Below are 144,179 nucleotides of genomic sequence, written 5' to 3'. Positions count from 1 at the left end.
CACTGACTAGCATTCATTAAAAAAACCCCAAACACATAGTTTTACACTTGTTCAATTATGTTGTCATGGAGGTTTATTTATCACGGTGGGGTGGTAGAATATTTTACTGGTTTATTAGCTTGACTTAGAACCTTTGAACCAGTTAGGTTCATGGTGTGAGAGCCCCCATTTTTTCCCTTGGTGCTGCTGTTGTAAATGCTAGAGCTGACCTGCAGAGGGAGCTTCTGAGCATGACCCCAAGGCAGGGCCACCCATGCCTGCTGTCCCCACAGAGCATTCTGATTACAGATAGAACAGTGGCCACAACAGCAAGACAGACACCACAGGCAAGTTTTGTCAGTTCACTGGAAGTTCAGGGTTGTGAATTCCCTTCTTCCTGATTAAGAGAGAGACTCCATCATGAGCACAGTGGTAAAGTCCTGGGATAGTGCCTCTTAGAACACCACAGTTCCTGGTAAAACATCTTAATTTATATTTGTTCCGTTGATTACTTGAATCAAGGTGTGTCTCTAATAAAAGGATCCTCAATGCAACTACATCAAAAAAAAATTACTAGGCTTGTGCTAAGTGAGAAAATGAGATCCAACTTCTGTTGTTCCTTTTTAGGACTCATTACACACCCTCAGGCATGTCCTGTTTTGGAGGAAAAGGTTGGCTTTAATCTGAGATTGGAACACAGCATGAAGTGTAGTCATATAGTATTTCATTTTAAGTAATTTGCAGATAGGGCTGGAAGTAAAAACTCTGCCACGTTGTTAAAGCTATTGGTCGGGTGGCTTTCATCATAACTAATTCTTTTACACTTGCATGAATGTCTCCAAAAGAAAAACATATAAGAGTATTAACAGGAGAAGAATTTAGCATAAGCATGAGGGAAGCAAACACCAGGGCATTTGGAAGGTTGGCGGCAACATCATACTCACTCTGACAGGTAAGTCCCTGAGCCAAAACAGGGAAGCCAGGACAAGCCAGCACTTCCCCAGGCTGATTTGGGCACGCAGCAACAACACTTACTTACTTACACCCTCAGATGATAATCCTGCATGCCCTCCTTTAAAATTTTTTTTTGGTTTTATTCCAAGAAGACAACCATGTCATAATTCATTTCCTTTTTCCTTTAGTCTTTTTCTACTCCCTTCTTGGGTTTTAAACTCCCTTCTTGTTTAAAACCCATCCTCTTGGTGAATGATGAAGCCAGATAATAATATTTTTGTTTTGTTTTGTCAATTTCCATTTTTTAATTCAAATTCTAGATCAGGGAATATAGCATGGTAGTTAAAAGCAAGGACACTGGAGCCACACTGGCTGGGTTCAAATCCTGGCTTTATTCCATACTTGCTGTGTGGCCTAAACTTTTCTTGGACTCAGCTTTCTCATCTGTAAAAGGGGAGTATTAATAGCACCACCTCATTAGATTGTTGAGCACTGAGATAGGGCTATGAGGAAAACAATTACTAAAAGGCCAGGTAGAGAGTAACAAACACTTACTCTAGGTAGGTGATCAGAGAAGACTCTCCAGGGAAATGTCACTTAATCTCAGCCTTAAAGGAAGAGAGAAGGGGCCAGTTATTACCATCCTGAGAGGCATCTTTGTCACATTGTCTGTTTTTTCAATTAGAAAAATTAGTGCTTTCACATGTATCTTTATACCATTTATTTTTCATAACAACCCTGTGAAGTTTTGATGAGGAAACTGAGGCTCAGAGAAGTTCATTGTTTTGCTCATGTGTTGTTTCTAAGATCACCGTGGTTCCTCATCCTGTGCACTCTCATGCAAATGCTTCCTGAAGCTCTAGGGAAGTAGCACTACCCTCACTCTCCTCCCTGCCCGCCTCTCACTTCACAAATCTTGGGATCTTGTATTTTCTTTCCTGCTTTCTGGAACCAATGGAGGATCCTATGGCTTTCTTCTTTCCAAAGACCTAGTCAGTTGATCTCATCTCCTTATTTCTTTTTTTTTTTTTTTTTTTTTTGTGGTACGTGGGCCTCTCACTGTTGTGGCCTCTCCCGTTGTGGAACACAGGCTCTGGACGCACAGGCTCAGCGGCCATGGCTCACGGGCCTAGCCGCTCCGCGGCATGTGGGATCTTCCCGGACTGGGGCACGAACCCGTATCCCCTGCATCGGCAGGTGGACGCTCAACCACTGCGCCACCAGGGAAGCCCCCATCTCCTTATTTCTTAACATCACATATCTCTGAGGAGTTGTGTGGATCATCGTGGACATGACTCATGACATCTAAAATGTAGTTTGGGTTCATATGCATTCAACTCTTTCTCTCTTGACACATCATCTCTTGTGTTATTTCCAAGGGCCATGTGTACCTGAAACTTGGGTCATTGTGCCTCTTGATCTTAGTCAGGCTGGATGCCAGCTTCACCAGAAAAGTGAGGCTGATGGCTGAATTCTTCACCACAAAAGGCTTCCTTTTGATTTAGACTCAGGGAAGTTTTTTTCCCCTGTACCCTAAGTACATGCAATGTTGAGAAGCATATGGAGACCTTCAACTTCAGGGGGGCATAATTGCTAATGGCTCGAACTTGAATGTCTTTTTATCAATCAACAAGTTAAATCATAATGAACTGTTAGTATTGAAGTGGGAGAAGGAATCTATTTTAAAGAGAGATGAAAAATTAAAAAGTTTAACTTGACTCCTTCCTGACATTTTCAAAATGCTTGCTTAGTATAAGTGGAAAACAAATGCTTTTTAAAAATCCCCCTAGCTACAGCTGTCTTACAATTAGTCATGATCATTAACTGAATCATAGGCTGAAGATACAAATCTTATACTAGATATTTGCTCTCATTTTTTCTGACATGTCCAACTCTACAGAAAATACAAGTCCTACCAAATTTCAGTACCCTTTTATAATCACATACATGATTTTTTCTGGCGTCACCATTGAAAAAGGTATTTCATTTAATTTTGGATATTAAATCCATACTATTTGGCTGCTAATTTAATGTAAAGCTTTTTCTGTCACAAATATATTGATTGTTAATCTTTATGATAAAATTAATCATTCCTTCAATTTTTAAAAAAGGTTCAAATGTTACAGAATGACATGAAATAAAAAGTGCAGCTATAAAGACTCTCTGATTAAAAATGATGTTGGGAATCATTATATATGTTTATTGACCATTTCTGGGTTTTTTTGTTGTTGATTGCACATTGAATCTTTCGCTTGTTTTTTTTTATTAGGTTGATTGTCTTTATCTTACTGATTTGCATGCACTCTCTATATTCTGGACACTAATCATTTGTCCGTATATGAAGGTATCTTCTTGTAAGCTGTGGCTTATTTTTTATTTTTGTCTTTGTAGAATTTGGCTATACAAATGTTTTTAATGTTAATGGATTCAGTTTGTCAATCTTTTCCATTATGATTTGTGCTTTTCTGTCTTGTTTAAAACCTTTATCTATTTTGGTTCATAAACATATGCTCCTTTATTTTCTTCCAAAACTTTAAAGTATTGATTTTTACATTTAGAAGTTCAATTAATCTAGTATTTATTTAATGAATAATTTGATATAAAGATTTAATTTTATCTTTTCTAATGTGAATTACCAACTTTCCCATCTTCTTATCCATGTAAATTTGTAATGCTACATCTGTCAAAAATCAGAGTATATTTCTCTATTTAGTTCCATTACTCTGTTGGTTTATATTTGTGCCAGTATTTTACATTGTTGTAATTGCTACAGGTTTATTGAGTCCTGCTATATTACCCTTCTCAAACTTGTCTCATCTCTAACTGTTGAATGTGTATTACACTTGGCTTTTCAAGTTCTGTTAAAACAAAACAAAACAAAACAAAAACCCTGTTGGAATTAGTATAGCATGAGATTTATAGATTAATATATGGATAATTGATATCTTCATGATATTTTATCCTCCTATCAAGCTAGCATATATGTGCAGTTAAAGTAATTTTACATCTTTTATTAAAGTTTCCTAATTTTCCTATAATGACTTTGAATACTTTGTTAACTTTATACCAATGTTATTTATACTTTGTAGTGTCATTATACAAAATTTTTTAAATTAAATATTTTGTTTGCTGGTGAATAGGAACACAATTGATATTGGTTATACTGATCTTGTATCTAGCAATCTTGTTAAACTCTATTAGTTTTTCTTCTATACAGTTGCCTGGATTTTCTATGTATATAAGCATGATGTCTGAAAGTCTGGACAGTTTTATATCATCCTTTTTGATCTTTCTTTTTGTAATTTAATTCATCCATTTTTATTTCATCGATTAGGGCCACCAGTCATATTGGTCTTATTTGTTATTTTAATGGAAATCCTTTTAATATTGTACCATTAAATGTCTATTTTATGAGCATTTGTCAGGTTAAAATGTTTTGTATCACTCTTAATTTGTCAAGATCAAATCTTCTATATCTTTATTAATTTTTCACCTGCTTGATCAATCCATTTTTGGTGAAATATGATAAGATTTTCCTTTATGACAATGGATTTATTGATTTCTTTTCATGAGACTCTTTTGTTCTTTATATTTAGGATCTATTTTTAAGTACAGAGAGGCTCAGAATTTTTTAGCTTCATGGTGAATTGTTCTTTTCCACCACTATGTAGTGACCTTCATTATCCTGATAAATCTTTTCCTTAAATTCTATATTTTGTGGTATTAATATATCTATAATAGCTTTTTAATTAGTAAGATTCATCTCTTAGGTAATTTTCAATACTTTACTTTCATAATTTAATGTCCTTATGTGCATTTTTTCTAGACATCATGTTGGATTTTTTTTTTTTAACTGTTTTTAAATCAAGTATGGAGAATCTCATTCTTTAACTGGTGAACTTAGTTGGATTATGTCTGTGAATACTAACATATTTTGATTTATTTTTTTCCATCTTACTTTGTACTCTCTATTTTTTATGCATTTCTCCTCTCTTATCTGCTACTGTATGGATGAGCTTTTCCTTATCCTCTTTTCTGTTAATTGTTTTTTAGCTATACATTCTACTTCAATCTTAAATTTTAAACATGCATACTCCTTTAAAGAAAATCTAAGTGAATACGATGCTTTCCTCTTAATTTCAATTGTCTCACTATTTAGTCAGTCAGTTTTACATTGTTTTTGAATGTCCCTAGTTGGACAAAATTATTGCTATTGCCAAATACAACAACTTGAGCAGGTATAAATTCATTTTTATTTAATCTGTTTGGGATTCATTGTGTATGAATGAGGATTCCATAATTTTCTTCAATTCTGGGGAAATCTGAGCCATTATGTGTTCAAATATTGCCTTCCCCATTCTTTTTATTCTCTTATTCTAGGACTCTATTAGATGGGTTTTGATATGTCTTATTTATCTTTCACATATTTTAACCTACTTTTTCCATTTTCTTTTTTAAAAATATCTCACTATACCACAGTAGGTTGAGTGCTTAGTGCATTTGTTTTTAGGTTTATCTTTTTTTTAATATAAGAGTTAAGTGTATAGATTTCCCTTTAATACTTTTATGCTACATTCCACACGTTTATTATCATTTAATTCTAAGTATTCTCTAATTTCCATCACAACTTCTCATTTAGAAGTGTGTTTATAAATTTCCAAACATATGTAAGTTATCTTTTTGTTTTTGGCCTAGCACATGGTCAGTTATGTTCTATATATGTCCTTCAGATTGTTATTTTATTGTTGGTACTGTTTTCATATCTATATCCTTGTTGTTTTATTTTTGTCTACTTTATCAGTTTTTCAGGTGTGTTAGAATCTCACCATGAGGAAAAATTTATAATTTTCTTCATGATTTGTTCAATGTTTGCCTTTTATATTTCGGGCTATAGTATTAAATGCATGGAAGTTTAGAATTGTATCTTAAAACTTATATAAATATCCTCTACTCTCTTTACTTCCAGTAATGATGTTGCCTTGAAGTCTGTTTTAGTTCCCTTTAAAATAGCTATCTATGATTTATTTTAGCAGTATTTTCCTGTTAAATTATACTATCCTTTAACTTGCAGCATTTTGTTTCCTATATTTTAGATGTGTCTCATATATAGCATATAGTTAATTTTAGTTTTGCTTTTTCTTTTTTTAAGTTTAATTAGTCTACTTATATTATTGTTATTGTCATTTTGATTCATTTATAATTTCTATTTTTTCTGCTACTTTATGTTATCTTTTATCATACTTTCTTATCTTCTCATTTGCCTAATTCTGTGTCTTCCTTCAATAGTTTGGAACTTAAAGTCTCTATTCATTTTTTAGATATCTTGGAAATTATGCAAAATTAATTTCACAAGGTCTAAAGTTAATATCTTTAATCATCTCAGAAACAAGGCCATTTGGAATGCTTTCCCTCCAGTCACTGTCTCCCACTTTGTTTGCTGCTTTTGTCTGGTATCTTAGTTCTATTTTGATTTTATTTTTACTCCATGAATTAGTTATTAGTAGTATTATATAATACAGTCAGTGTTTCAGTTTACTCATGTACCAATTTTTTTCTTGCCATTCCTTCTTTCCTCTTAACTCTGAATTCTGGGATCATTTTCCTTTTTCATGAAATAGTTCAGGATTTCATGTATTGAAAATATGTAGGAAATAAATACTTTCCTTATTTGTTTGCCTGCAAAGATCCTTGTTTCACCCTGACTCTTAAAAAGTAGTTTTCCTTGGTGGAGAATGTACGTTGCCAGTTTATTTTCTCTCTGTCCTCTCCAGAATTTACTACAATGTGCTTTATCTCCCATAGTGGTTATTGAGAATACAGCTGCTGGTTTAATTGTAGTTCCCTTAAAAATAATCTGTCACGGGCTTCCCTGGTGACGCAGTGGTTGAGAGTCCGCCTGCCAATTCAGGGGACACGGGTTCGTGCCCCGGTTCGGGAAGATCCCACATGCCGTGGAGTGGCTGGGGCCGTGAGCCATGGCCGCTAAGCCTGCGTGTCCGGAGCCTGTGCTCCGCAACGGGAGAGGCCACAACAGTGAGAGGCCTGCATACCACAAAAAACAAAAAAACAAAACAAAACAAAAACAAAACAAAAAAACTGCCTTTTCCCTCTGTTTTTAAGTCTTTCTTTATTGTGGTTGCTTTGTAATCTCTGTGCTATATCTCAGTATAGATTTAATTTTTATTCATTCTTTGTGGGATTTTTTTGAACTTCCAAAATTTGAAGATTGGTGGGTTTTTTTAATCAATTTTGGAAAATTTTCAGTCAATATAGTTTCAAAATCTGCCTATTCCCCAATATCTCTAGTTTCCTTTAAGAACTGTGAGTTTATAGGTCAGAACTTTTCATTCTATTTTCCAAGTTTTTTTTTACTGTATTTTTGTTTCTTTTTGAGCCTTTGATTTAATATCTCTATTTCAGTTCATTAATTCTGTCCTCAACAGTGTATAATTTGCCCTTTAATCTGTAATTTGAGTTTTAAATTTAAATAGTTATACTTTTTACACTTTCCTCGGTAGAAGTTCTATTTGGTTATTTTTCAAATATGCTTGGTCAATTCTGAAAGTATCTTGCTACTTAATACATTCAAGAATTTTATCAATATTTCATTCCTTTAAATATATTAAACATGCCTGTTTTATACTTTGTACCTGAAAATTCTAATATATGCAGTGTATCTAACTCTAATTGTATACATGTTGCTTCTGCTGACTCTTACTCATGGTGGCTTGTTGCCTCATAAATTCAGTGATTTTTTTTTTTCCATTGTGAGTTCATTTTCTTTTGAATTTATCTGTGGGAATGTTTTGAAACCTAGGTTTAAAGTACGTTCCTCCACAGAGGTTTTATGTTTGCTTCTGCTAGGCATCTGTGAGCATTGCCAACCCAGGACTCTTTTGTATTCATTTTTTTGTTACCACAGAGGTATTATTAATCCAGGTTCTAAACCAATATGACTAAAAACTGTGTCCTTTCTTTTTTTCTTTTCCCACTTTTCCAGAGACAAGGCTGAGACTGAAACATACCCCACCCACTCCTCTGAGAAGTCAGGGTTTTTTCCTGGTTCATCTGCTGAGCAAACTCTAGAGAACCAGAGATATGTGAGGTTCTCCGGTTCTTCAGTTTATTTCCCTTGGGCCTCTGGCTTGGCCCTTTGTTACCAGAATGAATAGCTCAAAAAACAAACAATAACAACAACAACACACACACAGGCTCAAGGCTGTTAGCAGTTACCTGCGTAGTAAATACCAGCCTTAGAACTCACTTACTCCCCCTTAATTTGTGCTTTCTGAAGTTTCTGGTTATGTTTGCTGTACTAGGAGGATATCTCTGAACATCGAGGATATCTCTGAACATCATGTCCACCAAATTCTTGGGGAGGGAAATCCCTACCCTCTTAAATAGAATTACTAAATATTGTTCGATCTTTTTTTGTTAATACTTGGTTATCGATGTAAATAACAGTTATTGTATCGCATCAAATACAGTGAGGCACGTAGCATATAATAGTAGCACAATAAATGACAGTTGGATAAAGAGTATTCTCATGGTTGATTTATTTATGTAAACTACATTATATTGTCCCAGATTTCTATGAGTTTTGATCTAAATAAAGTGCTCTTGGTGCTTGTGGGTGTACCTATCTATAGGAATACCCCACTTACCTTCTGACTCTAAAATTTACCAAATTTTCCCCATGTATATGTTAAAGATAGCTTTGTATTCTATTTATAACACATTTTGAAAAGAAGAAAAGAGGTAGCCCTTGAAATTCCATCACCATTTATACTCGGATGATTTCCTGTAACCTTTTTGTCTATGTGTGCCCCATGTACGTATGATTGACCTCTTGGGCCATGAAAAGGGAAAGGAGGGTACTTTACCCAGCAGGCTGAAGAGATTACTCAGAGCTCCCATCAAGTGACAAAGGGCACCAGCAGATGGAGCCTCTTCCCTTCCTGAAACCATGGTTCTTCCCAGAAAGTAATACTGATGAAAAAACAGGTAGAACAACTCAGTTAAACAACTGCATTATTTATTATTGTGATAGAATTTATCAGTCAGTGGGGATAAAAAAAAATTAAATCAAGAGTAGACCCTCATGCTGGCAGACTTGAAAGTATTTTTACGTTTAATTCAAATTCTCCAGCTTTATTACATCATTCTTTGCAGTGTATGTGAACTTCTCAGATCTTGCCCTAAATAGGCTACCTAGGACACAGGGTCCATTCCTCCAAGTATTGCCTCATTTGCATATTGTTTTTCTTATTATAATACTATTACCATAGGTGAGAGTAAAGTACATACATAGTTAACATTCCTACTGTTAGACACTGGATATAGTTGATGTTTTACCATACTGACAGTCTTATAACCTACTGTTTTCATTTAACAACATGTGATGTAAGACTGTTACAATATAATTATTTTAACAAATGTATAGCATTCTGTCATATTGGTGTTCTGCAATTTATTTTCCTTTTTGGGAAGGGGTTTATTTTTTCCCCCAATTTTTTACTGTTGCAAATACCTTATTATGAACATCTTCATACATCAAGTTTTTTCTCAGTTTCTGATCTTTTTAAAGTGCATAAAACTGTTGCTGTAAACTACTCATTTGCTGCTTCTAACTGCTCTGGGATAGGAAACCTGTTAAGTAAGCTTGTTAGAAGTAAACCTAAGTTAAAAGTTAATAGGATCTGAGGGAAGATTAAATCCATGAACTTTGTGACATTCTGATGTCACAAAAGCCTTTCGTGTTTTCTTCCCCCCTGCTTTCAGGCTGGTCCAGATGGTGAGTGTGGCCTAATAAATGCCTTCCCCAAAAACAAGGCACTGAATTTCTGTACACCTGGTTGAAAAGCAAAGGACACTTTGCTGTACAGGTTGTTAATTTAGTTTAGAAGCAGAGACATAAAATAAAACGTCATTTGTGGAGATCCCATTAGGTCATTATATATGTGTGTGTGTGTATATTTATATATATAAAATTATTCTAGGCAAAAATTTACCTTGTCCTGACAATTATCTCCATAATGGCAATAATGTAAGCATTTTAAAAACTTAGTGTTTGCAAAAAGTATATATTTATCCATTAGATGTAGCTTTGCTAAAAACCATCTACTGGGCAGTTCCTTATTAGCACAGTTTGAATTATTCTTTGTATTTGAAAGCAATAAAAACATTTTAAAAATATTAAAAAATGCTGAACTATGACCCATTCAGATGATCCTCAGTTATTCTAATTACTGAATTCTTACAATATTAGCTCAGTAGAAATATTGCTTCAGTTGGAAACACTTTTAAGAATGCTGAGGATAATTAATGCAGAAAAGAAAAAATGAGTTTGGCTCCTAGGCAGTTTAAATTAACTATGATCATTTATAGAATAATTATTATTTTGCATAGTTTAATGAGAATCTCTAGATACTTATCTTGCTTTATTCTTGCCTGAAGAATACATTAAAGTAACAAAAGTCTTTTTGAATTGGAGGCATCTATATTTTGGTTCTGTTTATGTCTGATTAATCTTCTTTCTGTCTTTTTCTAATTATTTGCTACACCAGATATGTGGGTGCTGACTTTATAGTAAAATTTACGTTTTTGAGAGTAAAGGTTTGTGGTAGGCACATAGCTGTTTTCTTTAGTTGCACCTGCCTTTTATAAAAGAGTGGTGGAGAGGTCAAAGTAGTAGTAGAGAGCTAAAGAGGGTATCATTTTTAAGGCAACCTTATGGTTCATGTGTTTAATAGTTTTTCTGATCATGGAAATATATTTGTACTGTTCATCCTAGCAGACCATTTCCATCACATACACTCATCCTCTTGCCTTCCCTGTCCTGGGCTTGCCATTCTTCTGGTCACGCTGGTTCGAAACGACAATTATTTCCAGAGCTTCCACCCTTCCTCTACCCACTCAATCTGGCTTCAATTCTTGCAGGTTCTATTTCCTTTATAACTCTTCTGTTCATCCTCTTCATACTCTCTCCCAGCTAAGGGTCTTTTACATTTTTCCTGGATGATTGCAATCATATCCTAGTTAGTCCTTTTGTTTCCAGAACTTTCCATGTCATTCTAGATATTTTCATCTCTATCCTTTCTTCCCATGGCTCTAATCATGTCACTCACCTACTTATGTCTTTACTTGCCTTCTTTTGACCTTAGCATGGCATTTGAGGCTCTCCTCATTCAGTTTTTTTTTTTTTTTTTGCGGTACGCGGGCCTCTCACTGTTGTGGCCTCTCCCATCGCGGAGCACAGGCTCTGGACACACAGGCTCAGCGGCCATGGCTCACGGGCCCAGCCGCTCCGCAGCATGTGGGATCTTCCCGGACTGGGGCACGAACCCGTGTCCCCTGCATCGGCAGGCGGACTCTCAACCACGGCACCACCAGGGAAGCCCCTCATTCAGCTTTGATCTGTCTTTCTAGATTTATCTCCTCCTTCTCCATTTATCCATAAGGCCAACTTACACTGCTTATTGCCTGAGCTACTTGTAGGGGTTCATGAAAATGTTTTAATTCTAATGTATTTTAAAATCGAAAGAGAAAAATGAATATGATGATAGTAATGAATAATAATCATGATTCTAGCCTGAATATATTTAGCTTTATACTGACACAGTTATAAAATGTAATTTTTAATGTGTTTTTTTTTTTTTTTTTTTTTTTGTGGTACGCGGGCCTCTCACTGTTGTGGCCTCTCCCATTGCGGAGCACAGGCTCCGGACGCGCAGGCTCAGCGGCCATGGCTCACGGGCCCAGCCGCTCCGCGGCATGTGGGATCCTCCCAGACCGGGGCACGAACCCGCTTCCCCTGCATTGGCAGGCGGACTCTCAACCACTGCGCCACCAGGGAAGCCCTTTTAATGTGTTTTAGTGGAGAAAGGGGTTCACAAATGCAATGCCTAGGCCCCGTGAAAAGTACAGTGCATCCTTGTTTGTGTACATTAAATTCCAACCTGATTAGATTTGTCACTGTCCCTTACATACCTTTCCTGCTTCTTTGATTTCATCACTGTTGTTCTCTTTACCTACAAGATGTATCCAGACTTAACTACTCCAGTTTTTTGTAATAAGACCGTACCCATACTTCCAAGCCCAAATGGCTGTTTATCCCTCGTCTTTTCTAATCTCTCATCTGTTTTACATTCTTCCTAAATCAATTATGTTCTGCATTGTTATCCATTTTTAACTCAGTAATTATTTATTGAGTACGTACTATGTGTCAGGCTCTATACAAGACTGTGGAGTGCAAGAAAAATCAGACACCCAACCCTCAATGGATTCTTATCTTAATGGGAGCAGAAAGATAGGAAAACAGATAATTATTAGACTATCATGTGATAATGCTGTAGTAGAGGTACATTCAGGGTGTTCCTCTTATGTTGTCTGTAGATTGTAAACTCACTGGAGGCAAGCCCATCATATATATTAGTGTGCAGACAGTTATTACCCTAGAAATAAGTCGTGTTCCAAATTGTTTTTAAGCACACACCTCGCTTGCATACTAGGCCCAACCCTATGTAAGGTGGCCATCTATTCCCTGATTGGACAGCAAAAAAAATGTCCATACCTCAAACCTCTGTCTTTTTCATGCAGGAATGTATGAATACTCATAGGTTCTTTGCTGCCTATTGAAGATTTAGCTTGAAAATCTCTTTGAAATCTTCCCTAACACCCCAGGTAACACTGATCATTTCATCTCCTTGTTTCCTGTAGTGTTCTATATGGATGTATTATAATGCGATATATCATAATTGTTTCAGAATGGAGAAGAAAAATGTGTGGTTGGTACTCTTTGTGGATATTCTTCCTTTCTCCCTTCCCTCCTCCCTTTTTTCCTCCCTCCCTCCCTCCCTCCCTTCCTTTCTTCCCTCCCTCTCTCCTTTCCTTCCTCCCTCCCTCCCTCCCTCCCTCCCTCTTCTTCCTTCCTCCCTCCCTCCCTTCCTTTCCTCCCTCCCTGCCTCTTTCCTTCTGTCCTCCCTCCCTCCCTCCCTTCCTTCTTTCCTTCCTTTCTCCATAGAGTCTGGTCTGTATAAGGTACTCAAGTCATGCTTCTTAAGTAAGTTCCTCAAAGCATAATAAGGTCAGTTGTTTGGAATTCAGAATATATTTTTCCATTTTAACATAGAAATGTATTACGTAAGGAGTTAGCTCCTCCACCCCAGGTTACAAGTAACTCTGTAACCAATAATACAACTGAAAATCCAATAGTCAGACTCCACCTAAATACTGTGGATTGAGTAACAGTGTTTCTAGGCAGAAGTTACTCAAAATGTCAGTGGAGGACACCATAACTTTTCTTCCTTAGAGAGAGGATATTGGCTTTAGCACTTGTTGGCCGGTTGAAGTAAGAGGAAAGTCTTCCAGATCTTAAAGTTTGATGATGATTCCTGTGTATCCTGGACCCCAAACTTTATAATGCTTGGCTGTGGACACATCGGTATAGAAGGATCAGAACTCTAGACTCTTGAGAAGGTGGAAATGGTGGGACTGAAGACCCCCCCATTATTTACCAAAAATCTCATCCCACCCACCCCCATCACCACCTCTGACCAAGGCAAAACCCAAGTGTTCTTGTCCTGTTTGAAAATGTGTTCTCATACAAAGCTAAATCCTACTTCTTCCATTCGTATACCTCTCTCAGGAAACAGCTGTATGATTGGCATCAGTAGATCCACTTTTTTTTTCCTCTGCTTCCCTTAAGATTAAATCATCTGCTTAAAACAGCAACCTTTTGCCTCTTCACTGAGTTACTTTTTAATCTCAGCATAAGAAATAAAAACTTTTGAGTGTTCTTAGCACATTTGTGCAAGTCTTAACAATTCTTATGTGTTTATAGATTGATGTCTGTTTTATATATTCATCCTTGATTATGTATCCTTCCTTCCATCTTTGTGATGTGCCTTTTGTGTTTAAATTCACCACTGCCTCCCAAGCCAGTTTGCAGTGGTTACCATCATCATCACCACCATTAGAGCTATCATTTGTGACATACCTATTAGATGCCAGTGCTTAGCAAAGTGTCCCAAAGTTATCATCTCATTTAATCCTCACTTAAAAGTGCAATTGTCGATTTCCCAGGCAAACGTCAGTTTCCCCCCAAGCCTTCTTGAATCCCTTATCTTCTTTCTTTATTTTTATTGAGATGTAATTGACAAATAATATTATATTAGTTTCAGGCGTAATGATTCATTACTTGTATATATTTTGCATTGATCACCACAATAAGTCTAGTTAACATCTGTTACAAAATATTTTTGCTTGTGATGAGAACTTTTAAGATCTACTCTCTTAGCAACTTTTAAATATACAATACAGTATTATTAACTACAGTCATCATGCTGACATTATATCCCCAGGACTTTTATTTTACAACTGAAAGTTTGTACCTTTTGACCTCATTATCTGCTTTATATTCATCCTAAAGCACTTATAATATTCTTCATTGTTATCCATCTTTGGAAAGTCTTCCAGATCTTAAGGCTTAATGTGCTCTGGATCTTAAACTCTAGAAAGGTTGCTTATGGGCACACAAAGATAGAAGGATCAGAACTAACTCCAGAGCCTTGGGAAGGAGTAAATGATGGAGACCAGAGTCCCTTGTTGCCTTGCGTGACACTTCCCTTCTCCATGACAAGGACAAGTTCTGTCATCCCAAGTAAAACTTTCCAGAGATGGTGATGTCTCCATAAAGTCCACAGTGACAGTTGGAAGCTGACTGGGAGAAGAGTAGAGAAAGGGCCTCCTAGACTGAGGAATAATGTGAATAAGATCTGCAAGCCAGAGAGAGAACCTCATACTTGGAGAACTGCCCTAAGTGACTGAAACATAGAATCCAATGGGAAAAGGAGATGGGTAGGGTCCTGGCACACAGTGGGTGCTCAGTAAATATTATGGAACATATGAATGAGACTGAAGAGAGAGGAGAGATGTACCATGAAATCCACCTTCCTAAAATCTAGGGAGGAATTATTGCAAGAGGGATCCTTGGAGTCACATGCATACCAAATGTTATCTGGAAAGATAACGCAGAGTGTCTCAAACATATGTGCTCTACTTTTTTTCAAATAGTATTATGATTAATAAAATACAAACTTGAAATAAAAGGATTACTGAACTCATGATAGCTTTTGTCATAACTTTTTAGGCTAGAAGCTAAAATTACGTCCTTCCAGTGACAGGGAATATATTTTGTAGTAAATAAGATTTGAAAGGCTGAAATTTACTAATGTGTTGAGGCGACCTCCTTCTGTTCCTAATTTGTTGAGAGTTTTTAATCATGAAAAAGTGCTGAATTTTGTCAAGTGGTTTTTCTGCATCTATTGAGATGATCATACAGTTTTCATCCTTCATTTCGTCACATGCATGATTTTCTTTGTTGATGAAATTCACCAATCTGTTAGACACATTTGTGTCTAACACTCCCCCTTTGGGACATTTTTGTATTGTCAAACAAGATGCCATTCATCACCTTCTTACTTCTTTTCTTATGCCTCCTCATCAGACTGGGTGGCGCTTTCTTGCACTGAGCTTCCCAGCATTCCAGACTAGATCTACCTTGATGTCCTTTTTGTAATTCCCAGGAAATTTTGCTTCTTCTCCTTTAGGGGAACTACTTGGAAACTTCCATTGCCCCCCCCACACACACCTGCTGTTTACTTCTCTGTACTCCTTGATACCAGACCTTTCAAACATGTTCTATACTCACTGTTTCCATTTCTACTCCTCTCTTCCTTAATCTCATTTTAGTCAGGCTTTCACCCCAACCATTCCACCAAAACTATCCATGTTAAGGTCACCAGTGATTTTCACATTGTTAAACCCAATGGCCAGTTTTGGGTCCACATGTTCTATGACCTAGAAACCTAACTGGTTTCCATACTTCCACCCTACCCTTGCCTAGTGATATCATTTGACCAGTTGACCAATAATCCTTCCTCCTTGGAATACTTTTGCACTTGGCTTCCAGTCACACATTCTTTTGCTTTTCCTCCTACATCTCTGGTTGTTCCTTCTGAATTTTCTCTGCTTGTTCCTCCTTATCTTCAGGGCTCAGAACTTGGATTTTTTTCTTTGTCTACACTCATGCACTTGGGATCTTAGCCAGTCTCATGGCTTTAAGTATAGTTAATGCACTGAGACTCCTAAAATTTCACTCTGCTCTGAATCCCTCCCCTGATCTCCAGACTGGTATATCTACTGCCTACTTGATAGCCCCATTTGGATATCTGTTAGGGATCTCCAACTAAACTGAACTAAACTCCTGATCTTCTCACCATGCCAGTGTGTGGCTACTCTATCCTTCCAGTTACTTAGGCCAAAAATCTTCCAGTTATCTTTGATTCTTCTTGGCCAGGCCTATGGCACATCCTATTGTTTTACCTTTAAAATATATCCTAAATCTTGCCATCATAACCAGAACCACTACCACTTTGGTCTCAGCCATTATCACCTCTGCCAGGAGGCAAGAGTCTCTTAACTGGTTTCCATACTTCCATACTCACCCTTACCCCTAAAGCTTGTTCTCAATGCAGGAGCCTGAGTGTAACAGTAACATTATCAAAACACAAGTCGGGGGCTTCCCTGGTGGCGCAGTGGTTGAGAGTCCGCCTGTCGATGCAGGGGACACGGGTTCGTGCCCCGGTCCGGGAAGATCCCACATGCCGCGGAGCAGCTGGGCCCGTGAGCTGTGGCCACTGAGCCTGCGCGTTTGGAGCCTGTGCTCCACAACGGGAGAGGCCACAACAGTGAGAGGCCCACGTACTGCAAAACAAAACAAAACAAAACAAAACACAAGTCGGTTCATGTCACTCTTGGCTCTCCATTAGACTCAAAGTAAAAGCTGAAGTTGAAACAGTGGCTATAAGGCCCTGTAGGAGCCAATCTCTTATTTCCTCCCTAACCTTTTCTCTCCTTCTGTTCTTCCCCAGCTCACTCTGCTCAAGCCACACTGGTTTCTTTGTTATTCCCTAAAATATCCTCCCTGGTCCTTTATACTTGCTGCAAAGTTCCTTCTACTTGGACTATTCTTCCCCAGATATCTGCATAGTTTGCTCCCTTGCCCAATTCAAATCTTTGGTGAGTCATCTTTTTGGTAAGACTCTTTCTGGCCACCGTATTTAAATCACAACTTCCTACCCTGGGCTGCAACTTGCTTTATATTTCTCCATTTATCACTTCCATGTAATCTACTCAGTTATCTTGTTGATTCCACGAAGGTATTATGTTTGTCTGTTCTTTTTTTCACTGGTGTTTACGCAGGACCCAGAAAAGTACCTACCGCATAGCTGAATCTCAATATTTGTTCTTTGAATGAATTGGGTGAAATAGATACTTGTAGTCAGAACTCTAGGGTTTGATTCATTCACATTCCTCCTATCTCCACTCTGAATCATCCTACCAAAGAGGATGTTTGGGTCACCAAACCTCTTTCTTTCTGAATTTACTTGACAGCAGTGTCATTATTAACCTATTTGGGGGAGGGGCATCTTTATTTAGAGAAGTAGCATCTTGCTCAATAGTACATAGTAACTGATAGAAAAGCCATGCTGGTTGTGGAGAAAAGCTGCTTTCATATTTCAGTGTATTAATATATTTATAAGCAGAATATTTTCATCTCTTCTGAAATGTTTTGGTAGCATACAGGCTAGACTAGAGGAGAATTAAAACAACTACCATTTTTTTGGTACCCTATAGTTCACCAAAGACAAAGGTAGGGCAGGCATTTTTATCATCATCTCTATTTCTCATCCAGGGAAACTCTTCAAGGTTTCTGTTTGTCAAACACAGAGTGAGTCAGTGCTGAAATTAAAGCAAGAACTTCAGACTGCAGAAACCATATATTTTACAGAATAAAATAACAAGAATCTCCTTAGATTTGAGTACAAAAAAAGACTGACTTACCCAGAAAGCACCTTATACTTCTTATCACGAGTTCATTATTCTATAATTTAACATAAAATAAAATTCCTTTCCTAACATGTAGGTAATACTCATTAATGCTAGAGATATTGTAAAGTACAAAAATATGAGAAACAAAATTAAAATAAACTTTAACTCCATCAGTAAAAGGTAATAACCATAAATATTTTGGTAAATTTTGTCATTTTTATTTACATGTATTTCTCATATATTTTATTTACATAAAATTGGGATCATGCTATAAGTCTACATTTTTGTGGTGATTTTTAGTAGAATTGAAAGATACGTTACTTACCGATCCATTCGTTCATTCATTCAGTCAGTCAATAAATTGGGCACCTGCTGTATGCCAGGCAGTTTTCTAGGCACTGGGCTTATATCAGTGAATAAAAAGGCTCCTTTTCTTCCCTCTAGAAGCTTGCAAAATTGTGTGGTGAAACAAACAGCAAACAAACAAAGAGATAAAAGCATTATAAAACGTGAAAACTGCTGTGAAGAAAATGAACCAGGAACAATGAGAGAGGGGTAGACAACCCTTAAAAAATCTTATTGGAACAGATGATGAGAGAAGCTGTCAATCTCTAGAGGCTAAGAAGCAGCCAGTTATGGGAGGTGCCTGGGGAATAGCATTCCCAACAGAGGGGAGAGCACGGGAGGTTGAGAACGGTCCAAGTGGCACTGGGTGGCCATTGGGAAGAGTGAGGTGCCATGGTGCAGGGATTTGACTTTATTCTGAAAATTATGAAAAGTCCTTGAAATCTGTTAAGAATGGGGCTGACATGCCCTGATGAATGTTTTTCAAACTGCCCTCTGTCCAGTATGTGGAAAATTGCTTGCGAGGAGCAGAGGTGATTGAAGAGACCTGTAAAGGCATTAATTACCTGAAACAGAGGTGGAGGCAAGGCAGATGGAGAGAAGTGGTCAGATTTGAGAAATATCTCGCAGATGGAATGGAGAGGACTTGCTGAAGGATTGGATGTGGAGGGTGAGAGTGAGAAAAAGGAAGGAATCAAGGACGACTCCTACACTTGTGGCTTGAGAAACTGGGTGTCAGGAGGGCTGGTTGTGCCACTTACAGAACTGGTAAAGTCTCAGAGAAAAACGTGTTGGCAGGGGAAGGAGTGTGTGAGAGGGTGTAGGATGAGTCAGGAGTTTACTTTGAAGCCTGTTAAGTTTGAGATATCCAGATATATGGGAGATATCCAGGCAGAGATGTCAGAGAGGCAGTCAGATGGTAGCCGCTGAAAATAGAAATGGAAGGGGAGGGAATGGATATTTCTCGAGCATCTGCAATGCTAGATACTGTACATATGTTGCTTAATACTGCCCAGAACATTGAGAGATGAGTAAACCTGTTTAATAGACACAGAAACTGAAAATCAGGGTGGTGGACCTGTCTTATCCTAAATGGTAATAGTGTAAGTGTCAGGGCCAAGACTTGAATCCCAGTTTGCCTGGCTCCAAAATCCACTCCGTTCCCACCCTACCAAGATTGACAATTGTTCTTGTTGGATTGACACTTAACTGAGCTAGAATTATCTAGATGGGCATTCAACTAGGATGGGTATTTAAGAACATAGCAGTATATTTATTCATTTAATATAGCACATTACAAAATATCTGCCTGTGGATGGTTTAGAAACAGATTTGTTCTCAGGCAATCTCATCATTGCACTTCCTAGCCTTTTATTAAGAGTTCAAATATATGCCACAATAGGTCAAGTACCAAATTTTCTATGGAGCCTATTTTTCAGTCGCGACTCGCGCCCGTCTGTGGAGCCCCTTTAAGCAGCGCTCTTAATCCCCTCTCCTCGCGCAGCAGGAAACCAAGAGGGAAGAACAAGTCTCTTGCCTCTTCGGCAGCTCCAGAGTTTTCCCGGACTCCCTCCCGGCTAGCTGTGGCACATTAGCCCCCTTCAGGCTGAGTTCTCGCCGCCAGCCCCAGTCCTCTCCCTGCGCTCTGACCGAAGCCCGAGCCTCAGCTTCCAGCGCCGCCCGCCCCGGCGGGCGAGCAGACAAGCCTCTCGGGCTGGTGAGTGCCGCTCGGCACCGATCCTCTGTGCGGGAATCTCTCCGCTTTGCCCTACCCAGGTATGTGGGGAGTTTCTTGCCTTTTGGGAGGTCTGGGGTCTTCTGCCAGCGTTCAGTAGGTGTTCTGTAGGAGTTGTTCCACGTGTAGCTGTATTTCTGGTGTATCCGTGAGGAGGAAGGTGATCTCCGCGTCTTACTCTTCCGCCATCTTACCCGGAAGTATGGAGCCTATTTTTAAATAAATATTTTGTTTTAGAACAGTTTTAGATTTATGAAAACATTGCAGAGTTAGTAGAGAGAGTTCCCATATACCCCACACAGATTCCTCTGTGGTTAACATCTTACATTGCTATGGTACATTTGTCACAAATAAGGAACCAGCATTGGTCCATTATTATTGTTAATTAAATTCTAAGTTCTATTCAGGTTTCACTAGTTTTCCCCTGGTATCTTTTTTCTGGTCCGGAATCCCATCCAGAATCCCACATGATATATAGACATCACGTCTCCTTAGGCTCCTCTTGACTGTGACAGAGTCTCAGACTTTCCTTGTTTTTCATGACCTTGACAGTGTTGAGGAGTACTGGACAGGCATTTTGTAGAATTTCTGCAATTTGGGTTTGTCTGGTGTTTTTATCCTGATTAGACTGGTGTTAGGGTTCTTGGGAGGGAAGTGCTTTCCTCAGCACATCATATCAAGGGTACCTACTGTCAACAAGACTTATCGCTGATGATGTTTACCTTAATCCCTTGGCTGCAGTGGTGTTTGCCAAGTTTCTCCACTGTAAAGTTACTAGTCCTTCTCATGAGGCATATTTTCATTGTCTTGGATTTCCTTCATGTGCTTCTGGGGCTGACATGTTATACCTACAAAGGTATTAGATCTGGTAATTAACAAAAGATTGAGTACTTGCCAAGTACCTGACATTGGGCTAAATGATTACCTTGAAATAATCCCATATGGAGTATTAATATTTCCGTTTTATATGTGAGGAGAGGTTGTGTAATTTGCCCACAGTTACACAGTTGTCAGCTCCAGGCAGTGGGACTCTGTCCATTTTTCAGGGGTGGCGCTGTCCCCTCACTCTGCCTTCTGTTTCCCACTTTGCAGAGCCCAGGACAGAATAGAAAGGCCAAGCTGAAGGCCCAGAAGACTTGCCATCCTCCTGCTGGGAATTTCTCCCTGCCTTTGGTGAAGTCTTCAGCTTTGAGTTCTTTCTTCCTTTCCTTTTAGCATTTGTGGTTCATGACCACATTTCTAGAAATTAAGGAAAAAGTACATTCATGGGGGAGATGGTACATTTGCCAGGTTTCTACTCTTAGAAAAGAAGTCCAGGATCTCTCACTTTGATGTTTTCAGATTCTAGCAGAAGTGATGTTTTTGGGAAGCTCCCGTAGTGATTGATGCCTTTCTATTTAAATTCCAAATAATCAGTACCCTCTCCCCAAATTGATCAGTGGTGTTTTAACTATGCCACTCACACTCTTGTGTCTTAACTACATCTGTACACGTCAGATTCCAGGACCCAGTTAAATATCTCTGAATGAAAAGGCTCATACTGTTCACATCAAATGCTATTTCATCCTTAGCAGACCTACTTCCCTTTCCTGTGATAATGATGGAAAATGTGCATTTGCACTTTTCATCAAAGTTGGGTAGAAATTCCATCCAGTTGTTACTTTTAGGTTGCTAAAAAAAAGATAAGCTACAAGTCTGTCTACTAAATCTAATACCTATTCATACAGCCAAGATTAGATCTCTTTGGTTAATTTATCTCAGAAGCACAGGAATTAAATTAAAGCTTTGATATATTTCCAGGAGACTCTAAAGAAAAATATACATCTCATTCACATATATTCTTTTGGAAAATGCAAAATGCAATACAATGCAGACAATGGACATTCTTGACATTCCAGTGCTATTCAGTTTCCCATAATGTAACACATCTTTTATCTTTAAGAGTCATAAAGGGTATGGTTCAGAAAACTTTGAGTTATGTGCCTTTAGAATTTCAGAAGTAATCAGATGTTGTTCAGTTTGTCATATTTTATTCCAGTGTGAGGGGCTGAATCTTCACACAGATTATCCCTCTTTCAGAGACTGAATCTTGTCCTATGTATTTTTTTTTTTTATTAGTTTCTGCTTTATAACAAAGTGAATCAGTCATACATATACATCTGTTCCCACATCCCCTCCCTCATGCATCTCCCTCCCTCCCACCCTCCCCATCCCACCCCTCCAGGCGGTCACAAAGCACCGAGCTGATCTCCCTGTGCTCTGCGGCTGCTTCCCACTATCTATCTACCTTACGTTTGGTAGTGTATATATGTCCATGCCTCTCTTTCCCTTTGTCACAGCTTACCCTTCCCCCTCCCCATATCCTCAAGTCCATTCTCAAATAGGTCTGTGTCTTTATTCCCGTTTTACCCCTAGGTTCTTCATGACATTTTTTTTTTTTTTAATTCCATATATATGTGTTAGCATACGGTATTTGTCTTTCTCTTTCTGACTTACCTCACTCTGTATGACAGACTCTAGGTCTATCCACCTCATTACAAATAGCTCAGTTTCGTTTCTTTTTATGGCTGAGTAATATTCCATTGTATATATGTGCCACATCTTCTTTATCCATTCATCCGATGATGGACACTTAGGTTGTTTCCAGCTCCGGGCTATTGTGAATAGAGCTGCAATGAACATTTTGGTACATGTCTCTTTTTGAATTATGGTTTTCTCAGGGTATATGCCTAGTAGTGGTATTGCTGGGTCATATGGTAGTTCTATTTGTAGTTTTTTAAGGAACCTCCATACTGTTCTCCATAGTGGCTGTACCAATTCACATTCCCACCAGCAGTGCAAGAGTGTTCCCTTTTCTCCACACCCTCTCCAGCATTTATTGTTTCTAGATTTCTTGATGATGGCCATTCTGACTGGTGTGAGATGATATCTCATTGTAGTTTTGATTTGCATTTCTCTAATGATTAATGATGTTGAGCATTCTTTCATGTGTTTGTTGGCAGTCTGTATATCTTCTTTGGAGAAATGCCTATTTAAGTCTTCTGCCCATTTTTGGATTGGGTTGTTTGTTTTTTTGCTATTGAGCTGCATGAGCTGTTTATAAATTTTGGAGATTAATCCTTTGTCAGTTGCTTCATTTGCAAATATTTTCTCCCATTCTGAGGGTTGTCTTTTGGTCTTGTTTATGGTTTCCTTTGCTGTGCAAAAGCTTTGAAGTTTCATTAGGTCCCATTTGTTTATCTTTGTTTTTATTTCCATTTCTCTAGGAGGTGGGTCCAAAAGGATCTTGCTGTGATTTATGTCATAGAGTGTTCTACCTATGTTTTCCTCTAAGAGTTTGATAGTTTCTGGCCTTACATTTAGGTCTTTAATCCATTTTGAGCTTATTTTTGTGTATGGTGTTAGGGAATGATCTAATCTCATACTTTTACATGTCCCTGTCCAGTTTTCCCAGCACCACTTATTGAAGAGGCTGTCCTTTCTCCACTGTACATTCCTGCCTCCTTTATCAAAGATAAGTTGGCCATATGTGCGTGGGTTTATCTCTGGGCTTTCTATCCTGATCCACTGATCTATCTTTCTGTTTTTATGCCAGTACCACACTGTCTTAATTACTGTAGCTTTGTAGTATAGTCTGAAGTCAGGCAGCCTGATTCCTCCAGCTCCGTTTTTCGTTCTCAAGATTGCTTTGGCTATTCGGGGTCTTTTGTGTTTCCATACAAATTGTGAAATTTTTTGTTCTACTTCTGTGAAAAATGCCAGTGGTAGTTTGATAGGGATTGCATTGAATCTGTAGATTGCTTTGGGTAGTAGAGTCATTTTCACAATATTGATTCTTCCAATCCAGGAGCATGGTATATCTCTCCATCTATTTATATCATCTTTAATTTCTTTCATCAGTGTCTTATAATTTTCTGCATACAGGTCTTTTGTCTCCTTAGGTAGGTTTATTCCTAGATATTTTATTCTTTTTGTTGCAATGGTAAATGGGAGTGTTTTCTTGATGTCATTTTCAGATTTTTCATCATTAGTGTACAGGAATGCCAGAGATTTCTGTGCATTAATTTTGTATCCTGCTACTTTACCAAATTCATTGATTAGCTCTAGTAGTTTTTCGGTAGCATCTTTAGGATTCTCTATGTATAGTATCATGTCATCTGCAAACAGTGACAGCTTTACTTCTTCTTTTCCAATTTGGATTCCTTTTATTTCCTTTTCTTCTCTGATTGCTGTGGCTAAAACTTCCAAAACTATGTTGAATAAGAGTGGTGAGAGTGGGCAGCCTTGTCTTGTTCCTGATCTTAGTGGAAATGGTTTCAGTTTTTCACCATTGAGGACAATGTTGGCTGTGGGTTTGTCATATATGGCCTTTATTATGTTGAGGAAAGTTCCCTCTATGCCTACTTTCTGCAGGGTTTTTATCATAAATGGGTGTTGAATTTTGTCGAAAGCTTTCTCTGCATCTATTGAGATGATCATATGGTTTTTCTCCTTCAACTTGTTAATATGGTGTATCACATTGATTGATTTGCGTATATTGAAGAATCCTTGCATTCCTGGAATAAACCCCACTTGATCATGGTGTATGATCCTTTTAATGTGCTGTTGGATTCTGTTTGCTAGTATTTTGTTGAGGATTTTTGCATCTATGTTCATCAGTGATATTGGCCTGTAGTTTTCTTTCTTTGTGACATCCTTGCCTGGTTTTGGTATCAAGGTGATGGTGGCCTCGTAGAATGAGTTTGGGAGTGTTCCTTCCTCTGATATTGTTTGGAAGAGTTTGAGAAGGATGGGTGTTAGCTCTTCTCTAAATGTTTGATAGAATTCGCCTGTGAAGCCATCTGGTCCTGGGCTTTTGTTTGATGGAAGATTTTTAATCACAGTTTCAATTTCAGTGCTTGTGATTGGTCTATTCATATTTTCTATTTCTTCCTGAGTCAGTCTTGGTAGGTTGTGCATTTCTAAGAATTTGTCCATTTCTTCCAGGTTGTCCATTTTATTGGCATAGAGTTGCTTATAGTAATCTCTCATGATCTTTTGTATTTCTGCAGTGTCAGTTGTTACTTCTCCTTTTTCATTTCTAATTCTACTGATTTGAGTCTTCTCCCTTCTTTTCTTGATGAGTCTGGCTAATGGTTTGTCAATTTTGTTTATCTTCTCAAAGAACCAGCTTTTAGTTTGGTTGATCTTTGCTATCGTTTCCTTCATTTCTTTTTCATTTATTTCTGATCTGATCTTTATGATTTCTTTCCTTCTGCTAACTTTGGGGGTTTTTTGTTCTTCTTTCTCTAATTGCTTTAGGTGCAGGGTCAGGTTGTTTACTCGAAATGTTTCCTGTTTCTTAAGGTGGGATTGTATTGCTATAAACTTCCCCCTTAGAACTGCTTTTGCTGCGTCCCATAGGTTTTGGGTCGTCGTGTCTCCATTGTCATTTGTTTCTAAGTATTTCTTAATTTCCTCTTTGATTTCTTCAGTGATCACTTCATTATTGAGTAGTGTATTGTTTAGCCTCCATGTGTTTGTATTTTTTACAGATCTTTTCCTGTAATTGATGTCTAGTCTCATAGCATTGTGGTCGGAAAAGATACTTGATACAATTTCAATTTTCTTAAATTTACCAAGGCTTGATTTGTGACCCAAGATATGATCTATCCTGGAGAATGTTCCATGAGCACTTGAGAAAAATGTGTATTCTGTTGTTTTTGGATGGAATGTCCTATAAATATCAATTAAGTCCATCTTGTTTAATGTATCATTTAAAGCTTGTGTTTCCTTATTTATTTTCATTTTGGATGATCTGTCCATTGGTGAAAGTGGGGTGTTAAAGTCCCCTACTATGATTGTGTTACTGTCGATTTCCCCTTTTATGGCTGTTAGTATTTGCCTTATGTATTGAGGTGCTCCTATGTTGGGTGCATAAATATTTACAATTGTTATATCTTCTTCTCGGATCGATCCCTTTATCGTTATGTAGTGTCCTTCTTTGTCTCTTCTAATAGTCTTTATTTTAAAGTCTATTTTGTCTGATATAAGAATTGCTACTCCAGCTTTCTTTTGATTTCCATTTGCATGGAATATCTTTTTCCATCCACTTACTTTCAATCTGTATGTGTCTCTAGGTCTGAAGTGGGTCTCTTGTAGACAGCATATATATGGGTCTTGTTTTTGTATCCATTCAGCCACTCTGTGTCTTTTGGTGGGAGCATTTAGTCCATTTACATTTAAGGTAATTATTGATATGTATGTTCCTATTCCCATTTCCTTAATGGCTTTGGGTTCGTTATTGTAGGTATAGTCCTTCTGTTGTGTTTCTTGCCTAGAGAAGTTCCTTTAGCATTTGTTGTAAAGCTGGTTTGGTGGTGCTGAACTCTCTCAGCTTTTGCTTGTCTGTAAAGGTTTTAATTTCTCCATCAAATCTGAATGAGATCCTTGCTGGGTAGAGTAATCTTGGTTGCAGGTTTCTCTCCTTCATCACTTTAATTATGTCCTGCCACTCCCTTCTGGCTTGTAGAGTTTCTGCTGAGAGATCAGCTGTTAACCTGATGGGGATTCCCTTGTGTGTTATTTGTTGTTTTTCCCTTGCTGCTTTTAATATGATTTCTTTGTGTTTAATTTTTGACAGTTTGATTAATATGTGTCTTGGCGTATTTCTTCTTGGATTTATTCTGTATGGGACTCTCTGTGCCTCCTGGACTTGATTAACTATTTCCTTTCCCATATTAGGGAAGTTTTCAACTATAATCTCTTCAAATATTTTCTCAGTCCCTTTCTTTTTCTCTTCTTCTTCTGGAACCCCTATAATTCGAATGTTGGTGCGTTTAATGTTGTCCCAGAGGTCTCTGAGACTGTCCTCTGTTCTTTTCATTCTTTTTTCTTTATTTTTCTCTGCATCAGTTATTTCCACTATTTTATCTTCCACCTCACTTATCCGTTCTTCTGCCTCAGTTATTCTGCTATTGATCCCATCTAGAGTATTTTTCATTTCATTTATTGTGTTTTTAATCGATGCTTGATTCATCTTTAGTTCTTCTAGGTCCTTGTTAACTGTTTCTTGCATATTGTCTATTCTATTTCCAAGATTTTGGATCTGGGAAATAGAATCTTGGATCAGCTTTACTATCATTATTCTGAATTCTTTTTCAGGTAGACTGCCTATTACCTCTTCATTTGTTAGGTCTGGTAGGTTTTTATCTTGCTCCTTCACCTGCTGTGTGTTTTTCTGCTTTCTCATTTTGCTTATGTTACTGTGTTTGGGGTCTCCTTTTTGCAGGCTGCAGATTCGTAGTTCCCGTTGTTTTTGGTGTCTGTCCCCCGTGGCTAAGGTTGTTTCAGTAGGTTGTGTAGGCTTCCTGGTGGGGGGGACTAATGCCTGTGTTCTGGTGGTTGAAGCTCGATCTTGTCTTTCTGGTGGACAGGTCCACGTCTGGTGGTGTGTTTTGGGGTGCCTGTGGCCTTATTATGTTTTTAGGTATCCTCTCTGCTAATGGGTGGGGTTGTGTTCCTGCCTTGCTAGTTGCTTGGCATAGGGTGACCAGCACTGTAGCTTGCTGGTCGTTGACTGAAGCTGGGTGCTGGTGTTGAGATGGAGATCCCTGGGAGATTTTCGCTGCTTGATATTATGTGGAGCTGGGAGGTCTCTTGTGGACCCGTGTCCTGAAGTTGGCTCTCCCACTTCAGAGGCACAGCACTAACTCCTTGCTGCAGCACCAAGAGCCTTTCATCCACCCGGCTCAGAATAACAGTGAGAAAAAGTAGAAAGAAATAATTAGTAGAAGAAAGAAAGAGAGATTGAAAGAAAGGAAGAAGGGAAGTAAGGAAGGAAGGAAGGAAGGAAGAAAGAAAGGAGGGAGGGAGGAAGGATGGAAAGAAAGGAAAGAAAGGAGGGAGGGAGGGAGGAATGAAAGCAAAAGGAAGAGTGAATGGAAGAAGAGAGGGAGGGAGGGAGGAAGGAAAGAAAGAAAGAAAGACAGGAGGGAGGGAGGGAGGGAGGAAGGAAAGAAAAAGAAAGTGGAAAGAAGAAGGGTGGGAGGGAGGGAGGGATGGAGGAAAGAAAAAGAAAGAAGGAAAGGAGGAGCGGAGGGAGGGAGGGAGGAAGGGAAGGGAGGAAAAAAAGAAAGAGCAGGTAAAGTAAAATAGAATAAAGTATGAAATATAGTAGCGTTATTAAAATTAAAAAGTAATTATTGAAAAAAAACACGGACCGAAAGAACCCTGGGACATATGGTGGAAGCAAAGCTATACAGAGAGAATCTTACACAGAAGATTACACATACACATTCACAAAAAGAGAGCAGGGGGAAAAATCAAAAATCTTGCTCTCCAAGTCCACCTCCTCGATTTGGGATAATTCGTTGTAAAAAGAGGAAAAGGGCGAAAAGTCTGAAATCTTGCTAAGTCCACCTCCTTAATTTGGGATAATTCGTTGTAAAAAGAGGGAAAAAAAGGGGGGAAAGTCTTAAATCTTGTCCTCAAGGTCCACTTCCTCAATTTGGGATGATTCGCTGTCCATTCATGCACTCCACAGACGCAGGGCACATCAAATGGACCGTGGAGCTTTAATCCGCTGCCTCGGAGGCTGCACAGAGAGATTTCCCTGTCTCTGCTCTCACAGCTCCCGGGTCTCAGCCTTGGACCTGGCCCCGCCTCTGCGCGTAGGTCGCCGGAGGGCGTCCGTTCTTCGCTCAGACAGGACGGGTTTAAAGGAGCCGCTGATTCGGGGGCTCTGGCTCACTCAGGCAGAGGGGAGGGAGGGGAATGCCCTCTCCTCGCGCACCAGGCAACAAAAGGGAAAAAAGTCTCTTGCCTCTCCGGTAGCTCCAGACCCTTTCCCCGGACTCCCTCCGGGCTAGCACTAACCCCTTCAGGGTCTCTTCCTGCCGCCAGCCCCAGACCTCTCCCTGCGCTCCGACTGAAAGCCGATACCCGAGCCTCAGCTCCCAGCCCCGCCCGCCCTGGCGGCCGAGCAGACAAGTCTCTCGGGCTGGTGTGTGCCTGAGGGCACCGATCCTCTGTGCCAAAATCTCTCTGCTTTGCCCTCCACACCCCTGTTGCTGTGCTCTCCTCCGCTACTCCGAAGCTTTCCCCCTCCGCCACCTGCAGTCTCCGCCCTCGAAGGGGCTTGTAGTGTGTAGAAACCTTCCCTCCTTCACGGCTCCCTCCCACTGGTGCAGGTCCCGTCCATATCCTATTGTCTCTGTTTATTCTTTTTTTCTTTTGACCTACCCAGGTATGTGGGGAGTTTCTTGCCTTTTGGGGGGTCTGAGGTCTTCTGTCAGCGTTCAGTAGGTGTTCTGTTGGAGTTGTTCCACGTGTAGATGAATTTCTGATGTATCTGTGGGGAGGAAGGTGATCTCCGCGTCTTACTCTTCCGCCATCTTCCTCCGGCCTATCCTATGTATTTTTTAAATTTTTTATTGACATAGAGTTGATTTACAAAGTTGTGTTTCAGGTGTACAGCAAAGTGATTCAGTTATACATACATATATATATTAGATATACAAACATATATATTCTTTTTTTACATTCTCTTCCATTATAGGTTATTACAATATATTGAGTAGAGTTCCCTGTGCTGTACAGTAGGTCCTTGTTGGTTATCTATTTTATATATAGTTGCCCTATGTATTTTTAAACTGCCTAATATTTATTAACACTTTTGTATCTCCAAGTGAAGGCAGATCCAGTTAACAAAAAAATATCACTTTTTGATAATCTTTGACCCTATACCCCCAAGATATCCAGAAAGATGTCATGTGTCAGGAAGTGTGTGTTGCTCGGCAGATCATGAGCCCTCCAACGTGGGGGAAGGGTCGCCTGCCCACTAGCATCCCTGGAATTAGCACTGTTTGCCCTGTACCACCACATCCCCAAGTGGAGTGATCTGGTTTGGCACATCTGTTTACTAGGTCAGGAGTGACCACATGACAGTGGTGTTTACAGACGTGGGGCACTGTGTGCAGAAAGGATTGATGTACTCCACGTTGGCATTTTTAGATCTATTTGCATCTACACGTCTGCTCTTATTTTCTCACTGTTCTCATGTTTCATGCTCTACTGTTTACCTGAGTCGCTTTTGGCATTTTGAGAAGCATTTGGTATTCTTTATATAAGTGTTTTGGATGAGACACTTTGAGCTCTTCAGAGGAAAATCACTGTATAAATCTAATAAGTCTAAAATGTCCTCTTGTACAGAAACCTAATACAGACTGCCTCTGAGATACATACATTTGATTGACTTCTATGTGAGAGAAATGAAAAGCGGGTATTTACAAAAAGCTAAGGAAACACTGAATCCGTTTTGTAGCACCCTGCTGCACTGAAAAGATTCTGTCACCCTAATAAATCGTTCTATTCCATTTTACTCAGAGCATCACTACTTAACATTCTTTCTTCCCTTGTTAAAATTTTTTAGTTTAAACTCTGTATTTGATGCATCCTTTGGTTAATACAAAGGAAAATTAAATGTAATTGTTCTTCTAAAAGTCTTTTTTTTTTTTCATTTATTCTTCAGATCTTTCATGTACTAGCCCATGAGCCAGTCACACTGGAACATATGTGGGAAGGAGATAGAATCCCCCGGTTTGGCCATTACTCACACTGTATCGGCCTCTAGAGGCTTCCCTGAAGAACGATGCACTTTTTATCTGGGTTCTAAATATTTCTCTGAAGAAAGCCACTTTTCATCTACAATTCTGATTTAAATTCAGAGGCCTAGGAGATGTTGACTACAGCTCTCTGCAGAAATAATTGCCGCACTGTTTTCTTTAAGAGATTTTAAATGAATGAATATTGGGATTGTGTGGAAATTCCCTGAGATGTTCAAGGTGGTCGCATATAATTTTGAAATTGCAAAAGAGAGGAAAATGAATTAGGACCCTGTCATTACACTTCCATTTTCTATTGTCTGCAGTGAATGAGCAAGTGGCTCGTTCATCCCACAGCACCTTTGGGAGCAGGAAAATGCGCAGTTTGAACCACCCTACTTTGCAGGTAGCTGAGTCCAGGTAGAAGGCCTGGGCTTTAGGGCTAGACCTGGGTGCAAATCTTGCCTCTGCCCTCTAACTGTTAATCTGAGTGTGTTTCTCCATCTGTAAAATGGGGTTAGAATAGGATTGTTAGGAATGTTAGATGAGATTAATCAAAACAGTGCGTGATTTGTAACGGGTACCCAAAAATGGGTACTTCTCTTTCCCAGCCCTTCTCTAATATTACAGAAAGAAGGAAGGAGTCAAAGAAGAACAATGATATAACTCTAGTGAAGAGAAACAAGGAAAAAAGGCCAAAAGCCCCTCAAAAATCGTGTAGAGATGATCAGGGCTAGAAGTTTCCAGTGAGAAGCCACTATTTGGAGAAAAGTTCTGGTTCCCTCAAATGAATGGAAAACACTTGTTCCAGATAAATTTGCTGTATCAAGATTGTTTCCTGATAACTTGTTTGTGTTCCAGAACTGGTCAAATAGTATGAGATAAATAAGGAACACTTCGGGTTTTTTTTTTTTAATTTACTGGAACTTTAACACAGTTGACTTTTAAAATCTTGGTAGAGATAACTTTACATAGGGATAAACCTCAGTATTCTAACGTAAAGGGGACATAGCGGAATGTTCTGATTGAATATAGGGGAACATTTAGAACATTGATCATAAATTGGTAATAATGCTAGTGTTTTTTAATAGATGAGTAGCTTCTCCAAAGAAGCCAAGCAGTGATAATAAAGTTGGCTAAGGCTGCCTTAAGCTCTAATGGAGCAAGTGGTAATCCCAGGAGTAAGATTTTAAGAGGACCAGATATGGCCTCTTTTTTCTATTATATCCTCAACTTAGGTATAAGAGTTATTTCCATTAGAGAGAGTCATTCCCAGCATTTGTCTCCTTTTATCAGATGTTAAAAATGCAACAATACTAGTGGGTATCATTAAACTGATTTACAGTAAAGTGCTAGTGTTGGTAAGGCTTTTTCCAACTCACTGTCTTGTACAAAGTGAGATTAGGATTGGGAGCAGTACGGAAGAGAAACAGATCAAGGGAGAGAAAGACATCAAGATATCAAAGTCAGACTGAGTTGTAGAGCAACAGAATGGGCCCCATGTACACTTGTCTGTTCTTACCTGTAGAAATGTTGCAAATGATTTTTATTCCTTATGCTTAATGCAGTAACTACTAAGGAATTTTTTTACTGGCAGTGAATTTTGTTGTTTTTATTGTGAGTAAAACAAATGTTTGATTTCAATATTTTTTTGTAAACAGAAAATATTTGGGAGGAGAACTGAAGAGAAGCCTTTTTTTCTCTGGTTTTAACGAAGCAGTGTTTAAACCAGTTTTTAAGACATATATATGCATTTTCACCACTCCTCCCTTTGAGAGCTATATAACAGTATTGTTGGCATGAAAATGTGGGTGGTTACTGATACTGAAATAAGTGGCAAAATAAAATACAGTGGCGAAGGATAGACGGTAGACGTGTTGAATGAATGTTGAACCTTTTTTCACTCTAAGTTGTTACTTAGTATTGCAGACAATAGTTTAATATCAGGTGCATTCTAAAAAAGTGCAGTGAACTAGTCCACCTTCCTCCCCACTTTGGAGCCTATGTCCTACCTGCTTGTGCCTGCCAGTCTCTTGACTCCACTGTGTTCGGGGGCTCATGGTTGACCAATGGCTGTGTATCCACTCAGGCTTTTTCACCTGGCAGCCTGAATTGGATGGAGCCTTGAACCGGTCTGAATGGCCAGAATTGTATGTTGCTGGAACGAGAGAACATTAGAGAATGATATTTTCAGTGATGAATAAACATGTTGCCCATGGTCTTATAACTTGTACGTCTAAGGTATGGTACAGTAATAATTGATAGTCACAGTGATTTGGTCATTCATTAATTCGTATGTTCAGCAAACATTCAGCCCCTTTCTGTCTGCCAGGCTCTGTGATGGAGGATACAATTTAACACTCTAAGGACTCAGGGTACTGGCCACCAGCCTGGGCTTTGGAGCCAGGTGGGCCTGGACTAGAATCATGGTTCCCCAACTTATGTAGTGCTAATGATGAGTTCTTTACCTTTCCTGAGTTGCTAAATATTCCTGTGTCTTTATTTTCTCTCTCTTTCTTCACTATTGGCTCAGAAGGTCAGGCCTCTCCTAATTTCACCCCACCTGTGCCCTTGATCACATTTCCTTAAGCTTCCTGGGTTTTGTTCCATCCATGATACCTTTTCCAGGTTATATTAATCTTGCCCTTTGCATCAGAGCCTTCCTTTCAGCCTATGAATATACCCATTTCAAGTCTTATATAGCCTACAGAAGTCAAAATGCATCCCTTCTCTCTTGGAATTTTTTCAAAATAGTGTTCCTTCTTCTACTCTCTTTTGCTGTGCTCAATGCTTTTATGCCCTTATTCATCAGCTCACTCCACTGTAGACTTGCTTCCATCTTCACCATCTCTAACACTGAGGACCCTCTCAAAGATGATCAGTGATCCCCCAGTGAACAAATGTGATTGTCATTTTACCACCTCTACTTATTCTGACCTTTAAAACAAAGAATCTCCTTAAAATTCTCTTTCCTTCCTCATTCCCTAGGGAACTCCATTAGTTTTGTACTCTCTGATCATATGTGCACTATACGCATCCCTTCATCCTGCACACAAACGTAGGCATGCTCTGAAATTCTCTTCTCACACCTTCCCAGGTAAGCCCGTGTTTTCATCTCTGACTTCTGGGTAGAGGACTCTCCAGTCAAGACCTTCTGACCCATCCTCTGTCCATAGCCCCAGGCCTGCACATCCCAAAACTTCCTGGGCTTTTCTTTCTAAATGATCTAACGCTGCTTCATATGCAACATGCCGACAATGAAACTCATCATCTTTGATGGGAAGACCACAGTCTTTAGAGGCATCTCTGTTTCTATCTGTGGCACAAATATTATCTTAGTTAGGAAGGCAAGAATGCTCAGTGCAACCATATTCCCTCCCTCCAATGAGATGCCAGAGGTATATATTCAACATCTGAGATGATTTTGTATTTTTCCTCTTCTGCCAACATTGCTACCACCCTAATTAAGGGTCCTAACACGTTTGCTAAATAAAGCATAGAGAATCAGTTTTCTTCCATATGCCAAGGTATAGCTTCCCACAACATTGTTGAGAAGAATCCAGAGGTTGCATCTGGGAAAGAATGCCATGGTCAGCTGGCAGTATGTACCAGGAGTATGGAAGGGAGAATGACAGATCCCTGGCATAGATTATTTCAAGACTTTTGTCATTGGCCTCTTCACTTCTAGCCTCTCCCTCATTTCACTTCAACTGTACAACATTATGATTGTTCTCCCTAAAGCACAGCTGTGGTGGCTCCCATTGTCCACCACGGTAAGAATCCAGCCCAGAATCCAGTGTTTCCACATTCTCACTCCCAACCTTCACTACCTCTCCAGTCTTTTGGCCCCTCTGCTGCAGCCAAACTCAATGACTCATTCTTCCCCAAACATTCTCTACACCTCCCTGCCCTCTTCCTCTTTACCGAAAATACTTGATCCTTCACTCTTCCACCCCAGCCTTCAAGCATGAGCTCATTTGTTATTCCTGTCATGAGACTTTTCCCGATTTCCCCACCTATCTGGGTTTTCTCTCATTTCTAAATCCCTGTGGTGCATTGTAACTTTCTGATGCAAACAAGCAGTGGTGATGAATGGGATGGTGTGTAAGAACCACATCAGCCTGGGAACTCATCTCCCTATTGAATCATGCCCTTCCCCTTCCACTTGCCTGAAAGCTCATTGCTGATGAGAACTGCACCTAAGGCCTACCTGGCTTCTTTGTAGTCTACGCAGTGCCTCGCATAGTTTCTGGCATGATGGCATTGGACTGGACTGTCAAAAACAATTATTACAAAATAATGCTGCATATTACTTTTCATTTGCATTTCATTTAGAAGTTCTGAAATGGAGTCCTTGTGTCTGGCAAAGAGCCTGACCATCAGGGTGGGCGTGAAAAGTGGAGATCAGGTGAATTCCTGCTTCCTGCAAGGGAAGCAAACACCCTTAAACGATATGGAAACCTGAAATCCAAAACATCATTAAAGGAGCCTAGCATAGTACTGTCCAATGGAGATATAATGCAAGCCACATATGTAATTTAAAATTTTCTAGTTGATATGTTTTTAAAAAGAAACAAGTGAAATAAATTTGAATAGATTTTCATTTAACCTAATATATTAAAAATATTATTTTGACATTTAATCAATATTTTAAAAGTATTAATGAGATATTTTATAATCTTTTTGTCAAAGTCTTAGACTTCCAGTGTATATTTTGTATTTATAACACATCTGCATTTAGGCTAGTCACATTTCCAATGCTCTGTAGCCACATGTGGCTTATGGCTGCCTTACTGGGCAATGCAGGTCTAGAGCAGCACTAAAGGCACTGTAGGTTAATACAGAATCTGGAGTTCACAACTAGGAAGCCAGGAATTATGGGGGTGAGAAAAAATGTGTCAGGATATAACTGCTGCCTCAGCTGGGAAGTCCAGGTGGGAGAAGTGAGTAAGGTCCCACAGGCTCAACTTTAAGTTATCTGTGTAACAGTTTGTTCCAGAATTGGTATAGTGCCCGCATAAGCAGCTCATTCAAACTTTGACAGCCAAGAAACAAAACTGACCCCAAGCACTGATTGCAGAGTCTCAGGCTCATGAGCTCTGCAGTATCTACCTTTTGCTAGAAGGTTAAAGAAATTCAGTAAGTGATCAGTTCAGTAAGTGATCATTTAAATGGTTTGGAGGAACTTATACAACCAAGGATATTTACAAAGGAACTTGGTCCAATGTTTGCTTGGTTGGTTGAATTTTAAAGGAAGAATTTATCTGCTTATTTAAATCACTTATTTTGTTGCAGTTGTATATATATATGCATGACTGCAAGTCAGATTAAAGGGAAAGAAATCTCATTAAAAGGAAATGAAAAAGCAAAACCTTCATTTCACTAATCCCTTTCTCCCTCCCACCCCCTCCTCTGCAGGGGAATGAACACTGTAATCCCATGAGGGCGGCCCATGTCTATTTTGTTCTCCATTGAGTCCCCAGGACCTAGAACGGTACCTGGCACACGTAAGAACACAACCTTCTTTAAACAAGTATTATTTACTTTCATTTTTAACTTTTTTCACTGAAGGAGTAAAATAAAAGGGCAAAGGAATATGGCCTGAAGTTTTTACTCAGACAGTATTTTGAGTAGCAGAAGAGTATACCACTCTGAGTTTTTAAATTGAGCATCTACAAGCAAAATCTCATTTCTTTCTTGTCCTCTGACATCAACTAGCCCTCACCTTAGAAACCCGAGTGTCACCCTTTTTTTGTCTACTTTGAAATCTTCAAATCTTTTTAGACAAATTAGCAGAGACTGTAGTTCCGAAAAGAATGCCGAATTGTTGCTATTACCATCGATTAAAATACATTTCACTCTTGTATCCCTCAGTTGGTTGCTGTGGGTAAGCTACAGACACAGATTAGACACAGATTTTGCCCTTGGGGAATCTATAAACAATCAAGACTCTTACTTTTTTAATAACCATGTCACCCTAGAGCCATCTGGTGTATATTTAGAGTAATGTAATTTCTACCCGTGCTTGATGATGCTGATGGTATGCAGCAAATATATTGCCATTTTGAAGAATAATTGGGTTAATGTCTCCTTATAATCCAACAGTGATTTAATCTTTCATTCTGGGTGAACTGCAATAAATTCTGAACTAGTTCTATTTTTAGAAAAGTCGTCAAAAGGCCAATGTGTATTACTGTGTGGAAAATCAAAATGATTTTTAAAATATGTTCATCTAGTACATTGGTCTAAGGGTACCCAAGTAAGAGGGAGATGAGAACATCAGACAAAAAAATGGTATCTAAACAGGATTATAATAATTATTTGTTGTGTGCTTACCTAGGTCAGGTACACAGTACCAAAGAGACTTCACCTATGTCTTCTTATTGTGTTTTTATAACAGTGCTGTAAGGTATATCCTATTTCCCTCCTTTTAAAGATAAGGAAAATGAATCAGAGAAATTAAATTACATGCCTGCAGTCAAATAGCTGCAAAGCGACATAACTGATACGCAAACCAAGTTCTCCCCACTACTTTTTAATGAGTCCTATGGAAACACACACACACATACACTCACATACACACATATATACATACGAACCACTACCAACACCACTGTTGCCACCATCAACCCACATTAAAATTAAATAAGTATCTCCAGAAAATGAATGAGTAATTCAGTAGGACCAGTTTAATGAATATACTGTTGTGGAGAAAAGACACTCTAATTGGTAACTCTGCAAGACATTGCATACCTAGCTTTTTCTAAAGCTCAATAACAGAAACATTTTACCTTTGCTTTGGCTACACTTAGGAGGGTTCATGAACCTGTCAATTTTCTAGAGAATTTAGGCTTGTATGCATTTTTCTGGGTATAGGATCCAGTAGATTTAATCGGATTGGATCAGATTCCCAAAGAGATACAAGACAACAAAAAGGTTAAGAACGGCTGTATTAACAAATGTAAAGAATGCTGGAGGCACGAGATGAATTGTATAGCGTTTTATTCACAAGTAATGAAATACAATATGGATTATCATCCCGAGTTCTAATATTAATAGTAACTAGTAATAGCAACAGTAGTATTTTTTTTATTTAGTTTTTTTTTTTTTTTTGGCTACGTCAGGTCTTAGTTGCGGCACATGGGAGTCGTTGAGGCATGCGTGATCTTTCATTGAGGCGCACGGGCTCTTCATGGTGGTGCGTGAGCTTCTCCCTGGTTGTGATGTGCATCTCTAGTTGTGGCATGCAGGCTCCAGAGTGCATGGGCTCTGTAGTTTGCAGCACGCAGGCTCTAGTTGAGGCGCATGAGCTCAGTAGTTATGGCCCGCGGGCTTAGTCGCCCCGCGGTATGTGGGATCTTAGTTTCCTGACCAGGGATCAAACCTGCGTCCCCTGCACTGTAAGGCGGATTCTTTACCACTGGACCACGAGGGAAGTCCCGCAACAGTAGTATTGACAGCTAGTTACTAAATGTGACATTATTACATCCCGCTTCTCAGTATAAGACTTCTGAGAAGCGAGATGTAATCATTACGTTGTTTGCTTTAGTTTTGAAGAAGCAGGAAGAAAGTGTCATTTATTCATTTTTTTCAACAATATTTCGCTCATGTCTTTAACAAATGCGTATCGAGCGCGGATGTTCTAGGTGTTGGGGATACAGCAGGACTCTCTGAATCCTCTCTCCTGTAGAGTTTACATTGACAGAAAGCACAAGTAAGAGAAGGAAACCCCTGAAGCTCTTTTGGTGGGAAGTGCTCAACTGGAAATTGAGCAAGTGAAGTTCAGAGCGTGATGGCAGATGACGGTATTGATTCGGTGGTCTGGGAAGGTCTCCCTAGTAAGGTGATGACTGAGCAGAGGCCTGAAGAAGGAGGGAAGGAACCATGAGGATGGACAGCACAGGTGCTGAGGAAACCTAGGAGATGGTAGGGAGGATAGGAGGGGCCGGGCAGGATAAAAGGTGAAACAGGCAAGTGTGAGAAGGGTGACCCTATAGGGCCTTGCTGGCTTGGTAAGAAATTCAGATTTTATGCTAAAAAAAGGAAGGGGATGGTGAATTTTGTCCAGAGGGTAACTTGACCTGTCAGACCAGGTAGTAATTTTATTTTCTTTCTCTATGGACTGGGAATGATATTCCAAAGCTGATTGTCTTGTAATTTGAGGGCTGCAACTTTGAAAATCTCTAGGTACTCTAATTTCAATATTTTCAAAAGTAGTGAATCTGAGCACTCATACTGCCCACTATGGATGATAGTGTAATACGGAAGCTATAATTCTAACAGCTGGGAGGGCAGAGGCTAGCATGTACCCCATCCCTTCTTTCTGAAAGCAGTGTCAGGCAGAATCAACGATGCTGCACCGTGGATTGTGTAGTATGTAAAAAGCTTGGCTTCCCACACTGGCTATTCCAGCCTGCTGCAAGGAACCGGTAAGCCAAGGGGTATCCAACCAGTCCAGGGGCCTCGGGGCAGTTTCCAAAACACTATTCTGTCTTATATTCAGAAATGCTAAGTCTGAACATTATGTAATGCCTTGAGTCCCTGACAATGATGACCTTTAGTATAAAAAAAGGAATTAGTGGCAATTAAACTCATTACTCAAATAAAAGGAAAGGAAAGAAAATGAAGTGGTAGTATGTAAATAGTATGTATGTAATAGTATGTAAATATCACAGTCAGAAGATTTCAGAGCTACTACAGGGCTTGGATTCTTTTAAAATTCTGTTAGATTCCTGAGCTGCAGCAAAAGCATCCTCCATTAGGGGGTCTCATAACCCTGCTTTGGTCAGTGTGCCTTGTCAGTAAAGAGATTCATATTCATTCTTGCTCTCTCCCCTGCAGTTTCTCTCTCTCTCTTTTTGAATATCTCCCTGTCTCTCACTGAAAAATGTGTTAACAATGTGTTATGTGTCTGTATTTTTTCCTAAATTGTTGTATAAGTCTCAACATTTGAACAAAGAAAATACAGTACAGTGTGACACACAGCAAGGAAAAATCATGAATGTGTCACTTTGATGTACATAGTCTGGGCATTGACATCATCGGGTTTTGCATAGTTTCAATATGGATTGAGAGATAATGGACTATTAAAAAGAAGCTTGGCTATTGTAAGGAATGGAGAGGTCTGTTGTGGTAAAGGGCCTTACTTTACCTCCTTCACCTTCAGACAGGGAACAAGGAACCCAACTACGTGGTTGTTTCCTTAATCCTGAGGTCAGAAGAGCAAGTCCTCAGCAAAAAATAAAAATGATGGAGTATAGGTAGGACACTTTAAAAAACACTCCCATTTGTTCACATCACAAACTCACATTCTAGAATCACCAAGTGGAAATTAACAGCTGATCAATGCATTTTTCACTGTTTAATTCTCAGCTTGTTACCTGAATCTCCCGAAAATTGTCACTTCTGTCAATAAGAGTCTTTTGAATTTAATACAAAATACTTCAAACCTACAGAATAGTATAGTGAGGGACGTCACAAACACCAGTGTGACAGCCCTAAATTTAACCAGTCTCATCATTTTGCTATATTTGCTTTATATTCTTTTTTAACACAACAAGGTTAAAAAAAATTTTAGGCTACTTTGGCCTTCTGCTAATGTTTCATGCCTGGTTAGAAGATTTCATATTTAATGGAAATTCTTATGTGGTATCGCTAAGGCACTGTGAATCAAGAATAATCAAACATGATATTTTTGAAAACCCTAAGGATACATAGGTCTCAAGGCTCCTCATGTTACCTTCACCAAAAGCCAAAACCAAAAGGCATGACTCAGAAACTATTAGACTGAAATATTCTTTGGAAGGAATCCTTCAGGCCAGAGAGGTTGGCCTGGACTTGGTGATTGACGAAGATGTGAGTCACGGTCAGAAAGTGTTCCTCTCAGAGGAAGTTGCTGAGCTGTTTGGAATCCCTGATATATTCCCTGATGGAATCATATACCGTGAGGCTTCTCAAAAATATATACTTCCTACCAGTAATGATGGCATACCCATATTTATCTATGCTAAACACTTACTATCCAATCTCCTGTCTCTCTGTTCAGAAGTGTGAAATAGTGACGAAGTAGAAAAATGTCCCCAGCTTAGCCTACATAAAATATCAGTCTGATTCTCTGTGATTGGAAGATAACTGTCTGACAGTAGCACAGATGTCTACTGTTGGCTCTCTCCAGATCTAATCATGGATCATGGGAGGAAACGATGGAACACCTCTTCCTGCTTCCCTTTTCAGGAGGGGCTGGAGGGCACCTATGAGGCTGTGGTTCTCTTGGGATCCCCAGAGACTAAGCAGGTAGAGAATGATTGTTCCTGGTGGCCAGTGAGAGCCTGAGGAAGAAGAAAAGGTTGTCCTTTTCCAAGGCAAAGACCCACCCTTAGAAACTACCTTCTGAACCCTAGGGATCCCCTCCCCTCAAGCAGGAGTCTCACCTACCCAATTGCTCCACGTGACCTGGTTGTTAATACCAGCGGTGACTTCCCCCTGGAAAGCAGAAGTGTTCCCAGGCCTTGTGAATGGAAAAGGGGGTGCCTTCTCTGGGGAGAAGAGTGGCAATTCTACACATGCCCCCCAACCCAGACCCCCCAGAATACTAACAGTTTGTGAACTGATTTACTGGTAGATGGTAGGGGGAGAAGCTCTCGTCTGCCACTCCTGGCTGGTTTGTCACTTCTCAAGAGACTTTAAAAACCTGAGCTCCGTGAGTCCTAAAGAAGCACAAAATCCTGGTCAGGAGAGAATCATGACAACTCACTAAACAGAAATGTGATCTTGAGAGCATGTGACAATCTTAGGACAGCAGGTCTCGAGGAAGTTCAACTAATGGGAGAAACAGGAGAGTACCTTAATCAAAATGGCAGGGAAGCAGCAGGAAGATGTAATTCGGGCACCAAATTAAATTCTAAAACTAAAAAAATTAATAAATAACCTGATTAGGAGAATGATTAATGGAGAGAACTGAATTAGTGATGTAGAGGATCAAAAAGCAGAAATACCCCAACATGGAGTGAAGGCCCAGAGAAATTAAAGTCGTGAGAAAACAGGAGACTGGGAGAACATATTTAGAGACATAACATGCAATAATAGAAAAAATTCTGGATCAAAAAACGAGGATAGAAGTTGGAGAAATAATTAATAATAGAAAAAAAAGTTTTCCTGAGCTGAAGAACATTTTGAATCTCTAGACTAGAGAGGTTTATTGAGTCCTGAAAGAGGATGTATATTTCAACCTTTCCTAGTAACTTTCTAAACTCCATAGAGTGTGAAAAAAACAGTCTTCCAGACAGAAATCACAGTTACTAACAATGGACATTCCTATATGGCAGGATGTTTTTATAAGTGCTTACCCTTTTAAAATTATTGCGTAAGTTGAATTCATTTTCTAGTAGACCATCAGTGGGCTTTTGTTTTGTTTGACTGTGCAAAGGGACTGCATAAAATAATTTCAAGGCTCACATATAAGAAAAAGCATGTGAAAAGAGCCAAGAAATTGATGGGAGAAGAACAGTGTGAGGAAACTTATCTTACTGGATGTCAAATGTTTCTATAAAACTACTGAAAACCAAGCAGAATAGAACTGGCAAAGGCATAGACAGAGACGTTAATGCTGCATAGTAAATGTCCAAAAATAGATGCAAAGATACCTAAGAAATTACATTTGACAAACATGGCATTTCAGTCCAGTGAGAAAAGTTTGGTTCAGCTAAACAGAAAATTGGATAGCATTGCTGACATACTTGAACATCCAACATAGGAGAAAACAAACACTAAATACCAATCCATTTTACAAAATGAATTCCAGATCAATTAAAGGTATAAATATAAAATATGAAATAATGAAAATTTTAGAAAAACTTCCCTAGCAAGACAGGAAACCATGAAGCCCAAAGAAAAAAATACATTAAACTGTGTAACTTCTTTAATTGGATGGTAAAAGATATTATAGAAAGAAAAAAGAAAAATGAGAGACTTGGAGAAAAGTTTCAGTGCATATGAAAAGCACAGGGCTAATATCCCTAATATTAAAAGAATGTTTAGCGTTTTTTAAAAAGACATATAACCCAATAGAAAAACAGGCAAAGAATATGGATGTGGAATTCAAATAGCCTATAGACAAGAATATGCTCAACCTCATTTACCTGTCATAATAGCCTATAGACAAGAATATGCTCAACCTCATTTACCTGTCATAGAAGAAGTGCAAATTAAATACAAAATGAGATATTTTAAAATTCACCACATTCGGAAGACTTAAAGAGTAAAAGTATGCATTGCTGGTAAGAATATTAAGAATCGGGCAGTCTTACATATTACCAGTTGGATAGTCAGTTGTTATCATTTTTGGAAGATCTTGCAATATGAAATAAAATGTAAAATACACTTATGCACATGCTTTGACTAAGCTGTCCAACTTTGGAGAGTCTCTTGAAAGCAAGCACCAGGGGGTAAAGATGTATGTTACAGGTCAGTTGCCTCAGTGTCTCCCAGCTCTCTAAACTGGAAAGAAAATCAATTTTCACCAACACGGAAATATTAGAATTAATTATGGCATATCCATACTAGGAAATATTATGCAGCTATTTTAAAAGAATCTTTTGTTGATATCGGTCAGCTTGGACAGGTGTCTATGGTATAATGATGAGTGAGAAAACCAAGTTGCAGAACAATATGTATAGGACATTTTATTTATAAAACATGAGATCTTGCGTATGTCTGTATATGAGTGTGTCTGTCTGGGTATAGAGAAAGTAGAGGAAGGACGGACATCGAATGTTAACATGGGTTACCTCAGGGAATAAAGGGAACTCTGGATAGATGGACATAACGCACTTTTCCTTTGTACATCTTTTGATGATTTTACTGGTAACAATGACCATGTATTACTTTAGTAATAAATAACAAGAAAGTAAAAGAAAATAAATAAAACTAGCTATCTAATTTTATCAAAGATAATATAAAAAGCTAAGCTTTTATTTCTTGTCTAAAGTTAGAGCGAAAACTCTCACTTTCTCCATTATGTTAGGAACTGTCATTAATTACTTTCTAAATCCCAAGCACAGAAGAGGCTTACAAAGAAAAATCAAGTGTATTCTCAATGGTCTGGGCCATCATCTCTGGTTGCTCTGCAGGAAATTGAGAGAAAACGCCTATTTTCAGAGGCTGTCAAGCCTTTCTGGAGTCAGGGCTCCAGTATTCTCAGCACGGATTTAGCTGGCCCCTTGTTTCTAGCCAGAACTACTGTTCAAGATTTTCATTTTACCCTGATTTTATGCTTTAAGAAATGCTAAGTGGTAGGAGCAGCCCCTACATTTCCACAGAGATCTCCCCTTAAATAACCTCACCTTAAATCTCACATTAAGTAACCTCAGGAGAGAATCTCATCTCAAAAGAGCATTGTAGGGGGTCACAGCTGTAGTTCAGAGGTGATAGAATGAGGCAAACACAAGTAGTGCATAATGATACCCGATTTTCAAGGTCACTGTTTGTACACAAATTCTCAAACGTGTCACCATTCCCATCTTGGGTCCTTGGCAACAAAATTGCATGCCGATTCATGTGCCCACCCATCTGTATCACCTTCCCCTGTAGGTTCTATGTTCTAGAGTCTGTATGTGGGGGACAGAGTATTCCAGAGTGATTCAGAGCTTGAGCGATGGAGTCAGATTTTCTGGGTTTGAATCTTTCCTCAACCACTCCCTTGAGCTGTATGGCCTTAGACTTGGTTTCCTTCCTCCCCTATAAAACGTGGGAGCGTCTGCCCACCTCACTGGTTTGTTATGCGATAATTTCTAAAACTCCTAATAACTAGTATGTTAGTTATCATCATCATTATTATTATTGGGACATGAACATTCTTTGAGAGGTAGTCAGCTTTTCTTTTACTAATATCTTAAACAGCCATAACTATGGACCTACATTTGACACTCTGATTAATAGACTTATAATAAGGAGAAAGTATAAGAAGAAGGGAAATGTGAGAGCAGCATTTTAAAATCTACCAAGATGCCTCATTATTTAAAAAAAAAAACACTTGGAAGATATAATGTTAGCTAGCTATGTGACAAGAAGGGGAAAGCTTGATCTTCTCTACTAATTTACTCTTTAATAAATTTAAATGTGATATAAAGGAGCTAAATGTATCACATAACCTAGAGCAAAAATCAGATTAGTCAGTGGCACCAGGGACCCAGTTTTTGAAAGCCATCTCACCTTCACCTGATAACCCATAGGTGTACATTGTTCCTGTATTCCAAGTGTTGCTTACTAGATGTGCAAGTAACATTGCGTTCATCTGCATTGCAATTGTAAAAATTGCTAATTAAAATGTTTGAGTGAAAGTTCCTATTTCTGATTTGTATTCATTTTTACTTTTAACAGAACTTCATATTGCTTGAAGTTGGGTTAGGAATTATAATGTTAACAAATCCAAGCTTTTGGGTTTGGGTGTTCTGTCTGTCTAGGGATAAGAATCGAAGGGTCCCATACTTTATACATTCCTGGACTGCAACTGGACTCAGCGAGCACTAGGGGGCGCTGCTACATTCTCTACCCTGTGCTGGGCATGTCAGCGTTCGTGAGCGTCTTTAAGCATGATGTGTGCATGCACATACTTAGACAAAAAGAATGAGGCTTTCAGAGTAAAAACAGATGAAACTCTCAGCAGGTTTCACATGTCGGTACTTAATTTCTGCAGAGTCAGAAAGAAGGCTTTGTTTTTTAGGCTGTACTCCTGTGACCAACTACTTATGTGAACTTCTCCTAGAAAAGCTTTGAGCTTTTCTGTGAATCCCCAGTGCATTTAGCATTTCCTATGTAATAAGAAATAGACCTTTTACATTACAGGATATGTATGAATACAGGTGTGAAATATGAACCAATCATAAATACTGTGGTTTCCTCTCTAAAGGAAATATCTAGTGTGCAAATCCAGGGACAGGTGAAAATGAGGACTTTGTCTTTTCATACCCTGTTATTAAATCTTATTTATTTGGATGCAATTCATCGTCCTGTCAAAATGCTACCGTCTCCCTGCCCACTTGCTCCCACCTCCCTGCCTCTTTCTTGATCTCCAGCAGGCCCTTCATAAGCTTTACCATTTACTCTATTTGCCAGAAGACCTGTGGAGTCTTTTTGACAAGAAAACTGAGGAGAGATTGTAATCTGTTTCTAAATCCGCTTGCGGTCTTGTTTGTCAGATGCCACTGACTTTGACTTCATCAAAGGGCCCTGTGTTTGATTTTTCATGTCTGGATGACTGTAACATTTTCTATGCCAGTCTTTCTTGTTCTTTATCCTAAAATACTCTTCCAACACCAAAGTATGATTTTTCACGCTCTTATCATGTGATTCTATTTCTTAAAACTTCCCTGGCGACACTATATTTCTCTGAGCATTGTCTACATTCTGTACCTCTGTACTGAAGGTGCTGTCCCTTCCAGCCTTCCTCAGCTTCCATGGTACCTCAAACTTGGCCTTGAGCTGAGACAAGGTTTTTGTTGAGTTGGGACAAGGCCAAAGGGCATCATGCAGGCTGAGAGGTTTACCTGAACGTGAAGAACCTGATGAAGATGGAAGATGCTAGGCAGGTGATAGATTGGTTATAACACGGAGGAACAACTTGGACCCTTGAGACCTTGACAGGATTTCCAAGAGTTCCTCAGAGGTAGGATGTGAATACAGGAAAAGAAGCTAAGTGCAAGGTCTAATGGGCCCTAAGTTTAGAGTATGTTGGTGCTTGAAGGGTTTCCAAAAGTTCAGTGTAGACCTTCTCTGTCTAAAACACTATTCTAGGTGGTGGGTGGTGTAATAAAAAAAGAGATGGATATAGAAAGGGATAGAACATGGTCCCTGACTTCCAAGGAGTTAACAAGCCAGTGGGGAAGACCAGAAAGTCATTTCAGTGGGAGTAGAGAGAGGCTTTGAGCTAATTCTGGAAGCTACTAGCCTCAGGCACTTTTACTTCTAGCCCCAGGATTCATTGCTTACACATGCACCAGATGAGCCGGCAGTGTTGCCCAGCAACCATAGTAATATACAGCCCGGATGCTATGATGGTGACATCCCCCTGTCAGCACTGCTTATTCCCTGGGAATATTTTCTTTGATTCATTTTCCCAAGAAATCTCATTAAGGCATGTTCAAAGTAAAGGAGCTAACCCCCCCACTGACTTTTAACCCTCTTCTGCTCTTATACTTTATCTGCCAGAGAAGTCCCAGAGACAGCTGTATCCCTGCCTCAACCTTGCTTATACATTTTATGAGACTGCATTTTTTATTCATTAAAAAATTATTTCTTGATATCTATAACTTATTTTTGAAATGTACCCACAGAATAAGCTTGACTGATAGACAGGTAGAAGGTTGGATAGATGATAGATAGGTATGAAGTAAGTCAAATATAATAAAATGTTAAGTGGGAAGAATTACACCTCATTGGGTATAGGGATGTTCACAGTGTAATTCTTTCCACTTTTCTGAATATTTGAAAGTTTTCACATCATTTCGGAAAAAAAGCATTTTTTAATTCATTCGTTTATCAAGAGTACCTTACTGTGGACTAAAGGGAATCTGAAAAGATAATACAAAAGACAAAGAGTTCCACAAATAAAACCAAAACACTCAATTCAAAAATGGGCAATGGACTTCAATAGACAGTCGTCCAAAGAAGATATACAAATGGCCAAGAAGCAAGTGAAAAGATGCTCAACATCTTTAGTCATTAGAGAAATGCAAATCAAAACCACAATGAAATACACCTTCACATTTATTATAATGGCTATTATCCAAAATAATAATAAAAAATAATAATAACCGAAAATAAGTTTTGGTGAGAATATGGAGAAATTGGAACCTTCAGTCATTGCTGGTAGGAATATAAAGTGGTACAGCTACTATGGAAAATAATTTAGCAGTTTCTCAAAAAGTTAAACATAAAATTGGCATAGGATCTAGCTGTTCCTCTCCTAGATATATACCCAAAAAAACTGGAAGCAGGCATTCAAACAGATAGCTGTACATCCATGCTATGGCAGCATCATTTACAATAACCAAAAGGTGGAAACAAGCCAGTGTCCATCAACAGATATATAAATATACAAAATGTGGTATATCCATACAATGAACTATTATTTGGCCATAAAAAGAAATGAAATTCTGATACATGCTACAGTATGGATAAATTTTGAAAACATGCTAAATAAAATAAACCATATAAGAAAGGACAAATATTTATGATTGCACTTATATGAGGTACCTACATTAGCCAAATTCAGAGAGACAGAAAGTAGAATGCTGGTTACCAGGGCTGGTGGGGCAGGGGAGGGCAAGTTACTGTTTAATGGGTACAGTTTCTGTTTGGGGTGATGAAAATTTCTGAAAATAAATAGTGGGGATGGTTACACAGCCCTGTGAATGAGTGTACTTAATGTCATTGAATGGTATGCTTGAAAATGGCTAAAATTGCAAATTTTATATTATGTATATTTTACCACAATGTTTTAAAATGCAAGGAGTTCCTTTCCCAAATTGTATACCTAAGAAAAAATTACAGTATGCTGTTATGCCAAGTGAGATAGATGAGTATTTATCTGAAAGAATTGAGAGAAAATAAGCTGGAGGCAACAAAAGAACCAAAGAACACCATGGGGGATGTGGCTTCTGTGCCACGTATCCAAGCGAAGGAACAGGGCTGGGAAATGCAGGGAGAGATTTGTCAAAAGAGCTTTTCATCTGCAGCTCTGGGGGGATTCTCTGTTCTTCCCTTCATCTGCCCATCCTCGCCTCTTGCCATCCGAAGCAGAGGTCCCACCGGGTAAAGGCAAAAACGCTTGTGTGGAGCCTGGACCTCCACACCTTCTTTAGGACCTGGACCCCGGGTGATCCTCTCCCAACATCAGTCCCTTCCTGGCTCTTGGATTCTTCCAACAGCACTTAAGTCTGCTCAGATCGCTCTCCAAATAAACAGACCAGCAAAGCCTGGAAATCTTTCCTGTGCCTCCACCCACTTGCTTGTTTCCCATCTTTTTCCTCCCCTTCACGACCAGGCATCTTCACTTGCCATCTATACTTCCTTCATTTTTATGGAGCCTTTAACTCTTCTAATCTGGTTTCTCTCCTGATCATCCAGTGGAGTTACCATGGCCCAGGTCAGCAATGACCTTCATCTCACTAAGTCCAGTGACCACGTCTCAGTCCTTGTCTCATCAAAACTGCCAAGAAGGGTCAACACAATGGGTGATTCCATTCTTGAAATGTTCTCTGTCCTTGGCTTCCAGTAAAGTTACCTGTTTTTCACTGTGTCTTCCTTGCTAGCTTCTGTTTCTGCACATTTCTCCTGGTTCAATGTTATGCCCTCTTCTCTTTACGTTTACTTCAGGGGCAATTTCATCCCCTCACCATGGCTTAAAATACCATCCATATGCTTACTGAAGTCATAGTTTCAGCCCAAACTTTGGGAAGAAAATGAGTCCCAATAGCCAAACTGCCTACTCCCCATCTCTATTTAAGTTGCTCAACTAGCATCACAAACTCAGTGTGCTCCTGTAATGCAGGTTGCAAAGCTGAGTGAGCACAGCCATACCTCTTTTCCCTACTTCTTCTCCATCACACCATCTTCAGCTCACTGGGTTTCTGCCACCATGTCCTTTCTGATTCCCAAATGCGGCAAAGTCTAGTTTTCTCTGTGAATGGGGGTCTAATAATACCTAACCTGTATGGTTTTATAAGATGAAAAAATATCTGAGGTGCTTAGGGTAGGAAGTGTTACAAGTGTTATTATCATTTTTTATCCATGCTGGTCTACTCAGTTTAAAAAAAAAAAAGAAAAGCAGAACCATTAGCAAAACAAGTTCATAATTATGATTGTTTTCTAGTCACTGAGAGAACGGGTATCTTTGGTAACTGCTTGGCATTTTTAACTCATTAAAAGAGTTGGGAATAATCTGTTGATTCTCCCTGCCCCCCAGAAATCTTGGAAATTAGTTTTTATCCATATCTTAAAATTGAGAAAACTGAGTCTGGCAGTTAGGCCATCAAAGGAATCAGCCAATTCTGGGCAAATAGTCACACTATTATGTATGATTTAGCCTAGGGAAAAGCTTTAATTCCATTTCAGTTTTCCAGCTAGCAATGCTGGTATTGTGTAGACATCAGCATAGATGCTAAAAATGGTGACTGGCCAATTAAAGCCCCCTGCTGAGTCTTCCACCCACTGAACTAGATTCCTTACTCTTTCATGCAGCTCAAAGCAAGAATGTTTCAAGTACCAAATCATTTGGCAGCCTTCAATGGCATGAAAAACAACTGTTTGTATCACAAAATATTTTCCAGAACTAGAAGCCCATAAAGATTATTGCCTTCTTTTTAGTACACAGAAATGTTTCACAAACACGACTCTCTCAGCTTCTCGCAATATGGTATGCAGAAGGGAGAATATCCTCTTCTCCTCCTCTGTGACATTCTCTGCTTTGTCATCAGCTCTTGGGCTACCTGGGCCCAGGACCTTCCATGGTACCTGATCAATCACTGCCCATCCCCCCACCAATTGGGCTGATTGTCATCCAACCCAGCCTAATGAGAGAGAAAATCCAACTTGGTGAGGTTGGCCCTTCCCTGCTGATGTCGGGGCCTTGGCATTGCTTTTGCTGCCAGTCGGCTTGCTTCCTTGTTGCCTTTGGAAGCCTGCACTTTCTCTGTGGCTTTTGTGGTCGTTTCCATCCGCCAGTGTGGTCCCTCTTAGAGGCGCTAGCGTGCCAGACCAGCCTATTTGAATTGGTGCCAGGCCACTTACTGGGGAGGTGAAGCCAAATCCCATATATTTAAAACTGTAATGCTTTGCTTGTCCACCTAGCTCCTGTCTCCTGAAGTCATTAGTTGTGGTTTTACTTTACTGTTAAAACACTCTTCTTTTTTTTCCCTTTCTCTCAGCTCTGGCTATTTTCTGCTCTATATATTTAGCAAGTTGTATGTAGGTAGAGATTCTGCTGTTCTACTTAAATGTATTTTTTTCTTTCTTTCTTTTTTTGGGGGAGTAGGTGTGTGTCCTAAGAAAAGAGAATGTGTTTCTTATTAAGTGGGGGCGGCTGGGGGGAGAAGATAGAAAGACCTGATATTTGACTAGAATAGAAAGTGAGAGAAGAGTGGCAGCCTGTCCAGCAACACAGGAGTAGGAAGAAGCCCATTTACATGGCCACAGGACACATGTCATCCCTGATCTTGAATTTCTCCAGGAAAATAGACCTTTGGTTTCTGGAGAGAACCCTTTTGTGTTCCATTTTGCTTGGCATATTTGAAGATCCTTAGACTGTCATGGGATTCCTTTTGCATGATGCCACATCCAAGGCTTTGCAAAGATCAAGCATGACTGTACAATGTACGGCAGATAAATAATAACATTTCCACTCTGCACCTGAATTTAGGGAAGTTAAGTGATTTTCCTGAAATCCCACAGGAAGCTAGAGACACATCTCAGGACACAACATGTGCATTCTGAGTTTCAGACCTTTCACCTGTGGCCACATCACCCTCTCTCTATTTATTCTAGAATTCGGCACACATGTTTTTCAAGTAAATATTTGGTTCTGGGGAGATTTACGGTGGAACAGTCTTCTAACCTTTGCCAGTTCAAGGTGCTGGATTAACAGTGCTGTAGACCAAAGTCTGCCATTATCAATAGGTAACTACAGTCTGAATAGCAGCTGTCTCAGCCCTCCTAGAGGGCTACACTGCAGTAAAAACAGAACACACATTTACCAAAAGCATAAAGAAAGCTGCTTTCACTGGCATTCATATATTATATATTTTTGGGAAGCAGCCTAAATAACATCAAGAATGGAACTCAGAGCATGGAAAAAATAACCTTCAACAGGTGATAATAAAAGTTTGCTGATGATCGGTAAATGAGAGTGCTCCATGAAAGAAGCAGGTGTTAATGAGTCTCCAACATAAAACCTCTAAAACTCATCCTCAGCAAAATATGTGAATTTCTCATCTGGCTTGAAAGATACAATTATAATATAGATGGTCATTTTAGACATGCCAGAATTTATAAAAAGTGAGAATTCAACTAAAGAGTTGCATGACAGATATAGTTGAGTGAACCCTACAGCTTCCTTGTAGATGTGTCTTTCCAGAGGGAGGGTCATAAATCCAAATATTTGAAGAGCCCGATAAGAAATGAAATGAGAGCAGTGACCTGTGGAGTACAAAGGAGCTGGGGGTTGTGTGTTAGGAGCGGTGGAGACTGTGGCACACCAGAACACCTATGATCCTGGTAAAGGCTGCAGGGCCCATGGCACTAACCAGTGCTTGGCAGGCAAGATTGTGGTCAGATTGTCTGATTTTTCAAGAGAACATCGAAATCCAGATTTTTTTTTTAATGTAAAAAAATCCTGATTTTTAAATGTGAGAAACTAGTTGTTTTAAATTTACAACACTGTGTCGGCCAAAGAAAGCATATTCTACAAGACCCGTTCAATGGATAGACTGCCAGTGAGTTTCTCTTACTCTTGAAGGTGACGATTTATGTGATGAAATACGGAAGCTTCTGGACGAGTAAGTAGAGAATCTGAGAACTGGGGGAGGAATGGGATGATTTGGTACAAGCCAGAGATTCTCATATGACACCAACAAGAGCTAGATACTGATGTACAAATATCAAGTCCACCAGGAATATTTCAAACAGGATAAAGGAAGCCCAAGAGGGATCACTGGGGTATGTGGGCTCAAAAGATAAACTGGTTCTGGTCAAGTTCTGCAAGTAGGGGAGCAAGAGACCATATGGATTATTCACGTGACTATAGAGAGAGTGCTTTCAACCCGGGTACACCTGGGAGCCACACTGAAAGAATATCTGAGCAGGTTAAGAGCAAAATTTGGAACTAGGAAGTGAAAATATACATAACAGCCTGTTACACATTTGATTAATGAATTAGGCTGGGCCAGAATAGTTAGACCAAGGAGACTGGGTACAAGCACTGTACCTGTGTGCCCAGGACTTGTAGCTCAGAGCTTTCTGACAGCAGTAAAGTAAGTGTTTCACTATTAAGGCCCTGGAAGGCATATGTTATTTATGTTTTTCATCACTGCCCCTAGCACGGTGGTTGGCACATGAGAAGCTTGTAAATGATTGCTCAATAAAGAAACTATAGGCGTGTGATAGCACATGTTGCGTTTAAGGGATGCAGGTTACTAATAACACATTTGCTACTAGATTTAATGGGTATTTCTCACTGCACATACTACTCAGAGAAGGGGTTTTAACATTATTCAATCTCCAGTCATTCTCTCCTTGAATGTCTTAGTATTCCCCCTGCCTGATCGTACCTTTACCTTTCTGTTTGTTTGTTTCCTTAATTTCCTGGCTCCTGCTGCTTCCTGCATGTGCTTCTTCAATGTTGGCATCACCTGGAGCTGTAGAACCCCTCAGCACTACTCTTTCTGCAGTGTTCTTCAGTAATGTCATCAACAGTGATTGGTTCAGTTCTCATTTATAGGTTGACATTCTCACATTCCAGCCTGAACTCAAGTTTCAAAACCAAAATCCCAGATACTGTTATGGACTGAATGGTGATGCCCCCAAACCCCATCCCCTCATATGGTGAAGCCCTAACCCCTGTGTGGTTGTATTTGGAGATGAGGTCTCTAAGAAATTTATTAAGGTTAAATGAGGTCATAAGGGTAAGTCCCTGCTCTGATAGGATTAGTGTCCTTATAGGAAGAGACATCAGAGAGAGTGCTTTCTCCCCCGCCCTTCTTTCCCATCCCCCACCCCAGGCACACATGGAAGAAAGGCCATGTGAGCACACAGTGAGATGGTGGCCACATGCAAGGCAGGAAGAGAGCTCTCACCAAAAACCAAATTTGCTGGCACCTTGATCGTGGACTTCTGGCCTCTAGAACTGCGAGGAAATAAATGTCTGTTGTTTAAGCCACCCAGTCTGTGGTATTTTGTTATGGCAGCCCAAGCCTCCCCACATCTGTATTTCAGGATCTCATCATTTCTTGCCTGAGATTTCTCTAAATTTATCTCTAAGCTCCATTCTCTGCAGACTTGAATTCATCTTCCACCTTGCCTCCAGAGTTACTATTCTAAAACCTCTGATCATCTATCAGTCCTCATTAAAACACTGTCGTTCCTACCAAGTCTAAATTCCTTGGTGCGGTATAGGAGAGCTCTCAGCTGAAGAGGTGTGTCATCCAAAAGAAGAACCTGTAGGGGTGGGAAGTGATGTCCACAGACAAGAGGTGGAGGCATTCGGAAGCCAGGAGCATGGTCTAAGAAACCCCCTTCCAAGGCCCCAGAGGGAGCCGAATGACTCCTCATTTCCTTAGCCAACAGGAGTGAAAGGAAGGACATTAGAAAGTATGGTGCCTGAGTGACATGGTGAATTTCTACTTAAAATTTAAGGATAATGTGTTTGAGGATATTTTTAATGTTAGTAATTTTTTAAATTTTCAAATAAATAAAATTATTTATTAACATTAAAAAATGTGTTTTATTGTGGTAAGAACACTTAACATGACATCTTCTCTCTTAAATTTTTAAGTGTATAACAGTATTGTTGACCATAGGCACAAGGTTGTGGAGCAGATCTCTGGAGTTTATTCATCTTATTTAACTGAAACTTTATGCCCATTGATTAGTAATTCCCCATGTCCCTTCCCCATAGGCCTTGGCAACCAGCAATCCACTCTTTGATTCTATAAACTTGACTCTTTTAGTTACTTCAACGTAAGTGGAGTCATGCAGTATTTGTCCTTCTGTGACTTGCTTATTTCACTTAACATAATGTCCTCAAAGTTCATCCATGTTGTCACATACTGCAAAATTTCCTGACTGAATAATATTCCATTGTATGTATATTCCACATTTTTTAATATCTATTCACCCATTGATGGGCATTTGACTTAATGTTTATTACATGTTATTTCCTGATGATTAGTGAACAGACATATCAAAGTTGGTTTTGGCATACAAATGGTAGAGAAGTAGGCAAATTTTTGAAATCTCTCTCTTTTACACACACACACTCTGAAGTACAGGATATTGATTTGTATTGGAGGCACTGGATTGAGATTCAAATTTAAATTCCGAGATTTAAATTCTGACTGTATTACCCACGGTGTAGCCTTGGACAAATGACTTTATTTTGCCAAACCTTCCCTCTCTCTGTTAAATGGTTATAATAACAGTATATTTTAATAATAGTAACTTGCTTTACAAAGTTGCTGTAAGGGTTAAGTAAGGCAAAGTGCTTAGCACACTGCCTGGCTTGTAAGTACTCAGTCACTGTTTATGCTGGTATCAGAGGTAGCCACTATTGTAGTATTTTTCTCATAATCTTTGAGTAAAAATGCTAACAAAAGACACTTTAGAATTCTAGGGATCAAGGAACCAGTTTGAGAAACACTGACCTAGGCTCTAGATACACTGGCCTCCTCCTGTTCCTTGACTTTTCCAGGCATGTCCTACCTTGGGGCCTTTCTCCAGATGCTCTTCTTTTTTTTTTGAGTTTCACATTGGAATTTTCTTTTTATTGGAGTACAGTTGCTTTACAATATTGTGTTAGTTTCTGCTGTACAGCAAAGTGAATCAGGTATATGTATACATATATCCTCTCTTTTTTGGATTTCCTTCTCATTTAGGTCACCACAGAGCATTGAGTAGAGTTCCCTGTGCTATAGAGTAGGTTCTCATTAGTTATCTATTTTATACATAGTATCAATAGTGTATATATGTCAATCTCAATCTCCCAATTCATCCCACCCCCCTTCCCCCTTGGTATCCATACATTTGTTCTCTACGTCTGTATCTCTATTTCTCCTTTTTAAATAAGGTCGTCTATACCATTTTTTTCTAGATTACATGTATAAGCGATATTATATGATACTTGTTTTTCTCTTTCCGACTTACTTCACTCTGTATGACAGTCTCTAGGTCTATCCATGTCTGCAAATGGCACTGTTTCGTTCCTTTTTACAGCTGAGTAATATTCCATTGTATATATGTACCACATCTTGTTTATCCGTTCATCTGTCAGTGGACATTTAGGTTGCTTCCATGTCCTGGCTGTTGCCGATAGTGCTGCAATGAACATTGGGGTGCGTGTCTTTTTAAATTATGGTTTTCTCTGGGTATATGCCCAGGAGTGGGATTGCTGGGTCATATGGTAGTTCTATTTTTAGTTTTTTAAGGAATCTCCATACTGTTCTGCATAGTAGCTGTGTCAATTTACATTCCCACCAACAGTTCAAGAGGGTTCCCTTTTCTCCACATCCCCTCCAGCATTTATTGTTTGTAGATTTTTTGATGATGGCCATTCTGACTGGTATGAGGTGATACCTCACTGTAGTTTTGATTTGCATTTCTCTAATAATTAGTGATGTTGAGCATCTTTTCATGTGTTTGTTAGCCATCTGTATGTCTTTTTGGAGAAATATCTATTTAGGTCTTCTGCCCATTTTTGGATTGGGTTTCCAGATGCTCTTCTGCCAGGTATCTGCACAGTTCATCTTGATCCTCAACTCATTCAGGTCTTTACTAAAGACTTAGCTTCCTGATGAGGCCTGCCCTGATCAGCTAATCTGAATGTCAATACTGCCCCCACCCCAGCACCAAAGCTTTATATCCCTCTTCCTGCTTCATTTCTTCCCTTGAATACTTATTCCTAGCATACTTTTTATTTTACTTACTCATCCTTTATTTTCTCTTTCTCCCACTACACAAAGTCGGGGATTTTTTGTCTGTTTTGTTCCCTCGCACTAATAGGTTCTCGGAAAATATCTGTTGAATGACTGAATAAATAAGCTACGGTAAAATACTCAGCATGTTGTCCACCCTGTGAACATGCTATGTTCATTTGACAGTCTGCAAAGATAAGAATTTTTTACTCTTCATTTTTAAAACAGACTATGATAGCTATTATCTTTATATAAGCATTGAGAAATTTTTGCAAAACTGCCTTTTAAAATCATCTAAAATAGAATATTTTCACACACATGGTATACAATTCTAAAAGGAAGGAGGATGCTTAAATGTTTAAGAAAATGAAATTATGGGAAAATTGGACTGAACTGCAACTTATTATAAATTTGTAGATATGGCACAGGACAGATGATGTTACCTGAACCATACCCATCATCCAGAATGAAAACCCAGACTGTGAAGGTTAGACCTGCCAATAAAAACACTAGAGAGCTCACTGTTTTTAGAGTGATATTTTTGACATTAAAATGAAATATTTTAAATTTAAAATAAAATAACTAAAATTTAAAGCAAAAATATACAAATTTAATAATTTTTAAAATGTTAAAATTTTAAAAAGTACATCCTGGTTTGTAGCATTATTTTTATTAGGCATTGATATCCCTTATAATATTAATATCCCTAATATTTAGCAGGACAGCAGGAACCACTGCTTTCTCTGATTGTGTGCTTCTAATTGCCTTGCCTTTGCCTAGAAAACATTGATCATTTTCTTATTTGTGTTTCTTTTCTAGCATAACTTTTCTACCTGGGTGAATTGTGGTTTGCTAAGAAGGATGTTGTAGTGAAGGGGATGGGTCTCATCTAGGAGGCCATCACCTGAGCGAAGTCACTGTGGACCAGGGTCTCGTCCTCAGTTTAAAAATAACTGTGTTGGGTAATCCAGAGTCAATCATCCAAGAGAACTGAATGAGACTTACTAATCAAACTGATTTAAGTAGACAGAGGTGAATATGGATATCCATTCATAATCAAAGATGACACTTCATGATTTCCTGGTGTCATATAAACTGTCAAGTAAGGGTCAGGCACTCTCTCCCTGTGGATGAGCTCTGGGAAAGCTGAAACTAGAATAAGAAGTTTTATGTGTTTATTGAGCTTTTATAGATACAAAGCCAGAACAGAGGAATCCAGGTGTCTCTAAGGGGTCACCCTCAGGGAGGATGACTTGCATCCATCTTCTTCACTAAGATGATCATTTCACTTCAGGGGCTATAATGATTAACCTTGTTGGCCATGACTGAGTAAACATGACCAACCTCTGACTCTTTGGAATTTTTCCATTTCTGTGCCTTGCATCATTGGTTCATTTTTTTCCTTAAACCTTTCTCTGGACAAGTGAAATACAGTTGATGAGGCTTGGGCTTGCCACATTGCGATCACGCTCCAGGCCCAGTATCCTTGAGATGAATACTCCTGGGTCCTCACCTTTGGAATTGGATTGCCTCTAACCTCTTCAGCTTCTCCCCTGCAGACACTGTGCACAGCAAGGAGGAGCTTGCTCAGGTACAGGATGGATTACAGGTCGCAGTATCTTGCTACTGCTTCATTTGATCTGACTTCTGTGTGCTTTGCCTGAAGAATTGCAGTGACATCTAACAGGCCTACCATGCAGGACTTTACAGACATCCCTTATGATACTCTTCTCCCAGGTGCATTGGCGCTATTTTGAATCATGTCTGGGCTCCCAAGGCCAAGTTAGGTGCAGTGTCATTTGGGGACTATTTTTGGAGGCAGTATAGTCAGTCATGCAGTGATTTCTTACCTCATAGTATGGGTATCAGCCAAGCTCAGTTCCAGATGGTATTTAAAGGGTAACGTTTTGAGCTTTTATCTTTTATAGTTCTTACAGGTGAGAGAGCTGGTAAACACAAGACCTGAGTCTTGCAAATGACCAAATTGAATTCAGATTTGTTCATACTCAGAAATTTATCAGAAACACGTTTTTCTTGCCACCAGAAGAGAGGACAAATGGCAGGAAATGTAAAATTTGTGCATTACCCATGCTTCAGCGCATGGCTTACAGAAATGAACCTGTCATTGTATTCAACCCACAGAAGTTCTTAGTTAAGGGGCAAGCACTCTATGAAAAGTAAAGAAAGAATAGACAAAATACAGTCTATTCAATCTGTAAATGTTCTAGATATAAAGAACTAGATTCCTAAACTATCTTTATAAGTATATTTTAAATTTTTAATTTCAGAAAAGTAGTAGGAAATTAACTTATGCATTATAAGCACTTAAGCTTTTCTCAGCTTACTCAAGGGCTATCTATCTACCCCTTAAAAAAAAGTCTTAATCTTAGAAAAGTAGGACACTGATTCCAGAAGCCAAGCTATTTTCTTGCGGAGTCTTTGATGCATATATTCCTTTTTGAATGAAAGTTTCCTTAGAAGTCTTCTTACCCTGGGTTCTCACTTTTCATAATCTCACGCATCTCTTTCGAAGTAAACTCTAGAATCAGTTTTAAACATTTTGATATAGCAGTTTCTAAGTTGTATTTTACAAAATAAATGGTCAGATTTAAAAAATGCAAGTATTGTACTGAGAACTAAAATTCATTTAAATAGGAAATATGTATTGTTCGATTAAATTTTTAAAAAGCCAGGAAGATGTGAACCTTCTATTGGTTTAATTTGTCACGTTAAATTATGTGTCTTTTATCAGAAGCTTTGGAAGTTGAATCTTATACTCAACATTTGGAATGCTTTGTACTAGATGCTTTTGGTCATTGTATTTATTTTGATATCTCTTTTCCTGTCAGCTATATTCAAGAGTCTGGGGTTGGGGGTCACTGGTACCTGTATTTATTGTAACAGCATATAACTCATGCACACAATAACCTCCTTTTGGTATTAGTCCCAAGATCAGTGACTTATTTTCCCTTCTTGCTAGTTTCTTTCTACTTTGATTTAATTACTCAGTTTTAAATTACAAATCACAGTAGCTCCACAAAAATACTCTTGATAAGATTTCAGAATCGTTCTTTTATGTCATTTGGTCAGATATTAGTCATTTAAAAATATTTGGGCGAAGAGAGAGGAGTGGACATTGACAAGAAGATGATGATCAGTGTGTGAAGCATTCCTGTCCTCTCTGGGCTGACAATGCCTCCATTCATTTCTCTAGGCCCTGAGGAGTATGTTTTTCCTTTCTTCCAGGAGTGTGGGTTGGCCAGAGGGAAAGCGGAAGAGAGAAGGGCAGTGAAGTCCTCTCTAAATCACCAAATACCTTTTCAGCTGACAGACTGGCTCATTGTCAGTGTGTACTTTCAAAAGAAGGAAAGCTGCAATAGGTTCTTTCTGTACAGCACATGGTGATTCCCTTGCTAGTAAGATCTTTTGTCTATTCATGACATTGGAAAATAAGGCTATTTGGTGATACCTCACTGGGTTTTTTATGTTCTTTTTCTCCTATGGCATATAAAATTGAATATCAAAATCCTTCAGAAATGAACATATATCCCTCAATAAGCTAAAATTTCAGTAACATTAAAACTTCAAAGGGTCCTATAGAAAGAAGATTGTTGCCTACAGAATAGTATTTCTTAGAGTTCTGAGAGTCTATATAAAGTGTTGGGTATAACCTAGTCAGTCTATACTGTTACATAGCTATACAAAAAAAAATTAGATATGTGTTAAAATGTTTTTGGTAAACGTTTATAGAACACAGAATAATAATCCTTCTTGGATTCATATTGGGAACTAGTCTAGTCTATGGAACTAGGTGATGCAATATGATATCATGCCCAATAAAATGTGTAGACTCTTGCTTTATAGTTATATAAATATCACCTCTCTCCAGCTATATTATAAACTCCTTGGGGAGGTCAATTTACTTTTATATCCTTTAAAGAATTTAGCCTGGTGTCTCTACGTCATAAGTGCTCAATAAACATGTACCAAATGAAGGAATAACACTGTAGGATCCCTATGCATGGATTTCTTGAGACCTTCTCTATAAGTCTTTCTAATAAACTTGAAACTTGGAGATCTATGAAAGTACATAAAACATCAAATAAAAATACCCGACAATTGAATGCCAGTAAAAAACACCAAAAGGAGAATATATAATGGTTTTCTAAGAACGGATCAGTGTTGTCTCATTATTGATAAATTTGGCAATGGATTTCCTTTAAAATATAGAAACAATTAGAGCATAATCATCTTGGCCACTACTTGGTTTTGCAAAAATGGCTCTTTTCATTTTATAACTGACCTACTTGAAAAACATGGTGAACCCTAAAGGGTCATTGCCTTGGAAAAGAGTATGGACAAGGCCCTTGTAGTTTTGTTTGGGTGCTGTTCAAAGCCATAGTGTAAACTTTCCCCAGAACTAGAAACAAATGTGTTACCACAAACCAATGTGGGAAACTCCATGGAGAGATTGTTTCCTCTTCATCTTTTATTATTTTTTTGTGTGTCCTAACCGCTTATTTATATTTATCCTGCTTTCTTATGGATGAGCAACTAGCTCTGTATGGTGACATCTCAGGGACCAGGATTTAGGAAGAGCAGCTTTGGGGAGATTTATTATTAGGTGCTGTCTGTACAAGACTACTTTCTGTAAGAGGCCAGAGGGACTTCTAATGAGACAATTCAACTAGAATACCAAAATCTACAAAGACAGAATTATCTTACTATCCTTCCCTAGAGCCAGAAAGACTTTGCTGAGGAGCTGAATTTCTGATAAGTTCTTTTTAGGGTGATAATTGAATGGAATGAATGCCAGCTGAGAAATATGAGCAGTACTCTAAGAATGATTCCTAGGTAAGCCTTATTAATATTTCTATCATAATCCAGTTGACCTATTGCTTTACTGGAAATTTTTCCAAAAATGCAAAATCATTGAGACATAGTGACCTAATATATATATATATATATATATATATATATACACACACACACATTTCTAGAGGTGTGGCAGGAACAGGTAGCTGACTATCAAAGTTTCATGTTTCCCTTCCCCAATGTTGAGTTGTCATGGAATAGTAGTCCCTATCCAGATAGGGACTACATTTTCCAGCCTCCTTGCATCTAATTAGGACACTGTGACTGGTTGTAGCCAAAGGACATAGGACATATGAGTGGAAGTGACACATGTCATGCTGGGAAATGCTGAAGAGGCAGATGTATCTTCTCCATGGTCTCTTTCTGAATGAAGAGGAGTCATAAGACCCTAGAAAGGGGTGGGACTGCAAGAAGGAAGGAGCCTGAGTTTCAGAATGATCAGGTGGTTGGTGGGTAGAAGGCCACCCAACTTGTAGCATCTACATTGGTCTGTATTGTGAGCAAGACAGAAATGTTTATTGTGTTAAGTTAATGAAATTTTGATGGTTTATCTGTTCCATGATCTCACCTCACTTTAACAAATACAGGAGGTAAATTAAAATGTCCCAAACAAAGGTCATTGTAAAATGGCAGATTTGTTCCCATTTTCTATTAATGCTAAAAGTTTAGGATCTGTGCAGTTGAAGGTATCCTTTAAGAGTCATTTTAAAACTGTAGGACTTATACATGGAGAAGGCACACATATTCCCTGAGTGTTGAGCCCCCATCCACTCCTCCCCAGAAAATGGTTTTCCTAGACATTACTAAGATCGTCCTAGACCCTTATCTCTCTTTGATCTATCTGCTCCTTTTCTATCCATTTCACACTCAAGTCCCATCTCCTCCATTATGCTTTCTCTTACCACTAAAGATATCATTCCTTTCTTTGAGCTCATAGCAATTAAAATCTGTACCAATCTTTGTACTGTCTCATATACTGCCTAGTGAGAGCAGTCACATTGTTACATTAGTTTTGTTTTGTTTTATTTTTGGCTGCATTGGGTCTTCATTGCTGTGCGCGGGCTTTCACTAGTTGGGGTGAGCAGGGGCTACTCTTCCTTGTGTTGCATGGGCTTCTCACTGCAGCGGCTTCTCTTGTTGCAGAGCACAGGCTCTAGGCATGCGGGCTCAGTAGTTGTGGCACACGGGCTTAGTTGCTTCGCAGCATGTGGGATCTTCCTGGACCAGGGCTTGAACCCGTGTCCCCTGCATTGGCAGGCAGATTCCTAACCACTGCACCACCAAGGAAGCCCCTGTTACATTATTTTTAATGAGTGAAGGCATCATTTGTCTAAATTATAATGTAAAGGAGGGAGAGAAGAATAAAATTTCTAAAATAATAAGTAGAATTAGGATACTGGAAATAGACACACTTATCCTTTTGCCTATAGGAAGATGATTACAGGGGGAAGAATGGTTCAGGGCATACACTTCACTGTAACATCGACCTTCATAGTAGAACACTTTTAATGTTATATCCCAGAAGTGATATAGCAGTCACTGAGCCTTTTACTTTCCTACAAAAATTAAGACATTTATTTATGAGCAAAGAAGTAGAAAATTAGTCAAGAGCAGTGCAGGCATCTCTAGTAATTTTGGCTATACAGGCCCCCTGACTACAGTCATCTTCCAAATTTGAGAGAAAATTTTTCAGCTAATTTAGTTCTTGGCATCATTTTTATTCTACCAGTGAGAATGTCAATTGTGTACCATTAGGAGGGCAAGTTTTATGTGTTGATCCCACCTGAAAGTTGAAACCAGATTCATTCTACCCACAGTGCCAGCCATGTGGTAAACCCCATCCAGTTCCTTGGATGGGACCTACATTTCAGTGGACAAAATGTCATGTGAAGGCTCCACATCCTGTTACCCAATTGTGAGTGATCAGTCCTCCACGGTTGAGTATCAAATGTCTACATTTATCGTACCAGATCTTAATCATTGTCAACTGTGCAGAAAGACCCTTAGAGATTTTTATATGCTCTAAATTCAGGAAATTCTCACGTATGCTTCTTACAACAATGTAAGTCATGCCCCTTGTGTGCACACATGCAAATCATAATTTGAAAGACCTATTTAACATTTAGGCTTAAATAATTCGGAGGATGAATCCCAGATGAAGCCATGGAAAAGAAACTTTAAATGAAAGGTTTAAATATCTCGCACATGCATTGCTAAAGTAAGAACTGTGAATTTTCTTCCATGCAGTTTAGTCCAATTATTTCAAGTATGTTATGGAAAGGCTTGAATCATTAACAATCTCTCTAGACATGGTTTATTTGAGTCATTTTTAAAAATATACTTGCTATCTAGTGCTCTTTCCTTCTACGCATTAAGTTTCAGATTAACATATGGTAATAATGCAGCATTGTTTAGTTGTGTGATTCTTCATATAGCAGGAAATATAGAGTACAAAAGCACACATGTGAAAACTGAGCTAATATTTCTTTCACCCAAATAAGTAACAATTATTAATCTAGATTCTTTTCAGTTACAGAAATTGATGATATCTTCATGGAAGGAACTAGTAGTTTAAAAAGAATCCCACAGTGTTTGAGTTATTTAATAAGACAACAGGAATGGGTGAAATGAAAAGAAAGTTTGTACTTGATACAAACAAAATACATAAAAGATCTTACTATGCCAATGTAGGGAGAAAAAAGTCTGAAAATCTTCCACACCAAGGTTAATTTTTATATAATGAGTGCAGAGAAACAGAGTGTGGAAAAGACGTGATCTTCAGTCACTTTTCTCACATAATTCTACAGTAACAACAGAAACTAAAATGAGTTGAATTGTTGCAAAGGAAGGAGACTATCATAAAAGATAGTAAGTAGATTTACCCACCATTTATTATATCATCCTGTTCGCAGCGCTACATTTGAGATTGTGTCAGCACTTCCATTATAAGCCTGTACTTTGAGGAATTTGGAATGTAGCCAATGAAAGATCATTCTGAACTAAAAGTTGGCACAGCAAATTTCCTCCCATGAGCAAAAGTTGTTTTCATTATTTCTTCTTCATCGTTGTCTTCTTTTTCCCCCTCTCTTTACAAAATTCCATAAAACTTCATCTGGTTGCTTTTAAACTTGGATATCTGAAGTAAAAGTTAAGTATAAGAGAGCCAACCGAGTGGTTTGAAGACAATACATCTTTTGTCCATCTGGGCAGAATTTGTATTTGGTATTTTAGATGAAGGAACCACTATTATTCAGTTGGGAATATTTAGAGAAAGAGTAAAAACTAGTTTCAAAAGCCCTCTTAGTCGTTGCCTCTAGTAATGAAGTTTAAAAGCGATGAAATGAGGGTGAGAGAGAGCTTGTTCACTTATTCCCATTATTGTGTATACTGCTTTATAGCTGTTTACAAAAACTGTTGTTCACAGCACTCCTGCATAGTTTCATACCCTTTACTTAACAGTTTTATTGATGCATAATTTACATACAATAAACTTAATTCAATTTAAGTGTACAGTTCTATTAATTTGGGTAAATACATGTAGTTATCCAACTACCACCAACCACAATCAAGTTTCAGAATGATTCCATCACCATAAAAAGTTATCTTGTTTTATTGGCAATTGTTTCCCACCCCCGCCTCAGGCAACTACTGATCCTTCTGTCACTATAGATTTGCCTTTTGTAGAATTTTAAATAAAATCAGATGCTGTATAATTTCTGTTATTTCATTATTTCTATATCTGACTTCTTTCACATAGCATGATATTTTTGAGGGTCATCCATATTCTTTCATATATCAGTAATCCATTATTTGATTTGATTTGATTTGATTATTCCTGAGTAGTATTCCATTGCATGGTTGTACCAGTATTTGTTAATCCATTCATGAGTCACAGACGTTTGCTGCTGTTTCCAGTTTGGGACTATTATTAATAGAACTGTCGTATATATTTGTGTACAGGTCTTTATGTAGGCATGTTTTGATTTCTCTTGGATAAATACCTCAGAGTACGATTACTAGGTTTTATGATAAGTTTATGTTTAACTTTATGTTGAGCTGCTAAACTGCTTTCCAGGAGGCATGCCTATTTTTCATTTCCATCAACAATGTATGAGAGTTCCAACTTGATCACATGCTCAGTAAGTCTTTTTCTTTGAGCTTTTCTGGTGCGTATGTACTGATATCTCACTGTGCTTATTGGCCATTTGTGTTTTTTCTTTGGTGAGTTGTTTTTTCAGATCTATCCTCTGACTCCTTTTTTATTGGGTATTTGTGTTTTTATTATTGAGTTATAAAACTTATATATATTTTAGAAAATAATTCTTTGTAAGATAGATATTTAGCAGATGTTTTCTTCCAATATATGGTTTGCCTTTTCATTTTATTAATGATAGTTTTTGATGAACAAAATTTTCTGTTTGAAGTCCAATATATAAATATTTTTTCTTTCATGGTTCATTTATTTTTGTGTCCTAAGAAATCTTTGCCTAACTCACAGTCTCTAAGAGTTTTTCTGTCTTTTCTTTTAGAAGTTTTGTGATTTTTAGCAGTTGGGTTTGGGCCTCTTATCCATTTCAAGTTAATGTTTATGGTATGTGGTAAAGATTGAAGTTTACTTTTTTTCCCATATAAAAATACAGTTATGGGGCTTCCCTGGTGGCACAGTGGTTGAGAGTCCACCTGCCGATGCAGGGGACACGGGTTCGTGTCCCGGTCCGGGAAGATCCCACATGCCGCGGAGCGGCTGGGCCCGTGAGCCATGGCTGCTGAGCCTGCGCGTCCGGAGCCTGTGCTCTGCAACGGGAGAGGCCACAACAGTGAGTGGCCCATGTACCGCAAAAAACAAAAACAATAACAAAAAACAAACAAACAAAAAATACAATTATGCCGGCAGCATTAATTAAAAAGACTATCCTGTCAACATTAAATTACTTGGCACCTTTCTCAATAAACATTTCATATATCAAATCAAATATGAGTCTATTTCTTGACCTTAATTTTTGTTCCCTTGATCTATGTGTAAGTTCTTATTCTAAAACCACACTGACTTGATTATAGTAGCTTTATAGTAAATCTTTAAATCAGGTAGTGTAAATCCCCTGACTCTGTTCTTCTTTTTTTTAAATTATTTTGACTATTCTAGTCTTCTGAATTTCCATATGAATTTTATAGCCAGCTTGTCCATTTCTACACACACAAAAAACCTATTGGATTCATACTGGGATTGCATTATATCTGTAGGACAGTGTGGCAAAAATTGCCGTCTGAACAATATTGTCTTCCCATCTATGAACCTAGTATATCTTTTTATTTGTTTAAGTCTTCTTTAATTTATCTCATCAATGATTAGTAGATTTTAGTGTTTGGGTCTTGTATATCAGTTATTAAATTTATTTCTAAGTATTTTGTTTGATGGTATTATTAATATATTTTTAAATGTTATTATCAGATTGATCTTTGCTACTGACTAGAAATATGATGACCTTGCTAAATTCATTGTATAATTCTAGTAGGTTTTTGTTGGATTCCTTGAGATTTTGTAATATAAGCATTTAAAGCAGTAAATTTCCCCATAGGCATGGCTTTAGCTGAATCCCACAAATTTTGATTTGATATTTTGTTTTATGTCAATTTAATATATTTTCTTACTTCTTCTTTGACCCGTGGGTTACTTTGAATTGTGGGAATATGTGGAAATTTTCCAGATTTATTTCTGTCATTTATTTCTAATTAAATTCTGTTGTTATTGGAGAACATAATTCCAGATCTTTGAAATATATTCAGGCTTATTTTATGACCTAACATATGGTCTATGGTAGTCATAAAATGAATAGAATTTTCTATAGGTACTTACAAAATATATCTATTTGTTATTATCTGGAGCTTTCTATAGACGTCAGTCAGGTCAGATGATTTATAGAATTTTTAAATCTTCTGTAGTTCCATTTACTTTCTATTTGTCCTAACAATTGCTTATAGAGATTACAATTCACGTCCTTCACTTATCACAATCTGCTTGAAATTAACTGACTTACATTAAAATATAGGAACTGTGTATCAGTATAGCTCTTTCTCTTATTTTGTGTTTTTTAAATTACATCTATATAAGTCATAAATCCAAAAGTACAATGTTACAATTATTAGCTTAAACAACAATATATCTTTTAAAGTAATTAAAAGAAGAAAATAATATACACATACATATACATATACATATGTACACACCTGCACACCCCATTTCTGTGGTTCTTCATTCTTACTTGTGAATCTAAGTTATAATCTGTTGTCATTTTCTTCCATTTAGAGAAATCCCTTCAGCATTTCTTATAACATAGGTCTGCTAGTGACAAATTCTCTTATCTCAAAATGTCTATATTTCACCTTCTTCTTTCTAGGATACATTCAATGGATATAGAATTCCTGGTTAACACTTGTTTTATTCTTAAGCACTTTAATTATGTAATACAATATCTTGTGGCCTTTTGTGTCTGATAAAGAGTAAGCTGGTAGTCATGTCATTACTCCTTGTGTATGATATGTTGTTCTTCCCTTGATACTTTCAAGAGTTTTTTTGTAATTTTTGCTTTCAGCATTTTAACTGAGATGTCAAACTAAGTGTGTCTTTCTTTAATTTATCCTACTTGGGGGTCTTTTGAGCATCTTAGTTAACATGAATTAAGTTTATGGGTTAATTAATATTGGTTAATTTAATTAGTTAATTTAGTTAACAGTAGTTAATATAACAAACTTGTTAAGTTTTAGATATTATTTCTTTAAATATTTTTCTGCCCCCTTTTATATCTCTTCTCTTTTTGAGATTCCAATGACATACATGTTGAAATACCTCAGTTCCATGTTCATTTTCTTTAATATTTTTTCTCTGCATTCTTCAACTTGAATACTTTCTATTGCTCTGTCTTCAAGTTTACTGATTCTTATTTCTTCTCAAATCTGTCAAGCTGATTTAGGTTCATGTTTATGGTTTCTTTTAGATTATTTCTGTAGTTTCTATTTTTTTGTTGGCATTCTCTGCATTTACTTAGTATATGTTTTCTTTAATTATTTGGGCATAATTTTCTTTAAGTTTTTAAACATATTTATAATAGCTGCTTTAAAGTTTTTGCTAAATCCAACATGTGGGCCAGCTTGAAGTCAGTTTCTGTTGAGTATATTATTCAGTGACTATGAATCATTTTTTATGTTTTCTTTGAATATCTAGTTATTTTTGGTTAAAATGGGGACATTGTAGGTAATATGCTTTATCAGTTCTGAATTTCATTTTTTATTAGGAGGGAGCTAGTGGTTTTGTTTTGCTTTGTAGGTAATTAAATTTCCTGGACTGAAATATGTCTGAATGAAATCTGTCACCTTCATGATATGCAGCTGCTGGTATCTCTGCTCAGTTTCTTTCTTTCCTGCTTCTTGTTTTTAGTATGACTTCCTAAGCATCTTCCTTGCACTTATGTAATTTAATGGCTAACCAGCCAATAATTGGGCATAGGCTATATTAAGATAGTCAAGCCAGCAAAGGTTCCATTGTTGCTATTAAGCTGTGTGGGGGTCAAGGACATAATGACACAGCATATTCGTATGTGTCCTTTTGTCAGGCATGTATGGGTTAGCCGTCATACAGGGGTGTATGGAGAATTTATCATCACAACACTTCTATAGTTCTTTCACTTCTAAAATCCCTTCTCCCTTAAATTTCTAGCTACTCTGTCCCCTGCTCCAACTCAAGTCCATCATCTTCAACTGGTAAAGCTGTAGATTTTTCCCACCCAAGCTTGAAGGGGATGGAAACACTCACAAGCAAGAAGGCTATAAATTCACAGTTTTTAATCAAATATAGTAGCCATTTTTCATGAATAAACACTTTTCAAACTGTTGCCAACTTTTGTCTGTTTCCGCTCCCTAAAATAGCTGTATTGAATAATCTTATCCAGTTTTATACTTGTTTTCCCCCGAGAGAAATTGCCCAGGTTCATTGCACTGACCATTCCCAGAGGCTGGACTTAACACCTACTTTATAAAGCAAAGTAAAATAAGCTTATCCTTTCCTTGATATTCTTAGATACTCACTAAACAAAAAAGAAAAAGAAAAAAATACCTACTCTTGGATGAGAATGTAGGTAAGAGGAACTGCTGTACAAAATTTTGACACACTTTATGAAGGGTGTTTTGGCTATAGCCTTACAAAGATGGATACCCTTTGATCCAAACTTTAAATTGTAAACATCCTTTGACCTAGCTATTATATTTCCAAGAATTATCCTAAAGAATAATTAGAAATGGGACCAAAATTACAAGTACAGACATACTTACTAAAGCAATATTTGTAACAGTGGAAAGTTAGACAGAACCCAAATGTTCTACAATAAGGTTTTCGGTGTATCTATAAAATGAAATGCCATGTTGCCAGCATAAGTAATGGTATAGAGTAGTAGATGTGTTTTTATTACTATATGAGCAAAGCAGGGCACAAAGCAATATAGCAATATAGTTCCACCATTCTGCTACTTCTAAAATTTCATATAGATACATTGTAAAAACAATCTGGAAGTCCATATATCAAAGGTTATTCTAGATACTGAGTTTATAGGTGATTTTTGCTGTTGTTCTTTACCTATATTTCATTTTTTTTTAATTTATTTTTGGCTGCGTGGGGTCTTTGTTGCTGCTCGCGGGCTTTCTCTAGTTGCAGCGAGCAGGGGCTACTCTTCGTTGCGGTGCGCGGGCTTCTCATTGCGGTGGCTTCTCTTGTTGCAGAGCATGGGCTCTAGGCACGTAGGCTTCAGTAGTTGTAGCACGCAAGCTCAGTAGTTGTGGCTCGCGGGCTCTAGAGCACAGGCTCAGTAGTTGTGGCGCACAGGCTTAGTTGCTCTGCGGCATGTGGGATCTTCCCGGACCAGGGCTCGAACCTGTGTACCCTGCAATGGCAGGTGAATTCTTAACCACTGCGCCACCAGGGAAGCCCTATATTTCATTTTATTTTCTATAATGAACATGACTTTAAGTATAAAGGAAAATGGTGGTATCACTAGTTCCATGATGAGCCCTGTGGTGCTTAGATCTCATTAAGTCATACATTTAAATAGAATCACTGCTTGATTTGCCTATTGTGTCAGGGAGTAGAGTTGATCTCTTTCTCGAAAGTTGCTCTGCCAGAGAACTGGGTTTGCCTGGTGCTGCAGCAGGGTGGAGAAAGTAGCAAGAGCAAGATGGCAAAACTGTGGTAAATGACAGCCAAGAGGAGTCCTGCATTCACACAGTTTGATGTGTTGAGGCTGAGTTCACCATAGATCATAGGGACACCAGAGAAGATGGCTGTGCTTGAGCCATCTTGTAAGAATCTCTTTCCCTGCCATCCCCCTTCCCAAGCTACTAGCCATGGTAGAGGCTTGAGATAGGGTAAGGAAGAGCTCAAGCCTAAGATGGATCTCTCATAAAGGGACTGTGGAGCAAAAGGCCACAATAGGATCTTCTCCCAAAACTAACGCATGTACCCCACACAAAGAATTAGGATTCAGAAGTCAGCCACATACGTAGATCCTGTGCCATTCAGTGTTAGACCCAGAAATGATAACAACGAAGTCACCACAGGCAGTGTTTTCCCTTCATCCTACTCCATCATAGGGTAATAAGAGCATGGGGTCAAAAGTTGATTTGTGAATTGGTTGAGAGATCAGATTTTACCCCAAGTCATCTAGCCAGGGCTGTAGGGGAAGTGAGCAAGAGGAGAAGAACAGAGCTTGGAATTAAATATGAGACTCAAGTTCTAAAATGAAACAGATTAAACTCTAAGAACTGGAATAAAGCTCTATACCCATTGGGAGTAATTACTGGAAAATGAAAATTGATTTCGTATTTATACCTGAACAAGTCAAGACCCTTCCATATCAAGACCCTTGTGCTATCTGTTCCTCAGGTAGCAGAAGCCAGCTTAAAAACTAGAGGCTGTTATGCTGTCATTCATTCATTTGCTCAACAAATATTTTTTAAGCACCTATAATATGCCAGACACTGCTCTAGGTGAAGGTATAGCAGTGAGTATGGATCCTAGGGACTGGCTTTCCCAACCCGCTATCTTGAAGTATCTACTCCAGCCCCAAGGAGCTTGAACCGTCTCATAAGCACCTTATGTGGACTCTTTGTTTCCTGTCTTTATACCCACAACTGAGGAGCTGTCTACTGGATTCTTGCCACTATTAGGCTCAAAGCCAAAAGACAACCTCCCCCATCCTCTGACATACACAGACACACAGACACTTCCATCTCCAAGGGAATCTCTTTAAATTCTCTTCCATAATCCAAAACACATACCTGTAGATACTAAGAATGACTTTATCTTTTAGGTGAGATTCTGCCCCTTCATACAAGGATATGCCTTTACTCTTTACAGCCAATAAATGTTGATCATACAAGATCTCACATCCATATTTCAAGAATCGTATACATAAGATAATAAGAATTGTGTGGGGTAGGTTGTGGGCCCAGGGAAACTGGAAGAACAAATGGAAGAGAACAGTAGGACTGAGACTCAGAAGCAGGGCTTGGAACAGGCTGGTTCAAGCTAGTAGTGGGCACTGGAACATTACCCAAGTCAGGAACTAGTCATTTGATAAATGGGATATTAATCCCAAGAAAGATCTGGATTTGGATGATCAGTCCCTAAAGGAAGCTTCAGATAACTCTCCAAAAACCATTAATTAGAAAGTTCAGACGAAGTTCATATCCCGGGCAGGGCTAGAGCACGTGAACAGCAGGTAATCATCAGAAGTCTGGCCCAGCTTGCCATCTTGGAGGCTAGAATTCCCTGAAATAAATAGGGTGCAGAGCAGTATGACCAAATGGTAAGCAAAGCAGTTAATAGGAAACCAGGGTAGCAGGCAAGTTCTCAGTCTTCAGGATTCAAGGCCAGTCATAGTTATTGAGGAATTGGAGGTGTCAGGATTAGAGTATAGCCAGCTGGGAAAAGAATAAAAAGAGTATTTATTGAGGGAGTACTAAATGCCAGACATTTCCTCCTAACAACTCATTTTTATCTCTCAGAAACTTTGTAAAAAGTTGATACCCTCCTTTTTCACATCCTTCCTCAAACATGGCACAATTATATACTGAGTACTTTCTTTACGGATGAGCAGACTGTGCCCCAGAGAGGTTAATAACTAGCCAAAAGTCACACAGCCAGAAAGTTATTGAGCCTGGAATACAATTCAGGTCTTTCTGACCCCAGAGTCAATGTCTCCCACTTCATCATTCTACAAAAAGATGAAAACAGGAAATAACTATCCCATGGATTCTTAGTCTATGTTAATGCAAATGACATTCAGAAACTGGGGCCAGATCACACTCACAGTGGAGAGGTTCACAGGTGTGCATAGCCAGCAGGCAGCAGGTTATCATGTTGTCACGCCAGCCTTAGAAGTTGCCTATAGTTTCTACCACTGGAATCACTCCTTTGAGTTGGGATATGGCAGGCAGTACCCAGATATATTCATAAGGAGGATATACCAGTGAGGATGGAATCAATTGTAAGTAACAAAATGCCAGATGCCTTGGGTTCTGTACATCAAAAAGGAAGAAAGGAATAGCTGTTATATCGGTCAGGGTTGGTTGGCAAATTTTTTCTGTAAAAGGCAAGAAAGTAGATATTGCAGGGTTTATAGGCCATATGATACAGTCTCTGACACAACTACTCATCCTACTGATCACACTGTAATATATAAGCAGCCACAGTTTGTAAATAAACAGGTGTCCCAACAAAACTTTATTAAAAAACAAAAAACAAGCTGTAAGCTGGACTTGGTCCACAGGCGGTAGTTTACAGTCTCCTAGTCTAGAAAACCTGTAGTATCTACCACAGTGGAGGCAGATGTATTTAACTAGAGACTAGTTAATTGTAAAACCATGTTAACTGATTAGACAGGCAGCCATCATCTTAAAAAGGAAGTTGCCTGGGCCAGCCCAGTGCAATGGGGCTCCTGTTAACAAGGGGACCCCAGGTTCCTGCCTCAGAGGAAAACACTGAAAGTCACACATAAAGAGCTCGGTGGCTAAGAAGATGAACTCTGCTGTCCTCACGGTTTGTCTCAGGCTGTGCCAGAGTGAGCAAATGAAGAATCGTGGGGAAAATCAGGTTCTGAGAACCTCATGTGGTCTTTGGTCATTCTTCCCCTCTGCAGGATTGTAATACGGGCCCTGGCCCCATACAGGAAGGAAAATAATTCCTGCTTAACTAGTTACTGTCAGGATGCATTACCTTCTGCCCAAAGAGTGGGTCTTAGTTCTAGACACTGCATGAGTTACATATATAGACCCTACAACCGAAAGATTTGCAAGTACTAAATAAGGAATACGGTGCTTCTAATCGGCCAAAAATGGGTTGGGGGTAGAGTGGAGGAGGGGCTGATATACTGTAATAGCCACATCAAACTGTGCTAAACTTGAAATAACGGGGAAAACATTTCCTAAAGCTAATAGGAAAAATCAGTTACCAGACTCAGAACCATGAATCTAAGTTGTTACCCAGCTGCATGGGCAAACAGGAAGAGTTCCTGTGCTGAGGTTTTCATTATAAAACACAGAGGCATTATTGGAGATAAATGAACCAATATAAATGAAATACCTGTAATGGCCAACCTGAAATTTCACGCCCCAAATCATCTGAATCCCAGTGTTTTTTCTTAAAGTCAAAAAGACTCCACTTTATTAGTGGAGTGGGATACTTAGCAGGAGTATGTTTATAAGCCTGGATTCTTCAGGTTTCCTCTAATGTTGGAAACAGAGGAAAGAGAAGTTCTTCCTTGAATTGTTTTCCCTGAATCTACTTATTGGGGTCTTTTGCTTGGTAGGCTAAAATAACAGTAATGGTGTAATGGTGCCCAGCCACCAGGGTGAGGAGAGCCAAGATCCTGCCAGGCTCTGGTGGCCAAACTGAGAACCAGTGGGACTGTCTGCCCAGGGTGGGTTCCTTCGTCCAATTCATCTGCCCTGAAGAGGTCGCCTTTCTCCACATTTGCATACAGGAGACGCATAGTCTGGTGGTGGCTCTCCTGGTGGTACCTACTGGAAGGCTGGGCCCATCTTGGACTTACTGGGAGGGGAGAAGCCTGTGGGAACGTTTGAGGCCTTTCCAGTGAGCTGGCCCAGGAACATTCAGTGGGATCCAGAGGGGGATCTGAACTGAACCCTGCACCCCCTTCTCCCACACCCCAAGAGCAGAACTTTGCACAGTAAAGCCACATGATAATAAATAAGACCCAATGGAAGACTAATGATAAGAGGAGGTTGACCAAGCAAGTGTTTTATGGGGATCCACATGGGTTGTAAGAGGAGAAGGCCTGCCACGCTGCTTCTCACTTGCTTGTATTTGATAGATTTCTGTGCCCTTCTCTTCCCTCCTCCCCTTTTCCCCTTCCTTCTTCTGCCTTCTCTGCATCTCCCTTCCTTTGATCACTACTGAGATCAGCTTAGATCACAGTATTTGGCTGCCCCTCCCTCTCCCGTCTCCCCTCCTCTCAGGGACTCCCTCCTCCTATGTCCCCTTGCTACACCTGCGGGCCATGTTGCTGTTTCAATAAATCTTTTTAAATGTCTTTGTAAAGTATCAACCTATGTGTTTTAGTGAATATCATGGTCATAATAGGAATGGGTCGTACAGCTTTATGGTCCCAAAGTGATGAGTTCATTAATTGTGACAGTGAGTCCACATGTCAGTAAATCATTAGCTTTATTGAGAGGTTCCAGTCAGTGTAGGGAGCATCAGCTTGCCAGAGTAAGGAGGCGGCAATATGGGTGGCATTACAATATAATTCAAGGATGAAGACACTGACCTGCAATTATTGTTCTTAGTCACTTTTGTGTCTTTATCCCCTTTGAAAATTGCATGAATTTCATATTCCCTAGGCATAAGTATATACATAACACTTTGCAAGCAATTTTAAAGATTTCATGTACATCCTCCAAGCTTATCCATGGATATGAGGTTAAAAATTCTTGAGCAAGATAAATTGGTAATGATTTATACACAATATATTAATAATTTAAATAATTAATTTAATAATTAATAATCAAAATAGATACAGATTTTTAAATGTAATAACAAAAAGCGGAAATGTACTTAGCTTGGGGAGATCAGTCCATTATACCTTAATTAAATGATTGTACTCAATGTCACTAATGTCACTGTCTTGAGAAAGTCAAGATCTTTAAAAACCAAACAAATTAACAAAACATCTGTGAGGATTGTTCTAAATTAAAAGAAACTATAGGAACATAGCAACCAAAAGCAAATGTGAACTTTGATTGGATTCTGGTTCAAATAAACAAGCTATGTCAAAACAAACCAACAAATATTTGGATAACAATTAAGGAAAATTTATTATGAGCTAGATAGTAGATGAAATTAGGGAATTATTGTCATTTGCGTTAGATGTGATAATGGTGTTTAATACATATTTACATGTTTGATACATATCAATACATGGATGCATATACATTTAAATAAAGTGCAGATGGAAAAATCTTAATGTAATGATACATTATTCTTTCAACTTTTCTATATGTTTGAAATCTTCAAAATAAAAATAGAAATAAAGAATTAAATTGTTTTTTTTAAAGTAATAGCACAAGGAATTATGGTTCTTAGTCATGTATTTTATCAACTTAAAACCTTTTGCTGAAATAGCTGGTTCTGAATAGCTTGGCTTCACAGAGCCAAGACTAAGCATTTTACAAAAGGTGATCACATACCAAGATATCACAGTGAAGCTCTGTCTTTGTTTCTCCCATTCATACTAGAGGTAAACGTGATTAAAAATCTGTGCTTTTAACACTAAAAATGCGGCATTGCTTTGGAGGACTTTGTATCTCAGAGGTTTAAATAATGCTTTCTGGCAAACGCTAAAGTTGAGTACTTTTTAAAAGAAAACATACCAGAATTGCCACTGGCCACCACCTCCAGCACCACCACGATCCTCTGATGTAATAAAAGGAGATACATAAAAGTTAAGGAAATGTTATCACCTGAGATCATATTTTCCAACTGGAAGTCATTGAGAAATAACGAAGTTGGACTTATAGAGTCACGATATGCCGGCATCCCCAGGTCTAATTAAGTCATCCCGTATTATCTCATGTCCCATCCGGTGCAGTACTATATAATGCTGCAGATTACTGGGGATTGCCAAGGACTTACTGCACAGTATTAAATTGTACAGATAATGGCTTTTGGCATTTTTGTTAGAAGGGACTGGTTTCAATATGCAGTAAGGCAACATCGTTGTACTCTCAATGGTTAGTTCATCACCAACTTCTTTCTTTTTCCTCTTCTTTTTAAATCCTGAAAATAGCTTACCAAAGATTTGTCATTTCCTGCCTAGAGAAAGGTCTGGAGTATTTGTGTTTTTATAAATATCAGATGTGTAATCTCGGACATGAACTTATTATAACTAGCCCCAAGGCATCATGAGCTGCAAGTTGCCACACGAAAATGAAAGGGGTCAAATTCAAAAGGGATGTGTGTCAGAAGACTCTGGAAGAGGGCACGGGCTTCATAAGCACCCCTCAGATGAACCTGTGATTGCCACAGAGCCTGCCATCTGTCTTCTGCTGTTGGTTAGACTCCCAAATACCTTTTATAGCCCCACAGTAGTGAATGGGGTCCCCTGGGCTCAATTGGAAGAAAAACATATTAAGTTGGCTTCTCTTAACTGAAGGGGAAGGGAGAGAAGTGTTTAAAATACTTACTATCTCCTGGGCTCCATTTACTCTGTTAAAAAATATTGTACCTAGTATTTCAGAAATGGGAACTCTTTGAACCTCAGTAAAAGTCTTTTGGGGGTCATTTGGTATCCTTTTGGAGCAGGGGACTTGATGCTATTGTTTTACTGGCAGCATTTATCATTCAGTTCCACTTCCTCTTTTACCTTTTTCTTTAACGTGGGATGATAAAGTAGCATCATAAAAAGAGACCTGCAGGTTTGAATTAGTCTGCATTCAGCTAACCCATCATTTCTCAATTGGAGTCTGCTACAACCAGGCGCAGGTTCTTGGTGCTGGGATATATTCCCAGGGGAGGGAAGAAAGTGGCTTAAACAAGTGGGATGAAGGCAGTGATTAGAATGAAAAGGAAACTCTAGGGAGGCTAGAATTAAAGTAAGGGCATGGAGAAGAGCAGGTACTTACATGCAGGAAAGGAGAGACCAAATGCCAAGAGAGCCAAAGGCTGGTGCAGTGGAAAAATAAAGAAATACAGCCCATGAGTCATCGAGAGGACAGATTCTTCTTTTTTAATTGAAAGGGATGCCAGGAAAATAAATCAGGTGACAGAAGGGCTCATGTCCAAAATAAAAGGTAGGTGGGGCTACTCTGAATCCAGTAGCAGTAACCGTGGGGCACAAGGCACTGAATTTTGGCTCAGAGGTACTGTCTCTGGCCTGGGTAGGTCCGCTCCAAGTATTTGATAAAGAGTAGCATGTGTGTGTGTAGCTAACTAACTTTTCTTAAGTACTTAGTGTGCAGGTACTGAGCAGTACTTTAATATCATTTAACCATTTGTTCTTCAAAATCACCCTATGAAGCAAGCATTCTAAGTATTCTCATTTTCCAAATGAAAAACAAGACTTGGGGTAGGCACCTTGCTCAGTCACAGAACTAGTGCCAGCTGAGGACAATAGTAATAGCTGCCATTTCTGCTAGGCAACATGGATACTTAGCTCATTTAGTCCTTACAATAATTGCATGATATAAGCACTGTTACTACCACCATTTGGCAGGTGAGGAAACTGAGGCTGAAAGGAGTTAGGTGAATTTCATAATATCCTGCAGCTAGTAAACGTGAGAAACAGAACTCAAACCGAGGAAATTTGAAGACAGTGCCTGGCCTCTGAGCCACCACACTATTCTTCCTCTTCATGTAGTTTTTACTGTATACATTTGAGCTTTTTCCTCCTCAGTGTGTCAGTCTGTATCTTCTCCATTGGTTGAGAAAAGAACTTGGTAAAAATCATCTGGTATGTCTCAAATTAGTTAGGTTTTAAACAAATGCCATAAAACAATGACTACTATCATCAGTTGAAATGGCAGTTAATGTTGCTGAGTAGATAAAGGTATTAATAGTCTCTGCTGTTGCTTAGGATTGAACTTAGGAGTTCTGACTGCCACAGATGAGAAGAGGAATCTCAGAGACAGAAGTGAAGACACTGGCTTAGTTCTGAGTCCTGCCATATTGTCTCTGGGGAAGACAGTCATGGGACCGGGGTACACACTCACTATTTTCAAACATGCAATTCTTAGCTTGCGTCAAAATTGGCTGAAAGCTGAGGCTGACAAACCTGAGTGATGAAGCAGAGCGTTGGTGTGAGAATCTTCAAGGGTCACAGGTGACTGACTGGAAGCTGCAAAAATAGGGATGAAGGGCCAGGCTGATAAGAGCCAGAGAGTAACACAAATCTAGAGCCTGTAAAATGAAAAAAAAGAAGATCCATACCAAAGCATACTAACTGGTGAAATTTCAAAATCTCAGGGAAATTGGGGCAATCTTACAATATTCCAGAGAACTAGGAATCAGAATTATATCCGTCTTCTTATCAGCAATATTAGAAACTAGAAAAGAGTGGAACAATGCTTTCAAAAGTCTAGGAGAAAATGATTTCTAAGGGAGCTATTAGTGGGTGTGGACCACAAAACAAGACATGAGATCCTGTGAGCATATGACTCAATACAGGAGAAAGGCAAAGGAAACTTTTAAGATGAAGGCGAGAAAAGTCCCAGGATGACAGCTGAAGCCAAACCTAGAGCGCCCAGCCCAGATGACAGTAAAGTGTACAGGGTTCCAGAGGGAAATGTACAAAAATATTAAACTAAGGATTACTTGATAGTTTGGGGCCATGTAGGAAATTATATTGATAGGCATTTTATAGATGTTCAGGATAAATTAGGTATAGGTTAAAAAAAATTGGACAATTATTTCAGTGTAGGTGAAAAATTATAGAAGAAAAAATGTAATCAAGTCACTACTTAGCTCCACAGTACACACTAATTTTGTAGTCATAATAATGAAGTATGGAATATGGATATAATACAAAATTATTTTATCAATCCAAGTTACCTTTGTAAGATGGACCGTTAATCATAGGTACCTGTAAGGAAGAAAAAAGAATGTATGACACATTCATTACAAAGTGCCTATCAATTTCAGAGATATTAAAATGTATGAAAACAGTTCAACTTAGAATTGATGAAATGCAGTTTATTAGAAGTAATGAGAAGTGTAAAAAACTGAAACCCTCAACTAACATGATCAGAAGTGAATATATATTACTTTGATTTGATGAATCAAGATATAGCAACACTTCAAAACATACTTATAATTTAGAAAAATAGAGCAAATAGCAGAAGAGATTACTAAGATAAACCGATTGCCTTATTTAGGGGGATTGGAGGATGAAGGGAAACTGCACTATTGTTTGCTAGTTTGGTTACAAATCTTTGAGCCCTTTTGGTCTTTTTAAATGGTGTGCGTGCATTATTTTGATAAATATAAAAATTATTTAAATTTAACTGTTTCATATTCCACATATGTGGGAATAGACTCTTGTTCTATGCTATTGGTAAATCCTCTAAACTTCAGACACATGATCGTAGAGGCCTCAGATTATATTCCAAATGAAAAGTATGAAGCATTGTATTCATTTCCAAAGAGTTGAGGCTGTACCATCTTTAAAATTTCAGTGGAAGTTCTATTCCATTAAAGCTTGTCATAAGTTCTGATATTATGTGACCTTTACCTTTTCTGAGTTCCTGTTGTCCTTGAGCCATTCCAGGAACTCTCCATGGGGAGGATAGGGTTTGGGCAAAGGCGGAGAGAGCTCACCCTGCTGGTGGGGACTGTTATTACACCACACAAATGAGTCATTGATACTTTTCCAAGATAATACTCTCCATCCCATCCCATCAAGGCCCTGTTGTCTTGAGTCATTGCCACGGTGACTGATGAATGTATTTTATATATATATTTTTATCATGTTTGGGCACAAAAAATTTGAGAGCCATATCACTTAGCCCTTCATTATATGGGTTTCTATTTAGATATCTGAATAGTGACTTATTTCTCCTTTTTTTCCATATGTTTAGGTCTTGCCTCTGTAATAAAACTGTAAAGTATTTGAGGGTCCAGACTCCTAATGTTCTCGTGCTAAACAGAAAATATATAAATATGTAAACAGATTATCTAAACAGATAAATAGCCGGTATGCTATAAATATTTACTGGTTGATTTTAATATGATTTGGTTTTCTTGGTTGAGGCTGATAAGAGTTAATTGCATATATAACAGTCTAATAACCAGTTACTCATATTGTCTTTTAATGCCTTGTATCAAGTTTCTTACTAATAATTAGTGATGGCTTAGATTTTTAGGCATCTTTTTTTTTTCTAATTTATTTATTTAGGGCTGTATTGGGTCTTCGTTTCTGTGCGAGGGCTTTCTCTAGTTGTGGCAAGTGGGGGGCCACTCTTCATCGCGGTGCGCGGGCCTCTCACTATCGCGGCCTCTCTTGTTGCGGAGCACAGGCTCCAGACGCGCAGGCTCAGTAGTTGTGGCTCACGGGTCCAGTTGCTCCGCGGCATGTGGGATCTTCCCAGACCAGGGCTCGAACCCGTGTCCCCTGCATTAGCAGGCAGATTCTCAACCACTGTGCCACCAGGGAAGCCTCTTAGGCATCTTTTAAAACCTATACTTGCAATGTTTATAATGAAAGAATATTCTTTGAAAAAAGGCCATTTAATCTTTAATGTTAACAGCCCACCAAAGATTTTTGTATTTTGGCTTCCACTTTTGGAATGAGTGTGTGTAATGTACATTAAGAAAATAGATCTGAGTTAATGAGATATCTTGGACATGAAATTATCTGAATATCATTCCCATGATAGAAAGTTCAATTATTAACAAGGTGATTTAATACATAAGGAAGGATTCATAGAAACTCACGCTTTTGTCTTTTCCATTCATCAAATATATTCAAACAATTGAAAAGGATAGAGTATGGGAAGTGTCTGGCATTGCCCAGGGAGTCAGTAGGCACTTACTTAAAGAAAACAATGAAGTAGATGCTGAATAACAGCTTTGACATGTAAAGGAATCAAGAAAAGATCATGGAGTGTTCGTGTACAAAGTAAAAAACTGAAGATAAAGAAACTCTGTTTCTTTCTCATTTTGGGAGAGTTGCCCAGTTGCCCGGGTGGAATTGCTTACCTTAGAGACCTGTCTCCAAGCTGTCACTCCTTTCAGGAGGCAGAGCTTCTCTGACCCTGCAGCCTCCACCAGGGAATGATGCAGGGCTTCTTTCCCTAACACCTGCCTCCCCTACCCCCCACCCCAGCCTCCTCTACTTGGGCTGCTCCACAGAGAATGGGAAGCATTGGTCATTCCTTTTTGCAGCACACGCAGGTATGGTTTATTCCACTCAGCTCAGCCCTGATGCTTTCACCTTCCAGGGGCTTCTGTAGCTACCATAAAGGTCAGCAGAGTCACCCTGAGTAGATTTCTCTCCATACTTGCTGAAATATCCAGCTGAGGGCTCAAGGGAGCCCTAAGAGAAAGGGAACAACAAGGAGAAGGAAGGTCAGGAGAGGAATAGAGAGCTCAAGAAAGGCAGTAATAAAATGAAATCAGAGCATTCTCTAACACATATACAAAAATAAACTCAAAATGGATTAAAGACCTAAATGGAAGACTAGAAACCATAAAGCTCCTAGAGGAAAAACATAGGCAGAATCCTTCTTGACATCAATCACAATAAATTGTAGCAATATTTTTTGGATCTGTCCCCCAAAGCAAGGGAAATAGAAGCAAAAATAAACAAATCAGACCTAATTAAACTTAAAAGCTTTTGCACAGCAGAGGAAACCATCAACAAAATGAAAAGACACCCTGCTGAATGGGAGAAAATATTTGCAAGTCATATGACCCATAAGGGGCTAATATCCAACATATATAAACAGCTCATACAACTCAATATCAAAAAACAACCCGATTAAAAAAAAGGGCAGAAGAACTGAACAGACATTTTTCCAAAGAGAAAATGCAGATGGCCAACAGGCACATAGAAAGATTCTCAGCATCACTAATCATCAGGGAAATGAAAATCAAAACCATAATGACGTATCATCTCACACCTGTCAGAATGGCTACCATCAAAAAGAACACAAATAACAAGTGTCGACTAGGATGTGGAGAAAAGGGAACCCTCATACACTGTTGGTGGGAATATAAATTGGTGCAGCCACTGTGGAAAATAATATGGAGGTTTCCCAAAAAACTAAAAATAGACTACCATATGACCCAGCAGTCTCACTCCTGGGTGTGTATCCAAATAAAACAAAAACACTAATTTGAACAGACACATGTACCCCAATGTTCATAGCAGCATTATTTACAATAGCCAAGATGAGGAAGCAACCCAAGTGTTCATCAACAGATGAATAGATAAAGAAGATGTGGTGTATATATATATATATATATATATATATATATATATATATATATACACATACATACATACACATACATACAATGGCATACTATTAACCTATAATAAAGAATGAAATTTTGCCATTTTCAGCAACATGGATGGATTTGGAAGGCATTATGTTAAGTGAAATAAGTCAGATAGAAAAAGACAAATACTGTATGATATCAGATATATGTGGAATCTAAATAATACAACAAAAACTAGTGAATATAACAAAAAAGAAGCAGACTCACAGATATAGCGAATGTGGGGAGACGGAAGGGAGGAGGACTAATATAGGGGTAGGAGAGTAAGAGGTACAAACTATTAGGTATAAAATAAACTACAGTAATATAGTGTATAACACAGGGAATATAGCCAATATTTTATGATAACCATAAAGGGAATATAACCTTTACAAATTGTGAATCACTGTATTTTACATCTGTAACTTATATAGTATTGTACAGCAACTATACTTCATTAAAAAAATAATATAAATAAATAAATAAAAATGTTTTCCTCGGGGGGGGGGTGGGAAGGCATTAATAAGACTGTGAAGTAACTGACATTTGAAACCAAAGAGAATAAAGAACAATCCTGTCTAATGAGAAGAAGGGTGACATTTTTATGACCATAAATGGATTTAGCAGCAAGATTTCACTTTTTCATCATGGTGGAGTCCATTTGCAAGTTTCACTTGGGCTTGGAATATCCAGCTGTCCTCTTCCGCCCCCTACTAAGCTCGCTTCCTTTCCTCCTCCAGCCTTTGGTCTTTCTTCCTCTGTGGAGCCTTCTGTGGTAGATCCGTGGGGAGGTGACAGCTCCCTTCCCACAGCTGTCTACCCATTTAGACAGCTACATTGCTCCACACCAATAAAATGCATTTAACCTTGGCCAGCAGGCGATGTAAATCTTTCAGGGTCTATTTAAGTATCAGTTTAGTATTTTTATTTTCCTGTCTAGATGTCCTCTACTTGTCTGTCACTGTTGTAACAGTGGCTTTCAAACTTTTTTTTTTCTGTTATGGAATACTTGGTTCAAACTTGTTCTCACACGGAACCCAATTTGTCTGTGAAGCAACATGAACCTGGGCTTCTTCGATGTGAAGGTGGGAAGGAAGGGGTCAGGAACTTGGCCAACTTCTCCCACTCCCACCCCTACCCCCCGCAAGCCCTGAGGGGCCTCAAGAAGCAGAATTTTGTAAAGGCTACTTTAAAAAAAAAAAAAAAAAGCCTTGTGAGCCCCTGAACATTGGAAATGTCCATGTTATTTCCTCTGTACTATGTCCAGGGTTGGTTGTTGTGTGATACTAAGATAGCAAAACCTCAATTGATATTTGGAATCAATAATCCTTCCCAAAGGACACAGGCTCAAATTTATCTTTTACTATCAGTGAAGCAAAGGATTTTCTCAAAAAACCCACAATTATAAAAAATACAAGAAGGTTATTTACCTACATTGAGAAAATAAACTATTTCCAAACACATTTGGTGCTATTAATGTAGGTAAGCTTTGTAACACAAGGGCCTAAGCTTTTCTTGGAGGACTCTTTAGTAGGCTAATTATAAATCTTTTTTCTAATGAATAGTATGATTTCCAAAACGTCTTATCTCTTTTACTTGTACGGATTTTAGGACTGTTCTGTAATTCATATTTGCATTAATCCAAAGTTGCTTTCTCATGAGTCTTAATTAGTGAAGTTTTACTGTAAATTTTTTTTTTTTTTTTTTTTTTTTTGCGGTACGCGGGCCTCTCACTGTTGTGGCCTCTACCGCTGCGGAGCACAGGCTGCGGACGCGCAGGCTCAGCGGCCATGGCTCACGGGCCCAGCCGCTCCGCGGCATGTGGGATCTTCCCAGACCGGGGCCCGAACCCGCATCCCCTGCATCGGCAGGCGGACTCTCAACCACTGCACCACTAGGGAAGCCCTGTAAATTACTTTTATAAGAAAGATTCAGGAAAATGTTTCTTTTGTACATAAGGAAATATACACTTAAGAAGCATAAACCTTCAGAATGGTATGGTTTTATTATTCTCTTCTTCCAGAGCCAGTGGAATCAATTATCCTGTTGGTGTGTTTATTGAGCCAGAGTATCAAATGACACGAGGTAACAAGTATGGTAGCTATCGCTGTGCCTGGAAATAGTAGAAGCTTTCACAGTGGTAGCTCCTGGTCTTCCCCTTACTTCAGACCCAACCCAGCTCTCCTCCTTGCTTGTTCAGTATGGATCTGTACCTTCAATGTTGCCCCAGATCTGAACTGATGAACATCATAGCCAGTTAAGAATTGGTCTGGAGGGCTTCCCTGGTGGCGCAGTGGTTGAGAGTCCACCTGCCGATGCAGGGGACGCGGGTTCGTGCCCCGGTCCGGGAAGATCCCACATGCCGCGGAGCGGCTGGGTCCGTGAGCCATGGCGCTGAGCCTGCGCGTCCGGAGCCTGTGCTCCGCAACGGGAGAGGCCACAACAGTGAGAGGCTCGCGTACCGCAAAAAAAAAAAAAAAAAAAGAATTGGTCTGGAAAGCCCACAGACCATAGAATCCTATTGAAATCACACTCTGGAATCATTCACCGAAAGTACCCTATTAGCAAAGTGTTGGTGCCTGCCCTCAGATCCTCACAATCTAGGGGGGGAGGTTGAAATGCAAATACTTATAACACAGCTGCAATAAAGAGCTCCCTCTGCCTACAGGGGGAGCTGGGAATGCGAACTAATGGCCAAGGAGGCATTTGCCAAGTAGGGGAGTGAGCAGAGTACATTCCAGGGACAGAATAGGACAGGGAAGGGCACAGGGAATTACATATTTATTGAATGCACTAATTCAAAACAGCAATTAAAACCAAGTCCCAGCTCCCATGAAACTCACATCCTAGTAGCATGGGAGGACATGAAGTGTTCAGGTAATGGCCAATCATTTAGTGTCAATAAGAGGAAGTGATGAAGATGAGGCTGGTGATATGGGTTAGCTCCCATGTGAAGGGTCTTGAAGGACAAACTAAGGAGTCTGAATTTTAACCTGTACGGTGGTTCCAAGGGGTACTGACCAGTTTGGCCTCTGGAGAGCAGGATGGATGATGACTTTCTGTGGATGAAATTAAAACCACATGGTGTGTCTAAAAGCGCAACAATGTTCATCTTGGCATTTGCTGGAGCAAAAGTCCTTGAGCTGATTTCATAGCCTCTGTTGGGTGGAAATTAAAATGCCACACCATCGCGTGTAAGAGGATTTAAAGGGAAGAAAAATTGAAGTGAGAGCGGGAGTCACAGGAAATGGCTGCAAAGTGGTGGCCTTGCACACTGGCCTTGGACTTGAACCTGAATTCCTGTTGCCTGCCAGTGGCTTGGAGTGTGTACACGGCTTCACCTGAGGTGGCCAGATGAATCACAGCAAATACTATGCCAAGATGTTCCCACTGGGCACTTTAAACGTTCCTGGAGCAACACAAGGCTTCTCTGCAAAGCCTGGAAATGTGTATTCTGGGAACCCATTTTTCATCCTCAGTTTGAAAACACGATTCAAATCTGTTGACAGTTGTCTACCCACTATCCCCAGCCACAGCCTCTTCCACTGTGTTAAAGTTCCTTGAAAGTGCTCCCCATACAACTTTCTGCAAAGATGATTGCTCTTTATTTTTTTCCCTAATGGTGGTCACACTAATAGCTTAGCCTCTATAGTAGAAAGGGTGTTTTTAAAGATATTTATATGAGCGATATGCTGCTTCTGGCCATTTCCCACCGAAGCGTGCACTTCTGTTCTTTAGAGTCGTAATAAGGGACACCGATTCACTCACACTGCCTTTGACCAAAGGCCTGGATTAGAAGTAGAATCTGTAGCAGCAGACATCATCACATGACTTTGACCCGACACAGCTCGTTAACCAGTGGTTCTCAAATTTGGGGTGTGCATCAAAATCACAAGAGACTTTTAAAACACAGATTGCTGGGCTGCACTCCAGAATTCCTGATTCAGTGGATCTGGGGTAGGGCCCAAGAATTTGCTTTTTTTTTTTTTTTTTTTTTGCGGTACGCGGGCCTCTCACTGTTGTGGCCTCTCCCGTTGTGGAGCACAGGCTCCGGACGCGCAGACTCAGCGGCCATGGCTCACAGGCCCAGCCGCTCTGCAGCATGTGGGATCTTCCCAGACCGGGGCACGAACCCGTGTCCCCTGCATCAGCAGGCGGACTCTCAACCACTGTGCCACCAGGGAAGCCCAAGAATTTTCATTTTAAACACATTCTCAGGCAATGCTAATGCAACCTGGACAACACCTTGAGAACCATTTATCTTGTATCCCAAATTTACCTGACCTACTGGAACACAATTTGCAGGGGAGGGGTCCTCAGATGTTGATTTTTCGTTCTCAAAAGGGCCCAGGTGCTTTCAGCCATCAGGGAAATTTCGAAAATACTGTTAACAGCCCCCAGGTGAATTATGTGACTATTATATCTAATAACCTATTTTAATAATTATTTAGGGCAGTGGTTCTCAACCTTAAATGCATAGTAGAATCACTTGGAGAGGTTTTTAAAAATACGGATCTCGGGCTTCCCTGGTGGCGCAGTGGTTGAGAGTCTGCCTGCCGATGCAGGGACGCTCGTGCCCTGGTCTGGGATATATATATATATATATATATTGATCCCTAGGTCATACTCCCAGAGATTCAGATTCAGCTGGTCAAGGTAAACGCAGACAACTATATTTCTTGAAAGCCTCCCCAGGTATTTCTCATGTGTAGCCAGGGTTTGGCTGAAAGCCTGTTAGAAGGCCTTTAGCCCCCTGCTTTCCCAGACTAATTACTTCAGCACCCAGACTGATCCCTCTTCAGGAAAGAAGAATCCCTTACAACTCCACCCCCAGGCAGGGTGAAGCACTCTTCCACCTCCTCAGAATCAGCCATATCATCCAAACAGTCCACACAACATTTGCAATCATTGTGGACTTTAGTTGCTCCTATGAGGAGGTGAATTTTCTTGAAGACAGACAGCAGGTCTGAATTTTCTCTGAATCCCAGTGCCTGGAGAACAGGATGCAGTTGGCTTTGGGCTTTGGAAGGAGTGAGTAGAACTCTTTTTGTTTTCTGTGTTGCAGCAGAGGGCAGACCCAGCTCTGCCGTTCACAAGCCCTGGGCATTGGACATGTAATTTAGTCTCTTTGAGCCTCTGTTTCCTTCTGTGTAGAACGGACATCTCATGGGGTTGTTGTGAGGTTTAGATGAGATGATCGATGTAAAGCACATCTCACAATGCAAAGCATGTAGTCAGTGATATGTCAAGGCCAATGTCAATTTTGATGTTATGCTCATTTGCACTGGTGAGTTCACTTCATGTTCTTCAACATCACTGCCTCTAGACTAAGTGATAGTTCATCCATACCCAGCAGTGCTTTTAGACAGTGGCCCCAAAATGTGCCTTATGAATAGACACACCTGCTTTCTTTTCTCATTCTCAAATAATTTCTAGAGCAATAGTTCTCAAAATGTGGTCCTTACATGGATCAGCAACATCAGGATCACTTGGGGACATGTTAGAAATGCACATCCTTGGGCCCCACAGCATACTTACTGAATCAGAAACTCAGAACTATTCCCAGCCATCTCTGTCTCAGGTGATTTTCATATACACTGAAGTTTGAGAAACATTTATTTAGAGGAATAACTGCTTTAAGAACACTTTTAGCTGCCTGCTACACATTCCTAAATTTATCTGAACCACTGGTTCCTGACCAGGGGAGAGGGTTGTGTCTCTCCCTGCAGTGTTGTGTCAGACCTCCAAGGGGCATATGTGATTTGAAAAAGTGATCTAGAGGTTCTGATTCTCCAGAGATTCTTTAGAGACCATGTTCCCTGTAGTTGAAAATTGTTTTTAAAAATTCTGTTTTTAGGCCATAATTTTAGGAGTGATTCAGATTCAGCCAACTCTTATTTAAAGGATATTATATGTCTCACTCTATGCTGAGTGCTTTTACTGAGTATAATCTTATTTAATGCATATATCCATAGCTTTATTATCAACACTTTACAGATAAAGGAACAGGATCAAGGAATATAAGTTTTGTGCCTTTGGTCACACAGTTAATAATGATAGAGCTGGGATTTAAGCTTATTCTATTCTTAATCATGGATAAGTTCCTTTCAATTTTATATTCTAATTATACGACAGTCTAATAGTCAGTCTACTGATCTTTGGAGTGTATTTCTTTAAATATAAAATAATGTTAATCACCCTATTATCATTAATTTCACTACTATGAATTATAGCAATTTAGTATTTTTCTCACTTTAAAACCAAGTCAAGGGAAGAAGGAATTTCCAGTTCTGGTAGTAGTTGAGTCTCCCAAAGCTAACTATATAAATCTCAACAAATATTTTTTAAAAATCCAATTTTGAACACAGTGGAAAGAGAGAAAAAGCTGGCAGAAGCTGGAGAGGATTTGACCCTTAAAAAAAAGAGAAGTGTATTTGTTGAGATCTACCCCTCTATATTGAGAACAACTATTGAAAGCTCAGTTTCCACCAGAGTGGAAGCTGTGGTTGGCAGAATAAGAAACCTTACCCCATGATGTTCACATGCTGATAACCAGAACCTTTGAATATGTTACCTTACATGGCAAATGGGACTTTGCGGACATTGATTTAGGGTGTGGGCCTTGAGAAGGAGAGAATAGCCTGGATTATCCAGGTGAGCCCAATCTAATCACATGAACCCCTAAAATCAGGGTTTTTCCAGGTGGAGTCAGAGAAATAAAGGAGAAGAGGCAAAGGAGACTTGATGTGTGGGAGGACTTAAAATCCCACTGTTGCTGGCTTTGAAGGGGGAGTAAAGGGGCTACCAACCAAGGAATGCAGAGGCTTCTAGGAGCTGAGAACTGCCCTCAACTGACAGCCAGCAAGGAAACAAAGGACCCTGGTCCTACAACTACAGGGAATTGAATAGTCCAATGATCTGAATGCACAAGGAAACAGATTCTCCCCAAAAGCCTCCGGAGGGAGTGCAGCTGTGTCAATGCCTTGCTTTCAGTCTTGTGAGTCGGTAAGCAGAGGAACAGCTAATCCATGCTGTACTTGAATTTCTGACCTAAGGAACTGTGAAATAAATGTGTGTTGTTTTAAGCCACTGTTTGTAATAACTTTTCTGGTAGCATTAAAAACTGATACTGAAGAAAATGTGTAAATATCTTTAAAGTCCTTTATAGGACTTGAAACTTTTCAAGTTTCCTTTAAAGGAAAACAAGTCCATGTATAATTCTGTATCCAACAAAAATATATTTTATAAATGAAAGTGAAATAACCATATTTTCAGATAAATGAAAGCTGAGAGAATTTGATGCCAACAGACCAATTCAATAAGAAATGCTAAAAAAAGTTCTTCAAGATGAAAGGAAATGACACCAGATGAAATTCCAGATCTAGAGGAAGAAATGAAGAACACTAGAAATGGCAAATAAGTACATAAATACAAAGATTATTTTCTTTAAAAAATAACTGATTTTGATGCAAAATTCCAAAATTAGAGAGTTTATAAGTCAGTGGGAAAAAAAATAAGTCAGCAGAAAATATATAAAAGATTATCACAGAATATGGGAGAGGTTAATGTAATTATATGTAGTATTTGCAAAATACTTATAGTATTTCATGTAAAATAATACAACATTAACATATCTAAGTAGACTGATGATTTAAGGGAGTGTATGTAGAACAGATAAAAAGTCTTTAGAGAAATTTAAATGGCATACTAAAAAAACAAAAATAGTATCTGAAAGAAGACAAGAAGATGGGACAGAAATATAAAAACAAGGTGGAACAAAGAGAAAATAAATAACAAAATAGTGGATATAAATAAACTGTAGCAATAATTACTTTAAATGTTAGTTGAATAAATCCAGATTGACAGAATGAATAAAAAGCAACACTAATGTAGCTTTAAGAATTGTAACACATGTACCACTCTGAGGGGGCATGCTGATAATGAGGTAAGCTATGCATGTGTTGGGGGAGGGAGTGTGTGAGATATCTCTGTAACTTCAGCTCAATTTTGCTGTGAACCTAAAACTTCTCTAAAAAAAAATAGTTATGCTAAATTTTATGCTGTCTACAAGAGACACACTTTAAATATAAAGCCACAGGTAAGTTTTAAGTAAAAGGATAAAAAAAGATATGCTATGCAAGCAGTAAGCGTAAGAAAATTGGTGTGGCTCTATTAATGTCATACAAGGTAGACTTTAAGAAAAAAGATTACCAGAGATAAAGATATTATATAATAATTTAAAAATTAATGACAAGAGATCATAAATGTAGATGAACCTAGCAAACAAGCTTAACAATACATGAAGCAAAAACTGATACACTAAAGGGAGAAATAGATAGAACTACAAACATGGTTAAAGTTTTAAAAAGCTTTCTCTTAATATTTCATAGAATAACTAGACAAAAAAGTTAGCAAGAATATGCAAGATTTGGGCTTCCCTGGTGGTGCAGTGGTTGAGAGTCCGCCTGCTGATGCAGGGGACATGGGTTCGTGCCCCGGTCCGGGAAGATCCCACATGCCGCGGAGCGGCTGGGCCCGTGAGCCATGGCCACTGAGCCTGCGTGTCCGGAGCCTGTGCTCCGCAACGGGAGAGGCCACAACAGTGAGAGGCCCGCGTACCGCAAAAAAAAAAAAAAAAAAAGAATATGCAAGATTTGACCAACACTATCAACCACCTTGACCTGATTAACATTTATAGAGCATACATCCAACAACCTCAGGATATACATTCTTTCCAGGTACAGATGGAATAGTTACAAAGATAAACCATATGCCATCTCATTAAATAATTCTCAGTCAATTTCAAAAGATTAAAATGTTACAATGTATGTTTTCTGGTGATGATGGAACTAAACTAGAAATGAACAATAATAAGATATGTAAAAAATACCCAAATACTTGAAAATTCAACACATTTTAAAATAATCCATAAGTCAAAGAAGACATCACAAGGGAAATTAGAAATTAGTTCAAACTAAATGATAATAAAAAGAAAACATTGACAGAATTTGTGGAATGAAGCTAAAACAGTGCTTAGAGGTAAATTTATAGATTTAAATTATATTAAAGAGGAGGAAATGTTTAAAATCAATCAGCTAAGTTTCTACCTTAAGATTCTAGAAGAGAAAGCATAAATTTACCCAAAATAAGTAGATAGAGGAAAATAATAAAAATAAGAGCAGAAATCAGTGATATAGAAAAATTGTTAACAAAGTAAAATCTGGTTTAATAAAAAGATTGTTAATATTGATAAATCCTTAGCCATGCTGATTAAGAAAAAAAAATCAAGAGAGAGTGAAAACACAAATTACCAATACTAGGAATAAAAGAGGTATAGTATCAAAAAATGGGTGGAAGACCTAATAGACATTTCTCCAAAGAAGACATACAGATGGCCAACAGACACATGAAAAAATGCTCAACATCACTAATTATTTGAGAAATGCAAATCAAAACTACAATGAGATACCACCTCACACCAATCAGAATGGCAATCATCAAAAAATCTACAAACAATAAAATGCTGGAGAGGGTGTGGAGAAAACGGAACCCTCTTGCACTGTTGGTGGGAATGTAAATTGATACAGCCACTATGGAGAACAGTATGGAGGTGCATCAAAAAACTAAAAATAGAACTACCGTGTGACCCAGCAGTTCCACTCCTGGGCATATACCCAGAGAAAACCATAATTCAAAAAGACACATGCACCCCAATGTTCATTGCAGCACTGTTTACAATAGCCAAGACATGAAAACAACCTAAATGTCCAACAACAGAGGAATGGATAAAGAAGATGTGGTACACATATACAATGGAATATTACTCAGCCATAAAAAGGAATGAAACAGTGCCATTTGCAGAGATGTGGACAGACCTAGAGTCTGTCATACAGAGTGAAGTAAGTCAGAAAGAGAAAAACAAATATCATATAATATTGCTTATATGTGGAATCTAGAAAAATGGTATAGATGAACGTATTTGCAAAGTAGAAATAGAGACACAGATGTAGAGAACAAACTTATGGATACCAAGCGGGGAATGGGGAGTGGGATGAATTGGGAGACTGGGATTGACATATGTACACTACTATGTATAAAATAGATAACTAATGAGAACCTACTGTATAGCACAGGGAACTCAATGCTCTGTGGTGACCTAAATGGGAAGGAAATCCAAAAAAGGGGATATATGTATACATATAGCTGATTCACTTTGCTGTACAATAGAAACTAACACAACATTGTAAAGCAACTATTCTCCAATAAAAATTTTAAAAGAAGATCAACAATCAATAAGACAAACATGAAAAAGAGGTATATTAGAGATCCTAAAGACATTAAAAGAGTAAAAGAGAATACTATCAAAAATGATATGCCAGTAAATTCAACAACTTTGATGAAATGCATAAATTAATACAGCTCTCAAATATGTCACAAGAAGAAATAGAAAGTCTGAATAGCTTTACTTCTAGTCATTCCTACAAAACAACCTTCCAGGCCCATTTCTTTGCACTGGGAAATTGTATCAAATGTTTAAGGAAAAAATAATATCAATCTTCCATAAAAATCTTTCAGAAAATAGAAGAGAGGATATGTGGTAATTTGTTTTAAGACCAGTATTAACTCTGTCACCAATACCTGAAAAAAAGACATTATAAGAAAAGGAAAATATGTAAAAATATATCTCACACATATTGGTGTAAAATTCTGTAATGATGTATTAGCATATCAAATCCAGTAATATACAAAAAGATTAATGCAATATCAGCATATAATTTATCTCCAGTAATACATGTTTGGATATTTAAAATCAATTACTGTAATACACCACAATAACAGAATAAAAGAGAAAAATTGTATAATTAGTTCAATAGATCCATAAAAACCATTTGACAAAATACAATACCCATTCATGATAAAAACTTTCAGCACATTAGAAGGAGAAGGGAGCATCCTTAATATGATAAATGACACCTATAAGAAACTAGAATTAGTGTCATTATTAATGATGAAATATTAAATACTTTTTCCCTTAGATCAGGGATCTGCACCTAAATCAAGATGTCTGCACCTCTATATACAGTATTTTACTATGTGACCTACTGAGTACAATAAGACAAAAAAAAAAAAAGATAAAAGAATTGGAAAGGAAAAAGTAAAACTCTATTCATAGACAACATAGTTGTTTATCCTAAAGATATACAAAACACTTATTATAACTAATAAGTGAATTTAGCAAGGTCACAGGATACAAATTCAATGGACAAACATCAATTGTATTTCTATATACTAATAACAAACAATTGGAAATTGAACTTCAAAAATACTTTTTATGATAGCATTAAACATATGAAATACATAAGGAATACATTTAAGAAGATATGTGCAAAACCACATGCATAGCTCAGAGAAATCAAATAAGGCTTAAATAAATGAAAAGATATGCCATGTGCCTGGATTGGAAGATTCAGTATTGCTAAAGATGCCAGTTCTCCCCAATTTGACCTATAGATTCAATGCAATGCCATTTAAAATTGCAGCAGGCTTCTTTGTAGATATTGTCATGCTGATTCTTAAATTTATGTAAAAGTGCAAAGGACCCAGAAGAGCCAAAAGAATTTTGAAAAAGAAGAACAAGATTAAACAGGACTCACACTACCTGATTTCAAGACTTACAATAAGGCCACAATAATAAAGACAGTGTGGTGTCTGTACAAGGATAAACAACTAGATGAATGAAACAAAATTGAAACCAGAAATAGACCCACATAAATATGGACCTTTGACAGAATTACCAAGGCAGTGCAGTGGGGAAAGGAAAGTCTTTTTAATAGGTATACTGGAACACTTGGATGAATATAAGGGGGAAAAAAATGAACATTGATTACTGCCTCACACTACACACAGAATGTAATTCAAAATGAATAATAGATCTAACCTTAAAAGGTAAAAATATAAAGCTTCTATAGCCTGAAGTAGGCAAAAATTTCTTAGAGTAGACACAAACGGTATTAAATGTAAAAAGAAATAACAAACTATATCAAAATTTAGAATTCATCCTCATCAAAATGTACTATTAAGAAAACGTAAAAGCAAGCCACATACTGGAGACCTCCCTCAAATCAATAAGGGACAACTCAATATTTGTAATGGACAAAAAGACTTGAACAGACACTTCACAGAGCAAGATCTACAAGTGGCCAATAAACAAAGTTCTCAGCATCATTATTCTTGAAGAAAATGCAAATTACAACCATATAAAATTTACTATACATTCAGTAGAATGGATAAAATTAAAGATTTTGACAACACCAAGAGTTGGCAAGAATGTGGGGCAACCAGAATCATCATCTTTTGATAATGATTGTGTGAACTGGTACAACCATTTTGGAAAAGGTTTGACAGTTTCTTATAAAATCAAACATACACATAACCTATGGCCCAGTAATCCTACTTCTGTGTATTCACCCAAGAGGAATGAAAACATAATATTGACAAAAAGGCATACACAGGAATGTTCACACCAGCTTTATTCAAGCTTGACTAATTTTGGAATCACCCCAAACGTCCATCAGTAGTAGAATGGAGAACCTAATTGTGATATATTCGTGCAAGGCAATACTACTTAGCAATTTAAAGAAGAACCACTATTACAACAATATGGATAAATCTCGAGTATTATGTTGAGTGAAGGAAGTCAGATACCAACTAGTTCTATGATGTGCAAAAATAGGCAAATCTTATGTATAATGATAGAAATCAACAGTGGTTACCTCTGAGGAGAGGCTTAACCAGAAGGAGGCACAGGGGAATTTTCTGGGGTGATAGAAATTTGTATCAATTGGGGTGATGATTATATGGATGAATTCTTTTATCAAAACTCATCCAGTTATGCACTAAAGATGTGTGTGCTTTTCCTGCATGTAATTTTTTAACCTCAAAAAAAAGGGAGCAATAATTTGAGATTGGTTGCTAGATAAAAATGGTCATAGTGTGCTTTAGATTTTCCTTACTCTACTAGAATACATCTTATATATTGGATATTTAATTAAATGAGGCATCTTCTATGTTAATTAAAAATTGATTTAGAAGCATTTAAGTGTTAGCATATTTCTCCTGAGGAATGTGTTGGCCCTGCACATTGGCCCTGCATGGCCCCAGTCATCCCCTCCACCTTGGTAAATGAATGAAGACTATTGAAATGTTTTGCAGATCAGAGCTCCACTTTCCACATACTTGACCTCTTTGTGGTAGTTCATTATTTCCCAGAATGCATTTTTCCTTCTGTGGAACTTTTATGTAACAATGTCTCTAATATAGGGCTACCTGCCATTATTTAAGTGAAATATGACCTGTTGCTTACAACTGATTTAAATGCAAAGTCAACCACGAATAAAACATTCAAGCCAGTTAAATTTTTTTTGAAAAGCCCTATTTTTGCCAATAAAAAGGAATAAAAAAGAGCCAACAAATATATTCAAGACCCTTTTAGCAAATGAGGAAATGGTTTTTTGGTTTGAAGTAGAGAGAACTTAGCAAAAGCTGATAAAAACCTCAAATTACTGATCTTCCACTTTTATTGAGTTTCACAGTAGGTCATTTTTAATTATATGAAGCTTCTTTCTAAACAGCAGTGACACTCCTGTTTCTGTAATAAGTGACTGGGCAAAACCCTATGCTCTTCTGGTATGGCATTTTACAAAATTAACTGAAACATAAATGGAATTAGACTTACGGGTGTTTGGCATGATGTCAGTGTGATTGTGTTTTTCTTGACTGATATGACGTGCTCCAAAGAGTGAACTGAAGAGACCTGTTCATGACTCCATGTAGAGTCAGACCCTGTGGACATACTTCTCTTTTTATTTTGGGGATTTAGAAATTGACCCTCCAACTCAAAGCAAGGGAATTTGGGTTCTTTCCTCTGTAGAGCTGAAAGGCAATCAGCCCATGTATGTGTTGTTTCCCCTTTATCTATGGAAAGTAGCAATACGTTAGAAATTGTCTTCCTATTTCACAGATGCACATACTAAGGAACAGAAGGCGGTCAGGGGTTTCCAAAGCCACAGAATGAGGCAGAAAGAGGCAACAGTTACACCTCAAGTTCCCAATTCTTGCTTCAACATATTAATGTTCCTTTTTGTTAGGCAAATGGATTATAGTCTGTTGATATGAGTGCCTTTGGGCTAATGATTATGCAATCAAAAAACTGTAAGCTTTTGTATAGTTAAATATAGACTATTATAATATAATGCTAATGTAGTATTAGCTTCAATAGGTATGGAGAACAACATTTTAAAATATGAAAATCCATAAAGGAGGGTTAGGAGTTCCATAGGCACTATAGTCCCTGCTCTCTAACTTTAGATTTAAAAAAGTAATGACCCTGATTATCTGAGATGGTTAAAGCCAGTTTTTGAACTTTTCTTGTAGTGGAGCCCCACACTGTCTTAACAACATCTTCAATTTACTTTGATTAAACAAATCTAAAATAAATGCACTCCAAGAAATATCAGTAAATCTTTACCTAATTTAAAAAAAAGAAAAGAAAAGAAAAGAAAAATCACTACAAAAGGTCCTGACCCAGAGATTAATAGGTAAGGGAAAAGAGGTATGTTTTGAGTTCAAAGCAATCTGACTCGGAAAATACCTGTGAGGAAGAAATATAACTTGCTTATCGATCTAATGAACTTGGCTTCTTATTCATTTATTCAACAAGTATTTTTAGCATGGTTTTAGATTGTGGGAGTTCCAAGTTATTTAAGATGATTTTCCTATTTTAAAGTCACTTAGGATCTAGTTGTAAGGATAAAATATACACGCTAGAAAACTTGAATTAAGTAACAGTATGAGACTCAAATAACAGAACATGTCTGTGAAAGAGGTGTAACAAGTCATTAAATGTGCAAAAGATCATCATTGATTAAGATGATCCTGCAAAATTTGAGAAGCAAACTGAATACTTAGGAAAAATCAAATCTTATTTTTAACAAGGGCTTCCCTGGGTGTCAGGTTAAATTAGTTAACCAATTTGTTAGTTTTCACTCCCTTGGAGAGCACACATGTGTCTCATCTCAGCAGTCTATAGTGAACTCTCTTACTATAAATGTATATGTTTAACCATCAGAGATATCTGTTATAACTCTGATCACAATGTGTTATAATCAGTTATTTTTCTATTTGTCTCTCTTTCTCTACTCTGTGATCCTGAGAACATGGATGGTGACTTAATAACCAACATTTATTAAGCTCTTACTGTATACTGAGTATCATTTTTAATTTCAAGTCCTTTTTATATATTAACTCACTTAGTCCCCCTACTAACCTGATAACATAGGTATTACTCTGTGTTTCAGATGAGGAAATTGAGGCATGAAGAATTTAAGAAACATACCCAGAAGGAATATGTGGCAGATCTGGGATAGGAAAACAGGCAGTCTGTCTCTAAAACTCATGTGTTAATTCCTCCACTGTATTGCATCTTATCTTAGTATCATTTGTACCTAAAATAATGGTCGACATTGGCTAGTATCACTGGCTAGCTGAACACATAGATGATGAATAATTTTTACAATTGTAAATTTTCTGGAAGGGTATGTCAGGATTCACGCAAACGTTAATAGAGCAACTCCAGAAAGTCATTTGACCCTGAAGGATACAGGACATAGGTATCCCCCTAGAAATGGCAATGTGTCCCCAGTCTGTGGATGCCCTTAGGCTTTCAGTCGTCTCTCTGTTCTGTCCTATAGTTACAGCCTATATTTTAGCATGGATAATTGTCTAGTCAAAGCTCCTTGCAAGAAATAGAAACCCCTCAAACTTGTTCAAGTATTAAGTTTACTGAGAAATGTCATGGGTACAAAGGGAGGAAAAGAAACCATTTCCCAGAGAATGGATTGTGGCCCAAGCAGTCCCCTAAAATGTGTCTGCTACAAGTATGTAGAACTTATACTTTTAAGTGTTATAAAGTAACTCATTTATTTACTTATTTTTCTCAGAGGGCAATAAAGCACTCAAAATGAAGGCAGTGCTTAAAATCCCTCATTGAAATAGGCAGTAGCCTGTCTTTATCAGAAATATTCATCTAATCCTATACCCAAGGGTCTGGCTCAATCCAAAGCTTTGTGCCTTTCCCTTGAACGTGTTCTTCATTCATTCATTTATTCATTTCCTTGTTTATGTATACATTCATTAATTTGGAAGCCTTACTGTTCTTTGCTTCCTTTTTGCCAAGACTGGCTGTGGGCAGGGGGTACAGTGGTGAACATACAGGCTCAGACCATGACCTCTTGGAGTTTACAGTTTAGTTGTGTCAATATATAAACTTGTGTCTTAGTGAGTAGACTTTTATGTCACATGTAATTCTTAGGCACTTAGTTACTGAGTCTTGCCTTCTTATTTGTATAACAGGGTTAAATACTGACCTGGCCTTTCTCACATGTTGAAATGAGACTTAATGTACACGAAATCCCCTTTTTAATGTAAAAATTTAACTCAGAAATAGAACGCTGTATTTGGTCAGTTAACAGAAGGAGATCATGATGGCGGCTGGAGCAGTTGGCTGTTTGATTGGTTTTAGGAGGCAGTCTGGCATGGTGCAAGGAATGTGGCTTTTCAGAGAATAACATCTGAGTTTGAATTCAGATAACATCCCATACTAACATGTCTCCTTGGGCAAGTTACATAACCTTCCTGGGCTTCATTTTCTTCATCTCTAAGCAGAGGCAAATCATGCCTGCTTTGGAGAGTATTTTTGAGGACCAGAGAGAGAGTTTATAAATCACTTGACAGAGTTTAGTCTTCAATAAATGCTGGCTGGTATTTTTCGAATCCTGAGCTATCCAGGAATCAGGTATTAGGACTCTTAGCTTTCCTAGGTTACCCTCCTTCTACTTCTCCCTTTCCTGCCTGTGGCCGCGTCACTCCCTGCATCTCGTTAACCTTCCCGGCCCTTCAGTCACCCTTGCAGCCCCACAGTCCAGGTGTACCTCCCCAGTTAGTGTTCCACACTCCATCAGTAGCTTCTTGGTTTCCCAGTGAAAACCAGTGTCCCTCATTCTATCCCCTTGGGGTCCTGCTTTCTGTGTGGGTGCTAGAGACCTAATGTTATCATCCCAGGGATGAATCCTACTGGTTCCTTTGTTGAGTACCAAGAGTGTGCGAGGTATTTTATCCCTATAATATTTCTGCAAGGCAAATATTTTTTCCATTTTATAGACAGGTGGACTATTATCCCAAATTCACACAGTTGAAAGTGGTGAATCTGGGATCTGAACTCTTTCTACGGAATCCAATATCTAGTGACTCCCTGCAGGCAAGGTAAATCCCAGTTGTAAAGAAATTCAACCCTTAGGTGTAGCCCTAAGCAAGCAAATCATTAGGGACTGTATTTTAAGAAACACATGGCCTTCCTGGAAACAGATTAGTAAAATCACTGATTAACCAATATTTGTTGAGCACTAGTTGCATGCCGGTGGCTTCCCAGATGCTCGGTATAGGGAGATGGATAGGCATGATCTTGTCCAAAGGCACTCATGTAAATGAGGAAGGGGAAGTGGGGGAAATAGGAGGTGATTATGAACCTGAGTTCAGTCTGAATTGGGGAAGGCACAGTCAGGGCATATTTTTCAAGCAGGTTTTACAGGCAGAGACAGAAGGAAAGGTGCATAAAAGATAAAAGTAAACAGCATGACAAGGTGACAAAGGTATGAGAATGCAGGAGTCATTTGAAGGGACTGTGAGAAAGAATGTGGCTAGATAGAACAAAATAATTATGGAGAGGAATGAGAGATAAGGCTAAGGAAGAATGTTGGAGTAGGGCAAGATGGTAGAAATGTCTTTAATGCTATACAAAAGCATCTGGACTTGGGCCTATAACTGGTAAGCAGCCATAAAAAGTCTGAATTTTAAAATAATGACTCTGATAATGGATATGTTAACTAACCTTATTGTGGTTGTCTTTTTGCAAAATAGACGTATCCTCTACAAATCATTATGCTGTACACCTTAAACTTACATAACGTTACATGGCAATTTTATCTCAATAAGGCTGGAAAACATAAAAATAAAATAACGGGGCTTCCCTGGTGGTGCAGTGGTTGAGAGTCCGCCTGCCGATGCAGGGGACACAGGTTCGTGCCCCGGTCCGGGAGGATCCCACATGCCGCGGAGCGGCTGGCCCCGTGAGCCATGGCCGCTGAGCCTGCGCGTCCGGAGCCTGTGCTCTGCAATGGGAGAGGCCATAACAGTGAGAGGCCCGCGTACCGCAAAAAATAAAAAACAATAAAAATAAAATAAAATAAAATAATGGCTCTAAGTATCATTTAACCTCATTGTGTTAGCTTATGGTTTCTAAAATACCACGGATCAAATCATGCCTTCCTCCTGGGTCTGCCATGGGTAAAAGCTTGGCATATTTAATCTGAATGAACAATAGAACTGAGCCCTAAACCATGGCTTGGTGTTTTAATGTGCTACACATGGTAATAAAGAATATGCCCCCAAGGACCCATAAACAATATGAATGAATTATTGGGGTCCCTCTGCTAATTTTATCTCTGATGTGGAAGCTGAACTATTCATTAAAGCAGTCCTAGGAAGGAAATCAAGAAAGCCCCATTTGCTACAAGACCCCAGATTTTCTCCCCTACTGCCATCTTTTCTTTCTATCATGAGTTCCATTTTAAGATATAACTTTCCTAAATTAAATGTTAGAGTTTTAGGAGCTAAGCATCAGTAGCTCTGGCATGGCTTGGAGTCTTCCTCAATCCAGTCATGGAACTAAAATGAAAATAGAATTATGGAAAGGGCAGATGCAGTATCTTATATCACTTTTATTACATTATATTTTAGCAGCTGAGACAGGAGGGGAGAATATTATAGAATCAGCTTGCTGCAGTCTCGCCTATAATTATATTTTTCCTTGATAAGACATTGGCAAGGAGCCCACCAAAATATTGATGCGAAATTTGATCTCCCAGTGTTGTGGAATTTCTCCAGGCCTGGGATTGAGACTGCGAGGTTTTGGAAGTGCTTGGCAGCTGTAGTAAATTCAGGAGCTAGAGGCAAGGAACAATCCCTCTAGCATAAGCCCAAATTCAATATATTATATAACTACAAAAGGCACACTCCTCACTGTATCTTTATACTCATGATTGGATCCTATCCAGCTCACGTATCCTACCTAGGTGTAAACACACACTTTACAAAATATCTAGGGAAAAGGGTGGGAGCCCTATAAAGTTTTCACGGTTTTATATTTTAAGTCAGTATATTACGTATAAATAGATATGCTGGTTCTGAAGTTCTTCAAAAACAAGTAGCAGGAAAAACTGCATGCCCCATGCTGTCACATATTATGAGTTTTACTCTCTCTTGCTATCTTTTTTGATAAGTACCAGTCTAGTTTTTCTTTTTCAAATAAATAAATAAATTGCTGCAATATGGACATTCAGCATGAGCAGAGTTTGCTGAGGACTACATATTTGTAAGTAAAGTTACTTTAAATTAGAGCCTGTACAGTTATTTCCATAAGCAAAGCTGAAAGGCATTTTATGCTCTGGGCCATTGGAATACCTGAGTTCAGCATGACTCTATCAGGAAGCTGCTGGCAGAGTGAAAAGAGCATAAGCTTAGGAACCAGACAGACCTGAATTTAAAATCCCAACTCTGGCACTGACGAGTTGCTCGGGCTTAGCTAATACTAGAGTCTCTTTCATTATCTGTGAAGGTGTGAGGAATAAAATGGGATTATGTACATGAAGCAGCCAACTGTAGTTGGCACCTAGCAGAAGCTCAATAATACATTATTTTCCCGTATCTTCCTTTCTCTTTTCCATCTCAGAATATAATTATTTGTGGACAGAATGCCAGGAAATTTATATCAAATATTATTAAGGAAGGGATCTGTTTACTAAGGATTTTTAATGGCTTCAGGTGTGATTTATTTTTTTACTGTTGCCATCTAATTATAACATGCTATTCTTACAAAGATGATTTGAGACAGCTTTCCAAATAAGACAATTGCCGTAAGTTTGTAAAAATGATAGTAGAGAGAAAAGATAAGGAACCAGGGACCAAATATTCTAACCTAGTTACTGTAACGGAGTATAATTTTTGGCCAAGGAAATTCCTTGGAAAATTCCATTCTATGTAGCTTTCATTATAAGAAAAAACAAAGACAGCAATTCATCAGAGGAGACAGTTTTGCCTGGTGTTCAAAAAAAGTTCTTATTTGTGTAATTTTATTGGGACTATTTAGAGGCACTATTGCTTTTAATATGACAGGTGATATTATTAACTCATACCCTTGGGACTCCAACTCCAGGTTAGTCCTGACCAGGCCAGCAGGATATACACAGGATCTGGGCAGATCCTAGATTGGAGGTCTTCACTCTAAGAATCAACTAACTTCATAACCATCCCAGTGTAGACAGTGGTAGGGTGGAGATTTCCTAGGCTTTGAAGTGAAACCAATCTAGGTTCAAACCCAGATCTGTAACCTACTCTCCCTTGAAGCCTTGGGCAAGCTGATTTAAGCTCTCAAATCATTCTTAAAAAAGAAAAAGGCGGGGGTATAACGATACCCACTTCTTAGAGTGTTCGTGGGCATTTCGTGAAATAAAATATAAGGAAATGGAGGGGAATGTGCCTAAACAGTCTATCTCTGGTCCCAGAAGTGCCATGGCATTCATTTTCTAAGCACAGTACAAATTTGTATTGTAAAGCCCTGACTTAGGCTCCATGCAGTCTTTTGCTGGAGATCCCTCAGGAAGGATGCTTGTGAGCTATCATCTCCTTCACAAATGCTTGTACACATGTACACACACACACACACACGTACACACACAAGCACACACAGATTTAGTCCTTGCGTATTACTTTGTGAATCATAAAAAAATTATACAGAAAATTATTTCTCTCCTGCCTGTTTAAAGTGTTGCTATTTCTACTTTAATTCTGAAATTACATCATTAGCTAGTTTGTAAATTTGAAGTTCTTAGTCCTAATAGTGGTATTATCCAGACAATATTTTCTTTTTTTTTTTTAACATTTAACATACTTACAAATCATTTTCTAAATAAGCCAATTCATCTAGCTAATTTTTGCATTTCTTCCAAATTTATATGGTAGACAGAATAATCTTTAACAAATTAGAGTCTTATCAATTTAGGTCACAAGACTGAGGCTTGGAAAAAACAGAAATCCAATAGAATTCAATGACTTCCCTCTGATTTATTTTTAATTTATTCTCCTTTATTCTTATTTAAAGCTACCACTGCTAAGTGTTCTCTTCTCCAGTTCTCTATTCAGAATATTTTCTGCTGTTCCATTACCCAAGACAAATCCGCATGCACATAACCATCTATAGTTCTCAAAGAATTATTTATATATAATATATAATAAAAGCTCTTGATAATTTAGATCCCTTAAGCTGAATGTTGAATAATACATTGTGAAATATGTCAGCATCTCGATGTAATGACAATCAAAGGGCTGATTGCCATAACAGACCTATGGAAAAAAGAAATATTCATCTTATCCATAGGGCTCCAATTCAAACGGGAAAGGGGCCTCCTATCTACATGTTTGTCTTTTGTATTGAAAATGTTCCTGAAGTTGTTGGCTTAAGACAAGCTACTACAGCACAGTGAAAATATTCTAAGCAGGTATTAAACTCTTTTTTCTCTGGTTCTATATTTACTAACAATGTACTACTGGCCATTGATTAGTTCCAAACTGGGAAGGCAGTGTATTCCAGTCTTCGTAATGGAGTTGCCACATTTTGTAATCTATACAGAGGTCTTCTGTGGTTTTGGTGAATGTAACCAAATTTTCTGAGCATAGATGACCCCATAATAAGGAGAGCAGATTCTGTTCCCCCTTCTAGGTACTTCATACATTGTAAGGCCCAATTCAAGACAATCTTACTCTTCACTATCACCATTATATAACCTCATAGCTTTCCCATTTTAGAATCATGTATTCCAAAAACAAACCTTCAAAAATGAAAATCTGAACTATTTATGCCACATCTATATGAAGTGATATTAAAAGTATATCAGTACTGTTAGACTTTAAAAGTATTTGGAGTTACTATCGTATTTTAAAAGTTTATTTTTAGTACCTTCAGACTTTCATAAAGTAATAGGACAGTTGAAGATTTGAAGGCTTGCTGAATTGAATTTGGGAAGTTATTGAAGTTTTTCCACAAAGAGAAAAGAAAATTCAGGTGCCCTAATTTTAGCATCTGTAGGAATGACTTAATTGACTATAGATGTGTAGTTTATAGGGGAGAGTAATCAAGCTGGCATTAATGGGAGGGGCTCTGAAGCAAGTCTCTGAGGCATAGTCTCATATGAGTAAACAAGTTCAGGTTTTATTACACTGTGTATAGCACAATTACCTGGAATTTAACAATTTACCTAAACTTTATACCAAAACGTATGCTGTAGAGTTTAAATAAATTCTAGTGAAATGCCTAAAGAGTTTGTATTCCAGGTAGCTGGACCTAGCAAAAAACTTAGAGTTGCCTTGGGAAAGGTATTTTTGTCTGTAAGACAGGCTATAGGAAACTTTAAGCTGCTTGGAAGGATTAATGATGACCTTGAAAGATTTTGCTTTTAGGAGGAAGTCGTAATTTCACATTCACATTTTTTTTTTTTTTTTTACCATAGGCACCAATTTTTCTGCCCAAAGACCTAGCAGCCTTGTGCACTGATGAAAAGATCTAAGCTGAAATTATTTTTAATGGTCTGGATATTTGAAGTTACTCAATAAAGATACTTACATATTTCAATTTTTTTAAAGTAATAAGATTGCTCTAGAGTTGCCAGTGTGAAAGTGTATAATATTCAAGAAGTTATCTGCATGGCTGACTATTTAAAAGCCGAACCATGTGGCTGATATCAAATTCTGCACACGATGCAGTCTTATATTTTTTATTTATTTATTTTACTGACATATAGTTGATTTCCAATATTGTGTTGGTTTCAGGTGTACAGCAAAGTGATTCAGTTATATCTGTATATATGTATGTATCTATAGTCTTTTTAAAAATTTTATTCCATTATAGTTTATTACAAGATACTGAATATAGTTCCCTGTGCTATACAGTGATTCAGTTTTTTATGTGGTAGCATTTTTAATTTTTAATGTAGCCTGAGATCTATCTTCATAGATAGGTGAAGTCATTTGACCATACTTGCAAGTTGATGTAAATATTGGACCAGATTTGCCTACTTCAAACCGTAAAGACACTCAAGATTCTTTTCTATGGTGTTACTAGAAGCTTTATATTTTTACCTTTTAAGATTAGGTGAGGTTTTTCCAACACCACTAATTTTTTGGCTTTATTCTGGTTTTCTGGTTGCTTTTTTTCTCATCTTATTGACAGATACCTTTTTCTTTGCTCATTTCTGACATTTCTCACATTCTGTCATATGCAACCTTCTCTTCTCACTGTGTACACTTGGGTCAATTTTATCAAGTCTTTAAATTTTAACTATGTGCTTATTATTCTTGAATCTATATATTTAACCCAGATATTGATCCTGAATTACAAATCCAAACTCAAATCCAACTTTGAGGCATATTCCAAACTCACATCCCAAGCTGGACTCTTAGTCTTCTCTTACCTTTTTAAACCCTCTTCCTCTTCCTTGTTTTTTCTATAACCCAAGTATTCACCAAGTTCTGTCAAATCTACTTACCTGTCTCTCAAATCTCTCTACTTTTGTCTCCATGTCCACTGCCTCTGCTGTCATTAGCCCAGACCAGACTCCCACCGTCTCTCAAATGACTAACTACTAGTCTCCTAACCTGTCTGCTGTGCTTATGGTCTATTCCAACACTGCAGTCAGGATAATCTGTCTGAAATACAAAATTGACCATTTCAGTTCCTATTTAGGTAAAATTTCATTCTATCATACTTTCCCCCTTGCTCCCAAGCCCAATCCTGTTCCCATTCCCTCCATTCCTATGGAAGTCTTTTTACCCCAGTATAGGTACGTAGGTCTAGTCTCCAATGTAAAGGAGAGAGAAGGTAAGGCACAGGCCCAGTGAAATTACAAGTTAATTACAATCTGGGAAAATTAGAATTTTTTTCTTTGATCTTCCTTTGAACAATTTTTGTAACTGTTCGAGCAGTTCATAGATCATTTCCTTTAATTCTTATTTCATGACTTTTACGTTAGTTTAGTAAGTTTCAGACACTATTCACATGTATCACCTCAAATGGTAGTAACCATTTGGGCTATAGAAATGGCAAAGAAGAATCAGATTAGTATGGTACAAAGGACCATGAGGAGGATCCATTCGTTTTTGTAGCTCATCTCATTGTAGCTGCATCTCTCTACTTTAGATATTCATATTAGAAAACACCATCACTTTTTACTGAAATTATATGTATATACTTTAAACTTTTAGACTTTACCTTTTAACCTTTAAACCTGATTATGGTTTAGTAAGATATTTTGTGGGGTAAGGAGTTGGCAAACAGGGCCACTCCTGCCTAACTGTTCTCTTTCCCAAGTGATTGTACATGTGTGGAGAAGTTGAGACCTTTGAAAATGTGTCCTGAATGTTTTTTTCCTGAGCCTTCATTTGCATTAAGTTAAAATACTTAAAATTGGCTCAAGCCTTGACATACAGAAAGTCCAGGACTGAGAAAGGCAGAGCTCAGGATTTTCTACCCCCAGTACTGTATCTAATATCGACCGAGGACCATATCTCTTCCTGTCCTGAGCTGAAAAGGAATTGGATTCAAGGCAGATTCCATCCCAAGCTTCTTATCTCTTAACTTTTCACTACCAACAAGCCCTAGCTTATCAATACTTCCTTTAATAAGGCCACTGGAGTACAGGTAACAAGCTACACTTTCAATTTAATGGGAGTGAACATAATTCTCACTAGACTGAATGTTTTTTTTTCTTTTTTTAAAGTTTCTTCTTTAATATGTATATCAGCTAAGTGGATGGTTTTGTAAGTCTCATGGATTTTAGTTCTCTTTTAGGAAAGCTTCCCCCCTCTTAAATTTTTAAAGAATGTTACTGTCCCCTTTCATTTTTCAAACCTGATCTTAAACCTTACTTCTTTGCTTTCCTTCTCCCTCTCTCCTTTGCATGTTAATATCTATAAATGGGGCTTCCCTGGTGGCGCAGTGGTTGAGAGTCCGCCTGCCGATGCAGGGGACGCGGGATCGTGCCCTGGTCCGGGAAGATCCCACATGCCGCGGAGCGGCTGGGCCCATGAGCCATGGCCACTGGGCCTGTGCGTCTGGAGCCTGTGCTCCGCAACGGGAGAGACCACAGCAGTGAGAGGCCCGTGTACCGCAAAAAAAAAAAAAAAAAAATCTATAAATGAAGTTCCCGCTCCTCCATCTGAACCTAGCAGAGATCAATGAAGTGAGTATCAATTAGAAACACTCATCCAGCAGGAGCCAGCTTGGCTTAAAATCAACCTTTCTTGGTAAACCAAGAGAATATATAATAATCCTGATTGATTACTCCCAAAGAATATATTGGTGTCATTGGTATTCGGTGCAATGGAACTAAAATAGTCCTTAATTCTAAATCCTCCCTTGGATTTTTACCTTCTTACATGTCTCTGCCACAGGTAAACAGTTGGGCTAAAGAAGGAGGAGATGAAAGTTTATTTCTAAGCTTTTTACTATAGTAAATATGTAACACCATCTGAGATCCTTAAGCTTCTTAGAATTTGTCTTAGAAGATGTAAAAAACTGTGATACATTTGATCTAGCCCAGGATCCCTGGGCATTTATGTTTGAAAAAAATCCACTTACTGAGCCCTTGACTCTAATGCAGGTACTCCAAACTCAGTGTGTTACTAAAACAGCATTACTTCTGAAGATTGTGATAGGCATACTTGCTCTCTTGGGAAACAAGGTTCATAATTCCTTGTAAGAAAGTCTCTCTTGAAGTCCAGTAGAATGTCTCTTGCTGGAATCCAACTTTATGTCTTCATCTTTAGTACAGAGTACTAAACCATCCATTTTTTCCCCAGAATTACTTCATCTATTTCAAGGAAACATTGAATAATAGTCTCAAAGAATGTCTGTGCAGTCTAGAACCTACTCTCCTTGTCATGAGAGTGGAAAATGTCTTAATCACTGAAATTTAGGATCCCCCCCCAATGCTGAAATTCTTTTAACCAAAATACCTTAAGCTCCAGTTGATTTATTTTTCATTTATTCCCTGCTTCCTTCTCATAGTAACTCTTTAGATCCTCAAAGGGATAATCTAACTTCTCCTGACTTTTGCTCTTTGTAACTTTTTTTTTTTTGCTGTATGTGGGCCTCTCACTGTTGTGGCCTCTCCCGTTGTGGAGCACAGGCTCCAGACACACAGGCCCAGCAGCCATGGCTCATGGGCCCAGCCGCTCCGCGGCATGTGGGATCCTCCTGGACCGGGGCATGAACCCATGTCCCCTGCATCGGCAGGCAGACTCTCAACCACTGCGCCACCAGGGAAGCCCTGCTCTTTGTAACATTTTAATTATTTCTATTGACATCTTCGGAACCAAGTCTATATGTGTCTTTTAAACTTGGAACCTTTTAAGTGCATAATATACATGTGAGATTCACAAATAGGTTTTGTTGGTAATAATGATAGAAGAAACTTTGGCATTCCACACAAAAGGAACCCATCCTGAGTACTTGGGGTGATAGGGAATGGGGAGTTGAAGCCCAGAGTTCCCTTTGGCCATTAACACTATACAGAAGTAACAAGTTACAATCCTAGAGAAGGGGTAAGTGGATCCACAAGGCTGGGTAAATGAACAACAGTGATGTAGGGGTGGGAACGACATGGATAGCAGCAGGTGCCAAGTCTGACCACATCACATACTTGAAAACTAACGTCTAAGACTTGAATGAGTTCAGAGCCCAGGGGGTTCGGGAGGAAGCTCAGCAGGAGAGTTTGGAAACTCTCTAGTCATTCTGATGGAGCCATTTAAGCAGAGTTCTCTGGAGGGCCTCTTCTGAGGCCTGGTGGACATGTCTCTACAAAACTCAAAGGCATGGTCCTGGCTTCTGACAGATATGATGAAAGTAGCCAGGTGACTCAGACCTTCCTCTCCCATCCTTTGGAGTTGAGTCTGATCACCCAGAGACAGTGCAGTACTTTCCTCATGAACGACTTCACTCTGACCTAGTTCTCCCTATGGATTCAGGTCCCTGTCAAGAGTATTCCAGGTCAGACAGCATATTGACTGCTGCCTAAATCAGGAAGACACACAAGTTAATGAACGTGCATCTCAGAGGTGAGAGGAACTGCTTCTGTGGCAGCTACCATTGGGTTCCACTTTGCAGGTTCCATTGTCACTACACAGAGCCCTGAGCTGCAGAATTGGCCCCTGACCATCCTTAAACCCAAGTGGCAGGTGAGACCCCAAGTCAGTGATGAGGAAAAGAGTAAGGAGACCGATCCTTGTACAATATGTCCAGCAAAAAAACCCAAAATACAAAAAAAAAAAAAAAAAAAAACCCCACAAAAAACAACAACAAAAAAAACCAACACAAACAAGCCAGGGACTTCAGACTACTAGATGGCAGTCGGCCTGGCCCTCCCACTTTACTCCTATTGTAGCTGTCTTCTCCTGCCCCATTCCCAGATTCCAATCCCTTCTAATCTGTTGCTCCCCTCTGGCCCTTTAAGACTAAACATCCATTAGTCTTCTACTTCTTGGAGGTTCTTATTTCTTTGAACTAATATAACAAACACATCTGTAGTTGTTATGTTACTGTGTGCCACATACTGATCTAAGCACTTAACAAATCTTAAGTCCTGCATTTAAGAAGCAATCCTATTGTTACTTCACTTTATGGATGAGTTTGTCCCCATTTGTGGTTCTTCATGTTCCTGGACATTGTATATGGATAGTCTGTTGAGGACCTGGAGTGTCAACATTACCAATACTCAAGCAATGGCTCCCTCAGAGCGAGGTTGGACAGTGACCATTGTGTGGCAGCAAAAGAACCTGAGCTTTTGGAGCAGGATCCTTTGGGTTCCATCCCAGGCCTGCCACTTACTAGCTGAGTGTCTTTAAGCAATTTAGAGTTTTCTCATCTGTAAAATGGGAATCATATTGACCTGAGAAGGCTTTGGGAGGTTAGAGATCACACGGGGAAAGCTCTAGCACAGTGCCTGGAACAGATAGCATTTAGGAAATGGTAGCTACTGTTATTTGCTCAGATTCAGCTAAGTGTGTAGAAAAAGTCCCGCTTGATTAAATGCACCCAGCGGAAAGTTTAGAAATGAAAGTGACCTTAGATGTTGGCGAAATGGATTCCCTCCTTTTTGAATGAGGAAACCGAAGCCTGGAAAACTTTAGATTTTCTTGAAGTCATCTAGCTAATTAACAAAAGGACAGGGAAAGAACTGAGGCTACCTGGTTCCTACCTGAGTCTTTCTCCACTGTCACATCTTGCTACTGCTGATGTACTGAAGATCTCAAGCCGACAGTGACAGAGCTCGAGACTGGAGATGATCTGTCAGGACCTGTGGGCCCAGGCACATTCTTCTACCTCCATTCATTTTCCGGTAGGTAGAAGTAGCTCCTCATCTCAGACCTCTCCCTCTCCCTTCAGGATCCTAGAATAAGAATGCCATTGTTCAGAGGCAAACAGGCTGAACCCTTGCTGCAGCAGCCTGCTTTTCAGCTGCAGTGGTTTTTTGACTCAATTCTTCCCAGCTTTGTAGAGGGTCATCTTGTGTGAAACAGAAACACACCCCAGTCTCTTCTGCCTTTTCTGTCATATATATAAGTGGTTACCCCTCTCTTCTAAAGGGACAATAGGGTACATTCAATAGAACATATTACTTTAGTTTATATCATATTTATTCTATCCTGATGATTTAGAGATTGAAATTTCCTTCTTAGAGACATGAAAATATCCTTGGGTGTGGGGCTGAAGTTGAACTATTTGATGTCTCTGGTAGCAGGAATTTGGTTGCGGTAATATTGTTACCATATGGATGGATGCGTTACTATTGAAAACTGGGATGAGAATTCCAGGGCAGTTTACTGGGACCACCAAGATGATGAATGACATATTTGATTCTAAAGAACTAAAGCGAAGTAGAATTTCACATTTGAAATTGGAGTTATCATGTCAAAATGAAAACCTTATAAATAAAAGTACATATATGCATAGGAACAAAGCCTCTTTAACTCTGGGAAGGATCTATGTGACAGCAACATTGTTATAGGATGTTTCAGAATTATTTAAGAAAACAATGAATCAGCATGGCTGTCACTGTCATTTATTCCTTTCTTCCTCTGTAATGTAGCAGTGCTCTTTTTCCTCCACTAAATGAAAGTCGGTTGGCCCTGCCTTGAAATATTGAACTATTTGGGGGTTTTCAGGCCTCTTTTGCTCATGATATTTATCACTGAGGCCACTGATTGGTGAGCTGGATCCACCATACTCTGAGTAGCTTTTTGTTTCAAGCCCTGCTTTGTTTTAACTTAGGTGTTGAATGCAGCATCAAAGGTAGGCAATCAGACATCCAGAGGCAGATGTGGGCACATTCCCAAAAGTTCAGTGCCAAGGGCCTTGTGTTTCTTAACAGAGGTGACTTGGAAAGACTCCAAAAACAAGATGAAAAATACAAAGTTGAATGTAGTTAAAGGGAAGGAGAAAGGAAAGCATTGAAAGCTTGAGCCCCGTTAACATGAAAAGTTGAGTTCTGGCTTTTAAAAGCTTCCTTCCAAAACAGACCTGTGTTAGTTTAATCTCTGGCCAGTTGTAGATTTAAATTGAGCTTCTCACACTTATTAATCTCTTTAGGAGTGAAAATGGCCATTGTGGCTAATGAGGAACTGATTTTCTGTTTATAATGGACTTTTACTTACTCGGATGGTTAAAACAGAGACCATTGTTATTTTATTAATGGGTCCCTAGCTGAACAGATTGGGAGCAGATCACAGTGATTAGAATCTGCCCACGGAGTCAGTCAGACCTGAACACACTTCCAGCACTGCCACTTGGGAACTTAGGATGGCGGGCAAGTTGCTTAATACCTCTAAGTCAACCTCACTGACGTCACCTGTAAAATGGGAATGTTTTTGTAACATTTAAGTGAGCAGATGCATGTAAAGTATAATGCTTGCTACATAGCAAACAAATTCTCTACGTCATGGACACATTAAGTTGCATAACCTTAGAAAGATCTGGAAATCATATCAAGAGATTATTTCATTTTACACTTGAAAAAACTGAGATAAAAGAGGATGCCTCTCCTGGTATCATGTGGCCCAAAAGCTGCAGAGCCAAGGCAAGAACCCAGGTCCTTGTCTTCTCTCCATCCAAGCCACTCTGTATAAAGCTATAAGACTATTTTTAATGTAATTATTATAAAATAATAATTTTACAGCTGTAAAGCTATAAGGCTATTTTAATGTAATTACTAAAAAATAATTATTTTATAGCTATATAAAATTCACAATATTATAGCTATGATTATTATAACAGCTCTGTAAAAGAATAACCATCTTATTAAGCAAGTATTGTTTGCCAGTCATTCTACTAAATCCTTGCATCTATTATCTCATTTAATCCTTGTAATGTCCTTGTTTGGTAAGTACTACTATTGTACCTGTTTTCCACTGTTGAGGATAGCTAAGCACAGAGAGGTTAAATAATTTGCTAAAGTCCTACATTTACCAGTGCCGGAGGCAGGGTTTAAATGCAAGAAATATGTCTCTGGAATCAGCCCTCTTAACCAGCATGCTGACTGTGTCTGACAGTTGTCCTAAGTAAATGAGACACACATGATTAATGGCTCTTATCTCCATAGGCAACTTGAAAAACAATGAGAGCACATCACAAAAGAACTTTAAACTTGGACAGCCACACCCTGTTCATCACAGTTTATGGATTTATTTAAACGAGTGCCCAGAGGATACAGGTAGCTATAGCTGACAAAGAACATCATAAGTTCAGTTGTCAGAAGCTCTGTATTCAGATCCCACCTCTCTGTCTTTCTAGAAGGCTGAACTTGTGTCCTTAACCCTGGCTGAGCCTTGGTTACCTATTTTGTTAAGTGAGAAGGGTGACCCTCCGGTATTTTTGCCTGGATTTAGTAAGGTGTAAATGCAACTCCCTGGTGCATAGGAGGTCCCCAAAGGAGGCCTCTGTCTTAGAGGAAAGCAGAGAGTGATGATTTGGTACACTTTTCTAGTTTCCTCTACCAGCTTCAGAAAAATCAAACCCAGCAACACATTTACCCGTTACCTTCAGTTTGGAATATATTTGTGGTAAAATTCAGTTATTCCTGGGTCAGCCTGCCCTGGGGCACAGATTCTGCAGAGAACTGCAGACCATGAGCCACTCACGGGACTGACTTAAAGGGGAGAATGGCTGCCCACAACCTCCTCGGTGCATTTAGCTTTCACAAGGACACTGGGCCCAAATTTAATCTGAGGGAATCTTTCTAACTTCCTTTGAGCCTAGACCTCTGAAGACAAAAAAAGCCCACTGCACGTGCTATAGCAACCTGTGGCAACCTGGGCCCCAGCACAACCCAAATGGAAAAGACCTCCAAGGAGTTGGAAGAGAGGAGCAGATTTGAAAAGAGTTTTAACTAGTGTGGCAAATGGTCCATCACACACTCTCCTCTCCTAGTTTATTTTGATACATCCCCACCTGGTCCCCAGGTGTGTAAGAACCACAGAACACTGTTCATGCTGCTGCTGTGGACCAGACCTGCTCAGTGGAAGCCAGGCTGCCCACCTTGGAACAATATGGCTTTATTCTTTCAGGTGCCTGAAGAGAGGTCTGCTACTGTGAAAGACAAGGGAAGAAAGGGAAGGGAAGGGAAGGGAAGGGAGGGGAGGGGGGAGGGGAGGGAGGGAGGGGAGGGGGAGGGGGAGGGGAGGGAGGGAGGGATGGGGAAAGGAAGAGAAGGGAAGGGAAGAAATTGTATACTTTGAGGAATTTGGTCCCAATGAAAAACATCAGAAAGTAGGAAGAAATCCCATTAAGAAAATGCAAAGCCATTTCTTCCCCCCTGCCTCCCCACCAGCCTGCACCCCAGCCTGAAATAAATGTCAAGGTAAATTGGTTGCCTATTGAGAAAGGAGAGGAACAGGGAGAAAACTTATTTCTTCAAAAACCCAGGAGTTTAAGTCTAGAAATACAAGACACTTGCCAGAACGGAAAGTTGGGAGTGTTCTTGATTCCACATATGGATTTGTAGAAATAAAGGAAGCTCTGGAGAGTTTGTTTTGGCATTAATTATCTCACACTGGAAATCATCATAACAAAATGGTAAATTCTGGAATTTCCACTTTTCCTTCACCTGAAGAGGATGTATGTTTTATTTTGGCCAGACAGAGATGTCACATGATTAGAGACATGAGTGAATTGGAGGGAACAGTTTTCCACCTCACTCTTTTGTGGAATTGGCTGGAAAACTTTATGAGTCTCAAGGCAAAATGCAGTCTGTGATAGTCTCAACATTTTCTATAAGGAGAAAAGGTGGTGAGGACTTCATAGAATTTTGTCTGAGGAGCACTGGAAGAGCACCATACTGTACGTGTGTATATATGAAATTAAATTTCTTGTATGTGCCTTTTAGCAATAGAGAAACAAGTTGTATCTTGCATGGGATGGGACTTCTTAGTCAATATGTATCCACATTACCTTGAAATAACTAAATTGAAAAAAGACATTAAATAATAAGCAGCCTGCCTAAACACAGATTGAAACAAATGCCTTGCATCTAGATTAATAAGGTGATGCAAGACACTACATCACCTGGCAGAGGAAGATTTAAAGCAGGTCAGGTTTCTTGGGAGGACAAAAAAATAACTTGCAAGCTGAAAGACCAAAAAAAACCTATGTGTGGTCCAAGCCTCTTCTTTTTTTAAAAAAAAAAAAAACAGTTTGCCAAAGGTGCTTAAGCTGCATGGTAATGGTTTTCATAAAGTTTTAATGATTTGCTTGCAAGGCTTGATGAGTCATATCTTTGACTAGAGGAGGAACACATAAATAAGAACTCATTTTTATCATTAGTGTTTGAGTCTAATAGTATTGGGGAATGTGATGAGAGAAGGTACACTTAATACCTGTTCTCAAGCAGGGGCAAGGGAGTGTTGGCATGTAATAGCACATTATACTTTTTAAATATAATTACAAATACTTAGTAAGTTTAGACCGAAAGGGGAAAGAAGTCTGGCTGAAACAGAGGTCAGACCTCCCGGAAAGCTTAAACTTGACCTTCCTCCTTATTATCAGCTCCTTCTAGTTCTAGACTTGCCATGCATATACTGGATCAGACTTATTTCATCTGTGGCTCAGTTAAATCCTCTGAAGAAGAACAGTTTCTGTATTAATTGTCCATTAAAAATATGTGTGCTGATCTTCCTGACACCACATTCTTTAAAGCGACCAATGTAGTGTAGGGTAACTTCGTCACAAGAAAATTAGAGCAATTTTTTAGAGAAAAAAATTTATGTAAATATTCTTTTATATTTCACTTGGCAGTTAGGGGCCAGAGATAATGTTTTCAAATATCAAGGATGACCTAGTTGTTTAATTATAATCACTCCGTATTTTGTAGCTCCTTTGAGAGCTATGAAAAGTAATAGATGAGATTTCTTGTCCTAGCACCTGTGTACTTGGTAAGATTTAACAACTTTTTTTTCTTATTATTATGGTAAGAACACTTAACATGAGATCTATTCTTATAACAACTTTTGAACAATAATGTATAAAACATTACTGTTGTCTGTAGGTACACTGTCGAACAGCAGATCTTTAAAACTTATTCATCTTGCTTAACTGAAACTTGCTGCTGGTTGATTAGTAACTCCTCACTCCCCGCCTCCCGCAGCCCCTGCCAACCACCATTCCACTTTTTGAGTCTACGAATTTGGCTTAGTTATTTCATGTAGGTGGAATCATGCCGTCTTTCTGTGACTGGCTTATTTTACTTAGCATTGTGTCCTTAAGGTTTACCCATGTTGTTGGTTATTGCAGAATTTTCTTCATTTTTAAGGCTGAATAGTAAATATTCCATTTTGTGTGTGTGTATGTATATGTATATAGATATACATGCAACATTTTCTTTATCCATTCATATGTCTGTGGACATTTAAGTTGTTTCTACATCTTGGCTATTGTGAATAGAACTGCAATGAATATGGGAGTGCTAGTATCTCTTCAAGATCTTGATTTCAGTTCTTTTAGATAAATACCCAGGAGTGGAATTGCTGGATCACATGGCAGTTTATTTTTAATTTTTTTGAGGAAGCTCCATACAGTTTTCCATAGCAGTTGCACCATTTTGCATTCCCACCAAGAGTGTGCAAGGGTTCCAGTTTTTCCACATCCTCGCCAACACTTGTGTTTTGCTTTTTGATAATAGACGTCCTGACAGGTGTGAGATGACATTGTGGTTTTGATTTGCACTTCTGATGATTAGTGACATTGAGCATCTTTTCATATACCCATTGGCCATTTGTATGTCTTCTTTGGAGAAATGTCTATTCAAGTTCTTAGTCCATTTTTAAGCAGTTTATTAGTTTTTTGTTGTTGAGTTATAGGAGTTCCTTATATGTTTTAGAGATTTAGATATATTTTATAAAATACTATAAAATAAAATAAATTTTGGAAATTAAAACCCTCATCAGATATATGGTTTGCAAATACTTTCTCCCATTCCATAGGTTAACTCTATACTCTGTTGATTGTTTCCCATGCTGTGCAGAAGTTTTTTAGTTTGCTGTAATCCCACTTATTTATTCTTGCTGTATTGCTTGTGCTTTTGGTGACAGACCCGTGAAATCATTGCCAAGACCAGTGTCATGAAACTTTCCCCCTGTTTTTTCTTCTAGGAGTTTTACAGTTTCAGGTCTCATATTTAAGTCTTTAATGCATTTGGAGTTGATTTTTGTGTGTGGTGTATGAAAAAGGTCCAGTTTTCTTCTTTTTGCATGTGAATATCCAGTGTTCCCAAAACCATTTGGTAAAGAAACTAACCTTTTCAATAATTACTTGAAACGTAAATAGATTAAACTCTTCAATCAAATGATATAGAGTGGCTGAATGGATAAGAAAACAAGACCCAAAATACTTTTTTTCTTTCATCTCAAGTTTTAAACCTGTAAAATATATTTATTCTTTCTTTTAAATTCTTATTTAAAAATACAGTTATATTTTCTATGTTATTATCTTTAGTGCATCTTTGAGTAGAGAGACAAATAGCATACTATAGAGACTGATGTTAACAGCAATTTCTTTTAATATTATAAGAAGTGTTTGGAAGAGGACATGCACAGTGAAATTTACAAGATTGCAGATTTTACGATGTAGGAGAAATGGTTCAAAGGTAGATACTGTAAGATTTTGAAATGCTTTATAAATACTCTATGAGGACATTGTTCTAGTTCTCCCTTCTACCCATCTCCCAGATCAATATCCAGAGAGCATATGCCAAGTCAGGTGATTTCCTCATCTGCTCTGCCCTGTTATGGACCTCATCACATGGTATATAACTGGTACAGTGTCTGCCTTCCTTTTGGACTGTCAAGTTTTTCAGGTTAGGGATTATGTTTAAATTTTTTCTGTATCCCAGTACTTAGGATAACTTCCTAAATGTTTATGTCCCTCTGCCTTTGTACTCTGGTAATATATTATTCTATTTGCCAACCACATCTAAAAATGTACTCCATATCAAGCAGTTTCAATGTATTCCCTATAGGAAGCCATCAAAAGTTTTAATTTTCTTTTTGATTAGTAATATATGCACAGGGTACAAAATATAAAAGTAACAAAGGGTAAATAGGAAAAAGTGTCAGCTTCCACCCTATTCCCCAGTCACCTAATTTCCCTAGCAGGATACAACCTCTGTTGGATATCTTATTTCTTATGACTATCTCCCAGAGATAGTCTATATATACCAAAGCAAATATATACATTTGCTAGGCTATGAACAAGCCCACCATTGGCCCTTAATGCAGTGAGAAATAAAATATGGCAAGCTGAAAATTCTGTACATGGTAGTAGTATAGACCCTTGAGTGTTAGCATGATGTGTCCACCAGGCACTCCCAGAAAAGTAAGTCCTCCATTCTGGGTTCCTCTGATGCAGTCATATCTCACTCCATGTAGCCATCCTTGACCACATAATATCAGGCATGCCTGTAACAAGGGAACAGGGAGACACCAAGGAACTCAATTCATTTTTACTCTTATCTCATGGATATCCTTTGCAGTGCTTCTTTATCTCAGATGTAAAAATAGTAGTAGTAGTACAGTGGTTAATATGTATCTAGCTCTTGGATTGTACCAGACATGGTTCCAAGTATGTACTTTTTTTTTTTTTTTTTTTTGCTGTACACGGGCCTCTCACTGCTGTGGCCTCTCCCGTCGCGGAGCACAGGCTCCAGACACGCAGACCCAGCGGCCATGGCTCACGGGCCCAGCCGCTCCGCAGCATGTGGGATCCTCCCGGACCGGGGCATGAACCCGCGTCCCCTAGCATCGGCAGGCGGACTCTCAAGCACTGCGCCACGAGGGAAGCCCCCAAGTATGTCGTTTTTCTTCACTCATTTAAACTAAAGTAAAATCAACCTTAATCCTGAACTTGTATTCTTTCTCTTCAGTGACCAAACCTGGAGCAGATCTGAAGGCCTAACATACCTTGGTGTGAGGAATTTACCTCCAAGTGAACAGGATTGATAGCTTTATATAAGTTTTAGGTAAATTCATGGACATCCCCAATTGTTTATTGAGGATAAGGAGATGTTTCTTGGCTTAATCCACCAAATTAGGTTAGGATGAAATGGGCAAACTTTCCCTTGGTCATAAAGCTATCACTGATCTGACTTTGGATTCAAATATTTCATGGGTTAAATTTAGCTGCTAAGGACAGGCTTAAAATTCTTATATTGCTTCATTGGGGGCAATTGAAAGTATAGCCATGGCTTCTATTTTCACAGGTTATAAGGCATAAACCAGTGGTTGCCATATTTGTGTGTGTGTGTGTGTACATGTGTGTGTGTGTGTGTACGTATAAAATTCAATTGCCTTTTCCTCCAAAATCAGAATAGCCTTTTTATTTCTCCTGATTATAAAAGTAATATATGCCTATTGCAGAAAAACTTAGAAGATGCAGTCAAATATAAAGAAATATTGAAAAAGAGTCATAATGTAACCTCACAAAGATAGAAATCACTGCTAATAGTTTAGTGTATATCCTTCCAGACTTTTTTCTATACCTGTATATAACTATAAATATTAATTTCTCTTTTTTGCTAGAATAGGATCATATTCTACACAGTTTTCCTTCCACAATAAATAAATCATGCACATCTGTTCCTGTTATAAATAAATATCTACATCACCTTTTAAAATAGTTGTATAGGGTTCCCTTGTATGGATATACCATAGTTTAACTAACAAATCCTCTACTGATATACTTTTAGATATAGAGGTTTCGACAATACAAATAAATAATTAGTATACATACATCTTTATCCATATCTCTGGTTATTTTATATGCACTTGGTTGTTAGGTTCTTCAACAACTACTAACCACAGATTCCATAAGTAAATTTATGTCTTCTTATGGAGAAATATTTCAGATACTTTGCTGCTATGATCAGTAGTCCCTTCTTTTTTATTTTAAATGAGAATTCATTTCTCCTGACACAATCATTGGTGTATAGTAGATTCAGTGTTTCATTATTCCTCTCTCCATTTTTAAAGAGGAATATGGAGGATAAAAAGTGATATTAGTGCTAAGAGGAGGCAATACAGATGTAGGAGGTGGGAAGTGGTGTGTGTCTAACGTGGTTATGGGTTTTAAGTAGATATTTAGACTATGGAAAGAGACAAAGTACCTTGATATTGCCCCACTATCCCTGCTGGGTTCCATGGAGCTCCAGGAAGACTGAGTTTGGAAATCCCTGGTTTAGAGGTCAGGCCTGGGAGACCCTCACTGATGAGGCCTTCGGATCCTGCTGTTTCACCTCTTTGGGATTGCTTCTTTCTTTGTAATGTCATAGCACTTTGCCATCTTTCTCAGGTAGTGTCATAAAAATGAAACAAACACCAGTCATTTGAAAATCCTTAAACTTCTAGAAGCAATTTTTAATGGTAGAAAAGTGTAATGTAAAGTATACTCTTTAATTTTTATGAAAAATGTAAAACAGGTTAATCAAATGACTAAGGATTTCTCAATATGTATATTTTAGGAGTGCCAGTAGAACATTAAGCTGGCTTGAAAACTGGAGGTGGTGTTTTCATCCATCTCATTTGTCATTCCATAGCAAGAAAAATTCCTAATATCATAAAATCTCTTTTCAAATATAAACGAGAGTATGTTTCTAAAGCTATTTTGATATATTTTTGTAGTACAATATCCAAAACTCCATTTTATTTTAGACCAGTCTATGAACATTCTTAAAAAGGGGATGTGTCCCTGAGCTTATTCAGTAAATGTTAGAGTTTCCACTGTCAGCTCACCTTGTAGCACCAGACTTTAAAAGGGTTGTTTGGATCAGGCTTAATTTCTTTGATTTTCCCTGACTATGCTAAGTAATGAGTCTTACTAAAACAAATTATATTATCTCTACCCTAAAATTTTCATGCGTCTACTCAATATCTATTTCCCTTGAAAAAAACTTCCATATTCTGCTTTGCACTCCTTTTAGAAAGTGTTAAAATGAATCAGTAAAGTTGACATGTATCAGGAGGTAAGGAATAAGCTCTATCTTCAGAGAGATAAGGTAGCAGGAGTGGATCTGAGAGGGTGAAGAATTTACTACAAGCTACTAATTGGCCTCATAGAAAAGGAAAATATCTGTATCCCATTAATTTATGTTCCAAAAATCATAAAAGTTTTCACATACTAGACACATTGCAGACATCTGTGCTGAGTTCTACTTTGACTTTAAATATCCACCACCCCCAGCACAGCTTGCCCTGGTGATTCTTGTAACAGTTTCTTAGTAACATTTACATGGAGCTCTTTTTTTTTTTTTTTTTTTTTTTTTGCGGTTCGAGGGCCTCTCGCTGTTGTGGCCTCTCCCGTTGCGGAGCACAGGCTCAGCGACCATGGCTCACGGGCCCAGCCGCTCCGCGGCATGTGGGATCTTCCCGGACCGGCGCACGAACCCGTGTCCCCTGCATCGGCAGGCGGACTCTCAACCACTGCGCCACCAGGGAAGCCCTACATGGAGCTCTTTGAACAGATATTAAACAATGTTATCAAAGCTGAGGGACTTTAAATTTGTCATTGTCCCCATCTCCCCAGCCTATATACGTGTCAGCCATACCAGGGCATTTTTCTCTCCAAATTTACAAAAAGGTATTGAGTGTATGAAATGTATAAGGGGATGTGTTTTAATAGAAAGGGCCCCAGATTATATGCCCTAATCAGAAATCTCACCTTTGGATGCTCTTGACTGAAAATATAAGCAGGGCCACCAGAGCGATGTTTTTTTTTGTTTGTTTTGTTTTTTTCTCAGTTAATTCAGAAGAATCCTGTTGGAAAAAACTGAAAGTTTTGATTAAGACTTTAATTAAAAATATGTTAAGATCCACCATTGGTAACTTCTTTGGTAGAGGTAGTATTAACAAACTCCAGTTTACTTGAACAGAAAATTGAAAAAGGATAAGGATTGAGTTCCCATGCCCATATCCATGGATTCCCAGAGGGCAAGTAGTTCTAGATCAGGGTTTTTCTAATCCAAGAATATCTAAAATGCTTCCTAGAGTTCTTTGGGGTATTTTGTAACCAGAGATTAGCTTTAAGTGTTCCTGTGACATTCCTCATTTTTTCACTATTTCAAGTTTCCATAAGGATAACATTTCAGAATCTGAATCTAATTCTCTTTCTTCATCTGAATTTTATCCTTCAGTTATGTATTTTTTCCTAAGTAGAGTCAAATATAATGCCAAAAGCACAATTGTATAAGTATTGCCAGCTCCAAGGTAGAATATGTATTTCATTTGTTTTTCCATAACCTCGAATAGGAAAACATGAAAATGAAGAAGAGTTCTCATTCATTGCGATCTTGAAATCTTCATCTCTAAGTTTATTATTTTAGTAGAATGATCATGCTATTCTACTCCCTACCCGCCCTGCCCCCCCCCCGCCATAATGGATTAGACTCCAAAGAAGAATATATTTTATTTCATTGTTGCTCAGTCTAGAGCTCCTTCTCACGCTGTTTTCCAAGGGATAGAATTGTGAATGAGAGTATTAGGCTTTGGACTAAATAGACCTAAATAGATCAAATCTTCCCTCTTCCATTTGCTAGACATATGTATGGCCTTAGTCATATCAGTTAGGCAGTCTTCTCATCTGTACAGTAAGGTTACCAGTAGCCCATTTGGGGTTGTTGTGAGAATTAAATGAGAAATATATGAGGCACATTACAGTGCTTGGTGTATGGAAGAGCTTAGTGAATGCTAGTTAACCTCAGAACTGTTTTTCCTACATGTTGAAGAATAGAATATGGAGGAAATGATAGTTGGCTTCAGTGGGTTTCCCGTTACTTGTTCCCTCCATGGGAAAGTCAGGACCATTTCTTGGTAGTTTTTTAATAGAGATAAAATTCACATAAAACTCACCATGATAAGTGTAAAGTTCAGTAGTTTTTAGTATATTCAAAATGTTGCATAACCATCACCACTACTTCCAAAGAATTTTCATCACCCCAAAAGAAGCCCTATAACCATTAAGCAGTCCCTTTCAATTCCTCCCCTCCCCCTATCCCCTGGCAACTACTAATCTACTTTCTGTCTCCGTGGGTTTGCCTAGTCTGGACATTTCATATAAGTGGAATCATATAATACATGGCTTTTAGTGTCTAGCTTCTTTCACGTAGCATAATGACTTCAAGGTTATCCATGTTATATGATATATACTTCATTCCATTTTATGCCTGAATAATACTCCCTTGTATGCATATACTACATTTGTTTCTCCATTCATCATTTGATGGACATTTGAGTTGTTTCCTTGTCTGACTATTATGACTAATGCTGCTGTGAACATCCATGTGTAAGTTTTGTGTGAACATGTTTTCAATTAGAATCATTAATAATTTGATTCCCAATATCATGTGTTAAGTAGTAGAGATTGTTGTCATTGTCTAAAGCAGACTTTTAGAGTCACAGCGGGGGGGGTGTAGTTATTAAATTTCTGTGACTTAAGGAAATTTGATCCCTCTCCCTGTTTTTAGAGTACATGTCACAATCAGTTATACTGCCATGCTCTTAACCAATAAACTTTGGTAAATTTCAACTCAATCATTATTTCATTTTTATAATACTATATACAGTTATATGGCACACGTACAAACACATACACGCACCCACTGGGCTGCAGTGACTTTTCTAGTACAAATTAAGGCTCGTCCTGGACTCAGATGTTAAGGAGTTTTGTATGTGAAAATATCTCCTTCCCTTCACGTGGGACCTTCCTGATTCCTCATCCCCCTTCTCTTCCATTCCTCTGCACCCGGAATCCGATGCTGTTCTGAGGATGTTTGGCCTACCATTATCTTTGACGAACAGTTATGTGATTAAATCATTCACTGGTGATTTATTTTTCAACAATGTGCTTTTTCCCCCCTAGAGATAGTTCCACATTAAAGAACAAAGAGTAAGGACAATGTTTACTAGTAATGGTATTTTACTCACCAGAGAGATACTTGAATCAGGATCCTTGCCAGTGTTCACAGCTTTTCATCAGGGAAGTGACTACACACTTTGCTTTCTTATGCACCAGAATTGTGTTTTCAGGTCTTTTTCTATCTTCTCTGTGCATTCAGCCATTTAGATCATGTATGATATGGATTAAGCATAATTCATACTATTTTTAATCTAACGGTGTTTCCCATTAAAGTACTGGCATTATACCAAAAGTCTCCACCCAGCAGTGTTAATATCCACCCCCTACCACACATGCGTGTGTGCACACACACACAAACACACACATGCGCACACACACCCTACTTTGATATTAGATACGCCTGGGCTCAAGTCTTGCTATATAACCTTGAAAAAGTTACTTAACCTCTCTAGGCCTCAGTTTCCTTAGCTCTAAAGCAATCATCATAATAATATAAATCCTCCGAAATTATTGTGAGGATTAAGATGAACGCATCTAGCAAAGTGTCTAGCGCTTAATTAGTGCTCAGTGAATAGTAACTTTTATTATTGCTGTTATTCCCTGTGAGGGGAAGCCAGAATGTGGTTTCCCAGGCCCTGCCCATCCATGGAGGGCTCAGTGTCCGGTGTAGCTTTCCTAGGAGATGCCCTGTCCTCCCCGATCCCTGAGCAGCTTCCCTGTCATGGTTTCTACGTACTGGGTTGTAGGAAGTCAGAAACCTGGGTTCCAGTTTTGGTTCTGTCATTTCCTAAGTATATAGAAGTCTGAGCAAGATTTTTAAACTCATTCATTTCTTCTTCATTTCTTCTGAGAGATGGAACTAATGGTATGTGCACTAATGACTGCATGTTCTAGTGTAAATAAGTAAGATACTCTATATTAATGATGGGCAAAGGGAGGCAACTGTAAGTTGGTGGGAAGATTTTCATTATCCCAATGACTGGGAGAGGGCATCCCTGCTAACTCAGGGTGCAGAAACAGGGGCACTCAACACTCTGAAGTGTGGGACAGTCCCACATACCAAAGGACTAGCTCGTTCCAAATGCCAGTAGCACTTCTATTCAGAAACATTGTACCTTATGAATATGTTTTGAAAAATCTAACATCTGACATGAAAAAGTTAGACAATACATATTAATACCCACTGATTAATACGTGGATTTGAATGATAGGAGGTGGGTCTCCCTTCCTGTGTTCTGTTACTAGCAAGTCTTGAGCACAATTCTAATCTTTTTATTTTTCCTTGGAAAAATGGATTAAAAAAGTATCTAATTTTAAATTTCCCATATTTTGTTTTCTGCGCCACCAAATAAATAAATCCGCATCTGAGTAAACGTCAGGAGTTAATAATTGGTAAAAAATGTATCTCAGAAAAAAAGTGATCGGAATCATGAAAGGAGGCTTCTTAAACGTGTGTTCGGGCCTTTGGAGTGCAGGAGTTACATAAAATACAAGATGGTATTATTTTCTCTGAATTTGGGGGCCTATACAAGTCATACTGTCGACAGGTTTACATTTATAGCAGTATATGAATGGCATGAGAAGAAACAAAACCATCTGTAAAGTATCTAGGGTTCTTTTCCAATAAAGGCATTTTTCTATTATAAATAATATTAAAGTTGCATTATAGAAAACTCAGAAAATAGAGAAAAGAACAGAGAAATCATCTATAATCAGTCCACTCCCAAAATAACCACTATTAAAATGTTGGTGTATTTCCTTTTAGTATTTTTTCACTTGATATAGTATCAATTTTTCACCAAGAGTTTTTTCACTGAACATTCCGTTTAATATTTATATGATTCCTTTTGAAATTGGAAATTATTTTTCGATAAATGTCTTTGTGGCTGCAGGCTTTAGTGGGAAACATTTAAGTTCCTCCCTTGAAATGATTTGAACTTAATGATGTGTTGCTCCTTGAAACAAATAAAAAGGAAAATTCAATTTTTTAGTATCTAGAGTAGTCTGTGTTCTACTCCAAAGCCACTTCTGTTTTCCAATTTTTAATCCCCTAGAGTACTTCAAGGAGCATAACTGAAAAGCAACATCAAACTGATTTAGTTTTCGTGCAGACAAAGATTCTAGTACTGGATTCAGATATTTTTGTGAGCAAATAAAAGCTCTAGAGACTTTGTAGCTTAGCGAATAAAGGATTGGCCTCCAACCAAACCCAATTCAGTGATTTTGGTGGTTTCAGCTGAGTTTCCAGCAAGTTTTAGCCTGCATTACAAATTCATCATGCACAATTATGTACAATTTGGCATAATTTCCAATCCCTGCTTAGGAGAAGCCCTCTGTTTGGGGCTGAAGTGGAGAATAAAACATTTCTTGTGCCTAGAGGGAGCAGTTCTCTCAGGTCAAGGTTGTGTTACCTATGGAAAGGGATGGGGAAGAAGTATTGTCAATTACAAAGACTCTAGTGATAAATGGATACTGGACATCAACTGTGCTTACCATTTGAAGTTCCTCACTCTTAGAATCTTCATTCAGACAAAGCGTGTTGATAATTCCAACACTAATGGGCATATAGATTTTCTCCCAGCTACACTTGGCACAAGTGAGTTAAGATCCATGAAAATTTTCTACTCCCCTAACCCTGGAATATAGGGAAGGATGCAAAATCAGTTTAGAAGGTAGTTAGGGAAAAAATTCACAGACTTGATGAGGTGCCTAATAAGTTGGAACAAAAACATTATGAATCTCTAGAAATCTCAAATATTTCTAGTATTGCAGTAATGCACAATAATTGTTTGATTGAACATAGGCCAACTCAGGAAATGAAAATTCTAGCAATTAACTTTTTCTTTCCATAGTCCATTCCTCTCACATTCCATATATTCAACTTGGATTTGTTTTAATTATTTGGAGAGAAGTATGCTGAACAGCAAAATGTTCCTTTGTGTTCTAATTCTTAAGGAGTAGGCTTTTTACTGGCAAGATCACTGTGTATAAGACTGAATAATTTGATTCCTGCAGAAATAATCATAATCCATAATCAGGGACTGGGCTGTAGGAGTCCATCCAGTGTCATTCATTAGTTAAGTCTGGGTGGCAAGGTGAATCCACCCTGGAAGTTCTGCTGTTGATAAATTGGTATTTCTTTTTCTGAATGAGTCCCATATTAGTGGCTAAATTTACAAAAATACCGGGACTAGAGTTTGTTGGTAGTAGGACATAACCTAAAATAGCCCGCAGTTATTGCATTATCACTAATTAAAACTTACTGAAAACCAACAAACTGTTGATTAATGTGAGCAAAGAAATCCAACAAGTAGCCAAAGGACAATAACCCAAATAAGCATAATGTTGCCATTTCAGCTCTTACTCCAAGAAACTCTGGCATGGTGATTAAACAGATTGTCTTTCTAATTAAGAACAAAAGGACAGGAGCTAGCCAGGGGTGCAGAGATTGATAAGAGAACTTCCTCTCTCTTCAGCCTCATACTTGAAAGTGATATTGGAGACAAAGCAGCTGATTTTGGGAATAGCCCATCAAGAATATCGCAAGGCAGTTTGTTGAGTGGGAGCTCTAGCCATCTTCCCCAGGAAAATCAGCACCCTTCCCATCTAGATGAAGTATTAACTGAGGGGCTCACACCACTCCCACCAGCTCACCACTCAGGAACCCCCCCAACAAACTGGTGGCGATAGCTAATGGGATTCTTCTGAGGTCTGTCCTAAAGAAACAGTCATAAACTCAGCTGTGTAGGCAATCTAATTTCTTATTGGCTTGTTATAAACTGATCAACATATACAGGAATTAATGAATTCTTTGGGAGGCAACATAGAAAGACCCTAGGCTTAGAAGTCAGATTAACATTCAGTTTTGATTTGCCTCTTCCAAGCTGTGTGACCTTAAATTAAATTACTTAAGTGTTTGTGGTTTGATGTATTCATTCATAAAATAGGAAGAGATAATTCTTCATGTTTTTAGTAAGCAGTGCTGGTGAACCACTTAACATAGATAGGCACATAGCTGCAAGTACTACAGATGATCTTTAAAATATTGCAACGGTACTTGTGGTGAGCCTGTATTATAGGTAAGGTAATGCATAACAAAGTTCTTCTGATTAATGCTTGAGGAAGGAGAAAATCAGAGCTGACAATTCCTCCTTTCTAACACGTTACAGCTCTAAGTAATACCTAGTTGCATTGGTTCAAGAGCAAACGAGAAAGGAAAATTAAAGAAGGCCGTGGTGAAGAAATTTAAAAAGCAAGATAAAGAGAATGCAGAGGTGTCCTCTGGAAACCATAGTTGGAGAAGTAGCAGGATTAAAACCACCAGAAATAGAAAAAGAGCCATAGTTGCTAGCAATATGGTGGTCTAAACATCCTAGATACAGAACACCTGAAGAACCTGACTAAAATATTAAAATCACATTATTAAAGCATATCTGAGCTATAAATTAAAAGAAATTCTTAAAATGAAGAAAAAGTGTGAATCCCGAGAGGAAAACATGGGCTGGAGCCATCTGGCAAGTCCTGATGGTGATATACTTACTCGAATAAGAGACAAAGCCTAAGGGCCAGAAAAGAGCAGGAGATGGAGTAAAGACTCCTTCTTAAATCTGGGACCACCACCCCCCCTTACCCAAATAGCAGTAGCCTCCATGGGAAAAACCACTTGGTAAAGGGGCACCTTAATTCTCCTTGTCTTTGCCTTGACTCTGAATAGAATTGGGAGGAAACAAAACAAAACAAAACAATGGTACTGATGAACCTAGTGGCAGGGCAGGAATAAAGAGGTAGACATAGAGAATGGACTTGAGGGCATGAGGTGGGAGGGGGAAGCTGGGGCGAAGAGAGAGTAGCATTGACATATATAAATAAAATATACAGAATGTAAAATAGCTAGTGGGAAGCAACCTCATAGCACGGGGAGATCAGCTCAGTGCTTTGCAATGACCTAGAGGGGTGGGATAGGGAGGTTGGGAGGGAGGCTCAAGAGGGAGGGGATATGGGGATATATGTATGCCTATGGCTGATTCACTTTGTTGTACAACAGAAACTAACACAGTATTGTGAAGCAATTATACTCCAATAGAGACCTATTTAAAAAAAGAAAAAAGAAAGGGGAGAATCTAAGATGTCTACTCACAAACACAAGTGTAGGGCCCCAAATAAAAACTCAAGTGACAATTTGAATTAGAGTGGTCCATGCTGATAATGACTCAGAGTAGAAGCAAGCCCAAATTCTCTCTCAAACAATAAAATTTAGTCTCTGACCTTACAGAATTCCTAGAGAGAAAACTCCAAGAAATAGGAGTTCACAATCAAAGCTTCTTAAACCCATGTATGTCTTTATGAAGTATAATAAGCAAAAACAGAAAACTATACAAACAGACCCTCAAAAACCTACAGATATCGAAATTATCAGGTACAGAATAGCGTGCCCTTATTATATGATCCATATATATACTCTAGAAAGGCACTGGCATATGCCGCCAGGAAATATGTACAAAATATCAATAGCAGCAATTTTTTTAATAGCTCCAAACTGGAATCAACCTAAAATTTCCATCAACAGTAGACAGATAAGTAAAGTGTAGTGTATTTATTGAATGGAGGCCCTAAAACTTAATGAATTATAGTTATGCTTATGAACATGGTTATATATCAAAAACACTGAGGACAAAAAGCAAGTCATAGAAAACTGTATTGAGTATGTTTCTATTAATATAAATTTCAAAAGCAGCACATTATTTAGAGATGCGTGCAACAAAAACAATGGATTTATTAATACAAAATTCAGTACAGTGGAGGAAAATCTTGGAGAAGCCTCTAAGCCTGAGTGGAGGTACAGAGGTGTTTATTTTTCAAACTTTATTCATCATACATGTACATTGTATACATTCTTTGGATGCATGGTAGTTTCACAATAATAAGCAAAAGCAAATAGGAATTAGAAGAAAGAGGCAAAAGAAACAGGATTTCGGCTGAGGTAGAGGAAGAATTTGGAGGTCTTGAAATGGAACAGATAAGAGTCAGAGAGAAAATGCGGGTCGATCTAGAGTATTGCTGCATATTTTGAGTATAATTTCCCTTTGGCATTTTCTTGAGAGATACTAATAATGATGTAATCTACTTTTTATTTATTTTTGGATGCCAGAGTGGAGTTTCTTTGAATGCAACCAAGCAGGAAACAAGGCAGATCAGAGTTATACAGGTTACAGCCTTTCTTTTTGTGTTTGCAGCATAAGTTTTTCATGGTAAGAAAAAATCAAACTTCTATCAACTGCTTATATATACATAATTGAAGTCATCACCATGCTCCATGTCATCATATTCCATTATATTCATCCTATTTCTGTTTCCTTTCCTCATTAGTCCCATATATCATAATCCTCCTTTACATGTACATTTCTGAGTATCATTATGTACTTTCCTTATTTCTGAGACACAGGTTTTTCATATTCTAGCTCTTCAGAAGGTTGAAAGCACATAATTAGCACATACTTTTATGGTGGCATAGTAGTTTCTCCTCCAAAAAAAAAAAAAGCAAGTTTTGTTTTTAAAAAGATGGTGTCTCTTAAATCAACACCCATTTACAGTGGAAAAAAATATGAAAATCAATAATTAACTCCTATTCCTTTTTCTGATTCAGGTGTAGGCAAATACATTTTCCCTCCCTAAATTCAGTGAATATAAAAATGGTAACATTTCCTCATGTAAGCAGCCCTTGCTTTTTGACATTTCCCTCTTTAACCCTCTGTTCATTCTACTCAGAAAAACTCTCTCTTCACTGACCAGCGTAACCTGCTTATTTAAAGGTTTCTACCAATGTCCAAACTGACAGAGGTGACAGCCAAAAAACTGAGAAATAATTGATTTATAACACATATAAACATAGAATTTTGTTTAAAAGAGACAGAGTCCCCAGGAATGCATGAAGTTCAAGTTTGTCCATTTATAATGAACCATAATTATTTAGCCCTTGGAATTCTAGTATTTTGGATAGGTTTATCTTTCAGATAACAGAAGATAAGAATTTTTTTCAGAGCGATGGCAAAGCATAATGGGGAGAAATGGACTTTGGCATGAAAAAAATACCTACCTGGGTTCCCAGCTCTAGGTTGCCATTTAGTAGCTATGAAACTTTGCCAAAGCCTTAACATCTGAGTCTGTTTCTTGATCTCTAACGATCATACCTTAAAACAATAATTTAATGAACCACTACCCTGCTGTCTGCTGTGGCACAAAGATTGTGTCCTTGTAGAGGCGCCCACAGTCCATGACTAGGAGAAAGAGCAATGGAACTTGTACTTGTGGCATGAGCACAACATATGGCAGTGTGACCATTTTACTACATATTTTATTTAGATTTTATTATCACCATTTTATACAAAAGGAAATTGAGTCTCAGAGAAACTAAGAGATTTGCCCAGTGTCTCACATCTCTTAGGTGGCGGAGGCAGGATTGAAGTGCAGAATCAATCAGCTGCCTCTGAAGTTTGTCTTTATATACATGAGCTGCCTTCTGTGGTGAGACCAGGTCTGTGGATGGAAAGAGAAATTCTGGATGATAAATATGTTTGATTCTGTTAAAGATCAGTACATGAGCCATGCTATGATCATTTCAGTAGCATTCACAGAGTACAGATACAATAAAATTGCAGTAAAGATCAGTATATAAGCCGTGCTATGATCATTTCAGTAACATTCAATGAGTACAGATGTAATAAAATTGTAGACTTCAAGTAGGATAGAAAAAAAATTACTACTGAGACCTTAAGGTGCTACTATTTGGTCCAAATTTTTGTAGGAAAAGCGCAAAACAATATTTCACTAATGATTCAAGCTAATATGTATTCTTTGTCCTTTGATTCTTGGTTAACTTTGTTTATACCCAAGACAAGTATTCCATTCTGGAGTTACCGTTCTTCAGTTAGAAAAGAAAAAAATGTCTAAATATGGTAATATGATGAGAGGAGCTAGAACTGTGTAATATTGTAGGATAATTTAGAAGCTGATCAATTAACTATAGTTTACATAGAAAAAGGAGTTGCTAAGTTTAGTGTTTTTTAAAGGAGGGTTCACATTTGGGGTAAAGTTCATACTCTATTCACTAGGTAGGAGCTTGGGCCCTTGAGTCAGACTGCCATGGTAATCTCACCTCTACCACTTACTATTCATGAGATCTTGAGCAAGGTAATTAGCCTCACTAAACCTTACTTTTCTCATCTGTAAAATGGGTATAATAACTGTATCTATGTTGTGGGGTTGTTGTATTAAATGATACAATCCATGCAAAGCACTTAGCATGGTACCTCATACTTGCTAAAGGCTCAAGAAATGACAGCAGCTGATACTCACATTGATAAGGTTAATGAGAAAAATTGCTATAACTTTTATTTTATTTATTATTACTGCATATCTAAGCGGTATTTCCTCTTTGGGGATGTGTGTGTGTGTGTGTGTGTGTGTGTGTGTGTGTGTGTGTGTATGTCAAATGTAAATAAGTTGTGTTTATAGAACATCTTTATTTAAAAGAGAGCACAACACTTTTACATTGAATTCAGCCACTATGAGCCAGGCACAATTTTCTAACTAATTGGATGTAGATGGAGACAAAGGATACTGCTCTTGGGGTTTTTGTTTTATTTTGTTTTGTCTTTTAGATGGATAAATTGAGGTACTGTAATCTCAAGTGATTAAGTCACCTCATAAAATTAGAATGTGGGTTCAGGGAGATATTCAGATGTAAATATTCTAGATAGAGCCATTTTCAAACATTGGCATGTATTCTGATTGATATAAGATGCTACACTGAAAGCCATTGCTTAAGAAAGTAAATGCCTCTTATAGGAATTCTTGGTTGACCTTTATGTCTGATTCTATTTTATTTGCTATACTTGGATAACAACCTTTCTAAATTTAGCGAGTGATTTCTTGCTTTAAGCAATGCACGTCTCAGATCGAATAAGGTCCTTGATTTTGCAGTGCTCATAGAAATTTTATTCATGTTCTGATGCTTTGTATTTTGAGTCATGTATGTGTATGTGCATTATCCACACTGACCTTGTTAAAAGATCTCAACTTAGGTTTGTTTTTTGATATAAAACTCAGCATAGCTATCATGCATTCCATCATTAGAATAATACTTTATGACTATACACCAAATGTCTTTCTCCTGCAATTGGTATTTTAATAAGGGTGGGGTACATCAGAAACTTATATCACATTGCAAACTGCGTATATGGCCAAACCTTAAAAATACACTAGGCGCAAGAGGGAAGTTTTTCTTTTTAGTGGAATCTGATATTATCTGAGTTGTTACTCTTAGGTTTACTGGGTATTTATATTTGCTTTATAAATATATGTTTGCTAAAGCATAATAGTTTTATTATTGTGATAGGTTTATATAGTTCTTTAAACATACATTGTTAAACACAAAAGGATAGTGAAATTATATTAAACAGATTTTTAGAACCGCAAAATACATGGCACTATAAAATGTATCAATGTTTCTTGTATGATGTCCTGAATTTCGAAAGTGTTTTTCACAATCACAAATGTGGGCATTAGGATGTAGAAAGGCAAATCTTATTCAGTTTAGACTCTCTCTCTGGAGCCAGATGCAGTTCTGATGAAACTTAGAACTTGAAAGGTAGATATGTTATGTAAATAAAGCCCTTTCCCCTCAAGGGCTCTGGGCTCAGCTCTGGTATTAGATCTCTGAATATGCATGATCTGTTCTCACCAACAAGCACCACAATGGGAATGATGTTCCAGGTAATTCCAAGACAGGCCAAATATCTATACATTATAGACAATGGGAATTTTTAATCAGTGTAATAATAGGCCTGGATGACAAAACAACTTAAGAGTCCATAGGGAATCCTCTAACTGCACTTCCCCACTTGATTTAGAGACCAAAAGCTAGGAGCTTAGAAGTAGCAAAATAAGATGTGTCTGCCACACAGCATCTAAAACAAGAGGGAATGCATAATAAAATAACCTGGAAACTAACTTCGAAATGGCAGCTCTCAGGACTAAATAGCGCCAGCAAGAAAATCACTAAATCACCAGGCTTCCCTGGTGGCACAGTGGTTCAGAATCTGCTTGCCAATGCAGGGGACAGGGGTTCGAGCCCTGGTCCTGGAGGATCCCACATGCTGCTGAACAACTAAGCCTGTGTGCCACAGCTGCTGACCCTGCGCTCTAGAGGCTGCGAGCCACAACTACTGAAGCCTGCGCACCTAGAGCCCGTGCTCCACAACAAGAGAAGCCACCACAGTGAGAAGCCCGTGCACCGCAACGAAGAGTGGCCCCTGCTTGCCACAACTAGAGAGAGCCTGCGTGCAGCAAGAAAGACCCAACGCAGCCAAAAAAAAGGAAAGAAAATCACTAAATGTCATCACCAAGGTTTAAAGCAGGAGAAAAGAGGCCTAGGGAAGGACACTAATGGATAATTAGAAGGATGAATATCATGCCATGACTAGACTCTTCTGGAATACTAGCATTGCATGTTTGATTAGCTGTTACAGTTTACAAAACCCTTTAAAGTAAGTATCTAGTTTGATTGCCATGATCACCTTAGGAGAAGTAGAGCAGGAATCATCTACATTTTATAGCTGAGAAAAAACTGAGGGAGAAATAGAGGATGCAGGCTGGCCCAAGGTCTTAGTAGTGGACTTGAACAGACGTCTTCAGACCCCTAGTCCAGGACCCTTTCCATTACCACACACCCTGATTCCAAATTTCACAAGTCTCATTTTCCTAGATTTAATGTATGTCCACCAACACTATGAAAACACATAATCACTAAGCTGTATCATCAAGGTCTTTTGGCTTGGCTCTTAATTGAAGGCTTGCTTCCATCTATTATAGATATAATACAGTATTGAAGGGTTTGGTTACATGTGGGCCTCTCTAAAATATATGCTTTCTGTACACACAACCACTTCCTGATTCCAGATTGAAATATGGGACAAATCATAATAAAATCGTAACCATAGAAAAAGTAGCGAGAATGGGACGAAGCAGCAAGCTGCCGATGGTTCCACTTACTCACAATGCTTGGACGAGGTGGAGGATGGGGAGGGCAGGGAAGCGTAGGATAAATCACATTTTCCCTGGGCATGTTGTGATTACTAAGTGATCAGAAAGGGCCTGAAGAAAGCTACATGCATGATCCTCAGGGAATCCTTTCTCTTCTGGAACTTGCTGCTGAGATTTTTAAATTATAGAATTAAATGGGATTATTTCTAGAATCCCTTTCCATTCAACTCTAGGATGCAATGACCTTTAATTGAGCCTCCCCATTCTAAAAAAAATTTGATCATTAACCATTATGACACAAAATGACTTCTGAATTAACTGTCTCAGCTGCCATTGATTAAGAAGTTACTCTAGGGACTTCCCTGGTGGCGCAGTGGTTAAGAATCCGCCTGCCAGTGCAGGTCCCACGTGCCGTGGAGCAACTAAGCCCCTGAGCCACAACTACTGAGGCCTGCACACCTAGAGCCCGTGCTCCGCAACAAGAGAAGCCACCACAATGAGAAGCCCGTGCACCCGCACCACAACGAAGAGTAGCCCCCGCTGGCCGCAACTAGAGAAAGCCCGCACACAGCAACGAAGGCCCAATGCAGCCTGCAGCCAAAAAAAAAAAAAAAAAAAGAATTTAGACTAAGCATTAGCTAAAGAGCTTTCCATTTTTCCTGTGGAGTCTGGAATTTAGCCTAATACATACATGCAAAGAAAATGTAGCATCATTTTATAAAATTAATTTTGATCATAAGTCCCCTACTCTGCTGGATGGATCATGGGGAAACTTAAACTTGCCTGATAATCTTCTAGCATCTCCTTTCAGATATTCTCTAATCCTTTTCTTCCCCAAATAGTATCTGAGTGGTTTAGCTTTGGTGGTTTAGCTTTGCCTTGGGAGTCAGCAGAGGCATCAGAAATCTACCAGCTGATTCTCGGGCCCTCACTGTCCTCTGTGATAGTATTCTGTTAGCCTCCTTGGCATTGCCAACAGGGGATCTTCTAGAACCAAGGGAGCATTTGGAGATCAAAACTTCCAATCTATTCCATACCAAGGTATGCATGGACAGCACAGCTGTGAATTCCATTCCTGTGCTCATGAAATGAGGTGGACAAGATATTTCTTAGCACCCTGGAGGCTGCTGTGGGTACTCTCACCAGCACATTGGTCCTCAATCTACAGTGACTCCCTGAGTGATGAGAGCATGACGTCATTTCCCTGGGAGAAAGCACCTTCTTTCTTCCCTTTCTTTTTCTTCTGAGTAAAAAAGTGGAGGGGGGAGGCAATAAAGATGGCTTTTGTTTATTTCTATCTGCTGGCTCGGCAATATCTGTAAGGCCACTACATGAAAGCAGAAGGACCTGCTTTTAGTTCTGCCTTTGGCCTAGGAAATAAGGCTTTAACCACATTCAAATGCAAGGATTGTTATTTGAGGACTAAAGGAAATAATGTATGTGAAGCTCAGGTGTCTGGCACATAGTAAACACATGATAAATGGTAACTTTTATGAGCTATTTTTTACAAAAGTATAATGAGAGTGAGCAAGAAAAGATCCACATCAGATCCCCTGGCACAATCCCATTTCTCACTCCTAATCCTCTTCAGAACAAACCTCTTTCCTCCTTTACCTCCCCACTTAAGACTTTTCCTCCCTCTTCCTTCTCTCCCCTTTACCCGACCCTGCTTCTTTATTAGGTACATTACCTTCATCTTATTCATTAAGTTCTTTCCTTCCTCTTCCTCTCTGGTCATATCATTGTTGAAAGGTAAACTAAAACCTACTAAACTTTTTATAAAGAGTTTATTGGGGCAAAACTCTATTCACATCAGGCAATGCTAAACCAAAGGGGTTAAGCATGCTCCACTAACAGGAGGCAGGGGAAGGAGTTAGAGAAAGTGTGGAAGCAAAGAAAGGAAATTCAATTGGCTGTAGCCTAAAGTCTGGTTGGCTGTGATTGGTTGTCCTTGGGTTTCAATTTCTTAACCTTTAGGCATTTACAGGCTTAGGTTTTGGTTTGCTTGTGTAGGTCACCAAAGCATTAGCGCCACCTCAGTCTAATGGCCTCCTTGTTTAATTAATTTAACATCCTTCTTTGACCTATCCCATATATATGTGTGTGTGTGTGTGTGTGTGTGTGTGTGTGTGTGTGTGTGTATGTTTATGTATACGTATATATACATATTTAGCATTACAAAGGCAAGTGGGATCAAGATAGGATTGGGGGTGAAAATAATTGATGAAGCAGGGTCCTTGGAAAGGATGGGATTGAGAGTCCAGGTGAAAGAATTAGCATTGGGCTACAGATCAAGTGTATGATCACAGAAGTAAGTGAGGTAGCAGATCCTCATGTGAGTGTCAGGAACTTCAGGGAGCTCCTGACCAACACTGATAGTTTTTTTCTATGAAGAAAGAGGCAGGGTCATCTTCTGAGTGTAAGCATGGTGGTCGGTGAGGTGAGATGCTTGGTGAGGAAGAGCTGGAATGACAGGACAGTCGTGGCTAACATGGGAGAGACAGCTGATACGGCTGCCAGAGAATTTACAGGCTGCCTTAAAAGTTCAGGAACAGGGAAAGGGAAAAATAGATTTCTAAGAGGTGAGAAGATAAGAACATGATGAATATGGGATTAAGGTAAGAAAAGACAAACTGTGTCATGGGACAAAAAATAAAAGGCATGACTACTACAAAGAGGTGTAAATGTGAATAAGGAAATTAGGACATGGGCAGCACTTCCCATATTTGCATCCTTGGGCCATTTCCTTTACTCCGTCATCCCATTGGGGATTAAGTGCTTTCATTCAAGTCCCCTTTCCTGTTTTCCCATTCCATGGGTATAAAGAAATAAAGCACACACTGAATGGGGTAGCTGAGTTTGGGGAGTACCTGGGGGCTGTTAAGATAGAAATGTTGACCCTTTTCCTACTTTCTCTTTTTTCTCATGCTCTTTCTATCTTTGCTGTTTCCTTTTCCTCCTATGTTCTTATTCTTCATCCATTATATCTATTTTAAGATTTCTCACTATTTATTTTTGTAACAGCCTTTCCTCCATTTTATTAATTCCCTAAGCTTCTCTTTTTTTTCTTTTTCTTTTTTTTTGGTGGTATGCGGCCCTCCCACTGCTGCGGCCCCTCCCACTGCGGAGCACGGGCTCTGGATGCGCAGGCCCAGTGGCCATGGCTCATGGGCCCAGCCGCTCCGCGGCATGTGGGATCCTCCCAGACCAGGGCACGAACCCGTGCCCCCTGCATCGGCAGGCGGACTCTCAACCACTGAGCCACCAGGGAAGCCCACTAAGCTTCTCTTTTCACTTGACTTTGTTAGTATAAGAACTTAGAAAGAACATGAGAGAAGAAGGATTACGGAAGACAGAGAATTGTAAGAAATTGACTAAATGAGAAACTGAAAGGTTTAGAATGAATACACAATTTATTAAACAGAAAGAGAATATACAATAAATGAGAGAGAAAATGAATAGAAGATCTGATATAAAGGTGTAAATAAAAAATAAGGGAATGAGAAAATAAAGGAATGTGTATAGTACTTTAAATGGATACTATAAAGCAAATTTGGATTTTCTATTTCCTCCATACCACACCAATAGCCCTAGCAGTTGTTTTCAGTTATAAATTATTTTTTTACTTGTTGACTTTACTCTTCTGGTCATCCCTCTGGGAAAAGAACATAAAAGTTTGCTTCTTTTTAACTGAAGCAAAGAGCAGTTTAATAAAAAACTTGGGGAAAGAAGAAAGTGCACATTTTTATGAATAAACTTCCAAATGACTCAGTCAGTCTGGAGAGTTCACATTTTATATATTAGTGCTTAATTTTTTTTTAAATGAATTTTCATGTTTTTCTCATTATAGCTGAATTTACCTCCATTTCTGTCCTTCTTATTTTTCTCACTTCTTCCAGTGCTTCAGGCAAATCCATGCCACAGGCACATGCACATGAGCCATTACAAAATGCAGTGAGAGGAGTGGGTCATCTCCACCAAGGAGAACCCTTTATTCTGAAACAGCTATAGACCCTCCCATCAGACTTGATGGAAAACCCATGTGGATAGCAGGTGGTTCCTGCTAGTCCAGCTCCTTTGTCCCACAAGGCGTGCTGACATATTTTAGTATTTATTTAGTTTTCTCTTAATTTCTCTAGATCTTTCAGTTCTCTTCTTGGCTGAAATCATGCAAGTGGAATGCATCTGAATGGGTGAAAATAACTGAAATGAACTGTAATATTCGTACATTGGATTAAAATAATGAAAGCTTACACTGATCTTCAAGTGGTTAAACTCTTTCTAGAGCTTGGCCTTCATGCCACCCGCTGACCCAAGGCAAATTAGACCTTTAAAGAAGTGGTTTTAATATGTGAAAAAGATAGAAAAGGTGTGTAGGCTAATCAATAAATTGTTGTGTTGGTTTATCCATTCATTTATTCATCTTTTCCCTCAAGTTTAAAGACTTACTTTGTTTCTGCTGTGAAAAATTAGTAGCTTTTTGTATCTGTTTTCATAAGGTATTATAGTAGTATTAACCATAGCTACCAATTATTGAGTACCTACATTGTGCCAGGTACTTTTCTGGATATTTTATGTTTAGTTTTTTGAGCAACTCTTTGAGGCAGATATTATTAGTCCTGTTTTACAAATTGTGAAGCTGAGGCTTGGAAAAGTTAAGCTTCCTACCCAGGATCACATGCCTGTTTGGAGTAGAGCCATACTGAATCCTGGACTGTCCACTGCACGCTGTCTCTCAGTGGTATAATCCCACGTTGCTGGGTGATAGTGGGCGGAGAGGGCAAAAGGCTTCACCTGGAAAAGGAAGAATGTTCTTCTCTCTCATGGAGAATGAAAAATTTCTTTTAATGAAATGTCTGCAGAAATCTGGAATTCACACTTGATGAAGGGCCATTGTGTCACTGACTCTGTAAAGAAGAAAAAGAAAACTGACCCCATTTTAAAAACTATATATCACTGAGAGCTTATTTAGAGCAGGAGAGGAGAGAATCAGAGTTTGACTCTCTTCATATTCTCCCGGTGAAGTATTTCACCATCATCAGTGAGAATCATTTTAAAGATAGCTGAAGGATGAAAGAAAAAACACTAGTGTTTGCACCTTTTATTTGAAGTGTAGTGATTTTAGATGTTTCCTTTTTCCCTTCCATAACCAATAAAATACTCTTTCTAGACAGCTCAAGGAAATATTTTTTCCTGTGCTCTATCTCGGCTCCTTCCTGAGGATTTCTGCTTTTCCAATGACTGCTGGCATACAAAGGCGATCAACCAGATTCCTTTAGTGATTGCTTAGATACTCAACCTGCCGCTGGAGACATTTGACAGGTAGCAGGTAGTTTTCTCTTCCTTGCAAAGTGGCTTGGAAAAGGACTGGCTTTTAAAACTAAGAACATTTCATGATCATGAATGTGTTTTCTAGGCTGGCAAATAGGAAAGAACAGCTCAAGTTCAGAGACGGTTAAGTGTTTAAGAAGCTGGTGAAGAAGCTATCTTCCTGCCCCGACTCCAGGGAGGCTTATATTGCCAGTTGCCAAGCCTCCTGCCACATATCCCAGTCGTATCACATGAGACTTTCTTTTTTTCATTTTTTTCCAATTTTTATTATTTAATACATTCTTTTATTTGTTTTTTTAAAAAATTGAAGTATAGTTGATTTACAATGGTGTGTTAGTTTCAGGTGTACAGCACAGTGATTCCAGTTATACATACATATATATCTATTCTTTTTCGGATTCTTTTATAGGTTATTACAAAATATTGAGTAGAGTTCCCTGTGCTATACATTAGGTCCCTGTTGGTTATGTATGTGACTTTCTAGTGCAGAACTGTTTGGAAATTTTAATTTTGCTGAAATCCTGGCAGGAGAGATGACTCCAAAACTTACGTCTAAATTTAGCCACTTTCTCTTTCAACTGTGGTAAGATGACTTTTTTTTCCTTTTTTAATAGTGAAAACTGCTTTAGATTGGGAAGAGTGGGAGGAATGTTTGTTTTGGAGAACCTCTCCAGGCACTTGGAATCTTATAGTACAGAAAGGAAAGAAATACCAGTATCTCCAAAGAAACAAAGGAGCCATAAAACCCAGAGCCTGTTTAGGGATATGTTAATGGCAGGAAGGAGACCAGTGCTTCAAGGATACATCCTGAATATGTGTGAGACTGGATTAGGAACAACATCACAGTGTACTTCTTGTGGTTTCCTTGAAATTACCACCCAGCCCTGCTGAACACCCACTGGGAAGAGATTCCCACTAACAGAGGTCTAAGTTGTGATGAACAATGCTCATTGTAACACAGCTCTCTAGGCTGGACCTCTTTTTAGGATGGATTTCCAAAGAAGAGTCAGATGCCAAATAGAAGGATGACCAGCACATGGAAGGAGCGTGTGAAAATGGCCACAGGCACACACTGAAATAGAACATCCAACTTTAGAACATAGCTGAGGGTGAATACAGAATAGTAACACTGTGTTCTGTCCTTAGACATTTCCTTACCTGAGGTAGAAAGGGACAGCTAGACTAGGTTCCATTCCTGGCCCCGCCATATACATAGTGTCCCTGTGGGAAGTTCCTTAAATACACTGAGATGAACTTCCCTTATCTGTTAATATCTATAGTACAGGGTGGTAGAGTTTTGCGGGGGTGTGTATTAAATAAGATGTCTTAAGTTATAAATACAATGGATTTTTTTTTTTTTTTTTTTTGTGGCACGCAGGCCTCTCACTGCTGTGGCCTCTCCCGCTGCGGAGCACAGGCTCCGGACGCGCAGGCTCAGCGGCCATGTCTCATGGCCCCAGCCGCTCCGCGGCATGTGGGATCTTCCCGGACCGGGGCATGAACCCGTGTCCCCGGCATCGGCAGGCGGACTCTCAACCACTGCGCCACCAGGGAAGCCCCAATGGGTATTTTTAAACATTAAAAAATGTCGCTCTTTCCCAGACTTTCTTCTATCCCTCGTCTTTCCCTCACTCTTCCAGCAGCTTTCTGTACGAGCTGCTTTGGGCTGTAGAGGGAGTGGTGGGTAAGGGCTGATAAGAGGTCATGATCCCCCTAGAACAAAGACTTTTCTACGTTAAGTACGTGTTTAAGGCCTTGAAATTCTGACTTTCATTGGCAAAAGTGGGGCCCAGGAGAGACCTTGCAGCCATCAGCTGACCGCAGAGATCAGTCAAGCCAGCCTAGACCACACACTGTCCAGCTGATCCAGAGAATCATCAGAAATTTTTCACAAGTGATAGTTATTTTTAAGCCACTGTGTTTCAGGGTCGTTTGTCACTGAGCAATAAATAATAGATGTGAGATTTCTGAGATGGCGGAACTGCCCTGATTGTCCCATTTGACAGAAGTTGAATCTTGAAGGAATGACATACTTGCCCCAGAACGACTTTTAAACTGAAAGACACTGCCCCAAGTGGAAGTGACACATGTAAAGTAGTTATTGTTCGCACCAGGTGGGAACTTGAAGGTTTGTGATGAGGCCAAGTTCTGGTATGGAGGGATGAAGAATATCATACTCCTTTTAATGTAAATTTCAAACAGTGTTCCTCAAACTTGAGTGTGCATGTGAATCGCCTGAGGTCTAGTTAGATGCAGAGTCTGTTTCAGTAGGTCTGGATATCTAGATCAGGCTGTAGATTCTGCGTTTCTACTGAATTGCCAAGGAACACTGAGGCCGCTGCCCTGTGGACCACACTCTGAGTAGTGAGACTTTGCATTACCAAATGCTGATCATGGTAGATGACGCTCAGCACATGTCACCTCCTTCCTCCTTTGACGTCCTCATCTCTCTCATCCCAAGAAATCTCATATGGAGAGATTTGACTCCACAAACGCCCTCATATTCATCGAGAATGAGGACACCCTCATTTTGCCCTCACCACTGTGACATCTTTCCTTTCTCATGACTGCAGCTGCCATCCACTGAACTGCCTTGATCTCTGTAGTCCCTCAGGTCAAACCCAATAGGATTATGTTTTCCACTTCTCCCTCTCTTTGACATTTCTGCTGCATTTGTCACTCTTGACCATTTCTTTATTCCTGAAATATTCTGCTTACTGAGTTCTCCTGATTCTGCTTACACATCTCTTGGGTCACATTATTCTTTCCTTATCTACTCTACCATCTCCCATTCCCTTCCTACACTCCTTGTAAACATTTTGCAAAGAGCCACCTTTAGGTACATCTTCTAAATCTATGTTTTGGGACTTTATCTCCAAGTATTTTTGTCTACTCAGTGATAAACTTTCGTTGATCTCCTCCTATTGTGCCAGACTCACCAGGAATACAGACATAAGTCCTGCCCCCTAGTAGCACACAGTCAAATGGGGACAGCCTGCTGGCAAAAGTTGGAGGGGAAAGGGATTGAAGTGTTGCTGTTATGGAGATTCTGGGCAATTTTTCTCTTTTACCCACCACAGAAAATATGACCCAACAGCTTTTCCACCTAAATTCTTCCAAAGAATTGACCTCTTGCCTGCATTTCTTGGACCATTCTCTGGGCCTCTGGCTTTATCATCTATCCAGATTCCCACATTAGCCTCCAAGATGTAGTGTTTTCAGACATCAGTTGAGGGCAGGAATGGTATGACTCATTCTATGGTGAAATGATTAAGTGTCTCCTCTGTAAGTAATGAGGAATTTATTTTCTACAGGCTTGAAATATTTTGCCTTACTTTTATGTTAGTCCTTGAATTTACTTTGAATAACACCTTTGTTATAATGATTTTATAAATATTTTATGTTGATTTACGTTGACTTTGAAGAATATGTAATAATAAAGAATAAAGCTTCTTTCTAGCTCTTCCTTTTCCAATACTGTGTCCATACAGGAGTCCCAAAAGTTTTTAGTAATGTTAGCTGTAAAACGAATGTCAAATTTTAACTTCAACAATGAAAAGAATAATTATCCACCTTTAAAATTTCAGCCCTCTTTTTAAAAAGCAAAAATTAAATTTTA

The sequence above is a fragment of the Hyperoodon ampullatus genome, assembly GCF_949752795.1.
Source record: "Hyperoodon ampullatus genome assembly, chromosome: 6".
NCBI lineage: Eukaryota > Metazoa > Chordata > Mammalia > Artiodactyla > Ziphiidae > Hyperoodon > Hyperoodon ampullatus.
The sequence above is the reverse complement of the archived record's forward strand: the minus strand, read 5'-3'. Positions refer to the sequence as shown.